Below are 144,179 nucleotides of genomic sequence, written 5' to 3' on the forward strand. Positions count from 1 at the left end.
TGGAGAATAAGGGGCAGAAGTTTGGAGAATAAGGGGCAGGAGTCAGCAGAATAAGGGGCAGGAGTCAGCAGAATAAGGGGCAGGAGTCTGGAGAATAAGGGGCAGGAGTCTGGAGAATAAGGTGCAGGATTCTGGAGAATAAGGGGCAGAAGTCTGGAGAATAAGGGGCAGGAGTCTGGAGAATAAGGGGCAGAAGTGTGGAAAATAAGGGGCAGAAGTGCGGAGAATAAGGGGCAGGAGTCTGGAGAATAAGGGGCAGAAGTCTGGAGAATGAGGGGCAGGAGTCTGGAGAATAAGGGGCAGAAGTGTGGAGAATAAGGGGCAGGAGTGTGGAGAATAAGGGGCAGGAGTCTGGAGAATAAGGGGCAGAAGTCTGGAGAATAAGAGGCAGAGGTCTGGAGAATAAGGGGCAGGAGTGTGGAGAATAAGGGGCAGGAGTCTGGAGAAAAAGGGGCAGGAGTGTGGAGAATAAGGGGCAGGAGGCTGGAGAATAAGGGGCAGGATTGTGGAGAATAAGGGGCAGAAGTCTGGAGAATAAGGGGCAGAAGTCTGGAGAATAAAGAGCAGAAGTGTGGAGAATAAGGGGCAGAAGTGTGGAGAATAAGGGGCAGAAGTCTGGAGAATAAGGGGCAGCAGTGTGGAGATTAAGGGGCAGAAGTCTGGAGAATAAGGGGCAGAAGTTTGGAGAATAAGGGGCAGGAGTCAGCAGAATAAGGGGCAGGAGTCAGCAGAATAAGGGGCAGGAGTCTGGAGAATAAGGGGCAGGAGTCTGGAGAATAAGGTGCAGGATTCTGGAGAATAAGGGGCAGAAGTCTGGAGAATAAGGGGCAGGAGTCTGGAGAATAAGGGGCAGAAGTGTGGAAAATAAGGGGCAGAAGTGCGGAGAATAAGGGGCAGGAGTCTGGAGAATAAGGGGCAGAAGTCTGGAGAATGAGGGGCAGGAGTCTGGAGAATAAGGGGCAGAAGTGTGGAGAATAAGGGGCAGAAGTCTGGAGAATAAGGGGCAGAAGTGTAGAGAATAAAATGCAGAAGTGTGGAGAATAAGGGGCAGACGTCTGGAGAATAAGGGGCAGGAGTCTGGAGAATAAGGGGCAGACGTCTGGAGAATAAGGGGCAGACGTCTGGAGAATAAGGGGCAGGAGTCTGGAGAATAATGGGCAGGAGTCTGGAGAATAAGGGGCAGGAGTCTGGAGAATAAGGGGCAAGAGTCTGCAGAATAAGGGGCAGAAGTCTGGAGAATAAGGGGCAGGAGTCTGGAGAATAAGGGGCAGAAATCAAGAGAATAAGAGGCAGAGGTCTGGAGAATAAGGGGCAGGAGTGTGGAGAATAAGGGGCAGGAGTCTGGAGAATAAGGGGCAGAAGTCTGGAGAATAAGAGGCAGAGGTCTGGAGAATAAGGGGCAGGAGTGTGGAGAATAAGGGGCAGGAGTCTGGAGAAAAAGGGGCAGGAGTGTGGAGAATAAGGGGCAGGAGGCTGGAGAATAAGGGGCAGGATTGTGGAGAATAAGGGGCAGAAGTCTGGAGAATAAGGGGCAGAAGTCTGGAGAATAAAGGGCAGAAGTGTGGAGAATAAGGGGCAGAAGTCTGGAGAATAAGGGGCAGAAGTCTGGAGAATAAGGGGCAGCAGTGTGGAGAATAAGGGGCAGAAGTCTGGAGAATAAGGGGCAGAAGTTTGGAGAATAAGGGGCAGGAGTCAGCAGAATAAGGGGCAGGAGTCAGCAGAATAAGGGACAGGAGTCTGGAGAATAAGGGGCAGGAGTCTGGAGAATAAGGTGCAGGATTCTGGAGAATAAGGGGCAGAAGTCTGGAGAATAAGGGGCAGGAGTCTGGAGAATAAGGGGCAGAAGTGTGGAGAATAAGGGGCAGGAGTGTGGAGAATAAGGGGCAGGAGTGTGGAGAATACGGGGCAGGAGTCTGGAGAATAAGGGGCAGAAGTCTGGAGAAAAGAGGCAGAGGTCTGGAGAATAAGGGGCAGGAGTGTGGAGAATAAGGGGCAGGAGTCTGGAGAAAAAGGGGCAGGAGTGTGGAGAATAAGGGGCAGGAGGCTGGAGAATAAGGGGCAGGATTGTGGAGAATAAGGGGCAGAAGTCTGGAGAATAAGGGGCAGAAGTCTGGAGAATAAAGGGCAGAAGTGTGGAGAATAAGGGGCAGAAGTGTGGAGAATAAGGGGCAGAAGTCTGGAGAATAAGGGGCAGCAGTGTGGAGAATAAGGGGCAGAAGTCTGGAGAATAAGGGGCAGAAGTTTGGAGAATAAGGGGCAGGAGTCAGCAGAATAAGGGGCAGGAGTCAGCAGAATAAGGGGCAGGAGTCTGGAGAATAAGGGGCAGGAGTCTGGAGAATAAGGTGCAGGATTCTGGAGAATAAGGGGCAGAAGTCTGGAGAATAAGGGGCAGGAGTCTGGAGAATAAGGGGCAGAAGTGTGGAAAATAAGGGGCAGAAGTGCGGAGAATAAGGGGCAGGAGTCTGGAGAATAAGGGGCAGAAGTCTGGAGAATGAGGGGCAGGAGTCTGGAGAATAAGGGGCAGCAGTGTGGAGAATAAGGGGCAGAAGTCTGGAGAATAAGGGGCAGAAGTTTGGAGAATAAGGGGCAGGAGTCAGCAGAATAAGGGGCAGGAGTCTGGAGAATAAGGGGCAGCAGTGTGGAGAATAAGGGGCAGAAGTTTGGAGAATAAGGGGCAGGAGTCAGCAGAATAAGGGGCAGGAGTCAGCAGAATAAGGGACAGGAGTCTGGAGAATAAGGGGCAGGAGTCTGGAGAATAAGGTGCAGGATTCTGGAGAATAAGGGGCAGAAGTCTGGAGAATAAGGGGCAGGAGTCTGGAGAATAAGGGGCAGAAGTGTGGAGAATAAGGGGCAGGAGTGTGGAGAATAAGGGGCAGGAGTGTGGAGAATAAGGGGCAGGAGTCTGGAGAATAAGGGGCAGAAGTCTGGAGAATAAGAGGCAGAGGTCTGGAGAATAAGGGGCAGGAGTGTGGAGAATAAGGGGCAGGAGTCTGGAGAAAAAGGGGCAGGAGTGTGGAGAATAAGGGGCAGGAGGCTGGAGAATAAGGGGCAGGATTGTGGAGAATAAGGGGCAGAAGTCTGGAGAATAAGGGGCAGAAGTCTGGAGAATAAAGGGCAGAAGTGTGGAGAATAAGGGGCAGAAGTGTGGAGAATAAGGGGCAGAAGTGTGGAAAATAAGGGGCAGAAGTGCGGAGAATAAGGGGCAGGAGTCTGGAGAATAAGGGGCAGAAGTCTGGAGAATGAGGGGCAGGAGTCTGGAGAATAAGGGGCAGAAGTGTGGAGAATAAGGGGCAGAAGTCTGGAGAATAAGGGGCAGAAGTGTAGAGAATAAAATGCAGAAGTGTGGAGAATAAGGGGCAGACGTCTGGAGAATAAGGGGCAGGAGTCTGGAGAATAAGGGGCAGACGTCTGGAGAATAAGGGGCAGACGTCTGGAGAATAAGGGGCAGGAGTCTGGAGAATAATGGGCAGGAGTCTGGAGAATAAGGGGCAGGAGTCTGGAGAATAAGGGGCAAGAGTCTGCAGAATAAGGGGCAGAAGTCTGGAGAATAAGGGGCAGGAGTCTGGAGAATAAGGGGCAGAAATCAAGAGAATAAGAGGCAGAGGTCTGGAGAATAAGGGGCAGGAGTCTGGAGAATAAGGGGCAGAAGTCTGGAGAATAAGAGGCAGAGGTCTGGAGAATAAGGGGCAGGAGTGTGGAGAATAATGGGCAGGAGTCTGGAGAAAAAGGGGCAGGAGTGTGGAGAATAAGGGGCAGGAGGCTGGAGAATAAGGGGCAGGATTGTGGAGAATAAGGGGCAGGATTGTGGAGAATAAGGGGCAGAAGTCTGGAGAATAAGGGGCAGAAGTCTGGAGAATAAAGGGCAGAAGTGTGGAGAATAAGGGGCAGAAGTGTGGAGAATAAGGGGCAGAAGTCTGGAGAATAAGGGGCAGGAGTCTGGAGAATAATGGGCAGGAGTCTGGAGAATAAGGGGCAGGAGTCTGGAGAATAAGGGGCAAGAGTCTGCAGAATAAGGGGCAGAAGTCTGGAGAATAAGGGGCAGGAGTCTGGAGAATAAGGGGCAGAAATCAAGAGAATAAGAGGCAGAGGTCTGGAGAATAAGGGGCAGGAGTGTGGAGAATAAGGGGCAGGAGTCTGGAGAATAAGGGGCAGAAGTCTGGAGAATAAGAGGCAGAGGTCTGGAGAATAAGGGGCAAGAGTGTGGAGAATAAGGGGCAGGAGTCTGGAGAAAAAGGGGCAGGAGTGTGGAGAATAAGGGGCAGGAGGCTGGAGAATAAGGGGCAGAATTGTGGAGAATAAGGGGCAGGATTGTGGAGAATAAGGGGCAGAAGTCTGGAGAATAAGGGGCAGAAGTCTGGAGAATAAAGGGCAGAAGTGTGGAGAATAAGGGGCAGAAGTGTGGAGAATAAGGGGCAGAAGTCTGGAGAATAAGGGGCAGCAGTGTGGAGAATAAGGGGCAGAAGTCTGGAGAATAAGGGGCAGAAGTTTGGAGAATAAGGGGCAGGAGTCAGCAGAATAAGGGGCAGGAGTGAGCAGAATAAGGGACAGGAGTCTGGAGAATAAGGGGCAGGAGTCTGGAGAATAAGGTGCAGGATTCTGGAGAATAAGGGGCAGAAGTCTGGAGAATAAGGGGCAGGAGTCTGGAGAATAAGGGTAGAAGTGTGGAAAATAAGGGGCAGAAGTGCGGAGAATAAGGGGCAGGAGTCTGGAGAATAAGGGGCAGAAGTCTGGAGAATAAGGGGCAGGAGTCTGGAGAATAAGGGGCAGAAGTGTGGAGAATAAGGGGCAGGAGTCTGGAGAATAAGGGGCAGGATTCTGGAGGATAAGGGGCAGGATTCTGGAGAATAAGGGACAGACGATTGGAGAATAAGGGGCAGGAGTGTGGAGTATAAGGGGCAGAATTGTGGAGAATAAGGGACAGGAGTCTGGAGAATACTGGGCAGAAGTCTGGAGAATAAGGGGCAAAAGTCTGGAGAATAAGGGACAGCAGTGTGAAGAATAAGGGGCAGGAGTCTGGAGAATAAGGGGCAGAAGTTTGGAGAATAAGGGGCAGGAGTCTGGAGAATAAGGGGCAGAAGTGGGGAGAATAAGGGGCAGGAGTCTGGAGAATAAGGGGCAGGAGTCTGGAGAATAAGGGGCAGAAGTGTGGAGAATAAGGGGCAGAAGTGTGGAGAATAAGGGGCAGAAGTGTGGAGAATAAGGGGCAGGATTCTGGAGAATAAGGGGCAGAAGTTTGGAGAATAAGGGGCAGGAGTCTGGAGAATAAGGGGCAGAAGTGTGGAGAATAAGGGGCAGATGTCTGGAGAATAAGGGGCAGGAGTCTGGAGAATAAGGGGCAGGAGTCTGGAGAATAAGGGGCAGAAGTCTGGAGAATAAGGGGCAGAAGTCTGGAGAATAAGGGGCAGGAGTCTGGAGAATAAGGGGCAGAAGTGTGGAGAATAAGGGGCAGAAGTGTGGAGAATAAGGGGCAGAAGTGTGGAGAATAAGGGGCAGGATTCTGGAGAATAAGGGGCAGGATTCTGGAGAATAAGGGGCAGAAGTTTGGAGAATAAGGGGCAGGAGTCTGGAGAATAAGGGGCAGAAGTGTGGAGAATAAGGGGCAGATGTCTGGAGAATAAGGGGCAGGAGTCTGGAGAATAAGGGGCAGATGTCTGGAGAATAAGGGGCAGGAGTCTGGAGAATAAGGGGCAGAAGTGGAGAGAATAAGGGGCAGGAGTGTGGAGAATAAGGGGCAGGAGTGTGGAGAATAAGGGGCAGCAGTATGGAGAATAAGGGGCAGGAGTCTGGAGAATAAGGGGCAGAAGTGGGGAGAATAAGGGGCAGAAGTCTGGAGAATAAGGGGCAGAAGTGGGGAGAATAAGGGGCAGAAGTCTGGAGAATTAGGCTAGGTTCACATTACGTTATTGGGTGATCGCTAACGGACAGCGTTGCACGGCGAAAATGTCGCAATTAACGCCGTGCAACGGGTCCGTTAGCGCACCCATTGACAGCAATGTTGTTTCTGCCTGAAGCGCATCGCTAGCGCGTGCCTTTTTCGGCTCGCGCTAGCGATGTGCCGTTCTTCTGTGGCGCGCCTCGGACGCTGCTTGCAGCGTCCGCGGCTCGCCCGAGGTCCGTTCCCCGCTCTCGCAGCTCGGGGATCTGCGAGAGCGGGGACGTTAACGCGACCCCTAAACGCGACCCCTACAAATACATTGCGTTAGCGCAATCCGCTAGCGCTAGCGCTAAACGGATTGCCCTAACGCAATGTGAACCTAGCCTAAGGGGCAGGAGTCTGGCGAATAAGGGGCAGGAGTCTGGAGAATAAAGGGCAGGAGTCTGGAGAATAAGGGGCAGGAGTCTGGAGAATAAGGGGCAGAAGTGGGGAGAATAAGGGGCAGCACTGGGAATATTGAGGCGTCCAGAAACTTCATGGATTTTTCAATAAAAGTGTATCAACTTATGGAATGTTTAACCAAAGAAGAAGGGATATGCATAAAAAGGATCACCTTTTTCAAATATTTATTTAATTATCAAAATATACATGAACAATACACAGACCAAACAACTACAAAGTGTTAAAACCATTTAAAAAGCCTATTGCTAGTAAGAACCTGACCGTAGAAAGTGGTCTCTCCCAAAATAGTCACAATACATCAAAAAACCATCAAGATGATACAAAGTGAGGCATAAATATAAGTACGTGTAATGCCCATTAATACAGGCCAGGAATAAGTACCTCCATTGATGATGTGCTGCCAGCAAAAAGAAACGGATAATAAAGTGCTGTTTATGAGACAATGCCTATAATGAGTACATAAATATCAACAAGAAATATCTAAGCATGCAGATACATTTGTAAACCAATCCATATGTGCTGTGGGCCAAGCTTGCAGCCTTTTGCCAAATAAGGTTCATGTTTGTAAAGGCAAAAACAGCGTTAGGCCATAAGGATCCTGATGGGAGGAATGGTGACAGCCCAAGAGGTCCAGAAGCTGTGACGTCCATGACAGTAAGAGACAGTTTCCAACGTTCCTCAGACCAGATTGTGCTAAGACATAATGAGGCTATAATATGTTATTATTACACATTTGTCATTCGCCCTTTTTGCCTAACGCTCCATTTTTTCTATGGATTTGTCCCTGTACACAGCGAGAGAGTGTCTTGCCTCCATCTGAGACCTCAACCATCTGCACAATTATGTTGTTAAAAAGCAAACACCGTATTGCAGGGACACATTTTTCTCACGTCTGTCTACGTTACACACCAAGCTCGCCACTTTCCAATGAATGGGTTCTTGTCTCAGACAGATGGAAACAGTTTCCGTCCATGTTGCTTCAGTGATTGTCCTTCTGATATAGAGATGTGTAAGAAAGGACAAACATTCAGCAAAGTGTCCCGTCCTCGGGGCAACCATTCTCTACGCTCATGGGAAAGGAGAGATGGTTTTCTTGCTTTTGGAATGACAATGGAGCGAAGACTTCATAATGAAAGTTTGTTTATGACTGGTGCCAGGATGTGGGCGCCATGTAACTTCCTGGCGGTCGGTTTTTGACCATTCTTTAGGACTTGTCTGCAGCAGAGAAGTGACAATTTGTCATCTTTCTCCAACGTGAAGATACTACCATCTAAGAAATGGAAGACGGCTCTAAACTCAGAAAACCCAAAGTCCAGGAGGCCGCTGTTCCTCTGATGCCATATCCAACCCAGCAGCCTTCTACATCCTATGTCCAAGGGGTCGCCACTCCAACCCATCAGCAGATGTATTATTCTAACCAATATGTCCCTGGACCTCAGCAGCCCATGGTCAACCAGCCGGCCCAATATGGGGGTCCAATGCCTCCAATGTTGGGAGCTCCTCTTCAGCCAACTCCAATGGTGGGAGCTCCTCTTCAGCCAACATACTGTGACTATCTGTACTGGTCCATAGTGAATATGATTTTCTTCTGTCTGCCAGTGGGAATAGCGGCCCTGATCTTCTCCTGCAAGGTAATGATGACGGATGTTGAACATTGGGTTCATGTAGGCACAGACCTTGGGTGCAGCAATACGGGGACTTCACAGATGTGACTTTATGACCCTCGGTAACTCTCACTATTGTTTCTTGTTGGTCAATGTTTACAGTTTCCCTATAGAAATATTGGGGGTGATGGGTCAGGGGCCATTAATGGGACTATGCTGGTGATGCATAAGGGAGAGATTGGAGAATTCTCACAGTCTGAGTCTTGATACAATTGTATCCAATCATTTCTGGAATGAACAGTTGGGACTCCAGACTGATACATTGTACCAAACCAGCGGGAGACATTTCTGTTACTGATGTGTTTTTTATAGAATGGATAGAAATATAACAAACCCTCAGCCGTGAGGGATGTTGTGTAAGGAGTCGGACAAGAACTTCTGTCTCTCGATGTAAATAAACATTATCCATCCACTGACAGCAAGCAGAAATCTGGACATAGTAAGGAATTGAAATAGAAAAAAGTTTATTAGGAAGTTGTAGAACTTTTCATTATTGCATAAAATGAGAGACCCCTTATTCTGGGAGGAGAGGAGCATCATGTACCCCTGTGCTGCCCCTGCTCTGTGGCGCCCTCTAGTGGGGTTCTTTGGTGATATCGCTGACTGTTTTTTCCTCTTGTTTTATTGCCAGACAAAGCAAGCTATAGCGAGGAACAACCTAAACTTGGCCAAATCGCATTCCTCCACGGCGCGGGTGCTGAATATCATTGCCACAACACTCGGCACTTTTTGCTACATTTCTGTCATTATTGTTGAAGTTGTCACTCAACAAAAGGCTTATAGTCGATTTACCAAATATACAGATTATTACCACTATCCCAGATATGGATACTGAGCCCCTCCCCCGCTAATATTACGTGTGACCGACCAGCGCTGCTCTCCATGGACATCACAGGCTTCATGTATGACATCACTATAACCTACAGAAGTGACCGTCCTGTAATCTGCTGATCTAGAATTCCTGTAATCCAGCAATAAATAATATAAAAATATCCAAAATGTCTCCAACTTTTCCATTAAGGGCAAATTAAAATAAGATTGTGAATTAAATGATGAATTGCATGGAGTGGAAGGGGTTAACTGCCGGATGTAACGTGTGCAGAAACCATAAGGAATGAGTGTGATCAATGTATCTATCTGTATACAGAGATGGAGAACAGAATGTAGATAAGAAACGGAATTACTGTATGTACACAGTGACTGCACCAGCAGAATAGTGAGTGCAGCTCTGGGGTATAATACAGGATGTAACTCAGGATCAGTAATGTAATGTATGTACACAGTGTCTGCACCAGCAGAATAGTGAGTGCAGCTCTGGGGTATAATACAGGATGTAACTCAGGATCAGTAATGTAATGTATGTGCACAGTGACTGCTCCAGCAGGATAGTGAGTGCAGCTCTGCTCAGCTGCTGCTCACTGTGTTGATTGTGGGTGCGGTCGCTGCTGAACCTGCTGTGTGCTCCTGAGCTCCTGGGAACCACCACCTCTCCGCCCGGGGACCTGCTCTCTCTCTTACCCAGGGAGTGAGTGGGTTTCCTGGGATGAATGAGGGAGCCAAGTCCCAGGCTTCTGCTTCCCGGACCAGGCTGGCAGGGGGCAGAAGGAACCAGCAACCAGCCTGCACATCAGAGGATTTGGGGGTGAGACGCTCCACCAGGAGTCGCAGCAATGTGGCTCCTACTCCCCCCAGGTCTGCAGAGACCCAGAGAAGTCGTAAGGCTTCCATGGAGGAGAAGCCTGCTAGCATGCAGGATGGCGGCCCTTCCGGAGGAAAGCTGAGTGCTCACGGAGGTGAGGCCGACCTCACTGAGGAGGGTTGGGCGCTGCAGAGACCCCGGGAGTCTGGGTCCACCTATGCCTCCCGGGTCATGAGCCACCTCCGTGAGAATGAAGAGGCAAGTAAGAGATTGAGAAGGCTCTGGGAGGAGCTGCGCTGCACAAGCGCAAAAGCTGCAGGTGCCTCCAGACCCAGGAAGACGCAATTCCAGGTAAAGAGGCTGAAGCTTGAAATTGATGACCTGGAGGTAAAAAAAGCGTTTATCCAAGAAAAAAGTGGACCATTTAAAGAAAAATTGCAAAATGAAGACCGATTCAGAGAAATGGCTGATAACAGAGAGCAAAGGCAGATAGGGCTGCAGCCTGGGAGCCAGGTGGATGATGATGATGATGATGAGAAGAAGGAGGATGACCAGCAGAAAGCCCCACCTGGCAGCCTGCTTAGTCACTCACAGGCCACGTGCAGCGAGCTCCCTGCTGGACAGGTGACAATGACATCTCGTCGCAGTTCTGCTGGCTCTGGGGAGGACAGTGACAACATCGGCCAAGAAGGGGTGCTAATGGCAGAGATCAAGCTCCTGGAGTCCCCAGTGTGCCTTCAGAACTTCCATCTTGGTGATGATTTACCAGAGGAGGCACCTGGGGGCCACAAGAAAAAGGTAAAGAAGATCAAACCTAAGCTCCAGGAAGCGGTAAGTTATGTGTATGCCCCCCTCCCTATACCCCCTGAGTCGGCTGCAGGGTCATCTCGCTGTATAAGCCCCGTTGCCCAGCCCGGGTTCTGCTGTGGATCCGGTGCAAAGGCACGGGGAGATTACAAAGCACGGTAGTGAGGCGCAGAGCTCCGTCTCTGCTTGTAGTAGCGGGGACGTAGCAGCAGGTGCATCAGCCGAGAGGCTGGACAGTGAGGGCGGCCCGGCGGCGGACGAAAAATCAGGCCACGATACTGTGGTGTGCTCCCCAGTGGGAGGGGGGAGCAGCCCGGTGTCAGGGGCAGCTCCGGTAGCCTCGGTGCCCCTGAATGCTGTTGCCGCTGATCATTTAGTTGAGGAGCGGCGGCAGTGTGAGGGGGTTACCGGGGCTGGGCGTCACGGTCCTCCCACCAAAGTCCTGTTCTGTGTTGGCGTCGCTGGTCAACAAGATGCCGATATAAAGGATCAGCGGCACGCCACAGTGGCGAAAGATCAGCGGCGCCTGGTATCAGCAGTAAAGCAGCTGAAAATATCATCGGATGATGCGAAGGGCACACGTAAGACCAGGGGTGAGGTCGCCTCCAGTTCTGTGGAGGAGACTCAGCCCCTTGTGCCTGATGATGCGGAGGTCAAAGTGTCACCCCCTGTTGTCACTGGTCCAGCAGGAGTGAATGTGATGGTGGGTATGGATGAGGAAAACTCATTGTCTAGTGGTGTGGTTGCTGGCTTGGTAGAGGGTGAGGGGGTTATGGAGGTGGGTAATGGTGATGCTGTTGGTGTGGATGTGGTCACTGGTCCGGTTGCCCCCCCGGTGGTGGCAGCACCTGTCAGGAGTTTTGCCGCTGTCACCTCCGGGGGAAATAGGGCATCCTCCTCGTCTCCGGGCTCTAGGGACGGCATGTTGCAACGGCGTCTCCTGGAAGCTCTAAAGAAGGGAGAGAGATCACTAATGGTAGAGGGTCGAGAGGTTGATCTATCCTTCTGGATAGAGAGGCATGGCCTCGGGGCCTTCCGAGAGCAAAGAGGGGGGGATACAGTGTGGTCCCTCCCAACAACTGGGCCGGGTAGTGTGCGTAGGAATGTGGTCCGTCTTCGGTGGAGGGGCAGTGATGCGTGTCCTCCAAGGTCTAAAGTTGTGGAGCTCCTGCTGAGGATGGGCTTCAAGGCGATTGGCATCTATGCCTTGATACATCCCTATTCCACACCTGAGTTTGATGTCAGCTTTGTTCGGCCGGAGGGGCTTGAGCTCTTCTGGTCGAACTATGAGTTGGCAAAAAATGAGCCTGGCTGGCGAGACTTTGCCGTTCAGGTGGTGTCTCGCCAAAACCAAGTCAAGAAAGTGACCGTGATGACTTGTAACGAGTCGCTTTCTTGTTATGACATCATGACGTGGCTTGGCCGGTATGGAGAGGTGGTAGAAATGCCAAAGAAAAACCGTGACGAGTTTGGTATCTGGTCAGGGGCCTGGACGTTTATGGTAAAACTTAAGCGTTCAGGTGGTACGGTTGCCCACATACCATCATCTGCCTTCCTGGGTAGGGATCGTATCCTGGTCTTCTACCAGGGGCAACCGAAGCTCTGTCACAAGTGCGGCGACCCTACACACTTCAGCGCAAACTGCACTGTGCAGAAGTGTGCATTGTGTGGGGATATCGGCCATCTTGCTGCATCTTGTGTGGAGATTAGGTGCCACCTGTGTGGTGAGTTAGGTCACCCATTCAGCCGTTGTCCTCGCTCCTTCGCTAACGCAGTCGTGACCCCGGTGGGAGAAAGCCGTGAGGCTGATTCTGCTGGGGAAGGGACTAGCAGGGGTGAGGGAGCTGAGGGGCCAAGGAAGAAAAGCAATAAAAAGACGCCTGCCCAGCTAAGGCGTCTAGAGAAGCGCAGACAGGATAGGGAGCTTGGCGAGCCTCGGGCTACTGGGCCGGCCCCTGTTCTGGATGCCAGTCTTGCTGCTGAGGCCCCGAGGGATGATGAGTTGGATGAGGAGGTCAGGAGGATCCACAGGGAGGAAAGTGCCACTGCCTCAGAGTCCTCCCATTATGAAAGTATGGATGAGGATAATAGGCAGTGGCTAGAGAACAAGCGTAAGCTCGGCACCAAAAAGAAGAGAAAGAAGGGAGATAAAAAATCTTCTCCCGCTCTGACCAAGGTACCTAAGGAAGGAAAAACCGACTCCCCTCTGGTTGGTCTTTCTAACCGGTTCCAAGCCCTTGAAAACATCTCTTCCTCTGAGGAGGAAGCTGAGGGTGAGGTTCTGGCTTCGGCGGGGCTCACAGGGGACGCCGAGTCTCCTTCTTTGGGGAATGTAAGATCCTTGGAGGGTGGGACTGGCCCAGAGTCCGGAGACGAGGACGATAAAAATAAAAAACACGTGGGAATGGATACCTCATTGTCATTAAAGAGGGGGAAGGATTCCTCCTCTGAGGCAGAGGATAAGGGTAGTGGGAAAAAGAAAGCCATCTAACTCAATCACCAATGATGGCGGAACCCACTCCGTTGACGCTGGCGTCCATTAATGTCGCCAGCATAAAGTCAAATACAGCTAGATTTGCGGCCTTTGATTTTCTCAGCCGGGTTGAAGCTGACATTTTCTTTTTGCAAGAGACCAGGCTGCCAAACATGGCAGATGTGTTTAAAGCTAAGAGGGAGTGGAGACTCGGGCCCTCCTATTGGTCTCTTGCGGCCGAGCCGTATAGCGGAGTGGCGGTCCTTTTTACAGCACCGGTGGAATGCCGACGGGTTATTGAGTTAGAAATGGGGAGGTGCCTGATCTTAGATGTCCTCATGAAGGGACAAGAGCTCCGGCTCATCAACATCTATGGTCCCCAATCTAAGTGGGACCGGAAGTGTCTCTTTATGAGGATCAAGCCCTACCTATTTACAAGTTGGCAGGTTGTCTTTGGAGGGGACTTCAATGCTGTCACGAGGCCCCGAGATAGAGGAGGTTCCAGAGATAAGCTGACTTATAGCATCGCCCTTAATAGTATAGCTAGTGAGGCTCGCCTGGTGGATGTCCACATTCGGCACACCCCAGGCCACGAGGGGTTCACCTATCATAGAGGTAACTGTAGGTCCAGAATAGATAGGTTTTATTTAAAGGAGGAAGCTGTCTCTTCAGCAGTGTCTGTTGTTGAGGTAGAGTTCTACGACCACTGTTTAATTTTGTTTTCTCTGAATGTTACAGAGACCCTCCGGATGGGAAGAGGCTTTTGGAGGCTCAATTCGTCTCTCTTGGAAGAAGCGGAGATAAGACAGTCCTTTGAGGATTTTCTTCAGAGCCAGGTACCCTTACTGGATCTTTGTAGTAGTAAGTCAGAGTGGTGGGAGACGTTCAAGGAAAGGGTGGCAAGATTCTTCCGCCAGCTCTCAATCCTCAGGAATCTGAGCAGGTACCGCCTGTATCAGGGTCTGAGGAGGAAACTCGAACATCTTGTCTCAACTGGAGGTAGCCGCGAGGAGATCTCCAGAGTGAAATCTTTGCTTATGAGGTGTCAGTACGATAGACACGCATCGTTGGTTTTTGAGAGGGATTACGGGAAGTACCGCTCGCCCGACCCTTACAGAAACTGCAAGATGTCAGTGAATAGTAAAGTAGTTACAGGACTGGTCGACACTACGGGGTTCCTGAGGCGATCCAGATCAGGGATCCTGGAGGTTGTCAGATCCTTCTACTCGCACCTCTTGGGGAAGAGGGATCTTGATTGGGATGAGATGTCGGCTTTCCTGGCTGAAGCTGTCCCCGAACCAGGGGTAGACCCCTCTCTTGACATTTGACAGAAATGATCAGGGAAGAGGAAGTTCAGTTGGCGATTGAAAGGCTTGCCCCAGAAAAATCGCCTGGTCCAGATGGCTTAACATCTGAATTCTATAAGACCTTTAAGGACGTTTTGGTTCCCCTCTTGACTGAGGTATTCAATGAGTGTCTTTCCTCGGGCACTCTGCCGAAGTCAATGAGGAGGTCTGCTCTGATCATCTTGTCAAAGGGTAAGGACCCATCTTGCATTGAGAATTGGCGTCCCATAGCGCTTCTCAATGCAGACAAGAAGGTTCTGGCAAAGGTGCTGTTTAACCGGCTGGTGAAATTTGCACCCCGACTCCTTTCGGAGGCCCAGCATTGCTCTGTTCCAGGCCGCAGCACATTTAGTGCTGTGCTCTGTGTCCGAGAGGCAGTGGAGCAGGGTAGGGCTGGTCACTGGAAGGGGTACATGCTGTCACTGGACCAGGCAAAAGCGTTTGATCGGGTTAATCACGAGTACCTCTGGTCCGTCCTTCTGAGATATGGCCTGCCAGGGGGGGTTTGTTGATTGGCTTAAGACCTTGTACAGTGGAGCAGAGAGTTTCCCGCTTGTGAATGGTTGGATTGGCAGCTCTTTTGAGGTTGGGTCCGGTGTTCGCCAGGGTTGTCCCTTGAGCCCGCTGCTGTATGTGTTTGCGATTGACCCTCTTGTTAGGAGGGTGGAGTGTGGACCATTGGCCGGGATCGGGATGGACCAGGCAGCACCGGAGGCCACTCTGAGGGTGGTGGCGTATGCCGATGATGTCACCGTGTTTGTTTCCTCTCACGAGGGGGCAGGGTGGCTGATGTCAGAGGTAGATCGCTACTCGGAGGCATCCGGGTCCAAGATCAACGGGGATAAGTGTGAGAGTCTCTGGCTGGGAGGAGGAGATCCTGGTTTTGATCTCCCAGACACCCTTCCAGGACCCAAAATCTCTGCAAAAATCCTTGGCATCGAATTTGGCCAGGGGGATTACCCCAAACAAAATTGGGACAGCAGGCTAGAGATCGCCACTCAGAAGGTGAACCAATGGAAGGGTTGGTCTTTGACCCTAAGGGAAAGGGTAAACCTGATCAAAACTTACCTGCTCCCTTTACTGATTTATCTGGGCAGTGTGTGCATCTTGCCAGAATCTCTCTGGACTCGGGTCTACAGTTTGTTCTTCCAACTGTTATGGGGGAATAGACTGAACCTGGTCAAGAGAGAGGTTATCGTACGAGGAGACTAGGAGGGTTGGGTATGGTCAACCCTGTGGTATTCCTTGTGGATACCTTCATTAAGATCAATATTGCAAACCTCTGGAAAGAGAGGGCTCCTCCGTGGGTATTCTCCTGTAGGGGATGGTTTCAGCCTTTCTTCCAGGAATGGGAGACAGGAGGGCAAGTGAAGGATCTTCGCACACCGCATGGATATCTTCCGGCTTACGCTACCTTGGTTCTGAAGGTAATACGTTGGTGGGGTCTGGGAATGTGGGAGATCAGGACTCTGCCAAGGATACTCCTTGACAATAGGGCTCTGTTGACCCATTTCCAGAGGCCTCTGACGCTCAGGGACTGCCCAAGTCGGGATCTTGGGGTGGGTTTGCATCTTTTGAATTCTATCAGGATCCCCTCGAAGTTTTGGGACTTGGCTTGGCGCTGCTTCCATGGGAAACTGTGTGTGAGGGACAATGTGAAGTGAAGGAGCTCTGAGGACAGGAATTGTCCTCGGGAGCATTGTGGTACCTTGCTTGAAAGCATGGACCACTTCCTGCTTAATTGTCCCTTCAACACAGAGGTGTACAACAGGGTGGGCGCCTTCATTGGCTGATCTCGGCTGGCCGGTCTCTCCTATGCGGAATGGGCCTATGGAGCATTCGGAGACCTTGGTGGTCAGGACCGCTGCACCTTATTTCTAGTTAGCGCAGGGGTTACAAAAAATCCTCCCCGTGGATGATGTGTTTAGGACCATACTCGGTGACCTAGTGAAGGTGCGCTCTCTGGAGTATGGGAGACTGGGCACACGGAGGGCCGCTCTCCTCTGGAGGGGCTTTTCTTTTAGTGTGCCCTAGTCTGGTCATCTCCTTTCCTGGTGGTGGGCTGCTGCTGACACTGTAGATTTTTGTTTTGTTTGATCATTATACAGTGATGTAGGGCTGCAGGCGCCGAACTTGGGCTTCGTGAGTTGTGATTATTGTGGTGTCTGCTGCTGTATATATTGTATATATTGTATAGGGGGATTAGATTTGGGTGTAGGTGTTAGGTTGGGTGGTGGGAAAGGGGGGGAGGTGGGTTTATCTTGTGGGACTATGGGACACTGGGTTGTTTGGGGGAAAACTGGCACTGCCTGATCTGGCCTATGGACGTTGGACATGGACTGAGGCATGAGACGCAGGACCAGCTCTCAGGTCAGTGCGGGGGGTTGGGAATGGAGGATAGCTTAGTATTGTATATATATTTGTTACAATTTTTGGCTATTTTATTTAAAACTAAAAAATAAATAAATAAATATAAAAATAAAAATAAAAAATAAAGAGAAAAAAGTTTATGTATATAGTTTTTGTTTGCCATTGTTTATTTTATTTGTTATTATTATTTTGTTTGGTGACCGGACCAGAAGGTCAAAGTAGTTATTCTGTATATACTGTATAATATGGGTGAGAGGAGAGAATGAGCGGCTGGACCAGTGTTCAGTATACTGATTATTTTCTGGCTGATATTTCTGTTTTGTTTCTGTTATTATTATTGTTATGTTTTTCATTTTTATAATAAAAGATCTACAGGATGTATCTCAGGATCAGTAATGTAATGTATGTACACAGTGACTGCACCAGCACAATAGTGAGTGCAGCTCTGGGGTATAATACAGGAGGTAACTCAGGATCAGTAATGTAATTTATGTACACAGTTACTGCACCAGCAGAATAGTGAGCGCAGCTCTGGAGTATAATATAGGATGTAACTCAGGATCAGTAATGTAATGTATGTACACAGTGACTGCACCTTCAGAGTAGTGAGTGCAGCTCAGCTGCTACTCATTGTGGTGATTGTGGGTGTGGTCGCCACTGAACCTGCTGTCTGCTCCTGAGCTCCTGAGAACCACCACCTCTCCACCCGGGGACCTGCTCTCTCTCTTACCCAGGGAGCGAGTGGGTTTCCTGGGATGAGTGAAGGAGCCAAGTCCCAGGCTTCTGCTTCCCGGACCAGGCTGGCGGGGGGCAGAAGGAACCAGCAACCAGCCTGCACATCAGAGGAATCGGGGGTGAGACGCTCCACCAGGAGTCGCAGCAATGTGGCTCCTACTCCCCCCAGGTCTGCAGAGACCCAAAGAAGCTGCAAGGCTTCCATGGAGGAGAAACCTGCTAGCGTGTAGGATGGCGGCCCTTCCGGAGGAAAGCTGAGTGCTCACGGAGGTGAGGCCGACCTCACTGAGGAGGGTTGGGCGCTGGAGTCTGTGTCCACCTATGCCTCCCGGGTCATGAGCCACCTCCGTGAGGATGAAGAGGCGAGTAAGACCCTGAGAAGGCTCCGGGAGGAGCTGCGCTGCACAAGCGCTAAAGCTCTAGGCGCCTCCAGACCCAGGAAGACCCAATTCCAGGCGGAGGTAAAGAGACTGAAGCTTGAAATTAATGACCTGGAGGTAAGAAAAGCATTTATTCAAGAAAAAAGTGGACCATTTAAAGAAAAATTGCAAAATGAAGACCGATTCAGAGAAATGGCTGATAACAGAGAGCAAAGGCAGATGGGGCTGCAGCCTGGGAGCCAGATGGATGGATGATGATGATGATGATGATGATGATGATGATGATGATGATGATGATGATGATGATGATGATGATGATGATGATGATGATGATGATGATGATGATGATGATGATGATGATGATGATGATGATGATGATGATGATGATCAGCAGAAAGCCCCACCTGGCAGCCTGCTTAGTCACTCACAGGCCACGTGCAGCGAGCTCCCTGCTGGACAGGCGACAATGACATCTCGTAGCAGTTCTGCTGGCTCTGGGGAGAACAGTGACATCGGCCAGGGAGGGGCGCTAATGGCAGAGATCAAGCTCCTGGAGTCTCCAATGTGCCTTCAGAACTTCCATTTTGGTGATGATTTACCAAACGAGGCACCTGGGGGCCAGAAGAAAAAGGTAAAGAAGATCAAACCTAAGCTGCAGGAAGCGGAAGCTATATATATATATATGCCCCCCTCCCTATACCCCCTGAGTCGGCTGCAGGGTCAGCTCGCTGTATAAGCCCCGTTGCCCAGCCCAGCCCGGGTTTTGCTGTGGATCCGGTGCAAAGGCACGGGGAGATTACAAAGCACGGTAGTGAGGCGCAGAGCTCCGTCTCTGCTTGTAGTAGCGGGGATGTAGCAGCAGGTGCATCAGCCGAGAGGCTGGACAGTGAGGGCTGCCCGGCGGTGGGCAAAAGGTCAGGCCACGATACTGTGGTGCGCTCCTCAGTGGGCGGGGCGAGTGGCCCGGTGTCAGGGGCAGCTCCGGTAGCCTCGGTGCCCCCGAATGCTGTTGCCACTGATCACTTAGTTGAGAAGCGGCGGCAGTGTGAGGGGGTTGCTGGGGCTGGGAGTTCCGGTCCTCCCACCAAAGTCCTGTTCTGTGTTGCTGCCACTGGTCAACAAGATGCTGATATAAAGGATCAGCGGCGCCCCACAGTGGCGAAAGATCAGCGGCACCTGGTATCATGTTGTGAATTCCGTTCTCGAACTCCCTCCTGTGGTCATGAATGGTACTTCGGTGAGTTCTGTCCTTGGACTCCCTCTGGTGGCTGTGAGTGGAGCTGCTGGTTCTGAGATTCCTTCCCCAGCTGCCCTCGTTTAGGGCTAGGCTAGGATTCTCTATTTAACTCCACTCAGATCGTTACTCCATGCCAGCTGTCAATGTTCTAGTACTGGTTCAGATCTCTCCTGGATCTTTCTGAGGACCTGTCTACTCCAGCAAAAGCTAAGTTCCAGCTTGTTCATTTGTTACTTATGGTTTTTCTTGCTAAGTTCTAGTCCAGCTTGCTATCATGAAACTGCCTGGCTAGCTGGAAGCTCTGGGGGTGCAGAGTGGCACCACCGCACCGTGAGTCGGTGCGGGGGTATTTTTTGCACACTCTGCGTGGTTTTTGTAGTTTGTTGTGTTGACCGCAAAGATCCCTTTTCTATCCTCAATCTGTTTAGTTAGACTGGCCTCTCTTTGCTAAAGCCTATTTCATCCTGTGTTTGTGATTTCCTCTTAACTCACAGTCAATACTTGTGGGGGGCTGCTTTTACCTTTGGGGAAATTTCTCTGAGGCAAGTGAGGCTTTGTTTCCTTTCTTTAGGGGTAGTTAGCTCTTAGGCTGTGAAGAGGTGTCTAGGCAGAGTCAGGCACGCTCTACGGCTATTTCTAGTTGTGTTGATAGGAGTAGGGTTTGCGGTCAGCAGAGTTCCCATTTCCCCAGAGCTCGATTCCGTGTTTAACTATCAGGTCATTCCTGGTGCACCTAACCACCAGGTCCATAACAGTACAGCTGGCCCACAAAGTGTTAATGCATCTCAATAGAGGGAAAAGAGAAGTTCTGAGACCATGTTTTTTTTCTCTGCAGTGTGTCTTGCCTTTCTTTTCCCCTTAAACTCTGGGTGGTTCAGAACTCAGGTGTGGATATGGACATTCAAGGTCTGTCCTCTAGTGTAGATCAACTCGCTGCAAGGGTACAAAACATTCAAGATTATGTAGTTCAGAATCCTATGTTGGAGCCTAGAATTCCAATTCCTGATTTGTTTTCTGGGGATAGATCTAAATTTCTGAATTTCAAAAACAATTGTAAACTGTTTCTTGCTCTGAAACCCCGCTCTTCTGGTGACCCTATTCAGCAAGTGAGAATCATTATTTCTTTGTTGCGTGGCGACCCTCAAGACTGGGCATTCGCCCTGGCGCCAGGAGATCCTGCATTGGGTAATGTAGATGCGTTTTTTCTGGCGCTGGGATTGCTTTATGATGAACCGAATTCTGTGGATCAGGCAGAGAAAATTTTGCTGGCTTTGTGTCAGGGTCAGGATGAAGCGGAGGTATATTGCCAGAAGTTCAGAAAGTGGTCTGTGCTTACTCAGTGGAATGAGTGTGCCCTGGCAGCAATTTTCAGAAAGGGTCTTTCTGAAGCCCTTAAGGATGTTATGGTGGGGTTCCCCACGCCTGCTGGTCTGAATGAATCAATGTCCTTGGCCATACAGATTGATCGGCGCTTACGTGAGCGCAAAACTGTGCACCATTTGGCGGTATCTTCTGAGCAGAGGCCTGAGCCTATGCAATGTGATAGGACTTTGACCAGAGCTGAACGGCAAGAACATAGACGTCAGAATGGGCTGTGTTTTTACTGTGGTGACCCCACTCATGCTATCTCTGATTGTCCTAAGCGCACTAAGCGGTTCGCTAGGTCTGTCACCATTGGTACTGTACAGCCTAAATTTCTTTTGTCCGTTACTCTGATTTTCTCTTTGTCATCCTATTCTGTTATGGCATTTGTGGATTCAGGCGCTGCCCTGAATTTGATGGACTTAGAGTTTGCCAGGCGCTGTGGTTTTTTCTTGGAGCCCTTGCAGCATCCCATTCCTTTGAGGGGAATTGATGCTACGCCTTTGGCCAAGAATAAGCCTCAGTACTGGACCCAGTTGACCATGTGCATGGCTCCTGCGCATCAGGAGGATATTCGCTTTTTGGTGTTGCATAATCTGCATGATGTGGTCGTGTTGGGTTTGCCATGGCTACAGGTCCATAATCCAGTATTGGATTGGAAATCAATGTCGGTGTCCAGTTGGGGTTGTCAAGGGGTGCATGGGGATGTTTCATTGTTGTCAATTTCTTCCTCCACTCCTTCTGAAGTCCCTGAGTTTTTGTCGGATTACCGGGATGTATTTGATGAGCCCAAGTCTAGTACCCTACCTCCTCATAGGGATTGTGATTGTGCTATTAATTTGATTCCTTGTAGCAAGTTCCCTAAGGGACGACTTTTCAATTTGTCTGTGCCAGAACACGCCGCTATGAGGAGTTATATAAAGGAGTCCTTGGAGAAAGGGCATATCCGCCCGTCATCGTCACCATTGGGAGCAGGGTTCTTTTTTGTGGCCAAGAAGGATGGTTCTCTGAGACCTTGTATAGATTACCGCCTTCTTAATAAAATCACGGTCAAATTTCAGTACCCTTTGCCTCTACTGTCTGATTTATTTGCTCGGATTAAGGGGGCTAGTTGGTTCACCAAGATAGACCTTCGAGGGGCGTATAATCTCGTGCGTATTAAACAGGGCGATGAATGGAAAACAGCATTTAATACGCCCGAGGGCCATTTTGAGTACCTGGTGATGCCATTCGGCCTTTCTAATGCTCCCTCTGTGTTTCAGTCCTTTATGCATGACATCTTCCGAAAGTATCTGGATAGATTCATGATCGTATATTTGGATGATATTTTGGTCTTTTCGGATGATTGGGAGTCCCATGTGAAGCAGGTCAGAATGGTGTTCCAGGTCCTTCGTGCTAATTCCTTGTTTGTGAAGGGATCTAAGTGTCTCTTTGGAGTTCAGAAGGTTTCCTTTTTGGGCTTCATTTTTTCCCCTTCTACTATCGAGATGGATCCTGTTAAAGTCCAAGCTATTTATGATTGGACTCGGCCTACATCTGTGAAGAGCCTTCAGAAATTTCTGGGCTTTGCCAATTTTTACCGTCGCTTCATCGGTAATTTTTCTAGTGTTGTTAAACCGTTGACTGATTTGACCAAGAAGGGTGCTGATGTGGTGAATTGGTCCTCTGCGGCCGTTGAGGCTTTTCAGGAGTTGAAACGTCGTTTCTCTTCGGCTCCTGTGTTGTGTCAGCCAGATGTTTCGCTCCCTTTTCAGGTCGAGGTTGATGCTTCTGAAATTGGAGCAGGGGCTGTTTTGTCTCAGAGAAGTTCTGATTGCTCTGTAATGAAGCCATGCGCTTTCTTTTCGAGAAAGTTTTCGCCTGCTGAGCGTAATTATGATGTTGGCAATCGGGAGTTGTTGGCTATGAAGTGGGCATTCGAAGAGTGGCGACATTGGCTTGAAGGAGCCAAGCATCGCGTGGTGGTCTTGACAGATCACAAGAATCTGACTTATCTCGAGTCTGCCAAGTGGTTGAATCCTAGATAAGCTCGTTGGTCGCTGTTTTTCTCCCGTTTCAATTTTGTGGTTTCGTACCTTCCGGGTTCTAAGAATGTGAAGGCTGATGCCCTTTCAAGGAGTTTTGTGCCTGATTCTCCTGGGGTTCCTGGGCCGGCTGGTATTCTCAGAGAGGGGGTAGTTCTGTCTGCCATCTCCCCTGATTTGCGGCGGGTGCTGCAGGAGTTCCAGGCTGATAGACCTGACCGTTGTCCAGCGGAGAAACTGTTTGTCCCTGATAGATGGACTAATAGAGTTATCTCTGAGGTTCATTGTTCGGTGTTGGCTGGTCATCCTGGGATTTTTGGTACCAGAGATTTGGTGGCTAGGTCCTTTTGGTGGCCTTCCTTGTCACGGGATGTGCGTTCTTTTGTGCAGTCTGGTGGGACTTGTGCTCGGGCTAAGCCTTGCTGTTCTCGTGCCAGTGGGTTACTTTTGCCCTTGCCGGTCCCGAAAAGGCCCTGGACGCATGTTTCCATGGATTTTATTTCAGATCTTCCTGTTTCTCAAAGGATGTCGGTCATCTGGGTGGTTTGTGATCGCTTCTCTTTAATGGTCCATTTGGTACCTTTGCCTAAATTGCCTTCTTCCTCTGATTTGGTTCCATTGTTTTTCCAGCATGTGGTTCGTTTGCATGGCATTCCGGAGAACATCGTGTCTGACAGAGGTTCCCAGTTTGTTTCAAGGTTTTGGCGGTCCTTTTGTGCTAAAATGGGCATTGATTTGTCTTTTTCTTCGGCTTTCCATCCTCAGACAAATGGCCAAACCGAACGAACGAATCAGACTTTGGAAACTTATCTGAGATGCTTTGTTTCTGCGGATCAGGATGATTGGGTGACCTTCTTGCCATTGGCTGAGTTCGCCCTTAATAATCGGGCCAGTTCGGCTACTTTGGTTTCGCCTTTTTTTTGTAATTCTGATTTTCATCCTCGTTTTTCTTCAGGGCAGGTTGAGCCTTCGGACTGTCCTGGTGCGGATTCTGTGGTGGACAGGTTGCAACAAATTTGGACTCATGTGGTGGACAATTTGACCTTGTCCCAAGAGAAGGCTCAACGTTTCGCTAACCGCCGTCGCCGTGTTGGTCCCCGACTTCGTGTTGGGGATTTGGTTTGGTTATCATCTCGTTATGTTCCTATGAAGGTTTCTTCTCCTAAGTTTAAGCCTCGTTTCATTGGTCCTTATAAGATTTCTGAAATTCTTAATCCTGTATCATTTCGTTTGGCCCTTCCTGCTTCTTTTGCCATCCATAATGTGTTCCATAGGTCGTTGCTGCAGAGATATGTGGCGCCTATGGTTCCCTCTGTTGATCCTCCTGCTCCGGTGTTGGTCGAGGGGGAGTTGGAGTATGTGGTGGAGAAGATTTTGGATTCTCGTATTTCGAGACGAAAACTTCAGTACTTGGTCAAACGGAAGGGCTATGGTCAGGAGGATAATTCCTGGGTTGTTGCCTCTGATGTCCATGCTGCCGATTTAGTTCGTGCCTTTCATTTGGCTCATCCTGATCGGCCTGGGGGCTCTGGTGAGGGTTCGGTGACCCCTCCTCAAGGGGGGGTACTGTTGTGAATTCCGTTCTCAAACTCCCTCCTGTGGTCATGAATGGTACTTTGGTGAGTTCTGTCCTTGGACTCCCTCTGGTGGCTGTGAGTGGAGCTGCTGGTTCTGAGATTCCTTCCCCAGCTGCCCTCGTTTAGGGCTAGGCTAGGATTCTCTATTTAACTCCACTCAGATCGTTACTCCATGCCAGCTGTCAATGTTCTAGTACTGGTTCAGATCTCTCCTGGATCTTTCTGAGGACCTGTCTACTCCAGCAAAAGCTAAGTTCCAGCTTGTTCATTTGTTACTTATGGTTTTTCTTGCTAAGTTCTAGTCCAGCTTGCTATCATGAAACTGCCTGGCTAGCTGGAAGCTCTGGGGGTGCAGAGTGGCACCACCGCACCGTGAGTCGGTGCGGGGGTATTTTTTGCACACTCTGCGTGGTTTTTGTAGTTTGTTGTGTTGACCGCAAAGATCCCTTTTCTATCCTCAATCTGTTTAGTTAGACTGGCCTCTCTTTGCTAAAGCCTATTTCATCCTGTGTTTGTGATTTCCTCTTAACTCACAGTCAATACTTGTGGGGGGCTGCTTTTACCTTTGGGGAAATTTCTCTGAGGCAAGTGAGGCTTTGTTTCCTTTCTTTAGGGGTAGTTAGCTCTTAGGCTGTGAAGAGGTGTCTAGGCAGAGTCAGGCACGCTCTACGGCTATTTCTAGTTGTGTTGATAGGAGTAGGGTTTGCGGTCAGCAGAGTTCCCATTTCCCCAGAGCTCGATTCCGTGTTTAACTATCAGGTCATTCCTGGTGCACCTAACCACCAGATCCATAACAGTATCAACAGTAAAGCAGCAGAAAATATCATCTGATGATGCGGAGGGCACACGTAAGACCAGGGGTGAGGTCGCCTCCAGTTCTGTGGAGGAGACTCAGCCCCTTGTGCCTGATGATGCGGACGTCAAAATGTCACCTGTTATGACCCCAATGGCAGAGGGTCTCAAAAGTAAATACCAAGTCTGCAAACACAAAAAACCAGCTCATAGGGCAGTGGTAACTGGGCCGACCGTATATCTAATCCTAGCACCACAAATAGCAGCAGCCGGGGAACGTGCCTACGTTGGTTCTAGACGTCTCGCGCCAGCCGGAGAACTAACTAACCCTAGAAGGGAAAAGATAGACCTTTCTTGCCTCCAGAGAAAAGACCCCAAAAGTTGGATACAAGCCCCCAACAAATAATAACGGTGAGGTAAGAAGAAAAGACAAACGTAAGAATGAACTAGATATTTAGCAAAGAGAGGCCCACTGACTAATAGCAGAATATAGTAAGATGACTTATACGGTCAGCAAAAACCCTATCAAAATTTCCACGCTGGATATTCAAGAACCCCCGAACCGTCTAACGGCCCGGGGGGAGAATACCAGCCCCCTAGAGCTTCCAGCAAAATCAGGAATCACATTTAGTACAAGCTGGACAAAAAATAAGAGCAATGCAAATAACCAAAAAACAAAGAAGCAGGACTTAGCTTAATTTTGCAAGAACCAGGACCAGCAGACAGGAGCAAACAGAAAGGAACTGATTACAACGATGCCAGGCACCAGACTGAGAATTCAGGCAGTTTATATAGCAACACCCCTGGACTAACGACCCAGGTGGGTGCCAAACTGAGGAAAGACAATCCCAGAGTCATATCACTAGTGACCACAAGAGGGAGCCAAAAAAGTCTAATTCACAACAGTACCCCCCCTTTAAGGAGGGGTCACCGAACCCTCACCAAGACCACCAGGGCGATCAGGATGAGCAGCGTGAAAGGCACGAACTAAATCGGCCGCATGCACATCAGAGGCAACCACCCAGGAATTATCCTCCTGACCATAGCCCTTCCACTTGACCAGATACTGAAGCCTCCGCCTGGAGAGACGAGAATCCAAGATCTTCTCCACCACGTACTCCAACTCGCCCTCAACCAACACCGGAGCAGGAGGCTCAACAGAAGGAACCACAGGTACAACGTACCGCCGCAACAAAGACCTATGGAACACGTTGTGAATGGCAAACGACACCGGAAGATCCAAGCGAAAGGACACAGGATTAAGGATTTCCAATATCTTGTAAGGACCGATGAAGCGAGGCTTAAATTTAGGAGAGGAGACCTTCATAGGAACAAATCGAGAAGACAGCCATACCAAATCCCCAACACGAAGTCGGGGACCCACACCGCGGCGGCGGTTGGCAAAACGCTGAGCCTTCTCCTGAGACAACTTCAAGTTGTCCACCACATGATTCCAAATCTGCTGCAACCTATCCACCACGGAATCTACCCCAGGACAGTCAGAAGGCTCCACATGTCCCGAGGAAAAACGAGGATGGAAACCAGAGTTGCAGAAAAATGGCGAAACCAAAGTAGCGGAACTAGCCCGATTATTAAGGGCAAACTCAGCCAATGGCAAGAAGGTCACCCAATCATCCTGATCTGCAGAAACAAAATACCTCAAATAAGCCTCCAGAGTCTGATTAGTTCGCTCCGTTTGTCCATTAGTCTGAGGATGAAAGGCAGACGAAAACGACAAATCAATGCCCATCTTAGCACAAAAGGATCGCCAGAACCTGGAAACAAACTGGGATCCTCTGTCAGACACAATATTCTCAGGAATGCCGTGTAAACGAACCACATTCTGAAAGAACAAAGGAACCAGATCGGAAGAGGAAGGCAGCTTAGGCAAAGATACCAAATGGACCATCTTGGAAAAGCGATCACATACCACCCAGATGACAGACATGCCCTGAGACACCGGAAGATCTGAAATGAAATCCATGGAAATGTGTGTCCAAGGCCTCTTCGGGACAGGCAAGGGCAAGAGCAACCCGCTGGCACGAGAACAGCAAGGACTGCACAAAAGACCGCACATCCCGTGACAAGGAAGGCCACCAAAAGGACCTAGCCACCAAATCTCTGGTGCCAAAAATTCCCGGATGCCCTGCCAACACCGAGGAATGAACCTCGGAAATGACTCTGCTGGTCCACTTATCAGGAACAAACAGTCTGTCAGGTGGACAAGAGTCAGGTCTACCAGCCTGAAATCTCTGCAACACACGTCGCAAATCCGGAGAAATGGCTGACAAGATAACTCCCTCTTTAAGAATACCAACTGGTTCTGCGACTCCAGGAGAGTCAGGTACAAAGCTCCTTGAAAGAGCATCAGCCTTCACATTCTTTGAACCTGGTAAATACGAGACCACAAAGTCAAAACGGGAGAAAAACAATGACCAACAGGCCTGTCTAGGATTCAGGCGTTTAGCAGACTCGAGATACATCAGATTCTTGTGATCAGTCAAGACCACCACACGATGCTTAGCACCCTCGAGCCAATGACGCCACTCCTCAAATGCCCACTTCATGGCCAACAACTCCCGATTGCCAACATCATAATTCCGCTCAGCAGGCGAAAACTTCCTAGAGAAAAAAGCACATGGTCTCATTACAGAGCAACCAGGGCCTCTCTGCGACAAAACGGCCCCTGCCCCAATCTCAGAAGCATCCACTTCAACCTGAAAGGGAAGTGAGACATCAGGCTGGCACAAAACAGGCGCCGAAGTAAACCGGCGCTTCAACTCTTGGAAAGCTTCCACGGCTGCAGGAGCCCAGTTAGAAACATCAGAACCTTTCTTGGTCATATCCGTCAAAGGTTTAACAACGCTAGAAAAGTTAGCGATAAAGCGACGGTAGAAGTTAGCAAAACCCAAAAACTTCTGAAGACTCTTAACTGACGTGGGCTGAGTCCAATCATGAATAGCTCGGACCTTGACTGGGTCCATCTCCACCGCAGAAGAGGAAAAAATAAAACCCAAAAAGGGAACCTTCTGTACTCCAAAGAGACACTTTGAGCCCTTAACAAACAAAGCATTCTCACGCAAAACCTGAAACACCATCCTGACCTGCTCTACATGCGAGTCTCAATCATCAGAAAAAAACAGAATATCATCCAGATAAACAATCATAAATTTAGCCAGATACTTCCGGAAAATATCATGCATAAAGGACTGAAACACTGAAGGAGCATTAGAGAGCCCGAAAGGCATCACCAAGTACTCAAAATGACCTTCGGGCGTATTAAATGCAGTTTTCCATTCATCTCCTTGCTTAATGCGCACAAGGTTGTACGCACCACGAAGATCTATCTTGGTGAACCACTTGGCACCTTTAATCCGGGCAAACAAGTCCGACAACAGAGGCAAAGGATACTGAAATTTAACAGTGATTTTATTCAGAAGCCGATAGTCAATACAAGGTCTCAAAGATCCATCCTTCTTGGCCACAAAAAAGAATCCCGCACCAAGAGGGGAAGAGGATGGACGGATATGCCCCTTCTCTAGAGATTCCTTGATATACGAACGCATTGCGGTATGCTCAGGTACAGACAGATTAAATAATCTTCCCTTAGGAAATTTACTACCTGGAATCAAATCTATAGAGCAGTCACAGTCCCTATGAGGAGGAAGAGCACTGGACCTGGACTCCATGAATACATCCTGATAATCAGACAAATACTCAGGAACTTCCGAAGGAGTAGAGGAAGCAATAGACACCGGCGGGGAATCACCATGAATTCCCTGACAGCCACAACTTGACACAGACATTGCCTTCCAATCCAAGACTGGATTATGGGTCTGTAACCATGGCAGACCCAAAACGACCAAATCATGCATTTTATGCAGAACAAGAAAACGAATCACCTCCCGATGTTCAGGAGTCATGCACATGGTTACCTGTGTCCAAAACTGCGGTTTATTTTCCGCCAAAGGCGTAGCATCAATACCTCTAAGAGGGATAGGATTTACCAATGGCTCAAGAACAAAACCACAGCGCTTGGCAAATGACAGATCCATAAGACTCAGGGCAGCACCTGAATCCACAAACGCCATAACAGGGTAGGAGGACAATGAGCAAATTAAAGTCACAGACAAAATAAATTTAGGTTGCAAATTACCAATGGCGACAGGACTAACAACCCTTGTTAGGCGTTTAGAGCATGCTGATATAACATGTGTAGAATCACCACAGTAAAAACACAACCCATTCTGACGTCTATGATTTTTCCGTTCATTTCTAGTCTGAATTCTACCACATTGCATTAAATCAGGTGTTTGTTCAGACAACACCACCAGAGGATTAGCGGCTTTGCGCTCCCGCAAACGCCGGTCAATTTGAATAGCCAGCGCCATGGAATCATTCAGACTTGTAGGAATGGAGAAACCCACCATCACATTCTTAATGGCTTCAGAAAGGCCATTTCTGAAATTTGCGGCCAGAGCACACTCATTCCACTGAGTAAGCACGGACCATTTCCGAAATTTTTGGCAATACACTTCAGCTTCATCCTGGCCCTGAGAAATAGCCAGCAAGGCTTTTTCTGCCTGAATTTCAAGATTGGGTTCCTCGTAAAGCAATCCGAGCGCCAGAAAAAACGCATCAATATTGGCCAATGCCGGATCTCCTGGCGCTAGCGAGAAAGCCCAATCCTGAGGGTCGCCCCATAAGAAAGAGATAACAATTTTAATTTGCTGAGCTGAGTCTCCAGATGAACGGGGTCTCAGAGATAGAAACAATTTACAATTATTCCTGAAATTCCTAAACTTAAATCGGTCTCCAGAGAACAGTTCAGGAATAGGTATTTTAGGTTCAGACATTGGACTACTGGTAACAAAATCTTGTATGCCCTGCACACGAGCAGCAAGCTGATCTACACTTGTAATCAAGGTCTGGACATTCATGTCTGCAGCAAGCTCAAGCCACTCAGAGGTAAAGGGGAGGAAGAAAGAGAGGAAAAAAAAAAAAAAACTCAGAATTTCCTTTCTTATAATCCCACTTCTGCAATGCATTAAACATTCAACTTTGGCCTGGCATACTGTTATGACCCCAATGGCAGAGGGTCTCAAAAGTAAATACCAAGTCTGCAAACACAAAAAACCAGCTCATAGGGCAGTGGTAACTGGGCCGACCGTATATCTAATCCTAGCACCACAAATTGCAGCAGCCGGGGAACGTGCCTACGTTGGTTCTAGACATCTCGCGCCAGCCGGAGAACTAACTAACCCTAGAAGGGAAAAGATAGACCTTTCTTGCCTCCAGAGAAAAGACCCCAAAAGTTGGATACAAGCCCCCAACAAATAATAACGGTGAGGTAAGAAGAAAAGACAAACGTAAGAATGAACTAGATATTTAGCAGAGAGGCCCACTGACTAATAGCAGAATATAGTAAGATGACTTATACGGTCAGCAAAAACCCTATCAAAATTTCCACGCTGGATATTCAAGAACCCCCGAACCGTCTAACGGCCCGGGGGGAGAATACCAGCCCCCTAGAGCTTCCAGCAAAATCAGGAATCACATTTAGTACAAGCTGGACAAAAAATAAGAGCAATGCAAATAACCAAAAAACAAAGAAGCAGGACTTAGCTTAATTTTGCAAGAACCAGGACCAGCAGACAGGAGCAAACAGAAAGGAACTGATTACAACGATGCCAGGCACCAGACTGAGAATTCAGGCAGTTTATATAGCAACACCCCTGGACTAACGACCCAGGTGGGTGCCAAACTGAGGAAAGACAATCCCAGAGTCATATCACTAGTGACCACAAGAGGGAGCCAAAAAAGTCTAATTCACAACAGTCACCCCTTGTTGTCACTGGTCCAGCAGGAGTGAATGTGGTGGTGGGTATGGATGAGGAAAATTCTTTGTCTAGTGGTGTGGTTGCTGGTTTGGTAGAGGGTGAGGGGGTTATGGAGGTGGGAAATAGTGATGCTGTTGGTGTGGATGTGGTCACTCGTCCGGTTGCCCCCCCAGTGGGGGCATCACCTGTCAGGAGTTTTGCCGCTGTCACCTCCGGGGGAAATAGGGCATCCTCCTCGTCTCCGGGCTCTGGGGATGGCATGTTGCAACGGCGTCTCCTGGAGGCTCTAAAGAAGGGAGAGAGATCACTAATGGTAGAGGGTCGAGAGGTTGATCTATCCTTCTGGATAGAGAGGCATGGCCTTGGGGCCTTCCAAGAGCAAAGAGGGGGGGATACAGTGTTGTCCCTCCCAACAGCTGGGCCGGGTAGTGTGAGTAGGAATGTGGTCCGTCTTCGGTGGAGGGGCAGTGATGCGTGTCCTCCAAGGTCTAAAGTTGTGGAGCTCCTGCTGAAGATGGGCTTCAGGGCGATTGACATCTATGCCTTGATACATCCCTATTCCACACCTGAGTTTGATGTCCGCTTTGTTCGGCCGGAGGGGCTGATCTTCTACCAGGGGCAACCGAAGCTCTGTCACAAGTGCGGCGACCCTACACACTTCAGCGCAAACTGCACTGTGCAGAAGTGTGCATTGTGTGGGGATATCGGCCATCTTGCTGCATCTTGTGTGGAGATTAGGTGCCACCTGTGTGGTGAGTTAGGTCACCCATTCAGCCGTTGTCCTCGCTCCTTCGCTAACGCAGTCGTGACCCCGGTGGGAGAAAGCCGTGAGGCTGATTCTGCTGGGGAAGGGACTAGCAGGGGTGAGGGAGATGAGGGGCCAAGGAAGAAAAGCAATAAAAAGATGCCTGCCCAGCTAAGGCGTCTAGACAAGCGCAGACAGGATAGGGAGCTGGGCGAGCCTCGGGCTACTGGGCCGGCCCCTGGTCTGGATGCCAGTCTTGCTGCTGAGGCCCCGAGGGATGATGAGTTGGATGAGGAGGTCAGGAGGATCCACAGGGAGGAAAGTGCCACTGCCTCAGAGTCCTCCCATTATAAAAGTATGGATGAGGATAATAGGCAGTGGCTAGAGGACAAGCGTAAGCTCGGCACCAAAAAGAAGAGAAAGAAGGGGGATAAAAAATCTTCTCCCGCTCTGACCAAGGTACCTAAGGAAGGAAAAACCGACTCCCCTCTGGTTGGACTTTCTAACCGGTTCCAAGCCCTTGAAATCATCTCTTCCTCTGAGGAGGAAGCTGAGGGTGAGGTTCTGGCTTTGGCGGGGCTCACAGGGGACGCTGAGTCTCCTTCTTCGGGGAATGTAAGATCCTTGGAGGGAGGGACTGGCCCAGAATCCGGAGACGAGAACGATAAAAATAAAAAACACGTGGGAATGGATACCTCGTTGTCATTAAAGAGGGGGAAGGATTCCTCCTCTGAGGCAGAGGATAAGGGGAGTGGGAAAAAGAAAGCCATCAAACTCAATCACCAATGATGGCGGAACCCACTCCGTTGACGCTGGCGTCCATTAATGTCGCCAGCATAAAGTCAAATACAGCTAGATTTGCAGCCTTTGATTTTCTCAGCCGGGTTGAAGCTGACATTTTTTTTTTGCAAGAGACCAGGCTGCCAAACATGGCAGATGTGTTTAAAGCTAAGAGGGAGTGGAGACTCGGGCCCTCCTATTGGTCTCTTGCGGCCGAGCCGTATAGCGGAGTGGCGGTCCTTTTTACCGCACCGGTGGAATGCCGATGGGTTATTGAGTTAGAAATGGGGAGGTGCCTGATCTTAGATGTCCTCATGAAGGGACAAGAGCTCTGGCTCATCAACATCTATGGTCCCCAATCTAAGTGGGACCGGAAGTGTCTCTTTATGAGGATCAAGCCCTACCTTTTTACAAGTCAGCAGGTTGTCTTTGAGGGGACTTCAATGCTGTCACGAGGCCCCGAGATAGAGGAGGTTCCAGAGACAAGCTGACTTATGATAGCGTCGCCCTTAATAGTATAGCTAGTGAGGCTCGCCTGGTGGATGTCCACATTCGGCACACCCCAGGCCATGAGGGGTTCACCTATCATAGAGGTAACTGTAGGTCCAGAATAGATAGGTTTTATTTAAAGGAGGAAGCTGTCTCTTCAGCAGTGTCTGTTGTTGAGGTGGAGTTCTACGACCACTGTTTAATTTTGTTTTCTCTGAATGTTACAGAGACCCTCCGGATGGGAAGAGGCTTTTGGAGGCTCAATTCGTCTCTCTTGGAAGAAGCGGAGATAAGACAGTCCTTTGAGGATTTTCTTCAGAGCCAGGTACCCTTACTGGATCTTTGTAGTAGTAAGTCAGAGTGGTGGGAGACGTTCAAGGAAAGGGTGGCAAGATTCTTCCGCCAGCTCTCGAGCCTCAGGAATCTGAGCAGGTACCGCCTGTATCAGGGTCTGAGGAGGAAACTCGAACATCTTGTCTCAACTGGAGGTAGCCGCGAGGAGATCTCCAGAGTGAAATCTTTGCTTATGAGGTGTCAGTACGATAGACACGCATCTTTGTTTTTTGAGAGGGATTACGGGAAGTACCGCTCGCCCAACCCTTATAGAAACTGCAAGATGTCAGTGAATAGTAAAGTAGTTACAGGACTGGTCGACACTACGGGGTCCCTGAGGCGATCCAGATCAGGGATCCTGGAGGTTGTCAGATCCTTCTACTCGCACCTCTTGGGTAAGAGGGATCTTGATTGGGATGAGATGTCGGCTTTCCTGGCTGAAGCCATCCCCGAACCAGGGGTAGACCCCTCTCTTGACGTTTTGACAGAAATGATCAGGGAAGAGGAAGTTCAGTTGGCGATTGAAGGGCTTGCCCCCAAAAAATCGCCTGGTCCAGATGGCTTAACATCTGAATTCTATAAGACCTTTAAGGAAGTTTTGGTTCCCCTCTTGACTGAGGTATTCAATGATTGTCTTTTCTCGGGCACTCTGCCGAAGTCAATGAGGAGGTCTGCTCTGATTATCTTGTCAAAGGGTAAGGACCCATCTTGCATTGAGAATTGGCATCCCATAGCGCTTCTCAATGCAGACAGGAAGGTTCTGGCAAAGGTGCTGTTTAATCGGCTGGTGAAATTTGCACCCCGACTCCTTTCGGAGGCCCAGCATTGCTCTGTTCCAGGCCGCAGCACATTTAGTGCTGTGCTCTGTGTCCGAGAGGCAGTGGAGCAGGGTAGGGCTGGTCACTGGAAGGGGTACATGCTGTCACTGGACCAGGCAAAAGCGTTTGATCGGGTTAATCACGAGTACCTCTGGTCCGTCCTTCTGAGATATGGCCTGCCGGGGGGGGGTTTGTTGATTGGCTTAAGACCTTGTACAGTGGAGCAGAGAGTTACCCGCTTGTGAATGGTTGGATTGGCAGCTCTTTTGAGGTTGGGTCCGGTGTAAGCCAGGGTTGTCCCTTGAGCCCGCTACTGTACGTGTTTGCGATTGACCCTCTTGTTAGGAGGGTGGAGTGTGGACCGTTGGCCGGGATCGGGATGGACCAGGCAGCACCGGAGGCCACTCTGAGGGTGGTGGCGTATGCCGATGATGTCACCATGTTTGTTTCCTCTCACGAGGAAGCAGGGTGGCTGATGTCAGAGGTAGATCACTACTCGGAGGCATCCGGGTCCAAGATCAACCGGGATAAGTGTGAGAGTCTCTGGCTGGGAGGAGGAGATCCTGATAAAAACTTACCTGCTCCCTTTACTGATTTATCTGGGCAGTGTGTGCATCTTGCTGGAATCTCTCTGGACTCGGGTCTACAGTTTGTTCTTCCAACTGTTATGGAGGAATAGACTGAACCTGGTCTAGAGGGAGGTTACTTACCGTACGAGGAGACTAGGAGGGTTGGGTATGGTCAACCCTGTGGTATTCCTTGTGGATACCTTCATTAAGATCAATATTGCAAACCTCTGGAAAGAGAGGGCTCCTCCGTGGGTATTCTCCTGTAGGGGATGCTTTCAGCCTTTCTTCCAGGAATGGGAGACAGGAGGGCAAGTGAAGGATCTTCGCACACCGCATGGACATCTTCCGGCTTACGCTACCTTGGTTCTGAAGGTAATTCGTCGGTGGGGTCTGGGAATGTGGGAGATCAGGACTCTGCCAAGGAAACTCCTTGAAAATAAGGTTCTGGTGACCCATTTCCAGAGGCCTCTGGCGCTCAGGAACTGCCCAAGTCGGGATCTTGGGGTGGGTTTGCATCTTTTAAATTCTATCAGGATCCCCTCAAAGTTTTGGGACTTGGCTTGGCGCTGCTTCCATGGGAAACTGTGTGTGAAGGACAATCTGAAATGTAGGAGCTCTGAGGACTGGAATTGCCTCGGGAGCATTGTGGTACCTTGCTGGAAAGCATGGACCACTTCCTGCTTCATTGTCCCTTCAACACAGAGGTGTACAACAGGGTGGGCGCCTTCATTGGTTGGTCTCGGCTGGCCGGTCTCTCCTATGCAGAATGGGCCTATGGAGCATTCGGAGACCTTGGTGGTCGGGACCGCTGCACCTTATTTCTAGTTAGCGCAGGGGTTAGGTATCACATGTGGAACGCACGGTGCTTAGTATCGACGCAACGAAAAATCCTCCCAGTGGACGATGTGTTTAGGACCATACTCGGTGACCTGGTGAAGGTCCGGTCTCTGGAGTATGGGAGACTGGGCACACGGAGGGCCGCTCTCCTCTGGAGGGGCTTTTCTTTTAGTGTGCCCTAGTCTGGTCATCTCCTTTCCTGGTGGTGGGCTGCTGCTGACACTGTAGATTTTTGTTTTGTTTGATCATTATACAGTGATGTAGGGCTGCAGGCGCCGAACTTGGGCTTCGTGAGTTGTGATTATTGTGGTGTGTGATGCTGTATATATTGTATATGGGGATATAGATTTGGGTGTAGGTGTTAGGTTGGGTGGTGGGAAAGGGGGGAGGTGGGTTTATCGTGTGGGACTATGGGACACTGGGTTGTTTGGGGGAAAACTGGCACTGCCTGATCTGGCCTATGGACGTTGGACATGGACTGAGGCATGAGATGCAGGACCAGCTCTCAGGTCAGTGCATGGGGTTGGGAATGGAGGATAGCTTAGTATTGTATATATTTGTGGTTATTTTATTTAAAACTAAAAAAAAAAAAAAATTAAAAAAAAAAAAGTTCATGTATATAGTTTTTGTTTGCCATTGTTTATTTTATTTGTTATTATTATTTTGTTTGGTGACCAGACCAGAAGGTCAAAGTAGTTATTATTCTGTATATACTGTATAATATGTGTGAGAGGAGAGAATGAGCGGCTGGACAAGTGTTCAGTATACTGATTATTTTCTGGCTAATATTTTTTTTGTTATGTTTTCCGCTATTATTATTGTTACGTTTTTCATTTTTATAATAAAAGATCTACAGGATGTAACTCAGGATCAGTAATGTAATGTATGTACACAGTGACTGCACCAGCAGAATAGTGAGTGCAGCTCTGGAGTATAATACAGGATGTAACTCAGGATCAGTAATGTAATGGATGCACACAGTGACTGCACCGGCAGAATAGTGAGTGCAGCTCTGGGGTATAATACAGGATGTAACTCAGGATCAGTAATGTAATGTATGTACACAGTGACTGCACCAGCAGAATAGTGAGTGAAGCTCTGGGGTATAATACAGGATGTAACTCAGGATCAGTAATGTAATGTATGTAGGCAGTATCTTTGCAGGTAAAGTGGCAGATTTCTATGTCTGAGGCGATAATTAGTGAATATATCAGTGTTTCCCAATATCCAGTCCTCCATGGCCCCCCACAGGTCTTGTTTTTGGATTCCCCTTGTGTTGCACAGGTGAGAATATTCCTCATGCCTTGATGATACGTCCATCACCTGTGCAAAACAAAGTAATTTCTGAAATCGCGACCTGTTTGGGGATGTGAGGACTGGATATTGGGAATTTCTGATCTCGATGGTCCCCGTGTGATATTGGAAGAAACCGCTCTCAATCCAAAACGACTGCTGACGAACAGTAAATGCAATGCAAGAAAAAGACGATTGGAATAAATGTAGGTAAAATCTTCATTCCATTAGATTATAAAGAAGACACAGAACAGGACTCTCTCTGATGCGTGTCTGGCGTTGCCGCCGTTAGTCATGAAATATACTCGGAATCATGGGATTTCCTATTTAGAAGAACCAACAACCGATCATATGGGAAATAAGATTAATCATATATATATATATATATATATATATATATATATATATATATATATATATATATATATATATATATATATCTCATAAAGGAAAGTCACCCAATCACATTTGACATTGACATGAACACAAATCGACATCATACCTGACTATTCGAATATAATGTCATTTCTATCATTCATCCATTGCGGCTGTTTCTTGTCCAATCTAATCCAAAAAGTTTCTCTCAGGAAAAGCTTTATCTGCCAGTCTGCTCCTCTATCTGGAAAATTAACTGTCTTAATACAATAGAACGAGAATCTATCATTAAATTGAAGACTATATGGAATGTTAAAAGTATCCTTATCATTGTTACTAGAATTGTTTTATTTTTTTTCGGTTTTTATGACATAATGCATTATTTGTGCTGATATTTCTTATTTTACTAAACAAGTTATGAAAATTGCAAAAATAGTCCCAAGCGCATTTTTATATATCAATAAGGTAAATTCATTACCTAGCAAAAGTTTGCTTACACATGCTACATTGCATGTTGTGAAAACAGAAAAAACGACTCAATAACATATTAAACCATGGAGGACAAAGATTCAGTTCTGATATATATAGAAAAGTGAAAAACTTTATTAGCATTGATTGATCACACATAAAAATATTTAAAAACAAGGAGCACAAAGAACAACACAGCGCATATACAAGTGTATTAATGCGAGGTAATTTAAAGACAAATCCAAGCTAAGTGCCAATGCAAAAATACCAGAATAAGAGGGTACTATATAGCAAGTCCGCTGGTATATCTAATATCTACTGCCAACCAAAGATATGGAGCTAGAATGAATGACTGAATATAATCCCAGGTTAGTATACGTCCCAGTGGACATCAGACATCATCAATGGGAAACACCTCACTAAGGGTATGTTTCCACGTTCAGTTTTGCTTCAGGCTTTGGTCAGGATTTTATGCAGGTAAAATCCTGACCAAAACTGCACCTGAGGTCACTGGCAGGTCACCTGCGGTGTACCTGCGTGTTTTGCTCATAGTAGCAACATGCTGCGTTTCGAAAAAACGCACCACGCATGCGTTTTCGCGGCAAAAACGCATGCGTTTTTTAACGCATAGTGGAGTCTGGATTTCATGAAATCCCATCCACTATGCTGTAACATCTGGACGCTGCGTTTTTGACGCTGCGGAAAAACGCAGCGTCAAAAACGCAGCGTTTCCTGAACGTGGAAACATACCCTCATAGAATAAGATACAACCAGGGAATGAGCCCAGCCTACTCTGCTCAACAAAAACACATGGTAGAGAAAATAGAGGTAAAGTAACAGCACATGCTATAGAGATGTTAGTTATCCGTCATTGTCACTGGTAGTTGCGTCAGCACTCGCTCCCCAACGCACGTTTCGGTATACACATTCCTTCCTCAGGGGGCGTGGCTTAGCTAGTGACATATCCCACCCTATATACCCGGCATCTGAAATCACCTGGTCGCAAAGGACCAATAGCAATAAGTCCCCCGCACACGCGCAGAGCCCTCTAACCATGACCAGCTACACAGGCGGATCCCCTCACTAACACAAGATCACGTGGGGCGGCCGGCACCTGGCTGTCACCACGCAACCAAGGCACACAAGGGGAAACACAGCTGCACAGCCGGAGACACAAGTGAGAGGGCAATGTGCATGCGCGGGCAGAACCGCCGTGCCGGTGTAAGTATGAGACTCTCGCAATATTAACCCAGCGATCGCAAATCATACGATCGTAATCAATATATATATATATATATATATATATATATATATATATGATAGTCACAAGTATGTCCATCATATAGTCCTCACAGTGCAGGAATAATCCCATGCTACAGCGAATGGTGGAACTCAAGATCCATAAACAATGCAACATAGGCTTCTTAACAATAGACATCCATATCAGCTCCATAATATATAGCACCTTCATCGTGTAATTCTTATAATAAAGAGATAATGTCGGAGTCCATAGATTCTTTATATAGCACAAAATTTATTTCAACAGTTGTCCATGTTGACTCCAGGACAGATTTCTTCTTTATATGTAGAAGCTGTAAGAAGGCCTTGTATTATAATTGATCCACTTGTATCTTGGACACATCACAGAGAAGGACTCATGAATGTTGGTATCCGCTCTGGACATGCTAAATATGAGTGCAATATGCTGCGTTACATCAAGTAACTATAGGGACGAGGGAACAGAAAAAACATAATAAATAGAAACAATTAAAAGCCAAACTAAAAACATCAGATGGCGGGAAGGTCAGCAAAGAACATGAGGCAAATAAATTGTGGTAGGTCCAGTGCAACCACCAGTTCAGAGAAAGGAAGCAAAGCCCTGGGACTCATTTAGTCCGTGGGGGGACATTGTATCCAGAATAGTAATCCATTTATATTCTTTTTAGGCCAATATACGTTTAATGTCCCCACCACGTATCCCACTCTGGACATGCTGGATGCCCCTGACCATAAAGGACTTCGGGTTACTATGGTGGAACTGTTTATAGTGCCTAGGTATTGTTTTCAACTGAGTTAGGTCAGTGGTTTTAGCTGATGCAAGGATGTCACGTACATGTTCGCGGGTACGTATTCTTAGTTGACGTGACGTCAACCCAATGTAAATTTTATTGCAACCACATGTGGCATAGTAGATTACCTGTGTAGTAGCATCAAGTGAGAGCTCGTTGAAATCACAGTCCAAGATTTCTGAGGCCCGCAACATGTTTCCCAACAAAGAGTCTCTAGTGGTGAAATGTAAAGTTTCACAGCCTAATCAACAGGAGAAAAGAAATAGAAATAATCATTTAGAGGTAATCAACTTATCTGATCATGTTCTCACCCAAACTCAAATAGAAGTTCTTTCCAAAGGTTTGACGTTTTCACCTACTAATAATTTTGATTCCTTTACAGCTATAAAAGACCTTTTTTTATTTTCAAGAAAACTAATTCTCAAAAAATTACATACTAAGGGGACAGGCGAGCAACAGCACAATGATCAGACTGAAACAGAGACTCTCAGAATATTAGAGGAGCTTTTAAACAAACAGGATCCAGTTGCAGCAGGTACGTTCCCACAATTTATATACCCTCGGTCTACTCGTTTTCCCCCCTTGTCAGTCTGTCCTGCTGTCGACATATTCACTAGATTAGTGATGGATGAGTTTAAACATATGTCGACCAGACGTACAAATGATAATCTCACGGCCCAGCAGCGGATTGCTCTAAGGGATCTTGGAAATCTAAGGTATGTAGTGATTAAACCAGCTGACAAGGGGGGAAATATAGTAGTCTGGCCACAACAAATGTATGAAAAGGATGCCTATAGGCAGCTTAGAGATAAAAAAAAAAACATACCTTCGTTTAGATCATAATCCTTTGGTCCCTTTTTCAGCAAAGTTACAAATTATTTTGCAACAGGCCTTTGACAATGGAATTATTCCTAAAAAAATACTAGATGGATTACTTATTAAATCTCCAAGGGTTCCGACAATCTATTTTACGCCCAAAATTCATAAGGATCCGCTATCTCCGCCAGGGCGGCCCATCGTGTCCGGGATTGGTGGGCTATGTGTATCATACCGCTGCTGCCGCCTCCTTCCTCGCTCGCTCCCGGCCTCTGCTTCTCGTGCGTGCGTGCGTGCGTGCATACCAGGTTCAGTGCTGCGCGTGTGCACTTCTGATCTTCTGTTGGCGCTCCTCTTCATCTCCTCTATGGTCCTGGAGGACTAGTACCTGGAAGTCGGTCCTCCTTATTGTCCTCTCTATGGTTCTGGAGGTCTGTTACCCGGAAGTGCTACCCTGCCTTTAGGTATTTAAACTGCTTCCTGCCGTCCCTCTGTGCCTGGTTATCATTTGTTCCTTCAGGTGTTCCTGGCCGCTCTTAGTCTCTGTGAAGTTCGTTTTCCCTCTGACTTTGGGTTTATCCTGTCTTTCCTGTATCCTGCTAGCCTCTGCGTTTCCTCAGTTCCTCCGCCAGTCCCTGTACTGCTGCAGTTTACCCATCAGTCCTGTTTTACCCATCAGTCCTGTTTTACCCATCAGTCCTGTTTCTCTGCAGTACTCCCCTATCCTGTGGTCCTACTATCTCCGCCTCTTCTTGGTCTTCTCCCGTCCTGGTCCTCCAGCTTCCGTGGCAATAGTCCCTCACGGGCCTGCCCCTAACTCTCCCTGTATAGGGGGCGGTCTATCTGGTCAGCTCATCCGTGAGGGGTTCGTCGTCGTGGTCTAGAGGGTCCACTCTCCGTTTTCCCTCTTTGAATCGTCACACTTAAATAGGACTGCACTCGGGTGACATCTGAGTGCAGCCTGATTCTTACAGCATAACAGTATAACCAGGCCATGGACCCCGCTGGTGTCTCTGCCACTCAAAAGGAGTTACTTTTTTGCGGGAGAACCAGACTAGAATCATGTCCTTTCTCAAGAACATGGAGTCTCGTCTCGCGACATTACAGTCTACCGACCCTGGTAACGCCACTCAGTTGGCATCTCTTCAGCAAGAGTTAAGTCAACAACGGGACACTCAGTCCCATATTTTGAATTTTATGGCCTCTGTCTATAATCGACTTCTCTCTCTTCAGACTGCCGCTTCTGCTCCTGTACAGGCGTCCGCTCCACAGCCCTCGCCCCGTCGGGCCACCTCGGTATGGTGGGGATCCTAAATTATGTCGTGGGTTTCTCAACCAGTGTCAACTACACTTTGAATTATCCCCGCTACTGTACCCAACTGACCGAGCTAAGGTGGCTTTTGTGGTGTCCCATTTGGAGGGCGAGGCTTTGGCTTGGGTGAACCCTCTTTGGGAGCGAGATGATCCTGTGGTTTCTCAACTTACTCTCTTTTTAGACACCTTCCGCAAGGTGTTTGATGAACCTGGTCGTCTGGTATCGACTACTGAGTCCCTTTTCAACCTTAGTCAGGGGACCCTGTCTGTAGCTCAATATGCCATCCGTTTCTGGACGCTGTCCTCTGATTTAGGTTGGAATAATGAAGCTTTGGTGGGAGCATTTTGGCGAGGTTTGTCTTCCCGCATTAAAGGGAACCTATCACCCCGTTTTTTAAAGATTAGATAAAAATAGTGTGAAATAGGGGCAGAGCTGGGCTTTACATTAGTGCCTTTTTGGGGCCTTTACACCCCCGTTAGGCTGCCGAAATACCTTTGTGAAGTGGCCGTTTTCTGCTGTCACTCAAGTTGGTCAGGTCGGATGGGCGTGGTCACAGCGCTGTTTGTCCCCCAGGATCCTGCTCATCATTACGTTGGTGGCGTAGTGGTGTGCGCATGTCCAGCAGGCGAATCCACTGCCCAGGAGATGAATAACGGCGCGGTCTTCGCTATTCAGCCGTTTACCGGTGGGCGCGGCCATCTTTCCTGTGGCCGCGCCTGCGCAGATGGAGCGCTCTGCTGCCCGGGGCTTCAGGAAAATGGCCGCGGTATTCCGCGCGTGCGCAGATGGAGATCGCGGCGGCCATTTTCCTGAAGCCCCGGGCAGCAGAGCGCTCCATCTGCGCAGGCGCGGCCACAGGAAAGATGGCCGCGCCCACCGGTAAACGGCTGAATAGCGAAGACCGCGCCGTTATTCATCTCCTGGGCAGTGGATTCGCCTGCTGGACATGCGCACACCACTACGCCACCAACGTAATGATGAGCAGGATCCTGGGGGACAAACAGCGCTGTGACCACGCCCATCCGACCTGACCAACTTGAGTGACAGCAGAAAACGGCCACTTCACAAAGGTATTTCGGCAGCCTAACGGGGGTGTAAAGGCCCCAAAAAGGCACTAATGTAAAGCCCAGCTCTGCCCCTATTTCACACTATTTTTATCTAATCTTTAAAAAACGGGGTGATAGGTTCCCTGTAAGGATGAGCTGGCAGGGCGGGATACTCCTTCTGCTTTAGATGACCTTATCTCTTTGGCGACTCACATTGATTTGCGGTTCCAGGAGCGTTCTCGTGAGGTTGTCAGAGAGAGGAGACCTCCTCGTTTATCCTCCGTTACACGTGGTACTTCTCTTTCCCAAACCACTGCAGTTTCTTCCTCTTCTTCCCCTGAGCCTATGCAGGTTGATCGCCTCAAGCCTGCCGAACAACGCCGAAAGGAGAGACTTGCACAGGGCTTATGCTTTTATTGTGGCAGCGCTTCTCATCTTCTGCGTTCTTGTCCCCAGAAGCCGGGAAATGCCTCCGCCTAGGTCAGGTAAGAGAGGCCTCCCTAGGTAGCCATGATTCCTCTCCACCTTTGATTTTGCCTGTCATTTTACACATGGGTTCCACTCGCTTCTCTCTTGAGGCTTATGTAGATTCTGGTGCGGCTGGGAATTTTGTTCAACTTGAGCTGGTCGAGAGGCTTGGGATTCCTGTCAGATCCTTGGAGGTTCCTAGGCAAATAGCTTCTGTCGATTGTCAGCCTTTGCGGGAGGTCGTTTCTTCTGTCACAGAGGAGATTGAGATTCAAATTGAAGCTTTACATCGAGAAAAGTTGGCATTTTATGTTTTACCGTCTTTATCCCATGCATTTCTTTTAGGACTTCCCTGGCTAATAAACCATGAACCTACTCTGAATTGGCGTACTGGGGACGTCCTATCCTGGGGACAGTTTTTTCAAAACAGATGCCTGCTTCCCGTCAAGCCTGCTAGTCTCCCTCCCTCAGCTCCGGAACTAGCGAATTTACCCGCAGCTTATCACTCTTTTTCGGACGTTTTCAACAAAAAGGAAGCAGAGGTCTTACCTCCGCATCGCCCATACGACTGTCCGATAGATCTTGTATCTGGCTCTACTCCTCTTAGAGGTCGTATTTATCCTCTGTCACCCTCAGAGACTCAAGCCATGTCTGAATACGTTCAAGAGAATCTGGCCAGAGGCTTTATACGGAAGTCCTCCTCTCCTGCAGGCGCTGGTTTTTTCTTCGTCAAGAAGGACAGTTCCCTTCGTCCCTGCATTGATTACCGTGGCCTCAATAACATCACCATTAAAAACAAGTATCCACTTCCTCTCATCCCAGAACTTTTTGATCGTCTGCGTGGAGCACAAATCTTCTCTAAACTGGATCTCAGAGGAGCCTACAACTTGATCCGAATTCGTTCGGGAGATGAATGGAAGACTGCGTTTAACACCAGAGATGGTCATTATGAGTATTTGGTGATGCCATTCGGCTTATGTAATGCTCCTGCAGTTTTTCAAGAGTTGGTGAATTATGTTTTTCGGGACCTACTTTACACCTATGTAGTGGTATACTTGGACGACATCCTTGCGTTTTCACCGGATCTGCTTTCTCATAGGATACATGTGCGGCAAGTTCTTCTCCGTCTGAGGGAGAATCGTCTGTATGCTAAACTTGAGAAGTGTGCCTTCGAACAGACATCCCTACCGTTCCTGGGCTTCATCATCTCTGATTCTGGTCTGTGTATGGATCCGGCTAAAGTTTCTGCCGTACTCAACTGGCCACGTCCGCTTGGGGTTAAGGCGATTCAGCGTTTTCTAGGATTCGCGAATTACTATCGTCAATTTATTCCTCATTTCTCCTCCTTGTCGGCTTCCATCTCTTCTTTGATAAAGAAGGGTGCCAATCCTCATCTTTGGCCAGCAGAGGCTGAAAAGGCTTTTCATTCTCTCAAAGAAGCATTCACCTCCGCTCCTTTACTCCATCGCCCTGAAGCTAATAAACCCTTCTTCCTAGAGGTTGACGCCTCTGCTGTCGGTGCCGGAGCTGTGCTTTCTCAGAAGTCTTCTACTGGTTGTCTTGTGCCCTGTGGTTTCTTCTCCAAGACTTTCTCTTCTTCTGAAATAAATTATTCCATTGGCGACAGAGAACTTTTGGCCATTAAATTGGCTTTAGAGGAGTGGAGATATCTGTTGGAAGGAGCCTTACATCCCTTTGTCATCTTTACGGATCATAAGAATTTGGCATACATCCGTTCAGCACACCGACTGAATCCCCGACAGGCCAGGTGGGCCTTGTTCTTTGCCGGATTTGACTTTGAACTTCGCTTCCTACCTGGAGAAAAGAACTTCAAAGCTGACGCTCTATCCAGGTCCTTCTTGTCGGTGGACACTGAGGAGGAGTCCTCGCACATCATTGACCCCGCTAAAATCATCACACTTGCTCCAGTATCTATGACCTCTTTACCTCCGGGTAAGACTTTCGTTTCTGAGAGGAACAGGAGACGTGTGTTACTCTGGGGACATGCTTCCAAGCTAGCGGGACATGTCGGTTTCAAGAAAACTCTTGATCTAATATCTCGTTACTACTGGTGGCCGACTCTTTTGAAGGATGTCCAAGCTTTTGTGGTCTCTTGTCCTTCCTGTGCCAAGAACAAAGTACCCAGGCGGCTTCCTTCCGGGCTTCTTCTTCCTCTTCCAGTGCCTACCGCTCCGTGGCAACATATCGCAATGGATTTCTTAACTGATCTGCCTCGTTCCTGTGGTTGTACCGTCATCCTCGTGGTTGTGGACCGTTTTTCTAAAATGGCACATTTCATTGCTCTTCCTGGTCTGCCTTCGGCTCCTGAACTGGCGAAGATTTTTGTTCAACATATTTTTCGCATTCATGGTCTTCGACAACACATTGTTTCTGACCGGGGAGTTCAGTTCACCGCTCGTTTCTGGAGATCTCTCTGTAAGTCATTGAACATTTCGCTTGATTTTTCTTCGGCCTATCATCCACAGTCCAACGGCCAAGTGGAGCGTACCAATCAGATCCTGGTTACTTATCTCCGGCATTTCTCCAACGCTCATCAAAATGATTGGTCTGACTTACTACCATGGGCTGAGTTTTCTTATAATAACCACACCAGCGAAGCTTCTACCAAATCTCCATTTTTTGTCGTCTACGGACAACACCCTGGTCTTCCTCTACCAGTTCCTCCTGTCTCTACTGTGCTGGCGGCAGATCTTCTGTCTAGAGAATTCTCCAGAGTTTTGCAGGAGACCAAGTCTGCTCTCGAACTAGCTAAGCATAGGATGAAGAGGCATGCAGATAAAAGGCGTCTCGATTCTCCTGTGTTCCATCCTGGGGATAAGGTCTGGCTTTCTTCTAGATTTATTCGCCTTAAAATCTCTTCACATAAACTGGGTCCCCGTTATATTGGTCCTTTCGAGGTTTTGGCACATATTAACAACGTTTCTTACAAACTTAAGTTACCTGCCTCTCTTCGTATCCCTAATTCCTTTCATGTATCTCTCCTTAAGCCTGTAGTTTTTAATCGGTTTCATACCTCGACTCTTTCTTCACCTTTGCCTGTTACCGCAGACAATGTTTTTGAGGTTAAGGACATTTTGGCCATGAATAAAATTAGAGGTAGAACTTTGTTTTTGGTCGACTGGAGGGGTTTCGGTCCTGAGGAGAGATCCTGGGAGCCTCGGGAGAATATTCAGGTTCCCCGAATTTTAGCTAAGTTTCTTTCTGGCCTAAAGAGGAGGGAGGGATGTAAAGATGGGGGTACTATCATACTGCTGCTGCCGCCTCCTCGCTCGCTCCCGGGCTCTGCTTCTCGTGCGGTTCCAGGTTCAGTGCTGCGCGTGTGCACTTCTGATCTTCTGTTGGCGCTCCTCTTCATCTCCTCTATGGTCCTGGAGGACTAGTACCTGGAAGTCGGTCCTCCTTATTGTCCTCTCTATGGTTCTGGAGGTCTGTTACCCGGAAGTGCTACCCTGCGTTTAGGTATTTAAACTGCTTCCTGCCGTCCCTCTGTGCCTGGTTATCATTTGTTCCTTCAGGTGTTCCTGGCCGCTCTTAGTCTCTGTGAAGTTCGTTTTCCCTCTGACTTTGGGTTTATCCTGTCTTTCCTGTATCCTGCTAGCCTCTGCGTTTCCTCAGTTCCTCCGCCAGTCCCTGTACTGCTGCAGTTTACCCATCAGTCCTGTTTTACCCATCAGTCCTGTTTTACCCATCAGTCCTGTTTCTCTGCAGTACTCACCTATCCTGTGGTCCTACTATCTCCGCCTCTTCTTGGTCTTCTCCCGTCCTGGTCCTCCAGCTTCCATGGCGATAGTCCCTCACGGGCCTGCCCCTAACTCTCCCTGTATAGGGGGCGGTCTATCTGGTCAGCTCGTCCGTGAGGGGTTCGTTGTCGCGGTCTAGAGAGTCCACTCTCCGTTTTCCCTCTTTGAATCGTCACACTTAAATAGGACTGCACTCGGGTGACATCTGAGTGCAGCCCGATTCTTACAGCATAACAGTGTGAGCCTATCTGTAAGTTCATAGATTTACTTAAAACCACTTGTTGAAGCTCTGCCCTCATATGCCCGTGACACGATGGACATCCTGGCTAGGATTGATGGCATGATCCTCGAGAAAGAAATGATACTTGTTACCGCTGACATCGAATCGTTGTATACATGCATTTGACACCAGGATGGACTTGAAGCCTGCCGCTTTTTCCTTGCTGGCAGTAACTGGGATGGCCCTCTATGTGGGTTCATTTTGGAATTACTCCAATACATTTTAACGCATAATTTTTTTGTGTTTCGGGATGTTTTTTATTTACAGCAGTGCGGCACTGCGATGGGGGCGGCCTGTGCGCCCTCTTTTGCCAACCTCTTCCTTGGGTTTTGGGAGAGGGTTTTTTTTGGGGGAGAGGGCGCCCAGGCCGCGGACCATGTGCAGTGCTGGCTGCTTTACATTGACGATTTATTCATTATTTGGCAGGGCAGCGAGCAGCAATTACATTGCTTTATGGAGAATTTGAACTCCAATCCATTTAATATCAGGTTAACATACAAGTATAGCAAGACTGAGGTGGATTTTCTCTATATCAAAATTCTGGTGGATAAGACATCTACAGTTGCAGACAGATGTGTATCGGAAACCCACCTCGGTCAACTCATTGCTGCACGCTAGCTACAGCCACCCGGATGTCACCATTAGAGCCATCCCAGTGGGCCAATTTTTAAGGATTAGGCGCATTTGTTCATCTGAGGAGACCCTTCTTAAACAGGCCATTGATCTTGGGGACCGGTTTAGAATGCGTGGATATAGCAACAGATGTATCAAGCAAGGATATGTGAGGGTTAAAAGGAGTAGTCGAGCTGCGTTATTACATTGTCAGAAAAAGGTTAAGAAAGACCAGCAACCAATAAGATTTATATCTACGTTTTAACGGCCAGTGGGCGCAAATAAGAGAATGTCTTAAAAAACATTGGAGCGTATGTAACGCAGCATATTGCACTCATATTTAGCATGTCCAGAGCGGATACCAACGTTCATGAGTCCTTCTCCGTGATGTGTCCAAGATACAAGTGGATCAATTTTAATACAAGGCCTTCTTACAGCATCTACATATAAAGAAGGAATCTGTGCTGGAGTCAGCATGGACAACTGTTGAAATGAATTTTGTGTTATATAAACAATCTATGGACTCCGACATTATCTCTTTATTATAAGAATTACATGATGAAGGTGCTATATATTACGGCGCTGATATGGATGTCTATTGTTAAAAAGCCTATGTTGCATTGTTTATGGATCTTGAGTTCCACCATTCTTTGTAAGTAGTGGAGCAGAGGGAGCTCTCGTCAAACTCAATTTGACAGGTGGACACGCCCCTATCAAGATGTATCAAAGTGTGTAACCCCTCCCCCCCTGCCAGCTGGCCTCTTTGTCTTCTAACAGCAGCTGCCACACAGCTCCCCCTCCCTTTTTATATAGTTTAATATTATCACTGTATTTGATACAGGGAATATTATCACCGTAATTGTTTTATATTAGAGTTTTATATTTATAGGGGATTTATAATGCGCGCATTATGTATGCGGGCATGTTACAACATGAATATTATCCCCGTAATTGTTTTATATTAGAGTTTTATATTTATATATATGTATGCGGGCATGTTACAACAGGCCTGTTACCCCCCCCGTAATTGTTTTATATTAGAGTTTTATATTTATAGGGAATTTATAATGGGCGCATTATGTGTGCGACCATATTACAACAAGCGCAGGTATGAATCGTGGTGTTTTATACCTTTATAAAAAAGCAAAAGACAGGGTATTGTAAAAGTAAAAGATATTTATTGTAAATAAACGCATCTCAGTATAAAAGCACTCGCGTTAAATAGCACGTTGGTTATACAGCAACAAACTCTTACAGAATAATGTGATTATTTATCCACTATAAGTTGTGATTCATTATCACTGAACACATTCTAACTGCAGAAACTCTGGCTGTCTAGTTAACGGCCACACAACTGCGTGCATTTAAGTAAGGAATACTGTCTCCTACTTAATTACCCTAACAGCTGCGATCACGGTGCTTGGAAAATGACTGCGTATGATTCAAACCATTGTTTGTGGGGCTCCCCACAGCTGTTTCTCCGGTACCCCAAATAACGGCGCAAGCAGAGGATGGCTAAAAATAGCTTACTGTGTGAAGTAAAGCATGGTAGAATTCCCACTAGCTGAGAAAACACAGAATTTGCTAGCAGCTGTCACACAATGCAGCGGTCACCTTGAGCGCACATTTTGTGTTAGATCAACGAAGACAAGTGCAGTTTTGATTAAATTGATAATTACAATTAGAACGAGTTAAATTTGAAAATGTTGACGAAATAAAAGCTGTTACTCTATTCTGGGTGAGTCTGTGTACAGGCTGCAGGGGCTGCAGTCAGAAAAGTGTGTACCCCACCCCGCCCTGTCAGCCAGCTGTCCTCCATGTCTGGCTCTACCTTTTTGATATAGTTTAATTTGTTAATACAGCGAATATTATCCCAGTAATTGTTTTATATTAGCTGTTTATATGATATATTAAGATTAGTCTTGTTTGATAATCCACGGATAGGGAGAGTGAGGCTGTGTTTCTACAGTATTATTCTGCTGTGAGCTTGAAGGATTCTAGTACTATAATAGCTAGCAGGTGCTAAGAGTTTCTGTGATGCAGATACAAACACTCCACTAGTCCCAATAATATTTATTTGGCCTGCAGATAATTAATTAAAATCGCATAAAACGTGTTAAATAGACACTACACCAAAATCATAGCATTCTCACGAAGCATAATACCTTTAGGTATATTGATATTTTACCGGATTTGGTGCATAGCTACAATCACACGTATCATTCTACCATACGATGTACCCCCGCTGAAGTGACAGAGAAAAACGCTATGCAAATCTGGCGCAATATTTACAGTTCTACTATTGCTAATAAACCGATTAAACCGACTTTAAAGGTCGGTGATCACGTCAGGATATCGGCCTATAAAAATACGTTCTGTAAGGGGTATGAGAATACGCTCCCAACAAGTTGATAATATCAAAAATGTAGCAATAATATTTATTCTCTTTTTATTGACATTTTCATAAACCTATAGTGCCAATAATATTTATTTAACCACCAGATAATTAATTAAAATCGCATAAAGCGTGTTAAATAGACATAACACCAAAAGCATAGCGAATCAAAAGCATAGCGAATCAAAATGTATTAAATTGATTACTGGTACGCTTCCAACAAATTGATAATAATATCAAAAGTGTACCAACAATATTTATTCTCTTTTATTGACATCGGCCATCGTAGTGCCTGTGCCGTCTATTTGCACACAATCATTTTGAAACCATGGTATTATTCTGTTGTGAGCTTGAAGTCTGGGTACTATAACTGCTAACAGCTGCTAAGTTTTTCTGTGCTGCAGATACAAACACTCCGCTTGCTAGCAGCTGTTAAAATGTGTCTGTACCGACCACTAACTAGATGTCAGGTTGTGCGTGTTAAGAGGTGTTTACCAAATATGTGAAACTTCTTACAAAACAATATTTTGTTACAAGTCATTTATCCACTATAAGATGTGCTTCTGACATTTTCATAGGCAGGACCCTCTTTTATTGACAGTTTGATACTATAAACAGTACTGATCTTTGTAAAATAAAGAACGAGAGAACTTTTCAGATAAAAGTAATAACGTTTATTGAACAAAATCAATTACATTTTCTAAAAAAGTAATGTGAATAAATTTCGCTGTTCAATTAGATCAAAAGCTACTTCTTGAAATCCGCAATACAGCACAAATAAACAAATCAAATCAATTACCACTGAACACTCATTATTACATTCCGATCCAGCGCCGCTCGCTGAGCGTTAGCACTGTACTCATAGGCCCAATAATATTTATTTGGCCTGCAGATAATTAATTAAAATCGCATAAAGCGTGTTAAATAGACATTACACCAAAATCATAGCGAATCAAAATGTATTAAATTGATTACTGATACGCGTCCAACAAATTGATAATAATATCAAAAGTGTACCAACAATATTTATTCTCTTTTATTGACATCGGATATCGTAGTGCCTGTGCCGTCTATTTGCACACAATCATTTTGAAACCATGTTTTGCTGACCTTAAACATTTTGTATAACAGATGTGTTTCTCCGGATTTTTCTAGCGCAGCTCGCTGAGCGTTACCACTGCACTCATTTCTCTTTGCTGTTTCTGAATGTACACCATTCTTACCCATAGACAGCTCTCCTTTAAAAAATACGAATATTATTGAATATAATGTTTTACATATGTCACAGTATTTTATTTTCCCGGTGTTACTTTAATAATAATAATGATAATAATAATAATAACCATACACCGCAAAATTGTGGCAATATTGGACGACTATGAAATTTTCCATAAAAATCTTCTTGGTTATCCCAAGACATGTAAGAAACAAATGCATGACTTTTACAACCGCCACAGACACGTATATTATTCCATCATTCTTTAATTCAACATTATTTTATCACACATTAATTTCACAGATGTCTGTGCCATCTATTTGCACACAACCATTTTGAAACCGTGTTTTGCTGACCTTAAACATTTGTATAACAGCTGTGTTTCTCCTGATTTTTCTAGCGCAGCTCGCTGAGCGTTACCACTGCACTCATTTCTCTTTGCTGCTTCTGAATGTACACTATTCCCAACCATGGACAGTTTTCCTTAAAAAATATGCGTATTATTGAATATAATGTTTTACATATGTCACAGTATTTTATTTTCCCTGTGTTACTTTAATAATAATAATGATAATAATAATAATAACCATACACCGCAAAATTGTGTCAATATTGAACGACTATGAAATTTTCCATAAAAATCTTCTTGGTTATCCCAAGACATGTAAGAAACAAATGCATGACTTTTACAACCGCCACAGACACGTATATTATTCCATCATTCTTTAATTCAACATTATTTTATCACACATTAATTTCACAGATGTCTGTGCCATCTATTTGCACACAACCATTTTGAAACCGTGTTTTGCTGACCTTAAACATTTGTATAACAGCTGTGTTTCTCCTGATTTTTCTAGCGCAGCTCGCTGAGCGTTACCACTGCACTCATTTCTCTTTGCTGCTTCTGAATGTACACTATTCCCAACCATGGACAGTTTTCCTTAAAAAATATGCGTATTATTGAATATAATGTTTTACATATGTCACAGTATTTTATTTTCCCGGTGTTACTTTAATAATAATAATGATAATAATAATAATAACCATACACCGCAAAATTGTGTCAATATTGAACGACTATGAAATTTTCCATAAAAATCTTCTTGGTTATCCCAAGACATGTAAGAAACAAATGCATGACTTTTACAACCGCCACAGACACGTATATTATTCCATCATTCTTTAATTCAACATTATTTTATCACACATTAATTTCACAGATGTCTGTGCCATCTATTTGCACACAACCATTTTGAAACCGTGTTTTGCTGACCTTAAACATTTGTATAACAGCTGTGTTTCTCCTGATTTTTCTAGCGCAGCTCGCTGAGCGTTACCACTGCACTCATTTCTCTTTGCTGCTTCTGAATGTACACTATTCCCAACCATGGACAGTTTTCCTTAAAAAATATGCGTATTATTGAATATAATGTTTTACATATGTTACAGTATTTTATTTTATTAATAGTTACTTTTAACTATTCTTTTAGAGTGTCTAGTAGATTTATATTCTTTGCCTGATATATTTCTACACAAAGCTTCAAACTATTTTGTAATTTATAATGTATCACAGTAGTTTCATATGAAGTTACATCTTAGGCCCCATTCAGACTATTGTAATATCTGTAGCTTAAAATAGAGCCAAATAGCTACTTTCAAATCCGGACATACACCACTGATTTTAATGGGGTCTAAGGGGGTTCTATCAAGGTTTCCACATAATAGTTATGGAAAGAATAATGCTACAGAACTGGCCGCTCCAGTTATAAAACAAAAATGATGAAAATTATCCATGATGTTAATGTGAAAAAAGGCTTATGCAGTGGGTTTATGGATCTCTACAATAAACAACATGTGTAGAAATTTGGTTCTAGAACTTGTTGGATTAGTGAATATAATAACGTTTGTCATATTTTATAACATGCAGCTAATGATTCTTGCTTTCAACTTGTATGTAACTGGATTAAAATAAAGAATAATGACCTAGCTGATTTGGGTGATATTGTAAAACCATTTATTGTTTCTACTACTTGGCAATTGTTACATTCAGTTATTTTTATTTATGTATTTATTTATTTTTATTTATTTATTTATTTATTTTTCCATGGAATTTGTTAGCCATTACAATTATTTTTGCTCCCAAGATAGGCTATTAGAGCCACCAAGCTACATAAATGTGCAGGCTCCTGAATATTACAATTACAAAACATTCAAAGTTTGTTTCTCCACTTTTTGCAGATAATAAATCTTAATTTCTTTATAATCTGACTTTTAGTTATAGTTGTCGCAGTTCTTTGGCGTTCTATGTATACCGTAAATTTTGCTTCCTTTCAGTGAATAATATAAGACAGATTATTTTTATTCAAAAAACATCTAACTTATGTATACTTTTAAAGCTTTGTTACATTTCTAGCCAGTCTACAACATGCTGTGTAACATAAATACATGCGGCCTTGTAGTGATTTAATATAGTGCACCAAACATGATATGGTTTTTGGTTTCTCTGAACTGACGCATACAAAACATATAAGGTAGTACGGCACAAGACGTGAGCGTGCCCGCAGCTCAATCCTTATAGAAATAATACTTCTGCACTCATGGCCACTTCTCCTCCACCTTTGCCTCCTGAACTCATCATTCACTGTGAAATAATGCAAAAATCCAGCTTTGTGGTGTATGTGTTGTGTGTGTTTGTTGTGTGTGTTTGATGTGTGTGTGTTGCATGTGTTGTGTGTGTTCTGTATGTTGTGTGTGTGTATGTTTGTTGTGTGTGTGTTGTATGTGTTGTGTGTGTTCTGTATGTTGTGTGTGTTTGCTGTATGTGTTGTGTGTGTTTGTTGTGTGTGTTTGTTGTGTGTGTGTGTTGCCTGTGTTGTGTGTGTTCTGTATGTTGTGTGTGTGTGTATATTTGTTGTGTGTGTTGTATGTGTTGTGTGTGTTTGTTGTGTGTGTGTGTTGCATGTGTTGTGTGTGTGTGTGTATGTTTGTTGTTTGTGTTGTATGTGTTGTGTGTGTTCTGTATGTTGTGTGTGTTTGCTGTATGTGTTGTGTATGTTTGTTGTGTGTGTTGTATGTGTTGTGTGTGTGTGTTTGTTGTGTGTGTTGTGTGTTCTGTATGTTGTGTGTGTATGTTTGTTGTGTGTGTGTTGTATGTGTTGTGTGTGTTCTGTATGTTGTGTGTGTTTGCTGTATGTGTTGTGTGTGTTTGTTGTGTGTGTTTGTTGTGTGTGTGTGTTGTTGTTGTGTGTGTTGTATGTGTTGTGTGTGTTTGTTGTGTGTGTGTGTGTTGCATGTGTTGTGTGTGTGTGTGTATGTTTGTTGTTTGTGTTGTATGTGTTGTGTGTGTTCTGTATGTTGTGTGTGTTTGCTGTATGTGTTGTGTATGTTTGTTGTGTGTGTTGTATGTGTTGTGTGTGTATGTTTGTTGTTTGTGTTGTATGTGTTGTGTGTGTTCTGTATGTTGTGTGTGTTTGCTGTATGTGTTGTGTATGTTTGTTGTGTGTGTTGTATGTGTTGTGTGTGTGTGTTTGTTGTGTGTGTTGTGTGTTCTGTATGTTGCGTGTGTGTATGTTTGTTGTGTGTGTGTTGTATGTGTTGTGTGTGTTCTGTATGTTGTGTGTGTTTGCTGTATGTGTTGTGTGTGTTTGTTGTGTGTGTTTGTTGTGTGTGTGTGTTGTTGTTGTGTGTGTTGTATGTGTTGTGTGTGTTTGTTGTGTGTGTGTGTGTTGCATGTGTTGTGTGTGTGTGTGTATGTTTGTTGTTTGTGTTGTATGTGTTGTGTGTGTTCTGTATGTTGTGTGTGTTTGCTGTATGTGTTGTGTATGTTTGTTGTGTGTGTTGCATGTGTTGTGTGTGTTCTGTGTGTTGTGTGTGTGTATGTTTGTTGTGTGTGTTGTATGTGTTGTGTGTGTTTGTTGTGTGCGTGTGTGTTGCATGTGTTGTGTGTGTGTGTGTGTATGTTTGTTGTTTGTGTTGTATGTGTTGTGTGTGTTCTGTATGTTGTGTGTGTTTGCTGTATGTGTTGTGTATGTTTGTTGTGTGTGTTGTATGTGTTGTGTGTGTGTGTTTGTTGTGTGTGTGTGCCACAAAGCTGGATTTTTGCATTATTTCACAGTGAATGATGAGTTCAGGAGGCAAAGGTGGTGGAGAAGTGGCCATGAGTGCAGAAGTATTATTTCTATAAGGATTGAGCTGCGGGCACGCTCACGTCTTGTGCCGTACTACCTTATATGTTTTGTATGCGTCAGTTCAGAGAAACCAAAAACCATATCATGTTTGGTGCACTATATTAAATCACTACAAGGCCGCATGTATTTATGTTACACAGCATGTTGTAGACTGGCTAGAAATGTAACAAAGCTTTAAAAGTATACATAAGTTAGATGTTTTTTGAATAAAAATAATCTGTCTTATATTATTCACTGAAAGGAAGCAAAATTTACGGTATACATAGAACGCCAAAGAACTGCGACAACTATAACTAAAAGTCAGATTATAAAGAAATTAAGATTTATTATCTGCAAAAAGTGGAGAAACAAACTTTGAATGTTTTGTAATTGTAATATTCAGGAGCCTGCACATTTATGTAGCTTGGTGGCTCTAATAGCCTATCTTGGGAGCAAAAATAATTGTAATGGCTAACAAATTCCATGGAAAAATAAATAAATAAATAAATAAAAATAAATAAATACATAAATAAAAATAACTGAATGTAACAATTGCCAAGTAGTAGAAACAATAAATGGTTTTACAATATCACCCAAATCAGCTAGGTCATTATTCTTTATTTTAATCCAGTTACATACAAGTTGAAAGCAAGAATCATTAGCTGCATGTTATAAAATATGACAAACGTTATTATATTCACTAATCCAACAAGTTCTAGAACCAAATTTCTACACATGTTGTTTATTGTAGAGATCCATAAACCCACTGCATAAGCCTTTTTTCACATTAACATCATGGATAATTTTCATCATTTTTGTTTTATAACTGGAGCGGCCAGTTCTGTAGCATTATTCTTTCCATAACTATTATGTGGAAACCTTGATAGAACCCCCTTAGACCCCATTAAAATCAGTGGTGTATGTCCGGATTTGAAAGTAGCTATTTGGCTCTATTTTAAGCTACAGATATTACAATAGTCTGAATGGGGCCTAAGATGTAACTTCATATGAAACTACTGTGATACATTATAAATTACAAAATAGTTTGAAGCTTTGTGTAGAAATATATCAGGCAAAGAATATAAATCTACTAGACACTCTAAAAGAATAGTTAAAAGTAACTATTAATAAAATAAAATACTGTAACATATGTAAAACATTATATTCAATAATACGCATATTTTTTAAGGAAAACTGTCCATGGTTGGGAATAGTGTACATTCAGAAGCAGCAAAGAGAAATGAGTGCAGTGGTAACGCTCAGCGAGCTGCGCTAGAAAAATCAGGAGAAACACAGCTGTTATACAAATGTTTAAGGTCAGCAAAACACGGTTTCAAAATGGTTGTGTGCAAATAGATGGCACAGACATCTGTGAAATTAATGTGTGATAAAATAATGTTGAATTAAAGAATGATGGAATAATATACGTGTCTGTGGCGGTTGTAAAAGTCATGCATTTGTTTCTTACATGTCTTGGGATAACCAAGAAGATTTTTATGGAAAATTTCATAGTCGTTCAATATTGACACAATTTTGCGGTGTATGGTTATTATTATTATTATCATTATTATTATTAAAGTAACACAGGGAAAATAAAATACTGTGACATATGTAAAACATTATATTCAATAATACGCATATTTTTTAAGGAAAACTGTCCATGGTTGGGAATAGTGTACATTCAGAAGCAGCAAAGAGAAATGAGTGCAGTGGTAACGCTCAGCGAGCTGCGCTAGAAAAATCAGGAGAAACACAGCTGTTATACAAATGTTTAAGGCCAGCAAAACACGGTTTCAAAATGGTTGTGTGCAAATAGACGGCACAGGCACTACGATATCCGATGTCAATAAAAGAGAATAAATATTGTTGGTACACTTTTGATATTATTATCAATTTGTTGGACGCGTATCAGTAATCAATTTAATACATTTTGATTCGCTATGATTTTGGTGTAATGTCTATTTAACACGCTTTATGCGATTTTAATTAATTATCTGCAGGCCAAATAAATATTATTGGGCCTATGAGTACAGTGCTAACGCTCAGCGAGCGGCGCTGGATCGGAATGTAATAATGAGTGTTCAGTGGTAATTGATTTGATTTGTTTATTTGTGCTGTATTGCGGATTTCAAGAAGTAGCTTTTGATCTAATTGAACAGCGAAATTTATTCACATTACTTTTTTAGAAAATGTAATTGATTTTGTTCAATAAACGTTATTACTTTTATCTGAAAAGTTCTCTCGTTCTTTATTTTACAAAGATCAGTACTGTTTATAGTATCAAACTGTCAATAAAAGAGGGTCCTGCCTATGAAAATGTCAGAAGCACATCTTATAGTGGATAAATGACTTGTAACAAAATATTGTTTTGTAAGAAGTTTCACATATTTGGTAAACACCTCTTAACACGCACAACCTGACATCTAGTTAGTGGTCGGTACAGACACATTTTAACAGCTGCTAGCAAGCGGAGTGTTTGTATCTGCAGCACAGAAAAACTTAGCAGCTGTTAGCAGTTATAGTACCCAGACTTCAAGCTCACAACAGAATAATACCATGGTTTCAAAATGATTGTGTGCAAATAGACGGCACAGGCACTACGATGGCCGATGTCAATAAAAGAGAATAAATATTGTTGGTACACTTTTGATATTATTATCAATTTGTTGGAAGCGTACCAGTAATCAATTTAATACATTTTGATTCGCTATGCTTTTGATTCGCTATGCTTTTGGTGTTATGTCTATTTAACACGCTTTATGCGATTTTAATTAATTATCTGGTGGTTAAATAAATATTATTGGCACTATAGGTTTATGAAAATGTCAATAAAAAGAGAATAAATATTATTGCTACATTTTTGATATTATCAACTTGTTGGGAGCGTATTCTCATACCCCTTACAGAACGTATTTTTATAGGCCGATATCCTGACGTGATCACCGACCTTTAAAGTCGGTTTAATCGGTTTATTAGCAATAGTAGAACTGTAAATATTGCGCCAGATTTGCATAGCGTTTTTCTCTGTCACTTCAGCGGGGGTACATCGTATGGTAGAATGATACGTGTGATTGTAGCTATGCACCAAATCCGGTAAAATATCAATATACCTAAAGGTATTATGCTTCGTGAGAATGCTATGATTTTGGTGTAGTGTCTATTTAACACGTTTTATGCGATTTTAATTAATTATCTGCAGGCCAAATAAATATTATTGGGACTAGTGGAGTGTTTGTATCTGCATCACAGAAACTCTTAGCACCTGCTAGCTATTATAGTACTAGAATCCTTCAAGCTCACAGCAGAATAATACTGTAGAAACACAGCCTCACTCTCCCTATCCGTGGATTATCAAACAAGACTAATCTTAATATATCATATAAACAGCTAATATAAAACAATTACTGGGATAATATTCGCTGTATTAACAAATTAAACTATATCAAAAAGGTAGAGCCAGACATGGAGGACAGCTGGCTGACAGGGCGGGGTGGGGTACACACTTTTCTGACTGCAGCCCCTGCAGCCTGTACACAGACTCACCCAGAATAGAGTAACAGCTTTTATTTCGTCAACATTTTCAAATTTAACTCGTTCTAATTGTAATTATCAATTTAATCAAAACTGCACTTGTCTTCGTTGATCTAACACAAAATGTGCGCTCAAGGTGACCGCTGCATTGTGTGACAGCTGCTAGCAAATTCTGTGTTTTCTCAGCTAGTGGGAATTCTACCATGCTTTACTTCACACAGTAAGCTATTTTTAGCCATCCTCTGCTTGCGCCGTTATTTGGGGTACCGGAGAAACAGCTGTGGGGAGCCCCACAAACAATGGTTTGAATCATACGCAGTCATTTTCCAAGCACCGTGATCGCAGCTGTTAGGGTAATTAAGTAGGAGACAGTATTCCTTACTTAAATGCACGCAGTTGTGTGGCCGTTAACTAGACAGCCAGAGTTTCTGCAGTTAGAATGTGTTCAGTGATAATGAATCACAACTTATAGTGGATAAATAATCACATTATTCTGTAAGAGTTTGTTGCTGTATAACCAACGTGCTATTTAACGCGAGTGCTTTTATACTGAGATGCGTTTATTTACAATAAATATCTTTTACTTTTACAATACCCTGTCTTTTGCTTTTTTATAAAGGTATAAAACACCACGATTCATACCTGCGCTTGTTGTAATATGGTCGCACACATAATGCGCCCATTATAAATCCCCTATAAATATAAAACTCTAATATAAAACAATTACGGGGGGGGTAACAGGCCTGTTGTAACATGCCCGCATACATATATATAAATATAAAACTCTAATATAAAACAATTACGGGGATAATATTCATGTTGTAACATGCCCGCATACATAATGCGCGCATTATAAATCCCCTATAAATATAAAACTCTAATATAAAACAATTACGGTGATAATATTCCCTGTATCAAATACAGTGATAATATTAAACTATATAAAAAGGGAGGGGGAGCTGTGTGGCAGCTGCTGTTAGAAGACAAGGAGGCCAGCTGGCAGGGGGGGAGGGGTTACACACTTTGATACATCTTGATAGGGGCGTGTCCACCTGTCAAATTGAGTTTGACGAGAGCTCCCTCTGCTCCACTACTTTTGTAGCATGGGATTATTCCTACACTGTGAGGACTATATGATGGACATACTTGTGACTATTATATATATATATATATATAGATTACGATCGTATGATTTGCGATCGCTGGGTTAATATTGTGAGAGTCTCATACTTACACCGGCACGGCGGTTCTGCCCGCGCATGCACATTGCCCTCTCACTTGTGTCTCCGGCTGTGCAGCTGTGTTTCCCCTTGTTTGCCTTGGTTGCGTGGTGACGGCCAGGCGCCGGCCGCCCCACGTGATCTTGTGTTAGTGAGGGGATCCGCCTGTGTAGCTGGTCATGGTTAGAGGGCTCTGCGCGTGTGCGGGGGACTTATTGCTATTGGTCCTTTGCGACCAGGTGATTTCAGATGCTGGGTATATAGGGCGGGATATGTCACTAGCTAAGCCACGCCCCCTGAGGAAGGAATGTGTATACCGAAACGTGCGTTGGGGAGCGAGTGCTGACGCAAATACCAGTGACAATGACGGATAACTAACATCTCTATAGCATGTGCTGTTACTTTACCTCTATTTTCGCTACCATGTGTTTTTGTTGAGCAGAGTAGGCTGGGCTCATTCCCTGGTTGTATCTTATTCTATTAATGAGGTGTTTCCCATTGATGATGTCTGATGTCCACTGGGATGTATACTAACCTGGGACTATATTGAATAATTCATTCTAGCTCCATATCTTTGGTTGGCAGTAGATATTAGGTTTGGTTCACACTGCGTTAGTGCAGTCCGTTCAACATATCCGTTAAACGGACTGCACTAACGCAAGTGCCGGCGCTTGCACAGTGCTAGCACAGATGGAGCTCCTGCTAGCTCCATCTGCGCTAGCAGTGACAGACCCAGAAACGCTGCAGCCCGCGTCTCGGGTCCGTCACTCAAATGACGGCACATCGCTAGCGCACGCCCATTGTGGGCGTGCGCTAGCGATGCGTTCGCCATTGAACGTAATGGCGACGTTAACGGACCTTAGATATACCAGCGGACTTGCTATATAGTACCCACTTGTTCTGGTATTTTTGCATTGGCACTTAGCTTGGATTTGTCTTTAAATTACCTCGCATTAATACACTTGTATATGCGCTGTGTTGTTCTTTGTGCTCCTTGTTTTTAAATATTTTTATGTGTGATCAATCAATGCTAATAAAGTTATGAAAATTGTGAATTTCAAATTGATATTGTGGTAGAGATATTGAATAAAACTAGAGGCAGCATTTGTGTCGCCTGACCAGTTGATCAGAACGTCATTGATGTAACGTCCATACCAAATTATGTTGTTGATCAGATTTTGAAAAAATGAAACATTCCTTTCACCATGCAACATAAAGTATGGCTAGTGAAGGGGAAAACATGACCCTATTCTAGCTCTAGTCTGAATAAAAAACTCACAATTAAACATAAAAAAGTTATGTTTGAGTAGATAACCAGTGGCCATAAGATTCATTTCTTTTCATTCTGCCCAATATGAGCTGTACTTATCATGATGATGTGGATTGGCTTCCAAGGCTATATGGTGTGGAATACACAAATAGTGGATGATGATTGTTATGATCCGGTGACCTTGGAGCCGCATGAAACTTTCTCTGGAGTAGGTGGAAACTATACTGACCGCAGATCCTGAACTAACACCACAACTAGAAGTAGCTGTGGGGTGTGCCTAACAAATCCTAGACACCTCGACACAGCCGGAGGACTAAATACCCCTATAGATGGAAATAGGAATACTACCTTGCCTCAGAGCAGAACCCCAAAGGATAGGCAGCCCCCACGAATATTGACTGTGAGTAGGAGAAGAAAAGACACACGCAGGCAGAAAACAAGATTTAGCAAAACAAGCCACTCTAGCTAAATAGGAAAGGATAGGACAGAATACTAGGCGGTCAGTATTAAAACCCTTCAAAAAATATCCACAGCAGATACTACAAAAAATTGCACAATCACAAAAACCAGACACTTATCTTTGCTGATTTGGCAGAAAGGCAGGAGGAACCAGGCAGAGGTCCAACACCTCCCAACAACAATTGACAACTGGCAAGGACTAAAGGATCCTGCACACCTAAATATTCCAGTCAGAACTGCAATCAGCAGAAACACCTGACCAGGACTGCAACTCAGGGACAACTGCATTACCACCTACCACCACCGGAGGGAACCCAAAAGCAGAATTCACAACAGTACCCCCCTTGAGGAGGGGTCACCGAACCCTCACCAGCGCCCCCAGGCCGATCAGGACGAGCCAGATGAAAGGCACGGACCAAATCAGCAGCATGGACATCAGAAGCAAAAACCCAAGAATTATCCTCCTGGCCATAACCCTTCCATTTGACAAGGTACTGAAGCCTCCGCCTCGAAAAACGAGAATCCAAAATCTTCTCAACCACATACTCCAACTCCCCATCAACCAACACAGGGGCCGGAGGATCAACAGAGGGAACAACGGGCACCACATATTTCCGCAATAAAGATCTATGGAAGACATTATGGATAGCAAAAGAGGCCGGAAGCGCCAATCGAAAAGACACCGGATTAATAATCCCAGAAATCCTATAAGGACCAATAAACTGAGGCTTAAACTTAGGGGAAGAAACCTTCATAGGAACATGACGGGAAGACAACCAAACCAGATCCCCAACCCGAAGCCGGGAACCAACACACCGACGACGGTTAGCAAAACGTTGAGCCTCCTCCTGAGACAACACCAAATTGTCCACCACATGAGCCCAAATCTGCTGCAACCTGTCAACCACAGAATCCACACCAGGACAGTAAGAAGGATCAACCTGCCCAGAAGAAAAACGAGGATGAAAACCAAAATTACAAAAGAAAGGCGAAACCAAAGTAGCTGAACTAGCCCGATTATTAAGGGCAAACTTGGCCAATGGCAAAAAGGCCACCCAATCATCCTGATCAGCAGACACAAAGCATCTCAAATAGGTCTCCAAGGTCTGATTAGTTCGCTTGGTCTGGCCATTTGTCTGAGGATGAAATGCAGAAGAAAAAGACAAATCAATGCCCAGCCTAGCACAAAAGGCCCGCCAAAACCTAGAAACAAACTGGGAACCTCTGTCGGACACAATATTATCCGGAATACCATGCAAACGAACCACATGCTGAAAAAACAACGGAACCAAATCTGAAGAGGAAGGCAATTTAGGCAAAGGCACCAAATGAACCATCTTAGAAAACCGGTCACAAACAACCCAGATAACCGACATCCTCTGGGAAACCGGAAGATCAGAAATAAAATCCATAGAAATATGCGTCCAGGGCCTCTCAGGGACCGGCAATGGCAAAAGTAACCCACTAGCACGGGAACAACAAGGCTTGGCCTGCGCACAAGTCCCACAGGACTGCACAAAAGAACGCACATCACGTGACAAGGAAGGCCACCAAAAGGACCTACCAACCAAATCTCTGGTACCAAAAATACCAGGATGACCAGCCAACACGGAACAGTGAACCTCAGAAATCACTCTACTAGTCCATCTGTCAGGAACAAACTATTTCCCCACAGGACAGCGGTCAGGTCTGTCAGCCTGAAATTCCTGAAGAACCCGCCGTAAATCAGGGGAAATGGCAGAAAGGACCACCCCTTCTTTCAGAATGCCGACCGGTTCAAGGACCTCAGGAGAATCAGGCAAAAAACTCCTAGAAAGGGCATCAGCCTTAATATTCTTAGAACCCGGAAGATACGAAACCACAAAATCAAAACGGGAAAAAAACAAGGACCATCGAGCCTGTCTAGGACTCAGCCGTTTGGCAGACTCGAGGTAAATCAGATTCTTATGATCAGTCAGGACCACAATACGATGCTTAGATCCCTCAAGCCAATGTCGCCACTCCTCAAATGCCCACTTCATAGCCAACTGTCATGGATCCCAATGGCTGGGGATCGCACTGGACAAGCAAAATAACATAAATAACGGACGAGCTCTAGGGTGATGGAACCTGGGCTGACCACTGCCCTACTCCTGACAAACACAACTAGAAATAGCCAGGGAGCGTGCCTACGTTGATTCTAGACGCCTCTCGCCAGCCTAAGAGCTAACTAGCACTGCAGAGGAAATAAAGACCTAGCTTGCCTCCAGAGGAATGAACCCCAAAAGGTATAGTTGCCCCCCACATGTATTGACGGTGAAATGAGAGGAAGGCACGCACATAGAGATGAAAATAGATTTAGCAAAATGAGGCCCGCTATAACTAGAAAGCAGAATGATGCAAAAGGGGTCTGAGCGGTCAGCAAAAAACCCTAATCAAAAAACCATCCTGAGATTACAAGAACCCATGTGCCAACTCATGGCACATGGGGAGAACCTCAGCCCACTAGAGCCACCAGCTAGCATAGAGTCATAATTAGCAAGCTGGACAAAAAACCAAACAACTGAAAAACAGAACTTAGCTTATCCTGAGAGATCTGGGAGCAGGTAGTCAGGAACCAAACTGAGCACATCTGAGTACATTGATAGCCGGCAAGGGAATGACAGGAAAGCCAGGTTAAATAGGAAACACCCAGCCTCTGATGGACAGGTGGAAACCAGAGACCGCAACCCACCAAAGTCACCCAGTACCAGCCGTAACCACCAGAGGGAGCCCAAAAACAGAATCCACAACAGTACCCCCCCCTTGAGGAGGGGTCACCGAACCCTCACGAGAATCCCCAGGGCGATCAGGATGAGCTCTATGGAAGGCGCGGACCAAATCAGTCGCATGAACATCAGAGGCGACCACCCAGGAATTATCCTCCTGACCATAACCCTTCCACTTAACCAAATACTGGAGTTTACGTCTGGAAACACGAGAATCCAAGATCTTCTCAACAACATACTCCAATTCTCCCTCCACCAGCACCGGAGCAGGAGGCTCTAGCGAAGGAACAACGGGCACCTCATACCTCCGCAATAACGACCGATGGAACACATCATGAATAGCAAACGATGCTGGGAGATCCAAACAAAAAGACACAGGGTTAAGAATCTCCAAGATCTTATAAGGACCGATGAACCGAGGCTTGAACTTAGGAGAAGAGACCTTCATAGGGACAAAACGAGAAGACAACCACATCAAGTCCCCAACAAGAAGTCGGGGACCCACGAGGCGACGGCGATTAGCAAACTGCTGAGTCTTCTCCTGAGACAACTTCAAATTGTCCACCACCTGATTCCAAATCTGATGTAGCCTGTCCACCACCACGTCCACTCCAGGACAATCCGAAGGCTCCACCTGACCAGAGGAAAAACGAGGATGAAACCCCAAATTACAAAAGAAAGGAGAGACCAAAGTAGCAGAACTAGCCCGATTATTAAGGGCTAGTGTTGAGCATTCCGATGCTGCAAGTATCGGGTATCGGCCGATACTTGCTGTATCGGAATTCCGATACCGGGATTCCGATACTCTTGTGGTATCGGGTATCGGGTATCGGAACAACATTAATGTTAAAATGTGTAAAATAGAGAATTAAAATAAAAAATATCGCTATACTCACCTGTCCGACGCAGCCGGGACCTCAGCGCAGGAACCGGCAGCGTTGTTTGTTTAAAATTCCCGCTTTTACATGGTTACGCGAAGTCCCGGCTTGTGATTGGTCAGGGCGGCCATGTTGCCGGGCCGCGGACCAATCACAGCAAGCCGTGACGAAAATACGTCACGGCTTGCTGTGATTGGTCCGCGTCCCGGCAACATGGCCGCCATTAACCAATCACAAGCCGTGACGTCACGGGAGGCTGGAAACGCGCTCATTTTAAAAAGGGCGCGTGTCCAGCCTCCCGTGACGTCACGGCTTGTGATTGGTTGCGTCGCGGTCAACCAATCACAAGCCGGGAGGCTGGACACGCGCCCATTTCAAAATGAGCGCGTCCAGCCTCCCGGCTTGTGATTGGTTGATCGCGGCGCAACCAATCACAAGCCGTGACGTCACGGGAGGCTGGACACGCGCCCATTTCAAAATGAGCGCGTCCAGCCTCCCGGCTTGTGATTGGTTGATCGCGGCGCAACCAATCACAAGCCGTGACGTCACGGGAGGCTGGACACGCGCCCATTTCAAAATGAGCGCGTCCAGCCTCCCGGCTTGTGATTGGTTGATCGCGGCGCAACCAATCACAAGCCGTGACGTCACGGGAGGCTGGACACGCGCCCATTTTAAAATGAGCGCGTGTCCAGCCTCCCGTGACGTCCCGGCTTGTGATTGGTCAGGGCGGCCATATTGCCGGGACGCGGACCAATCACAGCAAGCCGTGACGTAATTTCGTCACGGCTTGCTGTGATTGGTCCGCGTCCCGGCAACATGGCCGACCTGACCAATCACAAGCCGGGAATTCACGTAACCAAGTAATAGCGCGATTTTTAAACAAACAACGCTGCCGGTTCCCTCGCTGAAGTCCCGGCTGCGTCGGACAGGTGAGTATAGCGATATTTTTTATTTTAATTCTTTCTTTTACACATTTATATGGTTCCCAGGGCCTGAAGGAGAGTTTCCTCTCCTTCAGACCCTGGGAACCATCAGGGATACCGTCCGATACATGAGTCCCATTGACTTGTATTGGTATCGGGTATCGGTATCGGATTGGATTCCGATACTGTGACGGTATCGGCCGATACTTTCCGATACCGATACTTTCAAGTATCGGACGGTATCGCTCAACACTATTAAGGGCAAATTCGGCCAGAGGCAAAAAGGCAACCCAGTCATCTTGATCAGCAGAAACAAAACACCTTAAATAAGTTTCCAAGGTCTGATTAGTTCGCTCCGTCTGGCCATTCGTCTGAGGATGGAATGCAGACGAGAAAGACAAATCAATGCCCATCTTAGCACAAAACGTCCGCCAAAATCTAGACACAAACTGGGATCCCCTGTCAGAAACGATATTCTCCGGAATCCCATGCAAACGAACCACGTTCTGAAAAAATAAAGGGACCAACTCAGAGGAGGAAGGCAACTTAGGCAAGGGTACCAAATGAACCATCTTAGAAAAGCGGTCACACACAACCCAGATAACGGACATTTTCTGTGAGACAGGGAGATCTGAAATAAAATCCATGGAAATGTGCGTCCAAGGCCTCTTCGGGATAGGCAAGGATAACAACAACCCACTGGCCCGAGAACAGCAAGGCTTAGCCCGAGCACACACTTCACAAGACTGCACAAAGGTGCGCACATCCCTTGACAAGGAAGGCCACCAAAAAGACCTGGCCACCAAGTCTCTAGTACCAAATATTCCAGGATGACCAGCCAACACAGAAGAATGGACCTCGGAGATGACTCTACTGGTCCAATCATCCGGAACAAACAGTCTTTCTGGTGGACAACGATCAGGTTTATCCGCCTGAAACTCCTGCAATGCACGTCGCAAGTCTGGGGAGACGGCGGACAATATTACCCCATCCCTAAGGATACCAGTAGGCCCAGAGTCTCCAGGAGAGTCAGGCACAAAACTCCTGGAAAGAGCATCTGCCTTCACATTCTTTGAACCTGGCAGGTATGAAACCACAAAATTGAAATGAGAAAAAAACAACGACCAACGAGCCTGTCTAGGATTCAGACGCCTGGCAGACTCAAGGTAAATCAGATTTTTGTGATCAGTCAAGACCACCACACGATGTCTAGCACCCTCAAGCCAATGACGCCACTCCTCAAATGCCCACTTCATGGCCAAAAGCTCCCGATTACCCACATCATAATTGCGCTCGGCGGGCGAGAACTTCCTAGAAAAGAACGCACATGGCTTCATCACCGAGCCATTGGAACTTCTCTGTGACAAAACCGCCCCCGCTCCAATCTCGGAAGCATCAACCTCAACCTGAAAAGGAAGTGAAACATCTGGTTGACATAACACAGGAGCAGAAGAAAACCGGCGCTTAAGTTCCTGAAAGGCCTCCACAGCCGTAGGAGACCAATTAGCAACATCAGCACCCTTTTTAGTCAAATCAGTCAAAGGTTTAACAACACTGGAAAAATTAGTAATGAACCGACGATAAAAATTAGCAAAACCCAAGAACTTCTGAAGACTCTTAACAGATGTAGGTTGTGTCCAGTCACAAATCGCCTGAACCTTGACGGGATCCATCTCAATAGTAGAAGGAGAAAAAATGTACCCCAAAAAAGAAATTTTCTGGACTCCGAAGAGACATTTTGAGCCCTTCACAAACAGAGAATTGGCCCGCAGGACTTGAAACACCTTCCTGACCTGTAGAACATGAGACTCCCAGTCATCAGAAAACACCAAAATATCATCCAAATACACAATCATAAACTTATCCAGATATTCACGGAAAATATTGTGCATAAAGGACTGAAAGACTGAAGGAGCATTAGAAAGTCCAAAAGGCATTACCAAATACTCAAAATGGCCCTCAGGCGTATTAAATGCGGTTTTCCACTCATCACCCTGTTTTATCCGCACAAGATTATACGCACCGCGAAGATCTATCTTAGTGAACCACCTAGCCCCCTTAATGCGACCAAACAAATCAGTCAATAATGGCAATGGATACTGATATTTGACTGTAATCTTATTCAGAAGGCGATAATCTATACAAGGCCTCAGGGAACCATCTTTTTTTGCCACGAAAAAAAAAACCTGCTCCCAGAGGGGACGAAGATGGACGAATATGTCCCTTTTCCAAGGACTCCTTAATATAATTCCGCATAGCAGTATGCTCTGGCACTGACAGATTAAATAAACGACCCTTAGGGAACTTACTGCCAGGAATTAATTCTATAGCACAGTCACAATCCCTATGAGGAGGGAGCGAATTGAGCTTAGGCTCCTCAAAAACATCCCGATAGTCAGACAAAAACGCAGGGACCTCAGAAGGAGTAGATGAAGCGATTGAAATCAGAGGTGCATCATCATAAACCCCCTGACATCCCCAGCTTAACACAGACATTGTTTTCCAATTCAGGACAGGATTATGAGTTTGTAACCATGGCAGACCAAGCACTAGTACATCATGTAAATTATACAGTACAAGGAAGCGAATCACCTCCTGATGAACGGGAGTCATGCGCATGGTCACTTGTGTCCAGTACTGCGGTTTATTCATAGCCAATGGAGTAGAGTCAATTCCCTTCAAAGGAATAGGAACTTCCAGAGGCTCCAGACTAAAACCGCAGCGTTTGGCAAATGACCAATCCATAAGACTCAGGGCAGCGCCCGAATCCACATAGGCATCGACGGAAATGGAAGACAGTGAACAAATCAGAGTTACAGACAAAATGAACTTAGACTGCAGAGTACTAATGGCAAAAGATTTATCAACCTTTTTTGTGCGTTTAGAGCATGCTGATATAACATGAGCTGAATCACCACAATAAAAACACAATCCATTTTTCCGCCTATAATTTTGCCGTTCACTTCTGGACTGAATTCTATCACATTGCATAGTCTCAGGTGCCTGTTCAGAAGACACCGCCAACTGGTGCACAGGTTTGCGCTCCCGTAAACGCCGATCAATCTGAATGGCCATAGCCATAGACTCATTCAGACCTGTAGGCGCAGGGAACCCAACCATAATATCCTTAATGGCCTCAGAAAGACCATTTCTGAAGTTTGCAGCCAGGGCGCACTCATTCCACTGAGTAAGCACCGACCATTTCCGAAATTTTTGACAATATACTTCCGCTTCATCATGCCCCTGAGAGAGGGCTAATAAAGCCTTTTCAGCCTGAATCTCCAGGTTAGATTCATCATAGAGCAATCCCAGTGCCAGAAAAAACGCATCCACACTGAGCAATGCAGGATCCCCTGGTGCCAATGCAAATGCCCAATTCTGAGGGTCGCCCCGCAGGAAAGATATTACAATCTTGACCTGCTGAGCAGGGTCTCCAGAGGAGCGAGATTTCAAAGAAAGAAACAATTTGCAATTGTTCCTGAAATTCAGGAAGGTAGATCTATCTCCAGAAAAAAACTCTGGAATAGGAATTCTAGGTTCAGACATGGGAGTGTGAACAACAAAATCCTGTATGATTTGAACTTTTGCAGCCAGATTACTCAGGCTGGAAGCCAAACTCTGGACATCCATGTTAAACAGCTAAGGTCAGAGCCATTCAAGGGTTAAGAGGAGGTAAGAAGCAGCTAGACAGCAATTAAGGGCTAGGCAGCAAAACTCTGAGGGGAAAAAAAAAAAAATTTCCCTTAAAAAACTTCTTTTTCTCCTGCTTCAGCCCAAACAATTAACACTTTGTGGGCCGGCTATACTGTCATGGATCCCAATGGCTGGGGATCGCACTGGACAAGCAAAATAACATAAATAACGGACGAGCTCTAGGGTGATGGAACCTGGGCTGACCGCTGCCCTACTCCTGACAAACACAACTAGAAATAGCCAGGGAGCGTGCCTACGTTGATTCTAGATGCCTCTCGCCAGCCTAAGAGCTAACTAGCACTGCAGAGGAAATAAAGACCTAGCTTGCCTCCAGAGGAATGAACCCCAAAAGGTATAGTTGCCCCCCACATGTATTGACGGTGAAATGAGAGGAAGGCACGCACATAGAGATGAAAATAGATTTAGCAAAATGAGGCCCGCTATAACTAGAAAGCAGAATGATACAAAAGGGGTCTGAGCTATCAGCAAAAAACCCTAATCAAAACCATCCTGAGATTACAAGAACCCATGTGCCAACTCATGGCACATGGGGAGAACCTCAGCCCACTAGAGCTACCAGCTAGCATAGAGTCATAATTAGCAAGCTGGACAAAAAACCAGACAACTGAAAAACAGAACTTAGCTTATCCTGAGAGATCTGGGAGCAGGTAGTCAGGAACCAAACTGAGCACATCTGAGTACATTGATAGCCGGCAAGGGAATGACAGGAAAGCCAGGTTAAATAGGAAACACCCAGCCTCTGATGGACAGGTGGAAACCAGAGACCGCAACCCACCAAAGTCACCCAGTACCAGCCGTAACCACCAGAGGGAGCCCAAAAACAGAATCCACAACAGCCAACAACTCCCGATTGCCGACATCATAATTGCGTTCAGCAGGCGAAAACTTGCGGAAGAAGAAGGCACACGGTTTCATCAAGGAACCCACAGAATCCCTCTGAGACAAAACGGCCCCTGCCCCAATCTCAGAGGCGTCAATCTCAACCTGAAACGGAAGGGAAACATCCGGTTGGCGCAACACCGGAGCAGAAGTAAATCGGCGTTTAAGCTCCTGAAAGGCAGAGACAGCCGCAGAGGACCAATTCGCCACATCAGCGCCTTTCTTCGTCAAATCGGTCAAGGGTTTAACCACGCTGGAGAAATTAGCAATGAAACGGCAATAAAAATTTGCAAAACCCAAAAATTTCTGAAGGCTCTTCACGGATGTGGGTTGAATCCAATCATAAATGGCCTGAACCTTAACCGGATCCATCTCGATAGATGAGGGAGAAAAAATGAAGCCCAAAAAAGAAACCTTCTGTACCCCAAAGAGGCACTTAGACCCCTTCACAAACAAAGCATTGTCACGAAGGATCTGAAATACCATCCTGACCTGTTCCACATGAGACTCCCAATCATCGGAAAAAATCAAAATATCGTCCAAATATACAATCAAGAATTTATCAATATAAGTCCGGAAGATATCATGCATGAAGGATTGAAAAACCGATGGAGCATTAGTGAGCCCGAATGGCATCACAAGGTATTCAAAATGGCCTTCGGGCGTATTAAACGCAGTTTTCCATTCATCACCCTGTTTAATACGAACAAGATTATATGCCCCCCGAAGGTCAATCTTAGTAAACCAACTAGCCCCCTTAATCCTAGCAAACAAATCACAAAGCAAAGGTAAAGGGTATTGAAACTTGACCGTGATCTTATTCAAGAGGCGATAATCAATACAAGGTCTCAAGGAGCCATCCTTCTTAGCAACAAAAAAAAATCCCGCTCCCAATGGTGAAGAAGATGGCCGAATATGCCCTTTCTCCAAAGACTCCTTAACATAACTCCGCATGGCGGTATGTTCAGGCACAGACAGGTTGAAAAGTCGGCCCTTAGGAAACTTACTGCCTGGAATCAAGTCAATAGCACAATCACAGTCCCTGTGCGGTGGAAGGGAACTGGACTTGGGCTCATCGAATACATCCTGAAAATCAGACAAAAACTCTGGAATTTCAGAAGAGGAAGAAGAGGAGATTGACATCAAAGGAACATCATTATGAACCCCCTGACAACCCCAACTAGTCACAGACATAGACTTCCAATCCAACACAGGATTATGTACCTGCAACCACGGAAAACCCAGCACGATAACATCATGCAAATTATGCAACACCAGAAATCGACAATCTTCCTGATGGGCTGGCGCCATGTGCATGGTCACCTGTGTCCAAAACTGAGACTTATTTTTAGCCAAAGGTGTAGCATCAATCCCTGTTGTGAATCCGCTTTTTGGGCTCCCCTGGTGGTTGCTGGTGGTACTGGTGACTTGTGTGTGCTTTGCTGTCTCAGTTCACCTGCTCCCATCAGTGGTTGGGAGTTTCCTATTTAGCCTTGCTCTCCAGTCATTTCCTTGCCGGTCATCATTGTAACCAGAGCCTTCGGTTGCATGTTCCTGCTACTAGTCTGCTGATCAGCTAAGTGGACTTTGTCCTTTTGTTTTGTATCTTTTGTCCAGTTTGCAGTTTTTGTTATTCTCTGTAGCTGGAAGCTCTTGCGGGCTGAAATTGCCACTCCTGTGTCATGAGTTGACACAGGAGTCTTAAAGTAATTTCAGGATGGTTTTTTGAAAGGGTTTTCAGTTGACCGTGAAGTCCTCTTTTGTATCCTTCTGCTATCTAGTAAGTGGACCTCTCTTTGCTAAATCTACTTTCATACTGTGTATGTCTTTTCCTCTTAACTCACCGTTATTACATGTGGGGGGCTGCTATCATCTTTTGGGGTATTTCCCTAGAGGTAAGCCAGGTCTGTTCCTTCCTCTACCAGGCGTAGTTAGTCCTCCGGCTGGCGCGTGGCATTTAGGAAGTCGTAGGTATGCTCCCTGGCTACTATTAGTTGTGTGGTAGATTTAGCTCACGGTCAGCTCGAGATTCCATCACCCAGAGCTCGTCCGTTATTTTTGTGTTCTGATGTTTCCCTGCCATTGGGAATCATGACAGTATGACCGGCCAATGTTAAAGTTATTGGCAGAAGAAAGGAGAGAAAAAAGAAGTCTGTAGATTTTTTTTTTTTTTTTTCCCCTATGCTTGCTCCATAGTTGGATCAGTTGTATTTCAGCTCTAATTACAGCCTTTGCCTTTCTCTCCTTCTAATCCTTGAATGGCTCTGATCTCACCTGTTTAAAGATGGACCCTCAGAGTTTGGCTGTAGGTTTAAATAATCTTGCTACCAAGGTTCAAAATTTACAAGATTTTGTTATACATACTCCGATGTCTGAACCTAAAATTCCTACCCCAGAGGTGTTTTCCGAAGATAGATCTCGGTTCCTGAATTTCAAATATAATTGTAAATTGTTCCTTTCTCTCAGACCTCACTCCTCTGGAGATCCTGTCCAGCAGGTTAAGATTGTAATCTCTTTGCTGCGAGGTGACCCTCAAAATTGGGCATTTTCATTGACACCAGGGGATCCTGCGTTGCTCAATGTGGATGCGTTTTTTCTGGCTTTAGGGTTGCTTTATGAGGAACCTAATTTGGAGATTCAAGCTGAAAAAGCTTTGATAGCCCTATCTCAAGGGCAAGATGAAGCTGAGATATACTGCCAAAAATTTCATAGATGGTCTGTGCTTACTCAGTGGAATGAGTGCGCCCTAGCGGCAAATTTCAGAGAGGGCCTTTCTGATGCCGTTAAAGATGTTATGGTCGGGTTCCCTGCGCCCACAGGTCTGAATGAGTCCATGACAATGGCTATTCAGATTGATCGGCGTTTGCGGGAGCGCAAACCCGTGCACCATTTGGCGGTATCTTCTGAAGAGACGCCAGAGAAAATGCAATGTAACAGAATTCTGTCCAGAGGCGAGCGGCAGAATTATAGGCGTAAAAATGGGTTATGCTTCTATTGTGGTGATTCTGCTCATGTTATATCAGCATGCTCTAAACGTACAAGGAAGGTTGACAAGTCTATTTCAATTGGCACTTTACAGTCTAAATTTATTCTGTCTGTAACCTTGATTTGTTCATTATCAGTTATTACCGTGGATGCCTATGTGGACTCTGGCGCCGCTCTGAGTCTTATGGATTGGTCCTTTGCCAGGCGCTGTGGGTTTGATTTAGAGCCTCTGGAAGTCCCTATACCTCTGAAGGGTATTGATTCTACGCCTTTGGCTTGTAATAAACCACAATTCTGGACGCAAGTGACTATGCGTATGACTCCAGACCATCAGGAGGTGATTCGCTTCCTTGTGTTGTACAATTTGCATGATGTTTTGGTGCTTGGATTACCATGGTTACAATCTCATAACCCAGTCCTTGACTGGAAAACAATGTCTGTGTTAAGCTGGGGATGTCGGGGGGCTCATGGGGACATACCTTTGGTTTCCATTTCGTCATCTATTCCCTCTGAGATTCCGGCATTTTTGTCTGATTATCGTGATATTTTTGAGGAGCCAAAAATTGGTTCACTCCCTCCCCACAGAGATTGTGATTGCGCCATAGATCTGATTCCTGGCAGTAAATTTCCAAAGGGTCGTTTGTTTAACTTATCTGTACCTGAACATGCTGCTATGCGAGAGTATATTAAGGAGTCCCTGGAAAAGGGACACATTCGTCCTTCTTCATCTCCTTTAGGAGCTGGTTTTTTCTTTGTATCTAAAAAGGATGGCTCTCTGAGGCCTTGTATTGATTATCGACTCCTGAATAAAATTACAGTCAAATATCAGTATCCGTTGCCTTTGCTGACTGATTTGTTTGCTCGCATAAGGGGGGCTTGGTGGTTCTCTAAGATTGATCTTCGTGGGGCGTATAATTTGGTGCGAATTAAGCAGGGGGATGAGTGGAAAACCGCATTTAATACGCCTGAGGGCCATTTTGAGTATTTAGTAATGCCTTTCGGCCTTTCTAATGCACCTTCAGTCTTTCAGTCCTTAATGCATGATATTTTCCGTGAATATTTGGATAAATTTATGATTGTGTATTTGGATGATATTTTGATTTTTTCTGATGACTGGGAGTCTCATGTTCAACAGGTCAGGAGGGTTTTTCAGGTTTTGCGGGAGAATTCTTTGTGTGTAAAGGGTTCAAAGTGTGTTTTTGGGGTTCAAAAGATTTCCTTTTTAGGGTACATTTTTTCCCCTTCTTCTATTGAGATGGACCCTGTCAAGGTTCGGGCTATTTGTGACTGGACGCAGCCTACTTCTCTTAAGAGTCTTCAGAAATTCTTGGGCTTTGCTAATTTTTATCGTCGATTTATAACTGGTTTTTCTGGCGTTGTTAAACCTCTGACGGATTTGACCAAAAAGGGTGCTGATGTTGCCAATTGGTCCCCTGCTGCTGTGGAGGCCTTTCGGGAGCTTAAGCGCCGCTTTTTGTCTGCCCCTGTGTTGCGCCAGCCTGATGTTTCTCTTCCCTTTCAGGTTGAGGTCGATGCTTCCGAGATCGGAGCGGGGGCGGTTTTGTCGCAGAAAAGTTCCGACTGCTCAGTGATGAGACCTTGTGCGTTCTTTTCTCGAAAATTTTCGGCCGCCGAGCGAAACTATGATGTTGGTAATCGGGAGCTTTTGGCCATGAAGTGGGCATTTGAGGAGTGGCGTCATTGGCTTGAGGGTGCCAGACATCAGGTGGTAGTTTTGACGGATCACAAGAATCTGATTTATCTAGAGTCTGCCAGGCGCCTGAATCCTAGACAGGCACGATGGTCGTTGTTTTTTTCTCGGTTTAATTTTGTGGTTTCATACTTACCGGGTTCTAAAAATGTTAAGGCAGATGCTCTTTCTAGGAGTTTTGAGCCTGACTCTCCTGGGGATTCTGAACCTGCTGGTGTCCTTAAAGGGGTTGTCCACTACTTTCAATTAACCCCCCAATGTATCCCCCCGGGGCCCCTGATGAATTGTGCAAATACCTTTTGTTGCCGTTTTTGCCTGTGAGCGGCGCTTTTGCGGCGGCTGAGTCCGGGTCACGTGACCCCCAGGCTGCAGCCGCCGCTTATTTCCGCCGACGTCACGTCAATTTCCAGGCTCTGGAAATTGACTTGACGTCAGCAGCAGGCGTGTCCCAGCCGCACAGTCAGCAGTCACTCAAGAGTGACTGGGCTGTGGGCGGGACTGTGGGCTGCCTGCGGGGCTGTGCTAGGGGCGGGCGGGACTTGCTGGGGGCGGGGCTAGGCAAGGAATACACGATGTGATGTGCGGGGCTCTGCGTGCCGGCTCCGGTATGTGCGGGCAGTGCCGTCTCCAGTATGTGCGGGCAGCGCCAGCCCGCACATACCGGCACGCAGAGCCCCGACCCGCACATACCGGCGCCGGCATGCAAAGCCCCGACCCCGCTGCCTGCGGGGCTGTGCATGTACTGGGGGCGGGGCTAGGCAGGGAATCCTCGATGTGATGTGCGTAGCTCTGCGTGCCGGTGCCGGTGCCGGTATGTGCGGGCGGCGCCGGCCATCACATGCTGGAACGCAGAGCCACGGCCCGCACGTACCGGCGCCGCCCGCACATACCGGCACCGGAATGCAGAGCCCTGGTGTCTCTGTGCAGGCATCGTCCGATGGGCCTACAAGTCCCATCGTGCTCTGCCTGCTACAGTGACAGTCAGTGACACATTAGCCAATGATGGGACAGTAGTAGTCCCATCATCCGGCTAATGTGTTGAATGTAAAAAAAAAAAAAAAAACACACATATACAGTACATACACACATACAGAACATGCGCCATGCGACGACATGATGCATGCGACGGCATGCGACGACATGCGCCGACATGCGACGACATGCGCCACACGACGACATGCGCCATGCGACGACATGCGCCATGCGACGACATGCGCCACGCAACGGCATGCGCCATGCGACTGCATGCGCCATGCGACTGCATGCGCCATGCGACGACATGCGCCACGCGACGGCATGCACCATGCGACGACATGCGCCATGCGCCACGCGACGACATGCGCCATGCGACGGCATGCGCCATGTGACGGCATGCGACGACATGCGCCATGCGACGGCATGCGCCACGCGACTGCATGCGCCATGCGACTGCATGCGCCATGCGACTGCATGCGCCATGCGACGACATGCGACGACATGCGCCATGCGACTGCATGCGCCATGTGACGGCATGCGACGACATGCGCCATGTGACGGCATGCGACGACATGCGCCATGCGACGGCATGCGCCACGCGACGGCATGCGCCATACGACTGCATGCGCCATACGACTGCATGCGACGACATGCGCCATGCGACGACATGCGCCATGCGACGACATGCGCATACAGTACATACATACAACATACATACAGACATACAGTACATATAACATAGATTACATACTCACCATCACTTGTCACTTTGATCCCCGAAGCCAGTGTCATAAAAAATATTAAAATAATAAACAACCAATATACTCCCTGATCCACAGAAATCCAATTAAAACGAGTGTCCCACGACGATCTCCCGTGGAGAACAGGAGCATCTGCTGATGCAACCACTCTCCAGGGGCTCCAGGAAGACAATGAGGGGAGGAAGGTATCCTTCCACAATGTATTCCCCACAATGTATTCCTACGCCCCTGTGAGAAAATAGTCCCTAGTCTCACTTTATGGCATGCTGTATGAGAAAGTTCCCACGCAGCTTTTTGCCATAAAGTGAGACCAGTGAACTTTAGTAACCTCAGTGATGCACTGCAGGAGCCATTGTCTCCTGTCAGTGTGTCACTGAGGGTCCTATAGAGCAGTGACATCACCCGATGTCTCTGTTCTATAGGGGAGATCGTCGTGGGACACTCATTATTTGGACTACGGCGGACAGGTAGTATACGGTTTATTATGTTACGTTTTTTGCAGGGGCTGAAGTATGGTAAGTATGGTGAAATGAAGAATATTAAAATACTTTTTCCTAATGTGTGTGTGTGTTTTATTAACCCTTTATTAATATTGGATTAATAATGGATAGGCGTCTTATTGACGCCTCTCCGTTATTAACCCGGCTTAATGTCACCTTACAATAGCAAGGTGACATTAACCCCTTATTACCCCATATCCCACCGCTACACGGGAGTGGGAAGAGAGGGGCTTAGGCTGGTTTCACACTTGCGTTTTTATCTGCATGCGTTTTTTTAAAAACCGCATGTGTGAAAAAACGCATGTAAACGTGGTAAAACGCTGCGTTTTTTAGACGCATGCGTTTTTGCATGTAGAAAAAAACGCGGCGTTTTGCCGCGTTTACATGCGTTTTTTCATGCATTTGCGTTTTTAAAACGCATGCTGAGAAGTGTGTGACAGCTGCCAATCATCAAAATCCACAAGAAAACCCACTATAAATAGAAATAGCTAGGGGTAGGGTTAGGGCCTAACCCTAAACGTGACAGAAATACGTGGCACTGAAATACGTGGCACTGAAATACGTGGCATTGAAATACGTGGCACTGAAATACGTGGCACTTACATAGGTGGCACGTGGCACTTGCATACGTGGCACTTATATACGTGGCACTTACATACGTGACACTTACATACGTGGCAGTTACATATGTGGCACTTACATACGTGGCACTTACATATGTGGCACTTACATACGTGGCACGTGGCACTTACATACGTGGCACTTATATACGTGGCACGTGGCACTTACATACGTGGCACTTACATACGTGGCACTTACATACGTGGCACGTGGCACTTACATACGTGGCACTTAAATATGTGGCACGTGGCACTTGCATACGTGGCACTTATATACGTGGCACTTACATACGTGGCACTTACATACGTGGCACTTACATACGTGGCACTTACATACGTGGCACTTATATACGTGGCACTGAAATATCGTGGCACTGTCATAAAATGTTCATTAAACGGTTAGGGGTGAGGTTAGGGGTAGGGTTAGGGTTTGGATCCCTTTATCACCCTGATGGTGGTGGGTGGTTTTTCAGTGTTTTTTCTGTTTTTTTTCTATAAAAACGCATGCGTTTTTAACGCAAACAAACGCGCGCGTTCAAAAACGCATGCGTTGCCAAAAACGCGTCAAAACGCATGCGAAACAACGCATGCGTTTTTAATGTTAAGTATAGGAAAAAAACGCAAGCGTTTTTTAGCGCTAAAACGCAACGTCCAAAAACGCAAGTGTGAAACCAGCCTCAGGGCCAGAATTGGCGCATCTAAGGCTACGTTCACATTTGCGTTGTGCGCCGCAGCGTCGGAGACGCAACGCACAATGCAAACAAAAACGCAACAAAACGCACGCTAAAACGACGCATGCGTCCTTTTTGGCCGAAAGTTAGACGCAAAAAAAATGCAACTTGCTGCGTCCTCTGCGCCCAACGCTTGCGGCCAAAAAAACCCATGCGTCGCAAAACGCAGCACAATGCATGTCCATGCGCCCCCATGTTAAATATAGGGGCGCATGACGCATGCGGTGACGCTGCGGCGCCGAACGCTAATGTGAACGTAGACTTATAGATGCGCCATTTCTGAGGTGGCTGCGGACTGGTATTTGTAGCCGGGGGGGGGGACCAATATCCATGGCCCCTCTCTAGGCTATTAATATCAGCCCGCAGCTGTCTGCGTAGCCTTTCTGGCTATAAAATATAGGGGGACCCCACGTCATTTTTTTGGGGGGGTCCCTCTATTTTAATAGCCAGTAAAGGCTACGCAGACAGCTGCGGGCTGATATTCATAGCAGGCTACAAATATTGGCCTCGGCCGTCGGCTTTCCCCCTCTGGCACAGAAAATTGCGCGGGAGCCCACGCCGTTTTTTTCAGTTTTTTATTAAATTAAACGCTCATTAAGCCTTGTTTCACACTTGCGTCGGCACGGGTCCATCGCTATGCGTTGGGACGACGTACCGACGCACGTTGTGAAATTTGTGTACGTCGTGGGCAGCGGATGCAGTTTTTCAACGCATCCGCTGCCCATTCTGAAGTCCGGGGAGGAGGGGGCGGAGTTTTGGCCGCGCATGCGCGGTAGAAAATGGCAGACGTGACGGATGTGCCAACGGTCCGCCAAAACACGACGCATCCGTTGCACGATGGACGCGACGTGTGGCCATCCGTCGCGATCCTTCACTAATACACGTCTATGAGTAAAAAACGCATCCTGCGAGCACATTTGCAGGATCCGTTTTTTTCCCAAAAAGACGGATTGCGAAAAACGCAAGTGTGAAAGTAGCCTTATAGAAACATCGGCCTTTCTATTATATATCTATGGATATATCTATCTATAGATATATCTATAGATACATAGATGTATCTATCCATATATTTGGCTGCTTTCACACATCAGGTTTTTGCCGTGAGGCACAATCCGGCGAGTTTTGAAAAAAACGGATCCATTTTTTTCCGACGGATCCGTCTTTTTCTCATAGAGTTTCATCCGTTTTTTGCCGGATCCGTCAAAAAAGCTGTTTCCGCCGGATGGAAAACACATACAGAGGAACGTTTTTTCTGTCCGGCAAAAAAACGCACAGCGACGGATCCGGCAAAAAAAGTATGAAACTGAGATGTGAAATGATGAATCCGGCCTTGGAATCCGTTTTTTCATGCATGTTTCCATTCAAATCATGTACATTTTCCGTTTATTTACTTATTTCCAAAAACGGCATTAAAACCGCGCATAAACCGCACCCAAAAAAGCATAAAAACTGCACCAAAAACTGCATCAAAACCTGGTGCAGTTTCGCAGTTTTGGTGCGGTTTTGATACAGTTTTTGGTGCGGTTTTGATGCAGTTCTTGGTGTGGTTTCGGTGCGGCTTTTTCCGCAGCATGTGCACAACAAGTCTGCGGCTCCCATAGACTTACATTGGTTCTGCACTACACTGCGGATTTGATGCAATTCAGTGCAGCAAAAAACGCTGCGAATCTGCAATCAGATCCGCAACGTGTGCACAGCCTTAGCATTTAGTGAACCTAGCCAAAAAGCCAAGCCAAGCAAAACACAAGCGTGGGATTGCACTTTTTTTGCCATTTCATTGCACTTTGAATTTTTTTCACATTTTCTGCTACACGACATGCTAAAACCAATGATGGCGTTCAAAAGTAGAACTTGTTCTGCAAAAGATAAGCCCTCACATGGCCATACTGACGGAAAAATTATGGCTCTGGAAAGAAGGGGAGCGATAAACGAAAACAAAAAAGCTCCAGGGGGTGAAGGGGTTTAGAAACATGAATATGGACATATCTATGGAAATAGACATAGATATATCTGTATCTATCTATCTATCTATCTATCTATCTATCTATCTATCTATCTATCTATCTATCTATCTTTCCCTCTATCTATCTGTAATGGAGTGTGGGTTGGACAACTGTAAAAGAGGAGGTTGACCAGAAATGACATCACAAATCTTTTTGAAGATAGAGGAGGGAGGGGTTGGGGTGTGTTTTGGAGGGGGTGTGCTAGGTTCAGGCTTAGTAGCAGTGCAATGCATCATGGAACTTGTAGTATTAGAGCACAATGACTCAGGAGAAAGGAAGTTGTCGATTAACCCCATGAGAGCTGAATCCAGCACTAAAATGTGCTGCTACAGCATGATAAAAGGTAATATTGCTAAAATAAACACAGTAGATGTTTTCAGTGGCCCATAATAGCAAGATTTATGAAAAAAAAAAAAAAAAGGTTATAGTAGTGGACAACTTCTTTAAGGATGGGGTGGTTTTGTCTGCTGTCTCCCCAGATCTGCGACGTGCTTTGCAAGAATTTCAGGCGGATAGACCTGATCGTTGTCCGCCTGGTAGACTGTTTGTTCCTGATGATTGGACCAGTAGAGTCATCTCGGAAGTTCATTCTTCTTCGCTGGCAGGTCATCCTGGAATTTTTGGTACCAGAGATTTGGTGGCTAGATCCTTCTGGTGGCCTTCCCTGTCTCGGGATGTGCGTGTTTTTGTGCAGTCTTGTGATGTGTGTGCTCGGGCCAAGCCTTGTTGTTCTAGGGCTAGTGGGTTATTGTTGCCCTTGCCTGTTCCGAAGAGGCCTTGGACGCACATCTCTATGGACTTTATTTCTGATCTCCCTGTTTCTCAGAAGATGTCTGTCATCTGGGTGGTGTGTGACCGTTTTTCTAAAATGGTTCATTTGGTACCATTGCCTAAGTTGCCTTCCTCATCTGAGTTGGTCCCTCTATTTTTTCAAAATGTGGTTCGCTTGCATGGTATTCCGGAAAACATCGTTTCTGACAGGGGAACCCAGTTCGTGTCTAGATTTTGGCGGGCATTCTGTGCCAGGTTGGGCATTGATTTTTCTTTTTCATCTGCATTCCATCCTCAGACTAATGGCCAGACGGAGCGAACTAATCAAACCTTGGAGACTTATTTGAGGTGTTTTGTGTCTGCGGATCAGGATGACTGGGTTGCCTTTTTGCCATTGGCAGAATTTGCTCTTAATAATCGGGCTAGTTCTGCCACTTTGGTTTCTCCTTTCTTTTGCAATTCAGGGTTTCATCCTCGTTTTTCATCTGGTCAGGTGGAATCTTCGGATTGTCCTGGAGTGGATGCGGTGGTGGATCGGTTGCATCAGATTTGGGGACAAGTTGTGGACAATTTGAAGTTGTCCCAGGAGAGGACTCAGCAGTTTGCTAACCGCCGTCGTCGTGTTGGTCCTCGCCTTCGTGTTGGGGACTTGGTGTGGTTGTCTTCCCGTTTTGTCCCTATGAGGGTTTCTTCTCCCAAATTTAAGCCTCGGTTCATCGGTCCTTATAGGATTTTGGAGATACTTAACCCTGTGTCCTTTCGTTTGGACCTCCCGGCATCTTTCGCTATCCATAATGTATTCCATCGGTCGTTGTTGCGGAGATATGAGGTACCGGTGGTTCCTTCTACTGAACCTCCTGCTCCTGTGCTGGTGGAGGGTGAATTGGAGTACGTTGTAGAGAAGATCTTGGATTCCCGTATTTCCAGACGGAGACTTCAATATCTGGTTAAATGGAAGGGCTATGGTCAGGAAGATAATTCTTGGGTAACTGCCTCTGATGTTCATGCCTCGGATTTGGTTCGTGCCTTTCATAGGGCTCATCCAGATCGCCCTGGCGGTTCTCGTGAGGGTTCGGTGCCCCCTCCTTAAGGGGGGGGTACTGTTGTGAATCCGCTTTTTGGGCTCCCCTGGTGGTTGCTGGTGGTACTGGTGACTTGTGTGTGCTTTGCTGTCTCAGTTCACCTGCTCCCATCAGTGGTTGGGAGTTTCCTATTTAGCCTTGCTCTCCAGTCATTTCCTTGCCGGTCATCATTGTAACCAGAGCCTTCGGTTGCATGTTCCTGCTACTAGTCTGCTGACCAGCTAAGTGGACTTTGTCCTTTTGTTTTGTATCTTTTGTCCAGTTTGCAGTTTTTGTTATTCTCTGTAGCTGGAAGCTCTTGCGGGCTGAAATTGCCACTCCTGTGTCATGAGTTGACACAGGAGTCTTAAAGTAATTTCAGGATGGTTTTTTGAAAGGGTTTTCAGTTGACCATGAAGTCCTCTTTTGTATCCTTCTGCTATCTAGTAAGTGGACCTCTCTTTGCTAAATCTACTTTCATACTGTGTATGTCTTTTCCTCTTAACTCACCGTTATTACATGTGGGGGGCTGCTATCATCTTTTGGGGTATTTCCCTAGAGGTAAGCCAGGTCTGTTCCTTCCTCTACCAGGCGTAGTTAGTCCTCTGGCTGGCGCGTGGCATTTAGGAAGTCGTAGGTATGCTCCCTGGCTACTATTAGTTGTGTGGTAGATTTAGCTCACGGTCAGCTCGAGATTCCATCACCCAGAGCTCGTCCGTTATTTTTGTGTTCTGATGTTTCCCTGCCATTGGGAATCATGACAAATCCCCCTTAAAGGAATAGGGTTCTGCAAAGGCTGCAAGGGAAAACCACAATGCCTGGCAAACTCAAAATCCATTAAGTTCAAGGCGGCGCCTGAATCCACAAACGCCATGACAGAAAATGATGACAATGAGCAGATCAAGGACACCGATAACAGAAATTTAGGTTGTACAGTACTGATGGTAAATGAACTAGCGATCCTTTTTGTCCACTTAGGGCAGACTGAAATGACATGAGAAGCCTCGCCACAATAATAACACAACCTATTCTGACGTCTGAGTCCTTGTCGTTCTGTCCTAGACAGAATCCTATCACACTGCATTGGCTCAGGAATTGGCTCTGAGGACGACACCACAGTGCGCACAGTCCTATGCTCCCGCAAACGCCGATCAATCTGAATTGCCAGAGACATAGAATCACTCAGACCGGAAGGCGTGGGAAACCCCACCATAACATCTTTAACGGATTCAGAAAGACACTTTCTGAAAATAGCCGCCAAAGCATCATCATTCCATTTAGTCAACACAGACCATTTTCTGAATTTCTGACAATACAATTCTGCCGCCTCTTGACCCTGAGACAGGGCCAACAAGGTCTTCTCCACTTGATCCACAGAAATCGGTTCATCATATAATAATCCTAAAGCCTGAAAAAAGGAGTCTACAATAAGCAAAGCAGGATTCCCAGATTCCAGGGAAAATGCCCAATCCTGTGGATCACCACGCAGCAGGGAGTTGACGATTTTAACCTGCTGAATGGAATCACCGGAGGATCGAGGTCTCAAAGCAAAAAACATTTTCCAATGTTTTTAAAACTCAAAAATTTGGACCTGTCACCAAAAAACAAATCAGGAGTAGGAATCTTCGGTTCTAAAACAGGAGTCTGAACAATATAATCAGAAATACCCTGTACCCTAGCAGCAAGCTGGTCTACACGAGAAGCTAATTCCTGAACATCCATGCTAGCACAAGACTCCTCAGCCACCCATAAATAAAGAGGGAAAAAAAGACAAAACAGACTGCAGAAAAAAAAATGGCTCAACATCTTTCTTCCCTTCTTCTGAGATGCATTTAGCTCATTATTCGCCAGTTGTACTGTTATGATCCGGTGACCTTGGAGCCGCATGAAACTTTCTCTGGAGTAGGTGGAAACTATACTGACCGCAGATCCTGAACTAACACCGCAACTAGAAGTAGCCGTGGGGTGTGCCTAACAAACCCTAGACACCTCGACACAGCCGGAGGACTAAATACCCCTATAGATGGAAATAGGAATACTACCTTGCCTCAGAGCAGAATCCCAAAGGATAGGCAGCCCCCACGAATATTGACTGTGAGTAGGAGAAGAAAAGACACACGCAGGCAGAAAACAAGATTTAGCAAAAGAGGCCTGTTATGATCCTAGTGGCAAGGATCGCAGGTCGGACTAGCTAAGTAACTGAACAGACTACTAGCTCTGGGGAAGTGGTAACAAGATTTACCGCAACCTGATCCTATCCGCAAACAACTATAGGCAGCCGTGGAACGTTACCTAAAAATCCTAGACGTCTCGTCACGGCCTGAGAAACTGACTATTCCTGGAGGGAAAGTAAGTCCTCACTTGCCTCAGTGGAAGACCCCAAAGATATAGAATAGCCCCCCACAAATATTAACGGTGAGTTAAGGGGAAAGCACAAACGCAGAGATGAAATCAGATTTAGCAAATGAGGCCTGCTAATACTAGATAGCAGAAAATAGGAAGGAAACTGTGCGGTCAATAAAAAAACCCGATTCAAAATATCCACGCAGAGATTGCTCGAGCCCCCGCACCAACTAACGGTGTGGGGGAAGCAACTCCGTACCCCAGAGCTTACCAGCAAAAAGAAATCACATGTTAGCAAGCTGGACTAGACTCATCATACACAGAAATCATATTGCAGGCAGATGAGCAAAAAATATTCAAACAGAACTTAGCTTATCCTGAAGAGGCAGAAAATGAGATAATCAGGAGTAATCAGAATAGCACTGAATACATTGACAGCCGGCAACAAGTGGAAGTGAAGCAGAGCTAAATAGGAGCCTCCCTGGTGAATAACGAGGCAGCTGATCCAGCAGACCCGCTGGATAATAAACCAAACCACCAGGGGGAGCCAAAAAACCAAAGTCACACAATACCATCTGTGACCACAAGAGGGAGCCTGAAAACGGAGTTCACAACAGTACCCCCCCCCTTGAGGAGGGGTCACCGAACCCTCATCAAAACCCCCAGGGCGATCAGGGTGAGCCACATGGAAGGCACGAACCAAATCGGCCGCATGAACATCAGAGGCGACAACCCAGGAATTATCCTCCTGACCATAGCCCTTCCACTTAACCAAATACTGAAGCCTCCGTCTAGAAATACGAGAATCCAAGATCTTCTCCACCACGTATTCCAATTCTCCCTCAACCAGCACAGGGGCAGGAGGCTCAACCGAAGGAACCACAGGCACCACATACCTCCGGAACAACGACCGATGGAACACATTATGAATAGCAAACGATGCCGGGAGGTCCAAACGAAATGACACAGGGTTAAGGACTTCCAAAATCTTATAAGGACCGATAAACCGAGGCTTAAACTTAGGAGAGGAGACCTTCATAGGAACAAAGCGAGAAGACAACCACACCAAATCCCCACGCGAAGTCGGGGACCCACACAGCGACGGCGGTTGGCAAAGCGCTGAGCCTTCTCTTGTGACAGCTTCAAATTGTCCACCACATGATTCCAAATCTGATGCAACCTATCCACCACAACATCCACTCCAGGACAGTCAGAAGACTCCACCTGACCCGAGGAAAAACGAGGATGAAACCCTGAATTACAAAAAAAAGGCGAAACCAAAGTAGCAGAACTAGCCCGATTATTAAGGGCAAACTCGGCCAATGGCAAAAAAGTCACCCAGTCGTCCTGATCAGCAGAAACAAAACATCTTAAATAGGTTTCCAAAGTCTGATTAGTGCGCTCGGTTTGGCCATTCGTCTGAGGATGGAAGGCCGACGAAAAAGACAAATTAATGCCCATCTTAGCACAAAAGGTCCGCCAAAATCTAGACACAAACTGGGATCCTCTGTCGGAAACAATATTTTCAGGGATCCCGTGCAAACGAACCACATTTTGAAAAAACAGAGGAACCAACTCGGAGGAGGAAGGCAACTTAGGCAAGAGCACCAAATGGACCATTTTAGAAAAACGATCACACACCACCCAAATGACCGACATTCTCTGAGAGACAGGGAGATCTGAAATAAAATCCATGGAAATGTGCGTCCAAGGCCTCTTCGGGACAGGCAAAGGCAACAACAAGCCACTGGCACGAGAACAGCAAGGCTTAGCCCGAGCACAAATTCCACAAGACTGCACAAAGGAACGCACATCCCGCGACAAGGAAGGCCACCAGAAGGACCTAGCCACCAAATCTCTGATACCAAAAATCCAAGGATGGCCTGCCAACACCGAAGAATGAACCTCGGAAATAACTCTGCTGGTCCATCTATCTGGGACAAACAGTCTCTCCGGTGGACAACGGTCAGGTCTATCCGCCTGAAACTCCTGCAGCACTCGTCGCAAATCTGGGGAGATGGCAGACAAAATCACCCCTTCTCTGAGGATACCAGCTGGCTCTGAATCACCAGGAGAGTCAGGCACAAAACTCCTAGAAAGAGCATCAGCCTTCACATTCTTCGAACCAGGCAGGTATGAGACCACGAAATCAAAACGAGAGAAAAACAACGACCAACGAGCCTGTCTAGGATTCAGCCGCTTGGCCGACTCGAGATAAATCAAATTCTTGTGATGAGTCAAGACCACCACACGATGCTTAGCTCCCTCGAGCCAATGTCGCCACTCCTCAAATGCCCACTTCATAGCCAACAACTCCCGATTACCAACATCATAATTCCGCTCGGCAGGCGAAAACGTTCTTGAAAAGAAAGCACATGGCTTCATCACAGAGCCATCAGAGCTTCTCTGCGACAAAACAGCCCCCACTCCAATCTCAAAAGCATCAACCTCGACCTGGAAAGGAAGGGAGACGTCTGGCTGACATAAGACCGGAGCCGAAGAAAACCGGCGCTTCAGCTCCCGAAAGGCCTCCACAGCCGCAGGAGACCAATTAGTAACATCAGAACCCTTCTTGGTCAAATCCGTCAATGGCTTAACAACACCAGAAAAATTAGCGATGAAGCGACGGTAAAAATTAGCAAAACCCAAGAACTTCTGAAGACTCTTAACAGATGTAGGCTGAGTCCAGTCATGAATAGCCTGAACCTTGACTTGGTCCATCTCAATAGCAGAAGGAGAAAAAATGAAACCCAAAAAAGAGACCTTCTGGACTCCAAAAATACATTTTGAGCCCTTCACAAATAAAGCATTGGCACGCAGGACCTGAAACACCATCCTGACCTGCTTAACATGGGACTCCCAATCATCCGAAAAAAACAGAATATCATCCAGATACACAATCATAAATTTATCCAGATATTCGCGGAAGATGTCGTGCATAGAGGACTGAAAGACAGAAGGAGCGTTAGAAAGTCCAAAAGGCATCACCAAGTACGCAAAATGGCCTTCGGGCGTATTAAATGCAGTTTTCCATTCATCACCCTGCTTAATAAGCACAAGGTTATACACACCACGAAGATCTATCTTGGTGAACCAACTAGACCCCCTAATGCGAGCAAACAAATCAGATAACAATGGCAAAGGATACTGAAATTTGACCGTGATTTTGTTTAGAAGGCGATAATCAATACAAGGTCTCAAGGAACCATCCTTCTTAGCCACAAAAAAGAACCCCACACCAAGAGGGGAGGAGGAGGGGCGAATAAGTCCTTTCTCCAAAGACTCCTTTATATAACTCCGCATAGCAGCATGCTCCGGCACTCACAAATTGAAAAGTCGTCCCTTAGGAAACTTACTACCAGGAATCAAATTTATAGCACAATCACAATCCCTATGAGGAGGTAGAGAACTGAGTTTGGACTCATCAAATACATCCTGGTAATCTGACAAAAACGCAGGGACCTCAGAAGGAGTGGATGAAGCAATTGACACCACAGGAGCGTCGCCATGAATTCCCTGACAACCCCAACTTGACACAGACATTGCTTTCCAATCCAGGACTGGATTATGGGTCTGCAACCATGGCAGGCCCAACACGACAACATCATGCAAATTATGCAATACAAGAAAGCGAATCACCTCCTGATGAACAGGAGTCATGCACATGGTCACATGTGTCCAGTACTGAGGTTTATTCGTAGCCAATGGTGTAGCATCAATTCCCCTTAGTGGAATAGGGAATTTTAAAGGCTCCAAAACAAAACCACAGCGCCTGGCAAATGACAAATCCATCAGACTCAGGGCAGCACCTGAATCCACAAAAGCCATAACCGGGTAAGATGACAGGGAACAAATCAGGGTAACAGACAAAATAAACTTAGGCTGTAAAGTACCGATGGTGACAGATTTATCAATCTTTTTTGTGCGCTTAGAGCATGCTGAGATAACATGAGCTGAGTCACCACAGTAAAAGCACAACCCATTTTGCCGTCTATAATTTTGCCGTTCACTTCTGGTCAGAATTCTATCACATTGCATAGACTCAGGTGTCTGTTCAGAAGACACCGCCAAATGGTGTGCAGGTTTGCCCATCCGCAAATGCCGATCAATCTGAATGGCCAGAGTCATTGACTCATTCAGACCTGCAGGCGTAGGGAACCCCACCATGACATTCTTAATGGCTTCAGAAAGACCTTTTCTGAAATTTGCAGCCAGGGCACACTCATTCCATTGAGTAAGCACCGACCATTTCCGAAATTTCTGGCAGTACACCTCTGCATCATCTTGCCCCTGAGAGAGGGCCAACAACGCTTTTTCAGCCTGGTTCTCAAGATTAGGTCCTCATAGAGCAATCCAAGGGCCAGAAAAAACGCATCCACACTGAGCAATGCAGGATCCCCTGGAGCCAATGCGAAGGCCCAATCTTGAGGGTCGCCACGCAAGAAAGAAATAATAATCTTAACTTGCTGAACGGAATCACCAGAGGATCGAGGTTTCAAAGAAAGAAACAACTTGCAATTGTTCTTAAAATTCAGGAACCTAGATCTATCTCCAGAAAACAACTCCGGAATAGGTATTCTAGGCTCTGACATAGGACTGTGCACAACAAAATCCTGAATACTTTGTACCCTTGCAGCAAGATGTTCTACACTGGAGGCTAAACTCTGGATATCCATATCAGCAGCTGAACTCAGAGCCACACCAAGATTAAGAGGAGGAGAGAAGCCAGACACACAGCAGCTAGACACACGACAGCAAAAAAAAAAAAAAAAAATCTCCAAGCTTCTTTTCTCCTGCTTCTGCCATGCAATTAACACTTTACCGGACCGGCTGTACTGTTATGATCCTAGTGGCAAGGATCGCAGGTCAGACTAGCTAAGTAACTGAACAGACTACTAGCTCTGGGTAAGTGGTAACTAGATTGACCGCAACCTGATCCTATCCGCAAACAACTATAGGCAGCCGTGGAATGTTACCTAAAAATCCTAGACGTCTCGTCACGGCCTGAGAAACTGACTATTCCTGGAGGGAAAGTAAGTCCTCACTTGCCTCAGTGGAAGACCCCAAAGATATAGAATAGCCCCCCACAAATATTAATGGTGCGTTAAGGGGAAAGCACAAACGCAGAGATGAAATCAGATTTAGCAAATGAGGCCCGCTAATACTAGATAGCAGAAAATAGGAAGGAAACTGTGCGGTCAATAAAAAAACCCTATTCAAAATATCCTCGCAGAGATTGCTCGAGCCCCCGCACCAACTAACGGTGCGGGGGAAGCAACTCCGTACCCCAGAGCTTACCAGCAAAAAGAAATCACATGTTAGCAAGCTGGACTAGACTCATCATACACAGAAATCATATTGCAGGCAGATGAGCAAAAAATATTCAAACAGAACTTAGCTTATCCTGAAGAGGCAGAAAACGAGATAATCAGGAGTAATCAGAATAGCACTGAATACATTGACAGCCGGCAACAAGTGGAAGTGAAGCAGAGCTAAATAGGAGCCTCCCTGGTGAATAACGAGGCAGCTGATCCAGCAGACCCGCAGGATAATAAACCAAACCACCAGGGGGAGCCAAAAAAACAAAGTCACACAATACCATCTGTGACCACAAGAGGGAGCCTGAAAACGGAGTTCACAACAGAGGCCACTCTAGCTAAATAGGAAAGGATAGGACAGAATACTAGGCGGTCAGTATTAAAACCCTTCAAAAAATATCCACAGCAGATAATACAAAAAATTCCACAATCTAATTAAAGACGTGGAATGAATATCTGCAACCCCAGAGAATCCAACAAGACTGAGAAAATACTGACACAATCTAAGCTGGACAAGAAAACACACAAGAATAGCACTGAATCATGAAGCACACAGCATGTGTGCCACAGAAAAAAAACCAGACACTTATCTTTGCTGATTTGGCAGAAAGGCAGGAGGAACCAGGCAGAGGTCCAACACCTCCCAACAACAATTGACAACTGGCAAGGACTAATGGATCCTGCACACCTAAACACCACAGTCAGAACTGCAATCAGCAAAAACACCTGACCAGGACTGCAACTCAGGGACAACTGCATTACCACCTACCACCACCGGAGGGAACCCAAAAGCAGAATTCACAACAGATGATATCGTATGTCAAAATCTTGTAGTGAGTGGACCATGCGATACCATCAACGGTTCTTAAAAAAGAGGAATTGTCTTTGAGAAAGGCTGAAATTCTGAATACTAAGGAGCCTAACCCAGAAATGATGGGATGAAAAGGTGGTGGGAAAACCATTTTATGTTTTTTTTGGGAAACCGTGGAAAAACAAGATAGTAGGAGACTCTTTTAAATAGAACTTTTTGGTTTTCTGGTCAAAATACCCATTTTCTCATCTCCCTATACAGGATGAGAGAGCGCATTTAGATGGATTACCATGATATATTATTAAAGAATCATCAAATTTTTATTACTTTTTAGTATAAAGGCTTTTGCCACAAATATAAAAACATGTTAGAGATTCCTGAGTCATAATGGAAGAGGAGAAATGTACTTAATGAGAAAGTGTAATTTCTTACTGTAAATTCTCTATCCTTTAGTTCGAAGCTGCAGCATTAATGGGGATTTGATCATCCTGGAACAAAGAACAGGTGATAGAAATTAGTTTAAATTGTCTTCTTTTTATGCATACCTGCGGATTCCAGTCCTGCCCATAAGTATCCTGTCTGCTAGAACTACTGGCTCCCCTTCATAAAGGTATAGAGATCTCTGATTGAATTCTGGTTTACGAACTGGTTTATAATCAAAATAAGGTTCTGCATGGATAGTGGTGCGGGAAAGAAGGATGATGTGATGAGGGAGGGAGCAGGGGTCCCAGCTGGAGAAGTGAATCAAAGTACAGGCCTCTCCCTATACACGTGTAATATATATACAGTACAGACCAAAAGTTTGGACACACCTTCTCATTTAAAGATTTTTCTGTATTTTCATGACTATGAAAATTGTAGATTCACACTGAAGGCATCAAAAGTATGAATTAACACATATGGAATTATATACTTAACAAAGAAGTGTGAAGCAACTGAAATTATGTCTTATATTCTAGGTTCTTCAAAGTAGCCACCTTTTGCTTTGATGACTGCTTTGCACACTCTTGGCATTCTCTTCATGAGCTTCAAGAGGTAGTCACTGGGAATGGTCTTCCAGCAATCTTGAAGGAGTTCCCAGAGGTGCTTAGCACTTGTTGGCCCTTTTGCCTTCACTCTGCGGTCCAGCTCACCCCAAACCATCTCGATTGGGTTCAGGTCTGGTGACTGGAGGCCAGGTCATCTGGCGTAGCATGTTTCCCCCTGATGAAGGATTCCAATCCGAAACGCGCGTCGGGGTGTGCGCGTGTCTGTGTCTCCCCCAGCCCGGACCTTCAAGGTATACTGCTCCTTAAATTGTCCGTATATAATTGTGGGATCTTTTCTTAGTTGCACTCTAGCACTTTCACAATCTATCATGGATCTAGAGTAATGGCGTTATTGTATTATATAATTTTTGCCACTCATAAAGTGTTCAATTGATTAGTTTTGTTTCACTCCCTTACAATTTTTTTTTCATAATTGACTTTCTTATTCACCAATTCACATTATTACATATATTTTTTAAGTTTCCACATACATTTCCCATATATTTTCCCCCTTTTTTTATCTATGGGACTCTTTATATGATTAGGAGCATTATTTATACAACCATATAAATCCTTGGGTCCGGTTTTATATGTATTTTAATTTAATTTTGATTTTCTTTTTTATACATAATAGAAATAAGTACAATAATCTTGAACAATACAAGTCACAACTGGCACAGTAGGAGAGAGGACCCTGCCCGCGAGGGCTCACAATCTACAAGGGATGGGTGAGGATACAGTAGGTGAGGATAGAGCAGGTCGTGCAGTGGTTTTGTCGATTGGTGGTTACTGCAGGTTGTAGGCTTGCCGGAAGAGGTAGGTCTTCAGGTTCTTTTTGAAGGTTTCGATGGTAGGCGAGAGTCTGATATGTTGTGGTAGAGAGTTCCAGAGTAGGGGTGATGCGCGAGAGAAATCTTGTATGCGATTGTGGGAAGAGGAGATAAGAGGGGAGTAGAGACGGAGATCTTGTGAGGATCAGAGATTGCATGCAGGAAAGTACCGGGAGACGAGGTCACAGATGTATGGAGGAGACAGGTTGTGGATGGCTTTGTATGTCATGGTTGGGATTTTGTACTGGAGTCTCTGGGTAATGGGGAGCCAGTGAAGGGATTGACAGAGGGGAGAGGCCAGGGAATAGCGGGGGGACAGGGGGATTAGTCGGGCAGCTGAGTTTACAATAGATTGGAGGGGTGTGAGAGTGTTAGAGGAGAGGCCACAGAGCAGGAGGTTGCAGTAGTCGAGGCGGGAGATGATGAGGGCATGGACTAGGGTTTTTGCAGATTCTTGGTTTAGGAATGTACAGATCCGTGAAATATTTTTGAGTTGAAGGTGGCAGGAAGTGGAAAGGGCTTGGATATGTGATTTGAAGGAGAGATCAGTGTCAAGGATTACCCCGAGACAGTGAGCTTGTGGGACTGAGGAGAGAGGGCAGCCATTTACTATAATGGATAGGTTCGTTGGGGGGGGTCGCGTGAGATGGGGAAAGATGATGAATTCCGTTTTGTCCATGTTAAGTTTTAGAAATCTAGAGGAGAAGAAGGATGAAATAGTGGATAGACATTGAGGGATTCTGGTTAGTAGGGTGGTGATATCTGGTCCAGAGATGTAGATCTGTGTGTCATCAGCATAGAGATGGTACTGAAAACTGTGAGATTCTATGAGCTGTCCCAGGCCAAAAGTGTAAATGGAGAAGAGCAGGGGCCCTAGAACTGAGCCTTGTGGGACTCCGACAGATAGGTGGCGAGGTGAGGAGGTGGTGTGTGAGTGGGAGACGCTGAATGTCTGGTCAGTTAGGTATGACGAGATCCAGGATAGGGCCAAGTCTGTGATACCAAGGGATGAGAGGGTCCGCAGCAACAGGGAATGGTATACACTGTTATGAATTCCGCTCTTGGGCTCCCTCCGGTGGTTGTAAGTGGCACTTTTGTGAATTCTGCTCTTGGGCTCCCTCCTGTGGTTTTAAGTGGTACGGCTGCTTCTTGGATTTAGCAGTCAGCAGCTGCTTCCACTGATTGTCTTTCTGTCTCGGCTATTTAACCTGGTTCTATCCTTCAGCCTGTGCCAGTTGTCAATGGTTCCTGCTTGGATTCACATCTCTGCTTGGATTTCCCTGATATTCTGACCAGTTCAGCAAAGATAAGTCCTTGCTTGTTCTTTTGCAGTCCACTTTTAGTGGACTTAATCGTTCTGCACTTTCTATGTTTTTTCTTGTCCAACTTGCCAGTATGGATTTATTCAGTTAAGCTGGAAGCACTGGGAAGCAGATTTACCCTCCACACCTTTAGTCAGGTGTGGAGATTTTTGTAAACTCTGTGGTGGATTTTTCTAGTTTTTAATACTGACCGCACAGTATTCTGTCCTATTCTATCTATCTAGCTAGACTGGCCTCCTTTGCTACATCCTGGTTTCATTCTGTGTATGTCATTTCCCTCTCCACTCACAGTCAATATTTGTGGGGGGCTGCCTATCCTTTGGGAATTTTCTCTGAGGCAAGATAGCTTTCCTGCTTCTATCTTTAGGGGTAGTTAGTCCTCCGGCTGTGACGTGGTGTGTAGGGAGTGACAGGAACATCCCACGGCTACTTCTAGTGTTGTGTTAAGCTCAGGAACTGCGGTCAGTACAGGTACCACCTCCTCCAGAGCACGTTCCATGTTGCTCCTAAACATCCTGCATGTCCACATGGATAGTCCTTCTCTGAACCCTGCTTATTCAGGTACTATACAGATTATCAGGTTTTAAATATATCAGATAGGGATTTTATAATTAGTTAGGACTGCTCTATAAGCAGTGACGATTTGGTGGAGCAGCTTAGTATACATTTTTTTGCAAAAAAAGTATCAACTAAATACCCTGTTTTCTTTACATCTTTTGACTAGCACTTGCTGATTACTGTGATTTTTTTTTTTTTTTTTTTACAACAGAGTATTTTTGACCTCACTGTGCTCTTTTGTGTCTTCAAGTTTTCTGGTGGTGTGAACAGGTTCCTATAGACTTGTTCAATGTGCAAGTGGCCCATGTGTTTCTGGTTCTCTAATTGTTCTCTTGTTTCTACAAGACTGGGGAGTCCACCACTCCTCTGTGGGTCATTTGCATTTAAGCTGTTTCATCCTGCATGTCCACATGGATAGTCCTTCTCTGAACCCTGCTTATTCAGGTACTATACAGATTATCAGGTTTTAAATATATCAGATAGGGATTTTATACATTAGTTAGGACTGCTCTATAAGGGTATACCTTGACGATTTGGTGGAGCAGCTTAGTATACATTTTTTTGCAAAAAAAGTATCAACTAAATACCCTGTTTTCTTTACATCTTTTGACTAGCACTTGCTGATTACTGTGATTTTTTTTTTTTTTACAACAGAGTATTTTTGACCTCACTGTGCTCTTTTGTGTCTTCAAGTTTTCTGGTGGTGTGAACAGGTTCCTATAGACTTGTTCAATGTGCAAGTGGCCCATGTGTTTCTGGTTCTCTAATTGTTCTCTTGTTTCTACAAGACTGGGGAGTCCACCACTCCTCTGTGGGTCATTTGCATTTAAGCTGTTTCATCCTGCATGTCCACATGGATAGTCCTTCTCTGAACCCTGCTTATTCAGGTACTATACAGATTATCAGGTTTTAAATATATCAGATAGGGATTTTATACATTAGTTAGGACTGCTCTGTAAGGGTATACCTTGACGATTTGGTGGAGCAGCTTAGTATACATTTTTTTGCAAAAAAAGTATCAACTAAATACCCTGTTTTCTTTACATCTTTTGACTAGCACTTGCTGATTACTGTGATTTTTTTTTTTTCTTTTTTTTTTTTTTTTTTACAACAGAGTATTTTTGACCTCACTGTGCTCTTTTGTGTCTTCAAGTTTTCTGGTGGTGTGAACAGGTTCCTATAGACTTGTTCAATGTGCAAGTGGCCCATGTGTTTCTGGTTCTCTAATTGTTCTCTTGTTTCTACAAGACTGGGGAGTCCACCACTCCTCTGTGGGTCATTTGCATTTAAGCTGTTTCATCCTGCATGTCCACATGGATAGTCCTTCTCTGAACCCTGCTTATTCAGGTACTATACAGATTATCAGGTTTTAAATATATCAGATAGGGATTTTATACATTAGTTAGGACTGCTCTATAAGGGTATACCTTGACGATTTGGTGGAGCAGCTTAGTATACATTTTTTTGCAAAAAAAGTATCAACTAAATACCCTGTTTTCTTTACAGCTTTTGACTAGCACTTGCTGATTACTGTGATTTTTTTTTTTTTTTTTTTACAACAGAGTATTTTTGACCTCACTGTGCTCTTTTGTGTCTTCAAGTTTTCTGGTGGTGTGAACAGGTTCCTATAGACTTGTTCAATGTGCAAGTGGCCCATGTGTTTCTGGTTATCTATCTAGCTAGACTGGCCTCCTTTGCTACATCCTGGTTTCATTCTGTGTATGTCATTTCCCTCTCCACTCACAGTCAATATTTGTGGGGGGCTGCCTATCCTTTGGGAATTTTCTCTGAGGCAAGATAGCTTTCCTCTTTCTATCTTTAGGGGTAGTTAGTCCTCCGGCTGTGACGAGGTGTCTAGGGAGTGACAGGAACATCCCACGGCTACTTCTAGTGTTGTGTTAAGCTCAGGAACTGCGGTCAGTACAGGTACCACCTCCTCCAGAGCACGTTCCATGTTGCTCCTAAACCACAAGATCATAACACTACTCTGTCAAAGGCAGAGGACAGGTCGAGGAGGATAGAGTAGTGTCGCTTTCTCTTGCCGGTTAATAGGTCATTGGTGACCTTAGTTAGGGCAGTTTCAGTGGAGTGGTGTGACCGAAAGCCTGATTGTAAGCGGTCGAAGAGGGAGCAGGAAGATAGATAGGAGGACAGTTCAAGATGGACGTGTTGTTAGAGTAGCTTTGGCATAGGGGAGAGGTGATATAGGGCGATAGCTCGATACAGAGGATGGGTCAAGAGACGGCTTTTTGAGAATAGGTGTGATTGAGACATGTTTAAAGCTTGAGGGGAAAACACCAGTTGTTAGTGATAGGTTGAAGAGATGGGTTAAGGTTGGGATGAAGACTGTGGCGAGGTTTGGGATGAAGTGGGAAGGGATCGGGTCAAGTGCACAGGTGGTGAGTTGCGATCTTGAGAGTAGAGTGGAGAGTCGATCTTCTGTAATGGTGGAGAAGTTGGTTTTGGAGGTGGAGGGCTGGGTAGTTGGGAGGAAGGGCTCTGGGGGTCGTCGACTAAAACTGTCTCTGATGTTCTCAATCTTCTGCTTGAAAAATGAGGCAAAGTCTTCAGCTGAGATGAGTGGGGAGGGAGGAGGTGCTTGTGGGACGGAGGAGAGAGCTGAAGGTGTTCAATAACTGTTTAGGGTTGTGAGACAGGGATGTGGTGAGGAGGACCAGGATATGGAGAGATATCACCAGCAGTGAGAAGGAGCAGAGAAAGTGTTAGCAGGTGGGAGCAGGAGAGGGCATGAGGTGGCTGTCTGTGCTTGGAGACAGAGGATTGTATGTTAAGGAACAGTTCTGAGGAGGAGGTGAGATGAATGGGGAGGATTGAAGCAGAGATAAAAAGTTCCTTACTTGGTGTAGAGATTAGGGGAGGTAGCATAAAGTGAAGGATTATAGGGGTGAGAGTGAAAACAAACAGAAACATTGTTTACAGTGAATGGCCAGTTACCTTCAGTTCCCTTCTGGTTCAATTCTGGTTTTAATTCTAAATTAATCTTCACACTTCTAGGACACACTTATAGGAATCACACTGCAGACTAAAGTCATTGCAGACTTGTGCTATGCAATATATGTACAACTAAGTGCATTCAGGTGTGAAGCAGAGAGGAGTGGTCTCTGTTCATCTTGGTCAGAGAATTAAGAGTGGATCAGATGCATACAATCAAGCCAAAGTAAACAAGGTCATAAAAAACACTGGGGTAAGCTGGGGTTAGCTGAAAGGCATACCATGTGGATGCTAGGTGCAGAGGAAAGTCTGTGTGGAAAGTTGGGTGATATACTATGTTCACTTCATAGACAGACAGGCTGAGGGTGAGAGAGAGCATTTAGATGGATTATCATGATATATTATTAAAGAATCATCAAATTTTTATTACTTTTTAGTATAAAGCCTTTTGAAACAAATCTGAAAACATATTAGAGATTCCTGAGTCATAGCAGAAGAGGAGAAATGTAATTAATAAGAAAGTGTAATTTCTTACTGTAAATTCTCTATCCTTTAGTCCGAAGCTGCAGCATTAATGGGGATTTGATCGTCCTGGAACAAAGAACAGGTGATAGAAATTAGTTTATGCTGTCTTCCGTTTATATATACCTGCTGATTCTCCTCCTGGCCATAAGTATCCTGTCTGCTAGGACTATTGGCTCCCCTTCATAAAGGTATAGAGATCTCTGATCGAATTCTGGTTTAGGAACCGGTTTATAATCAAAATAAGGTTCCGCATGGATAGTGGCTTGGGAAAGAAGGATGATGTGATGAGGGAGGGAGCAGGGGTCCCAGCTGGAGAAGTGAATCAAAGTACATGTCTCTCCCTATACACATTATTATTATTATTATCATCATTTTTATTATTTATTATTATAGCGCCATTTATTCCATGGCACTTTACATGTAAGGAGGGGTATACATAATAAAAACAGGTACAATAATCTTGAACAATACAAGTCACAGCTGGTACTGGAGGAGAGAGGACCCTGCCCGCGAGGGCTCACAATCTACAAGGGATGGGTGAGGATAGAGCAGGTCGTGCAGTGGTTTGGTCGATTGGTGGTTACTGCAGGTTGTAGGCTTGTCGGAAGAGATGGGTCTTCAGGTTTTTTGAAGGTTTCCACAGTAGGCGAGAGTCTGATATGTTGGGGTAGAGAGTTCCAGAGTAGAGGTGATACGCGAGAGAAATCTTGTATGCGATTGCGTGAAGAGGAGATAAGAGGGGAGTAGAGAAGGAGATCTTGTGAGGATCGGAGGTTGCGTGCAGGAAAGTACCGGGAGACGAGGTCACAGATGTATGGAGGAGACAGGTTGTGGATGGCCTTGTATGTCATGGTTAGGGTTTTCAATACACAACTCGGTGAGAAGAACTCACTCTAATACATAATGTCCACCAAACTATATCAAAACCTCCCAAAAGTGGACATTAAACCAAAACATCAGATACCAATGTTCAAATAGTTTATTAAATATAATTTAAAGTTAAAATGTAGAAACTGACAAAATAGTTCACAATAAATATCACAGTGCAAAAGAGCGCATCATGTAGGGTACAGATCAAATATACACTCCTTGAAAAAGCCACGGTGGCGAAAAGTACGTTGGAGCTGGAGTCCAGGGGAACTACGGATCATCTTTACACTGGTACCAGTATTTGCTCAGAGACTTTTTATGTACTTTATTTGGTCTTTTTAGACGGCTCATGATATACTTGTGCACTTATAGGTCTGTCCCTTTGGAGATTATTCTCCAGTATGTATATTTGATCTGTACCTTACATGATGCGCTTTTTTGCACTGTGATATTTATTGTGAACTATTTTGTCAGTTCCTCCATTTTAACTTTAAATTATATTTAATAAACTATTTGAACATTGGTATCTGATGTTTTGGTTTAATGTCCACTTTTGGGAGGTTTTGATATGGTTAGGCTTTTGAACTGGAGTCTCTGGGCAATGGGGAGCCAGTGAAGGGATTGACAGAGGGGAGAGGCTGGGGAATAGCGGGGGGACAGGTGGATTAGTCAGGCAGCTGAGTTTAGAATAGATTGGAGGGGTGCGAGAGTGTTAGAGGGGAAGCCACAGAGTAGTAGGTTACAGTAGTCGAGGCGGGAGATGATGACGGCATGGACTAGGGTTTTTGTAGATTCTTGGTTTAGGAATGTACGGATCCATGAAATATTTTTGAGTTGAAGGCGGCAGGAATTGGAAAGGGCTTGGATATGCGGTTTGAAGGAGAGATCAGTGTCAAGGATTACCCCGAGGCAGCGAGCTTGTGGGACTGGGGAGAGTGGGCAGCCGGTTACTGTAATGGATAGGTTCATTGGGGGGGTCGCATGAGATGGGGGAAAGACAATGAATTCTGTTTTGTCCATGTTAAGTTTTAGAAAGCTAGCGGAGAAGGATGAAATAGCAGATAGACATTGAGGGATTCTGGTTAGTAGGGTGGTGATATCTGGTCCAGAGATGTAGATCTGTGTGTCATCAGCATATAGATGATACTAAAAAACCGTGAGATTCTATGAGCTGTCCCAGGCCAAAAGTGTAAAGAGAGAAGGAGAAGAGCAGGGGCCCTAGAACTGAACCTTGCGGGACTCCGACAGATAGGGGGAGAGGTGAGGAGGTGGTGTGTGAATGGGAGACGCTGAATGTTCGGTCTGTTAGGTATGAGGAGATCCAGGATAGGGCCAAGCCTGTGATGCCAAGGGATGAGAGGGTCTGTAGTAATCGGGAATGGTCCACTGTGTCAAAGGCAGAGGACGGGTCCAGGAGGAGGAGGATAGAGTAGTGTCGCTTGCTCTTGGCGGTTAATAGGCAAACACATGTAATATATATACAGTTAGGTCCATATATATTTGGACAGAGGCAACAGTTCTCTAATTTTTGGTTATAGACATTACAACAATGAATTTTAAACAAAACAATTCAGATGCAGTTGAAGTTCAGACTTTCAGCTTTCATTTGAGGGCATCCACATTAAAATTGGATGAAGGGTTTGGGAGTTTCAGCTCCTTAACATGTGCCACCCTGTTTTTAAAGGGACCAAAAGTAATTGGACAATTGACTCCAAGGCTATTACATTGACAGGTGTGGGCAATCCCATTGCCATTCTCAATTAAGCAGATAAAAGGCCTGGAGTTGATTTGAGGTGTGGTGCTTGCATTTGGAAGATTTTGCTGTGAAGTAAACATGCGGTCAAAGGAGCTCTCCATGCAAGTGAAACAAGCCATCCTTAAGCTGCGAAAACAGAAAAAACCCATCCGAGAAATTGCTACAATATTAGGAGTGGCAAAATCTACAGTTTGGTACATCCTGAGAAAGAAAGAAAGCAGTGGTGAACTCATCAATGCAAAAAGACCTGGGCGCCCACGGAAGACAACAGTGGTGGATGATCGCAGAATAATCTCCATGCTGAAGAGAAACCCCTTCACAACAGCCAACCAAGTGACCAACACTCTCCAGGAGGTTGGCGTATCAATATCCAAATCTACCATAAAGAGAAGACTGCATGAAAGTAGGTACAGAGGGTTCACTGCATGGAGCAAGCCACTCATAAGCATCAAGAAGAAAAAGGCTAAAAAACATCTAAAATAGCCAGCACAGTTCTGGAAGAAAATTCTTTGGACAGATGAAACCAAGATCAACCTCTACCAGAATGATGGAAAGAGAAAAGTATGGCGAAGGTGTGGTACAGCTCATGATCCAAAGCATACCACATTATCTGTAAAACCCGGCGGAGGCAGTGTGATGGCTTAGGCATGCATGGCTGCCAGTGGCACTGGGTCACTAGTGTTTATTGATGATGTGACACAGGACAGAAGCAGCCGAACGAATTCTCAGGTATTCAGAGCCGCCATACTGTGTGCTCAGATCCAGCCAAATGCAGCCAAACTGATTGGTCATCGTTTCATACTACAGATGGACAATGACCCAAAACATAAAGCCAAAGCAACCCAGGAGTTTATTAAAGCAAAGAAGTGGAATATTCTTCAATGGCCAAGTCAGTCACCTGATCTCAACCCAATTGATCATGCATTTCACTTGTTAAAGACTAAACTTCAGACAGAAAGGCCCACAAACAGCAACTAAAAACCACCGCAGTGAAGGCCTGGCAGAGCATCAAAAAGGAGGAAACACAGCGTCTGGTGATGTCCATGAGTTCAAGACTTCAGGCAGTCATTGCCAACAAAGGGTTTTCAACCAAGTAATAGAAATGAACATTTTATTTAAAATTATTTAATCTGTCCAATTACTTTTGGTCCCTTTAAAAACAGGGTGGCACATGTTAAGGAGCTGAAACTCCTAAACTCTTCATCCAATTTTAATGTGGATACCCTCAAATGAAAGCTGAAAGTCTGAACTTCAACTGCATCTGAATTGTTTTGTTTAAAATTCATTGTTGTAATGTCTATAACCGAAATTAGAAAAATGTTGTCTCTGTCCAAATATATATGGACCTAACTATATATATATATATATATATATATATATATATATATATATATATATATATATATACACACACACTGCTAAAAAAAAATATAGGGAACACTAAAATACCACATTCTAGATATTACTGAATGAAATATTTCAGTTGCACATCTTTATTCATTATATAGTGGAATGTGTTGAGAAGAATGAAACCTAAAAATGATCAACGTAAATCGCAACTAATATCCCACAGAGGTCTGGATTTGGAATGATGCTCAAAATCAAAGTGGACAATGAAGTTACAGGCTGATCCAACTTCAGTGGAAATGCCTCAAGACAAGGAAATGATGCTCAGTAGTGTCTGTGGCCTCCACGTGCTTGTATGTCCTCCCTACAATGCCTGGGCTTGCTCCTGATGAGGCAGCGGATGGTCTCCTGAGGGTTCTCCTCCCAGACCTGGACTAAAGCATCTGCCAACTCCTGGCCAGTCTGTGTTGCAACGTGACATTGGTGGATGGAACGAGACATGATGTCCCAGATGTGCTCCAACGAATTCAGGTCTGGGGAACAGGCGGGCCAGTCCATAACTTCAATGCCTTCATCTTGCAGGAACTGCTGACACACTCCAGCCACATGATGTCTGGCATTGTCCTGCATTAGGAGGAACCCAGGGCCAACCGCACCAGCATATGGTCTCACAAGGGGTCTGAGGATCTCATCTCGGTGCCTAATGGCAGTCAGGCTACCTCTGGAGAACACATGGAGGGCTGTGCGGCCCTCCAAAGAAATGCCACCCCACACCATTACTGACCTACTGCCAAACTGGTCATGCTGAAGGATGTTGCAGGCAGCAGATCGCTTTCCAAGGAGTCTCCAGACTCTGTCACGTCTGTCACATGTGATCAGTGTGAACCTGCTTTCATCTGTGAAGAGTACAGGGCGCCAGTGGCAAATTTACCAATCCTGGCGTTCTGTGGCAAATGCCAAGCGTCCTGCACGGTGTTGAGCTGTGAGCACAACCCCGATCTATGGACGTCGGGCACTCAGACCATCCTCATGGAGTCAGTTTCTAACCGTTTGTGCAGACACATGCACATTTGTGGCCTGCTGGAGGTCATTTTGCAGGGCTCTGTGTCATGATCTCTGCAGGCAGAGATCATAGCAAGCCTATAGAGGGACAAGCTCTCGGAAGATGGAACTATACTGACCATGAACTAAGCCTGCCGCGCAACTAGAAATAGCCAGGTAGCATTTCCTATTTATCGCTAGATGCCCAGCTCTGGCCTAAGACCTAAATAGCTAGCAGAGGGAAATATAAGACCTGGCTCACCTCTAGAGAAATATTCCAAAGAAGACAGTAGCCCCCCACATATAATGACGGTGAGTTCAGATGAAACAACAAACGCAGCAGGAAAATAGTCTTAGCAAATTTGAGGTCCGCTTACTAGATAGCAGAAGACAGATAGTATACTTTCATGGTCAGCAGAAAAACACTAACAAAACACCATCCAGAGATTACCTTAAACTCTGGCATTAACTCATAACGCCAGAGTAGCAATCCCTGATCAACGAGAGCTTTCCAGACACAGTAACAAAACTTCAGCTGTGAACTGGAACAAATAGGCAAAACGAAACATGGACAAAAGTCCAACTTATCTAGTAGTTGTCTAGAAGCAGGAACAAGCACTGAGAGGCATCAGATAACATTGTTGACCGGCAAGAAACCACCAGAGAAATGAGCTTAAATAGCGACACCCACTACTGATGGAACCAGGTGAAACAGGAAAGAGGATGACAAGTCCAATTCCACAAGCGGCCACCGGGGGAGCCCAGAATCCAAATTCACAACAGTACCCCCCCCTCAAGGAGGGGGCACCGAACCCTCACCAGATCCACCAGGGCGACCAGGATGAGCCCTATGGAAGGCACGAACAAGATCAGAAGCATGAACATCAGATGCATTGACCCAAGAATTATCCTCCTGGCCGTAACCCTTCCAGTTGACCAGATACTGGAGTCTCCGTCTGGAAACACGAGAGTCCAAAATTTTCTCCACAACGTACTCCAACTCACCCTCAACCAACACCGGAGCAGGAGGCTCAACTGAAGGTACAACAGGTACCTCATACCTGCGCAATAACGACCGATGAAAAACGTTATGAATGGAAAAGGACGCAGGGAGGTCCAAACGGAAAGAAACAGGATTAAGAATCTCCAATATTCTATAAGGGCCGATGAACCGAGGTTTAAACTTAGGAGAAGAGACCCTCATAGGGACAAAACGAGAAGACAACCACACCAAATCTCCAACACAAAGCCGAGAACCAACACGACGATGACGGTTGGCAAAACGCTGAGTCTTCTCCTGGGACAACTTCAAATTGTCCATAACCTGCCCCCAGATGTGATGCAATCTCTCCACCACCGCATCCACTCCAGGACAATCCGAGGATTCCACCTGACCGGAGGAAAATCGAGGGTGAAACCCCGAATTACAGAAAAACGGGGACACCAAGGTGGAAGAGCTGGCCCGATTATTGAGGGCGAACTCTGCCAATGGCAAAAAAGCAACCCAATCATCCTGGTCAGCAGAGACAAAACACCTCAGATATGTCTCCAGGGTCTGATTAGTCCGCTCGGTCTGGCCATTAGTCTGAGGGTGAAAAGCAGATGAAAAAGACAAATCTATGCCCATCCTAGCACAGAATGCCCGCCAAAATCTAGACACAAATTGGGTACCTCTGTCAGAAACAATATTCTCAGGAATACCGTGCAATCGGACAACATTCTGAAAAAACAGAGGAACCAACTCAGAAGAAGAAGGCAACTTGGGTAGAGGAACCAAATGGACCATTTTAGAGAAACGGTCACAGACCACCCAGATGACAGACATCTTCTGGGAAACAGGCAGATCTGAAATAAAATCCATCGAGATGTGTGTCCAAGGCCTCTTAGGAATAGGCAAGGGCAACAGCAGTCCGCTAGCCCGAGAACTACAAGACTTGGCCCGAGCACAAACGTCACATGACTGCACAAAGACTCGCACATCTCGTGACAGGGAAGGCCACCAGAAGGATCTTGCCACCAAATCCCTGGTACCAAAAATTCCGGGATGACCTGCCAATGCAGAAGAATGTACCTCAGAGATGACTCTGCTGGTCCAATCATCCGGAACAAACAGTCTATCAGGCGGACAACGATCCGGTCTATCCGCCTGAAACTCTTGCAAGGACCGCCGCAGATCAGGAGAAACGGCCGACAAAATTACTCCCTCCCTAAGGATACCTGTGGGTTCAGAATTACCAGGAGAGTCCGGGTCAAAACTCCTAGAAAGGGCATCTGCCTTAACATTCTTAGAACCCGGTAGGTATGACACCACAAAATTAAAGCGAGAAAAAAATAAAGACCAGCGCGCCTGTCTAGGATTCAGGCGTCTGGCAGTCTCAAGATAAATCAAATTTTTGTGGTCAGTCAATACCACCACCTGATGCCTAGCCCCCTCGAGCCAATGGCGCCACTCCTCAAACGCCCACTTCATGGCCAAAAGCTCCCGATTCCCAACATCATAATTCCGCTCTGCGGGCGAAAATTTGCGAGAAAAGAAGGCACAAGGCCTAATGACGGAGCAGTCGGAACCTTTCTGCGACAACACTGCCCCAGCTCCGATCTCCGAAGCGTCAACCTCAACCTGAAAAGGCAGATTCACATCAGGCTGACGCAACACAGGGGCAGAGGCAAAACGGCGCTTAAGCTCCTGAAAGGCCTCCACAGCATGAGGGGACCAATTAGCAACATCAGCGCCTTGTCTGGTCAAATCAGTCAGTGGTTTAACGACATCCGAAAAACCAGCAATAAATCGGCGGTAAAAGTTGGCAAAGCCCAAAAATCTCTGAAGACCCTTAAGAGAGGAGGGCTGAGTCCAGTCACAAATAGCTTGCACCTTGACGGGATCCATCTCAATGGAAGAGGGAGAAAAAATATACCCCAAAAAGGAAATTTTCTGGACCCCAAAAACGCACTTAGACCCCTTCACACATAAAGAATTAGACCGCAGAACCTGAAAAACTCTCCTGACCTGCTGGACATGAGAGTCCCAGTCATCAGAAAAAATCAGAATATCATCCAGATATATTATCACAAACTTATCCAGAAAATCGCGGAAAATATCATGCATAAAAGACTGGAAAACTGAAGGGGCATTAGAAAGACCAAAAGGCATGACCAAATACTCAAAGTGGCCCTCGGGCGTATTAAATGCGGTCTTCCACTCATCCCCCTGCCTGATCCGCACCAAATTATACGCCCCACGAAGATCAATTTTAGAGAACCACTTAGCACCCTCTATACGAGCAAACAAATCAGTAAGCAATGGCAATGGGTATTGATACTTAACAGTGATCTTATTCAGAAGCCGATAATCAATACATGGTCTCAAAGAGCCGTCTTTTTTTGAGACAAAGAAAAACCCAGCTCCCAAGGGAGAAGAAGATGGACGAATATGTCCCTTTTCCAAAGACTCCTTTATATATTCCCGCATAGCAGCATGTTCCGGCACAGACAGATTAAACAAACGACCCTTTGGATATTTACAACCCGGTATCAAATCTATGGCACAATCGCACTCACGGTGCGGAGGTAACGACCCAAGCTTGGGTTCGTCAAAGACGTCTTGATAATCAGAGAGGAACTCAGGGACTTCAGAGGGAATGGACGACGAAATAGAAACCAAAGGTAAGTCCCCATGAATACCCTTACATCCCCAGCTCAACACAGACATTGCTCTCCAGTCCAAGACTGGGTTGTGAGACTGCAACCATGGCAATCCCAGTACCAAATCGTCATGTAAATTATACAGCACCAGGAAACGAATAATCTCCTGGTGATCCGGATTGATACGCATGGTTACTTGTGTCCAGTATTGTGGTTTATTATTAGCCAATGGGGTGGAGTCAATCCCCTTCAGAGGAATAAGAGTCTCCAAAGGCTCTAAATCAAAACCACAACGATTGGCAAAGGACCAATCCATAAGACTCAGAGCGGCGCCAGAGTCAACATAGGCGTCCGTGGCAATGGATGACAAAGAGCAAATCAGGGTTACAGACAAAATAAACTTAGACTGAATGGTGCCAATGGAAACAGACTTATCAAGCTTCTTTGTACGCCTAGAGCATGCTGATATAACATGAGTAGAATCCCCACAATAGAAACACAATCCATTCTTCCGTCTAAAATTCTGTCGCTCGCTCCTGGACAGAATTCTATCACACTGCATACTTTCTGGCGTCTTTTCCATAGACACCGCCAGATGGTGCACCGGTTTGCGCTCCCGCAGACGCCTATCAATCTGAATAGCCATTGTCATGGACTCATTCAGACCTGCAGGCACAGGGAACCCCACCATAACATCCTTAACGGCATCAGAGAGACCTTCTCTGAAAGTTGCCGCCAAGGCGCACTCATTCCACTGAGTAAGCACAGACCATTTACGGAATTTTTGGCAGAAAACTTCAGCTTCGTCTTGCCCCTGAGATAGTGCCATCAAAGTTTTTTCTGCCTGAAGTTCCAAATGAGGTTCCTCATAAAGCAAGCCCAAGGCCAGAAAAAACGCATCCACATCGCGTAACGCAGGATCCCCTGCTGGCAATGAGAAGGCCCAATCTTGAGGGTCACCCCTGAGCAAGGAAATCACAATCCTAACCTGCTGAGCAGGGTCTCCAGCTGAACGAGACTTCAGGGACAAATAAAGCTTACAATTATTTCGGAAATTCTGGAAGCTAGCTCTATTCCCTGTGAAGAACTCCGGCAAAGGAATTCTCGGGTCAGATACCGGAGCATGTACCACAAAATCTTGTAAATTTTGTACTTTCGTGATGAGATTATTCAAACCCGCAGTTACACTCTGGAGATCCATTATTGTCAGGTGCACACAGAGCCATACAGAGATTAGGAGGAGAGAGAGAAAAAAGACTGCAGCAAGGCAGACTGGAGGGAAAAAAAAAAAAAAAAAAAAATTTCCAGCAGACTTCTTATAACTCTCCTTTCTCAACCTGGGTCTTTAACACTTTATTGGCCGGTCAAACTGTCATGATCTCTGCAGGCAGAGATCATAGCAAGCCTATAGAGGGACAAGCTCTCGGAAGATGGAACTATACTGACCATGAACTAAGCCTGCCGCGCAACTAGAAATAGCCAGGTAGCATTTCCTATTTATCGCTAGATGCCCAGCTCTGGCCTAAGACCTAAATAGCTAGCAGAGGGAAATATAAGACCTGGCTCACCTCTAGAGAAATATTCCAAAGAAGACAGTAGCCCCCCACATATAATGACGGTGAGTTCAGATGAAACAACAAACGCAGCAGGAAAATAGTCTTAGCAAATTTGAGGTCCGCTTACTAGATAGCAGAAGACAGATAGTATACTTTCATGGTCAGCAGAAAAACACTAACAAAACACCATCCAGAGATTACCTTAAACTCTGGCATTAACTCATAACGCCAGAGTAGCAATCCCTGATCAACGAGAGCTTTCCAGACACAGTAACAAAACTTCAGCTGTGAACTGGAACAAATAGGCAAAACGAAACATGGACAAAAGTCCAACTTATCTAGTAGTTGTCTAGAAGCAGGAACAAGCACTGAGAGGCATCAGATAACATTGTTGACCGGCAAGAAACCACCAGAGAAATGAGCTTAAATAGCGACACCCACTACTGATGGAACCAGGTGAAACAGGAAAGAGGATGACAAGTCCAATTCCACAAGCGGCCACCGGGGGAGCCCAGAATCCAAATTCACAACAGCTCTGGCAGTGCTCCTCCTGTTCCTCCTTGCACAAAGGCTAAGGTAGCGCTCCTGCTGCTGGGTTGTTACTCTCCTATGGCCCCCTCCACATCTCCTGGTGTACTGGCCTGTCTCCTGGTAGCGCCTCCAGCCTCTGGACACTATGCTGACAGACAAAGCAAACCTTCTTGCCACAGCTCGCATTGATGTGCCATCCTGGATGAGCTGCACTTGTGTGGGTTGTAGAGTCTGTCTCATGCTACCATGAGCGTGGAAGCACAACCAACATTCAAAAGTGACCAAAACATCAGCCAGAAAGCATTGGTACTGAGATGTGGTCTGTGGTCCCCACCTGCAGAACCACTCCTTTATTGAGGGTGTCTTGATAATTGCCAATAATTTCCATCTGTTGTCTATTCCATTTGCACAACAGCATGTGAAATTGATTGTCAAACAGTGTTGCTTCCTAAGTGGACAGTTTGATTTCACAGAAGTTTGATTTACTTGGAGTAATATTCTGTTGTTTAAGTGCTCCCTTTATTTTTTTTTATCACTATATATACAGTACAGACCAAAAGTTTGGACACACCATCTCATTTAAAGATTTTTCTGTATTTTCATGACTATGAAAATTACATTCACACTGAAGGCATCAAAACTATGAATTAACACATGTGGAATTATATACTTAACAAAAAAGTGTGAAACAAATGAAATTATGTCTTATATTCTAGGTTCTTCAAAGTAGCCACCTTTTGCTTTGATGACTGCTTTGCACACTTTTGGCATTCTCTTGATGAGCTTCAAGATGTAGTCACCGGGAATGGTGTCCCAACAGTCTTGAAGGAGTTCCCAGAGATGCTTAGCACTTGTTGGCCCTTTTGCCTTCACTCTGCGGTCCAGCTCACCACAAACCATCTTGATTGGGTTCAGGTCTGGTGACTGTGGACGCCAGATCAAATAGCCCTTACACAGCCTGGAGGTGTGTTTGGGGTCATTGTCCTGTTGAAAAATAAATGATGGTCCAACTAAACGCAAACCGGATGGAATAGCATGCCGCTGCAAGATGCTGTGGTAGCCATGCTGGTTCAGTATGCCTTCAATTTGGAATAAATCCCCAACAGTGTCACCAGCAAAGCACCCCCACACCATCACACCTCCTCCTCCATGCTTCAAGGTGGGAACCAGGCATGAAGAGTCCATTTCACCTTTTCTGCGTCGCACAAAGACATCGTGGTTGGAACCAAAGAGCTCAAATTTTGACTCATCAGGCCAAAGCACAGATTTCCACTGGTCTAATGTCCATTCCTTGTGTTCTTTAGGCCAAACAAGTCTCTTCTGCTTGTTGCCTGTCCTTAGCAGTGGTTTCCTAGCAGCTATTTTACTATGAGGGCCAGCTGCACAAAGTCTCCTCTTAACAGTTGGCTGCTGTTAACCTGCGATTTCTAAGGTTGGTGACTCGGATAAACTTATCCTCAGAAGCAGAGGTGACTCTTGGTCTTCCTTTCCTGGGGTGGTCCTCATGTGAGACAGTTTCTTTGTAGCGCTTGATGGGTTTTGCCACTGCACTTGGGGACACTTTCAAAGTTTGCCCAATTTTTCGGACTGACTGACCTTCATTTCTTAAAGTAATGATGGCCACTCATTTTTCTTTACTTAGCTGCTTTTTTCTTGCCATAATACAAATTCTAACAGTCTATTCAGTAGGACTATCAGCTGTGTATCCACCAGACTTCTGCTCAACACAACTGATGGTCCCAACCCCATTTATAAGGCAAGAAATCCCACTTATTAAACCTGACAGGGCACACCTGTGAAGTGAAAACCATTCCCGGTGACTACCTCTTGAAGCTCATCAAGAGAATGCTAAGAGTGTGCAAAGCAGTCATCAAAGCAAAAGGTGGCTACTTTGAAGAACCTAGAATATAAGACATAATTTCAGTTGTTTCACACTTTTTTGTTAAGTATATAATTCCACATGTGTTAGGCTGGTTTCACACTTGCGTTTTGATCTGCAGCGTTTTTGGAAAAAAACGCATGCATTTTTCTCTCCTATGTTTAACATTAAAAACGCATGCGTTTTTTTGTACGCGTTTGGCCGCGTTTAACGACGCATGCGTTTTTTGGCTGCATGCGTCATATTGCAGAAATGCAACATGTAGTAATTTTCAGGGGCGTTTTTTTGACACATAAAAATGCATGCGTTTGTTTGCGTTTGATTTGCGTCAAAAATTACATTGATGTCTATGGAAACGCATGCATTTTTGTGTACATGCGTTTGCATGCGTTTTTGAACGCATGCGTTTCCATTAAGATAACCATGTCTAGACACTGATAAGACACCCCCTACCAACAAGGTAATAAAAGGGAGGTTGGGGAAAGTTTCAGGACACTTCTCATCAGACTCTCAAGAAGACAAGACACTTGCAGGACGCATTTTGGAGGACAAGACCCAGATCAATGTGAGTATATCCTACCAATGCCTTTATTTTCTAATTTTTGGCTCTACATGTCCTAATTTCTTCCATTTCTTTCTTTCTACATGCTTCAGAATGTCTTCTTCGGAGTCTTCATCTGGTGAGGAGTTTGAGCCACATCAGTCGGAAGTGGAGCATGTCAGTGAGGTGAGTGTTTGCCTCGTCAGATTGGTAAGTATTCACTGTCACATCGACACATGTGACAATTTGATTTTTCCTTTTTTTTAGAGCACTTCTACTGAGGCCCAGACAGGGCAGGAGCAGCGGAGTCAAGGTCCGGTTGGAAGATGGCAGCGGGTATGTATACAAGGCTGACTGTCCTCATTGTAAAATTCTTGAATCTTCCATTCTTTACACTCGTATATCTTTAAATTTTTCTTATGGAATCCTTTTGTATGTTTACTTTCGTATTCATGCCATTTCTCATCATCTGTTCTCTTTCTTTTCCTAATGTGATTGAGCAAACTGTAATGATTGTCTTTAATTTTTAGGTTTCACGACAGGACGATGACCTTATTGACAACGACCTCCTAATAAGCCTGGTCCAGGAGCGAGTTCCGTTGTGGGACAGCCGGGATCCACTGCATTCGATCAACACCACTCTCCGACGTCTGTGGAATGAGGTGGCCCAAGCGTTGTGGGATGGATGGGACAATGCCCCGCCACGGGTCCGTAGTGCATTTGGTAAGTGTTTCACGGCAGTGTGAAGCAGCAGAGACATTTGCCGTGCTCTCTTGACTGTGTGTGATGAAAGAAACTCTCCGGAGTTTCTCTCATCACACACAGTTTTATTTGAATGGCAAAAATTCAATGTCCTGACCATAATTTTTCTTTTTTTTTAACAGTGGACAAAGTCAAAACACGTTGGCGTTCCATGAAGGACCGCTTCAACAAGGACCTGTGCCAAGAGAGTCATGCTGCCAGTGGTTCAGGAGCAAGGATCAGACTGTACAAGTATCATCGAACAAAAAAGGGAATTTCACATAAAGAAAAAAACCCAAAAAGAGTGTTTATAACAAGATATATAAATTTATTAAGCCATACAATACACAAACATATAGCAGGGTAGAGCTAATCAAGCAGGATTAGGAAAGCCGGCTAACCACATACCACAAATAAATAGCTAATGGCATGTACAAGATCAATAGATCACCAAATCTGGGTAAAAAGTACCATGCAATTCTATGTGAATGTCATAACATAATTTAAAGAAAATACATTGAACAGCACAGGTGTATAGAGGTGTGAATTAGCCTAGTAAAGCCAGCGTAAGTCCATAAGCAAAAAGTGCCATAGTGCAAAGTGCAATAAGGGCTGAGCCCAGGAATGCCATTGTGGGATATACTTTAGGCCATTCAATGAAGGTATGTTATATTACCTATTGTAGAGTGTGGAAGCCGGACCCCCGCCTGCCGCCTCAACGCGCGTTTCGCCGATCTTCGTCAGGAGGCGTGGCTTCAATCATGTGTGTGTGTCACATTATATAGTGCTGTATGACCAATAGGATTGAGCGCCGACTTTGTATCGGCGCATGCGCGGGTGTCGCGGCAGCATGTGGGATACTTCCCGCAGCGCCCGTGGGACGCAAGCGATCCACCGTCGCTAAGCGACAGCGATCATGTGCCCCATGCTATGCATGCATTGGGGGTGTTTATCGGGAGATTTCTCTCATACTTCCAGTGTGTCTGTATGTGTCCATCGTCATGACGATGGATCGCCGACACTCTGGAGGGGAGGCTCTCTGTGATACAATTACTTCCGTGCATGCGCATAATGGCTTACCAGGCTTCACAGGCGTTCCATTCCCCGTTCATTTGTGTACTACATTCTGCCGGCTGGTGCGCATGCCCGGGATCGCGGCATCAGGACCTTCCTAACACGACCATTGTGTCCGCACGTGATCGCTGTCGCTTAGCGACGGTGGATCGCTTGCGTCCCACGGGCGCTGCGGGAAGTATCCCATATGCTGCCGTGACACCCGCGCATGCGCCAATACAAAGTCAGCGCTCAATCCTATTGGTCATACAGCACTATATAATGTGACACACACATGATTGAAGCCACGCCTCCTGACGAAGATTGGCGAAACGCGCGTTGAGGCGGCAGATGGGGGTCCGGCTTCCACACTCTACAATAGGTAATATAACATACCTTCATTGAATGGCCTAAAGTATATCCCACAATGGCATTCCTGGGCTCAGCTGTTGTGAATTTGGATTCTGGGCTCCCCCGGTGGCCGCTTGTGGAATTGGACTTGTCATCCTCTTTCCTGTTTCACCTGGTTCCATCAGTAGTGGGTGTCGCTATTTAAGCTCATTTCTCTGGTGGTTTCTTGCCGGTCAACAATGTTATCTGATGCCTCTCAGTGCTTGTTCCTGCTTCTAGACAACTACTAGATAAGTTGGACTTTTGTCCATGTTTCGTTTTGCCTATTTGTTCCAGTTCACAGCTGAAGTTTTGTTACTGTGTCTGGAAAGCTCTCGTTGATCAGGGATTGCTACTCTGGCGTTATGAGTTAATGCCAGAGTTTAAGGTAATCTCTGGATGGTGTTTTGTTAGTGTTTTTCTGCTGACCATGAAAGTATACTATCTGTCTTCTGCTATCTAGTAAGCGGACCTCAAATTTGCTAAGACTATTTTCCTGCTGCGTTTGTTGTTTCATCTGAACTCACCGTCATTATATGTGGGGGGCTATTGTCTTCTTTGGAATATTTCTCTAGAGGTGAGCCAGGTCTTATATTTCCCTCTGCTAGCTATTTAGGTCTTAGGCCAGAGCTGGGCATCTAGCGATAAATAGGAAATGCTACCTGGCTATTTCTAGTTGCGCGGCAGGCTTAGTTCATGGTCAGTATAGTTCCATCTTCCGAGAGCTTGTCCCTCTATAGGCTTGCTATGATCTCTGCCTGCAGAGATCATGACAGTTTGACCGGCCAATAAAGTGTTAAAGACCCAGGTTGAGAAAGGAGAGTTATAAGAAGTCTGCTGAAATTTTTTTTTTTTTTTTTTCCTCCAGTTTGCCTTGCTGCAGTCTTTTTTCTCTCTCTCCTCCTAATCTCTGTATGGCTCTGTGTGCACCTGACAATAATGGATCTTCAGAGTGTAACTGCGGGTTTGAATAATCTCATCACGAAAGTACAAAATTTACAAGATTTTGTGGTACATGCTCCGGTATCTGAGCCGAGAATTCCTTTGCCGGAGTTTTTCACAGGGAATAGAGCTAGCTTCCAGAATTTCCGAAATAATTGTAAGCTTTATTTGTCCCTAAGGTCTCGTTCAGCTGGAGACCCTGCTCGGCAGGTTAGGATTGTGATTTCCTTGCTCAGGGGTGACCCTCAAGATTGGGCCTTCTCATTGCCAGCAGGGGATCCTGCGTTGCGCGATGTGGATGCGTTTTTTCTGGCCTTGGGCTTGCTTTATGAGGAACCTCATTTGGAACTTCAGGCAGAAAAAACTTTGATGGCACTATCTCAGGGGCAAGACGAAGCTGAAGTTTACTGCCAAAAATTCCGTAAATGGTCTGTGCTTACTCAGTGGAATGAGTGCGCCTTGGCGGCAACTTTCAGAGAAGGTCTCTCTGATGCCGTTAAGGATGTTATGGTGGGGTTCCCTGTGCCTGCAGGTCTGAATGAGTCCATGACAATGGCTATTCAGATTGATAGGCGTCTGCGGGAGCGCAAACCGGTGCACCATCTGGCGGTGTCTATGGAAAAGACGCCAGAAAGTATGCAGTGTGATAGAATTCTGTCCAGGAGCGAGCGACAGAATTTTAGACGGAAGAATGGATTGTGCTTCTATTGTGGGGATTCTACTCATGTTATATCAGCATGCTCTAGGCGTACAAAGAAGCTTGATAAGTCTGTTTCCATTGGCACCATTCAGTCTAAGTTTATTTTGTCTGTAACCCTGATTTGCTCTTTGTCATCCATTGCCACGGACGCCTATGTTGACTCTGGCGCCGCTCTGAGTCTTATGGATTGGTCCTTTGCCAATCGTTGTGGTTTTGATTTAGAGCCTTTGGAGACTCTTATTCCTCTGAAGGGGATTGACTCCACCCCATTGGCTAATAATAAACCACAATACTGGACACAAGTAACCATGCGTATCAATCTGGATCACCAGGAGATTATTCGTTTCCTGGTGCTGTATAATTTACATGACGATTTGGTACTGGGATTGCCATGGTTGCAGTCTCACAATCCAGTCTTGGACTGGAGAGCAATGTCTGTGTTGAGCTGGGGATGTAAGGGTATTCATGGGGACTTACCTTTGGTTTCTATTTCGTCGTCCATTCCCTCTGAAGTCCCTGAGTTCCTCTCTGATTATCAAGACGTCTTTGACGAACCCAAGCTTGGGTCGTTACCTCCGCACCGTGAGTGCGATTGTGCCATAGATTTGATACCGGGTTGCAAATATCCAAAGGGTCGTTTGTTTAATCTGTCTGTGCCGGAACATGCTGCTATGCGGGAATATATAAAGGAGTCTTTGGAAAAGGGACATATTCGTCCATCTTCTTCTCCCTTGGGAGCTGGGTTTTTCTTTGTCTCAAAAAAGGACGGCTCTTTGAGACCATGTATTGATTATCGGCTTCTGAATAAGATCACTGTTAAGTATCAATACCCATTGCCATTGCTTACTGATTTGTTTGCTCGTGTAGAGGGTGCTAAGTGGTTCTCTAAAATTGATCTTCGTGGAGCGTATAATTTGGTGCGGATCAGGCAGGGGGATGAGTGGAAGACCGCATTTAATACGCCCGAGGGCCACTTTGAGTATTTGGTCATGCCTTTTGGTCTTTCTAATGCCCCTTCAGTTTTCCAGTCTTTTATGCATGATATTTTCCGCGATTTTCTGGATAAATTTGTGATAATATATCTGGATGATATTCTGATTTTTTCTGATGACTGGGACTCTCATGTCCAGCAGGTCAGGAGAGTTTTTCAGGTTCTGCGGTCTAATTCTTTATGTGTGAAGGGGTCTAAGTGCGTTTTTGGGGTCCAGAAAATTTCCTTTTTGGGGTATATTTTTTCTCCCTCTTCCATTGAGATGGATCCCGTCAAGGTGCAAGCTATTTGTGACTGGACTCAGCCCTCCTCTCTTAAGGGTCTTCAGAGATTTTTGGGCTTTGCCAACTTTTACCGCCGATTTATTGCTGGTTTTTCGGATGTCGTTAAACCACTGACTGATTTGACCAGACAAGGCGCTGATGTTGCTAATTGGTCCCCTCATGCTGTAGAGGCCTTTCAGGAGCTTAAGCACCGTTTTGCCTCTGCCCCTGTGTTGCGTCAGCCTGATGTGAATCTGCCTTTTCAGGTTGAGGTTGACGCTTCGGAGATCGGAGCTGGGGCAGTGTTGTCGCAGAAAGGTTCCGACTGCTCCGTCATTAGGCCTTGTGCCTTCTTTTCTCGCAAATTTTCGCCCGCAGAGCGGAATTATGATGTTGGGAATCGGGAGCTTTTGGCCATGAAGTGGGCGTTTGAGGAGTGGCGCCATTGGCTAGAGGGGGCTAAGCATCAGGTGGTGGTATTGACTGACCACAAAAATTTGATTTATCTTGAGACTGCCAGGCGCCTGAATCCTAGACAGGCGCGCTGGTCTTTATTTTTTTCTCGCTTTAATTTTGTGGTGTCATACCTACCGGGTTCTAAGAATGTTAAGGCAGATGCCCTTTCTAGGAGTTTTGACCCGGACTCTCCTGGTAATTCTGAATCCACAGGTATCCTTAGGGAGGGAGTAATTTTGTCGGCCGTTTCTCCTGATCTGCGGCGGTCCTTGCAAGAGTTTCAGGCGGATAGACCGGATCGTTGTCCGCCTGATAGACTGTTTGTTCCGGATGATTGGACCAGTAGAGTCATCTCTGAGGTACATTCTTCTGCATTGGCAGGTCATCCCGGAATTTTTGGTACCAGGGATTTGGTGGCAAGATCCTTCTGGTGGCCTTCCCTGTCACGAGATGTGCGAGTCTTTGTGCAGTCATGTGACATTTGTGCTCGGGCCAAGTCTTGTAGTTCTCGGGCTAGCGGACTGCTGTTGCCCTTGCCTATTCCTAAGAGGCCTTGGACACACATCTCGATGGATTTTATTTCAGATCTGCCTGTTTCCCAGAAGATGTCTGTCATCTGGGTGGTCTGTGACCGTTTCTCTAAAATGGTCCATTTGGTTCCTCTGCCCAAGTTGCCTTCTTCTTCTGAGTTGGTTCCTCTGTTTTTTCAGAATGTTGTCCGATTGCACGGTATTCCTGAGAATATTGTTTCTGACAGAGGTACCCAATTTGTGTCTAGATTTTGGCGGGCATTCTGTGCTAGGATGGGCATAGATTTGTCTTTTTCATCTGCTTTTCACCCTCAGACTAATGGCCAGACCGAGCGGACTAATCAGACCCTGGAGACATATCTGAGGTGTTTTGTCTCTGCTGACCAGGATGATTGGGTTGCTTTTTTGCCATTGGCAGAGTTCGCCCTCAATAATCGGGCCAGCTCTTCCACCTTGGTGTCCCCGTTTTTCTGTAATTCGGGGTTTCACCCTCGATTTTCCTCCGGTCAGGTGGAATCCTCGGATTGTCCTGGAGTGGATGCGGTGGTGGAGAGATTGCATCACATCTGGGGGCAGGTTATGGACAATTTGAAGTTGTCCCAGGAGAAGACTCAGCGTTTTGCCAACCGTCATCGTCGTGTTGGTTCTCGGCTTTGTGTTGGAGATTTGGTGTGGTTGTCTTCTCGTTTTGTCCCTATGAGGGTCTCTTCTCCTAAGTTTAAACCTCGGTTCATCGGCCCTTATAGAATATTGGAGATTCTTAATCCTGTTTCTTTCCGTTTGGACCTCCCTGCGTCCTTTTCCATTCATAACGTTTTTCATCGGTCGTTATTGCGCAGGTATGAGGTACCTGTTGTACCTTCAGTTGAGCCTCCTGCTCCGGTGTTGGTTGAGGGTGAGTTGGAGTACGTTGTGGAGAAAATTTTGGACTCTCGTGTTTCCAGACGGAGACTCCAGTATCTGGTCAACTGGAAGGGTTACGGCCAGGAGGATAATTCTTGGGTCAATGCATCTGATGTTCATGCTTCTGATCTTGTTCGTGCCTTCCATAGGGCTCATCCTGGTCGCCCTGGTGGATCTGGTGAGGGTTCGGTGCCCCCTCCTTGAGGGGGGGGTACTGTTGTGAATTTGGATTCTGGGCTCCCCCGGTGGCCGCTTGTGGAATTGGACTTGTCATCCTCTTTCCTGTTTCACCTGGTTCCATCAGTAGTGGGTGTCGCTATTTAAGCTCATTTCTCTGGTGGTTTCTTGCCGGTCAACAATGTTATCTGATGCCTCTCAGTGCTTGTTCCTGCTTCTAGACAACTACTAGATAAGTTGGACTTTTGTCCATGTTTCGTTTTGCCTATTTGTTCCAGTTCACAGCTGAAGTTTTGTTACTGTGTCTGGAAAGCTCTCGTTGATCAGGGATTGCTACTCTGGCGTTATGAGTTAATGCCAGAGTTTAAGGTAATCTCTGGATGGTGTTTTGTTAGTGTTTTTCTGCTGACCATGAAAGTATACTATCTGTCTTCTGCTATCTAGTAAGCGGACCTCAAATTTGCTAAGACTATTTTCCTGCTGCGTTTGTTGTTTCATCTGAACTCACCGTCATTATATGTGGGGGGCTATTGTCTTCTTTGGAATATTTCTCTAGAGGTGAGCCAGGTCTTATATTTCCCTCTGCTAGCTATTTAGGTCTTAGGCCAGAGCTGGGCATCTAGCGATAAATAGGAAATGCTACCTGGCTATTTCTAGTTGCGCGGCAGGCTTAGTTCATGGTCAGTATAGTTCCATCTTCCGAGAGCTTGTCCCTCTATAGGCTTGCTATGATCTCTGCCTGCAGAGATCATGACACTCAGCCCTTATTGCACTTTGCACTATGGCACTTTTTGCTTATGGACTTACGCTGGCTTTACTAGGCTAATTCATACCTCTATACACCTGTGCTGTTCAATGTATTTTCTTTAAATTATGTTATGGCATTCACATAGAATTGCATGGTACTTTTTACCAGATTTGGTGATCTATTGATCTTGTACATGCCATTAGCTATTTTTTTGTGGTATGTGGTTAGCCGGCTTTCCTAATCCTGCTTGATTAGCTCTACCCTGCTATACGTTTGTGTATTGTATGGCTTAATAAATTTATATATCTTGTTATAAACACTCTTTTTTGGGGGTTTTTCTTTATGTGAAATTCCCTTTTTTGTTCTATATATTATTATATTATTATCTTATGATAGAGGTTTTCTGGTGGAATTGGATGTTCTAATTACTAGTGTTCTGTTTTATAACAGTGTTGATTCCCCATGGATCTTAAAGCCAGAGAAAAGAGCTGGCTGGATAAAGCTGCTAATTTATTCAAGCAGGATATTGCTATCAATTTTAATTCTACCCAGAGTGATAATAAAGAACTTATGTCCAAATATAAAAATCTTATGAATAAAAAAATTAAAGTTTGGTGGACAAAAACAACATTAGAGAACTATATACAACAAGGAATTGTTCCCCGTGGTCTTCGGATATAATTATACCCCACTTTTGGACTGGATGATGCTGAATTGACAAATAAATGGGCAAGTGCTGCCTCTTCCTGTTCAATATCATTTATGGAAATTATGAATTGTAAAAACATACTACTATTAGAAGATATTGATAGTCAATTGAATGACCTACAAAAAGAACTTGCAAGAAAGCTGACCTCTAAGGAACTGAGCAAGTTCTATAATGAGGTGAACTTAGATATAGAAAAATAGGAACAGCAGACTAGTGCTGCTAAAGTGAAGAAATTCTCACGAGACAAACAAGATTATGAACAGAAAAAAGTGTTCCGCTGGCAGTCTAGAGGGCAAAACGATAATAAACATTATACCCGTAGCCCGTCTAGTTCTTCAATTGCATCTACAGCAAGCAGTATGGCTTCAACTCATGAACATGAACAGTTTAATTCTAGACAGATGAGGACTAGATTTGGAGGCAAAAAAGGCTATCAAGGGAGACAAGGAGCAGGTTTCAACAATAAAAAGAAAGATCATCCTAAGGTAATAAATCTATCCTCTCATATTTTGTCCAATGAACATATGTCTTTGCTTGAAAAGGGTCTGACTTTTTCTCCCCCACAATATCTAGACCCTTTTACAACAGTAAAGGATATCCATCTGTTCGCAAGAAAAGTAATTTTAAAGAGATTTCATGAAAAAACTAAAATGGGTTTGGCTCTGAATAATGAGGAAGAGATGGAAACACTCACTATATTGGAATCTTTGTTACAACAAAGCGACCATGAGGAAAGGGTGAGCAATTTTCCTACCTTTATTTTTGATAAATCAAAAAAATTCCCTAATATTAATGTATGCCCTGCGGTTGAGATTTTTGTTAAACTGGTTACCAAAGACATTGAGGAAATCAACCATAAATATTATCTCAATACTTCTGATTTAAGAGAGAAAAAAATCATTCAGGAATTACAGGGATGGAAAGACGTCACGTTTAAAAGGGCTGATAAAGGCGGTAATCTAGTGATTTGGCCGAATGAGCTATACGAAAGACAGGCATTTAAAATCTTGCTTGATTATAAATGCTATAGAAAATTAACCTATATCCCTCTTCAACATCATCAGAATGAATTGGTTAATATATTAATGGAGGCTTACACTGTGGGGATTATCCCCAAAAAATTGCTTGAAGTAATAGAGAATTTAAAACCTAAACTACTGACATTCTATCTCCTACCCAAACTGCACAAAGATCCCATAGATCCACCGGGCCGGCCCATTGTGTCATGTAATGATAGCCTTAATGAAATAATCTGTAAAATAATTGATTACTATTTAAAATCTATTGTTACTACCCTGCCATCACATATATTAGATACAACGGCAGCCCTAAAGAGACTTGATCATCTCCATCTGGATGAGAATATGATCCTCGTCACAGCAGATGTAGAGGCTTTATATTCGTCAATACGGCACTCCCAGGGATTAGCGGCGGTTTCATGGTTCTTGAATAGTAATCTAGAAAGATCATTCGTTGAACTTCTTTTGACTCTTTTAGAGTTCATCCTAACCCATACTTGTTTTACGTTCAAGGACCAAATTTTTCTCCAATTACAAGGTACGGCTATGGGGGCGGCTTGCGCCCCCTCATATGCCAACCTCTTTTTGGGATTATGGGAACGGGACATCTTCCAATGCTCTTCTACACCAGGCATTGAAAAAATACACAATTGGTCAAGATATATCAATGATATTATTTTTGTATGGGAGGGGACTATTGATGAACTCAATGCCTTAATGACTCAATTGAATAATAATGACATGAATATCTACCTGACCTACTCATATGGACGTAGAGTCACATTTTTGGACTTTGATATTTCGGTTGACCTTAATGGATCAATCATTACAACTATTTTCAGGAAACCGACAGCAACAAATTCAATTCTACATGCCACTTCATCTCATTTACCCTCTACAATCAGATCCATTCCTATCAGTCAATATGTGAGAGCTAAAAGAATTTGCTCGACAGAACAAGCATATCAAGAACAAGCTAAAATTTGTACTCAAGATTTAGAGAAAGAGGATATGGGCACCGTCCAATTAGACAAGCTTATAGTAAAGCAAAATTTAACCAGAAATCAATTGCTATACTCTAATAAGAATAGACAGGAATTAGTGAGCAACAAAGACGTGAGACTTATTACACCTTATAATTGTCAGTGGAAACAATTGACTAAGATTATACATGATCGATGGAATATATTGTTGGTAGATCCGATTTTAAAAAAAGATACTCACTCCTAAACCATTGATCACAGCAAAAAGGGCTAAGAACCTATCTGATTTAGTGGTTAGAAGTCATTATGGTCCAAAAAAGGACCATATACAAACTAACGTCTTTGGAGAAATTCAAGGTTTTTTTCCCTGTAAGAGATGCAAAGCCTGTACAAATACCGTAAAAAGCAAAGAATTTTTCAATTCGGATGGATCAAAGAAATTTTCAATCAGGAGATATCTTACCTGCTCATCCCAAGGCGTGATCTATCTTGCACGCTGTCCATGTAATCGAATATACATCGGATTGACAACTAGAGAGCTCCGTGTTAGGATACAGGAGCACGTGCGAGATATTGAAAAATCAAAAGAAGCCAAGGAGGGAGAACAATTAAAAACCCTCCCTAGACACTTCAAAACAGTCCATGAATCCGATGCAAGGGGTCTCCAAGTCATGGTTATCGATCAGGTAAACCTTGGTGTAAGGGGTGGCAATTTGTTTAAGATCCTATCTCAGGTTGAGAGTCGTTGGATCTACTGCCTTAATACCGTATATACTCGAGTATAAGCCGACCCGAGTATAAGCCGACCCCCCTAATTTTGCCACAAAAAACTGGGAAAACTTATTGACTCGAGTATAAGCCTAGGGTGGAAAATGCAGCAGGTACCGGTGAATTTCAAAATTAGAAATAGATACTCCATACCATTCATTATGGCCCCATAGATGCTCCACATAAAGCTGTGCCATATATAATGCTCTGCACCGTTCATTATGGCCCCATAGATACTCCACATAAAGCTGTGCCATATATACAATGCTCTGCACCGTTGCCCCATAGATACTCCACATAAAGCTGTGCCATATATACAATGCTCTGCACCGTTGCCCCATAGATAGCTGTGCCATATATATATATGCTCTGCACCATTGCCCCATAGCTGTGCCATATAGTGCTCTGCACCGTTGCCCCATAGCTCTGCCATATAGTGCTCTGCACCGTTGCCCCATAGCTGTGCCATATATATAGTGCTCTGCACCGTTGCCCCATAGCTGTGCCATATAGTGCTCTGCACCGTTGCCCCATAGCTCTGCCATATATAGTGCTCTGCACCGTTGCCCCATAGCTGTGCCATATAGTGCTCTGCACTGTTGCCCCATAGCTGTGCCATGTAGTGCTCTGCACCATTGCCCCATAGCTGTGCCATATAGAGCTCTGCACCGTTGTCCCATAGCTGTGCCATATAGTGCTCTGCACCGTTGTCCCATAGCTGTGCCATATAGAGCTCTGCACTGTTGTCCCATAGCTGTGCCATATAGTGCTCTGCACCATTGCCCCATAGCTGTGCCATATATATAGTGCTCTGCACCGTTGCCCCATAGCTGTGCCATATAGGGCTCTGCACCGTTGTCCCATAGCTGTGCCATATAGTGCTCTGCACTGTTGTCCCATAGCTGTGCCATATAGTGCTCTGCACCGTTGCCCCATAGCTGTGCCATATAGTGCTCTGCACCATTGCCCCATAGCTGTGCCATATAGTGCTCTGCACTGTTGCCCCATAGCTCTGCCATATAGTGCTCTGCACTGTTGCCCCATAGCTCTGCCATATAGTGCTCTGCACCATTGCCCCATAGCTGTGCCATATACTGCTCTGCACCATTGCCCCATAGATGCTCCACATAAATATGTGCTGCTGCTGCCGCTGCAATAAAAAAAACAAAAACACATACTCACCTGTCTTGCTTGCAGCTCCTCGGCGCCATCTTCCCGGCGTCTCTCCGCACTGACTGATCAGGCAGAGGGCGACGCGCACACTATATGCGTCATCGCGCCCTCTGCCTGCAGTCAGTGCAGACTGCAGAGAGACGCCGGGAAGATGGCGCCGACGCCCGGCGTGTGGAACCAGGACAGGTGAATATGCGATACTTACCTGCTCCCGGCGTCCCGCTCCTTCCCCCTGCCTGTCTTCGGTGCCGCAGCCTCTTTCTCTGTCAGCGGTCACCGGCACCGCTTCATTAGAGAAATGAATAGGCGGCTCCGCCCCTATGGGAGGTGGAGCAGCCTATTCATTTCTCTAATGAGCGGTCCCACGTGACAGCTCAGGGGAAGAGGCTGCGGCACCCGGAGACAGTGGGACGTGCAGGGAGGGCGCCAGGAGCCCCGGAAGCAGGTAAGTATATGACAGTGCTCACCCGCCGACCCCACCACCGATCATGACTCGAGTATAAGCCGAGGGGGCACTTTCAGCCCAAAAATTTGGGCTGAAAATCTCGGCTTATACTCGAGTATATACGGTACTTTGGTACCATATGGGTTGAATGAAAGTCATGGGTTTGGGTCCTTCTTATAACCCCCTTTATTATACTCTGGGTTTTTAATCTTTAATCTCATCATGTGTGGTTATTTTATATTAATTGTTTTAATTATTAGTTTTTAATTATTCTTTCTTCTACTTATATAGTGCTCATGACATGAGTATTGTGCCCATTTTCGATTACGGACTGTGAAGAGTGCTGGTTGATCGTGGATCTCACCATTGTTTATCACTGATTTATGTGGACACACTGTGACTTTGGTCTATATAATCCAGAATAAATGAAGAAACGGAGAACATGTGGATATACTTGTAGTGGTGCTATTGTCACTACTACTTATGCCTACATGTATATGTTTATTCATTGTATTAGTTTTAATTTTGTTATTTCTTTTATATTTTATAGTTTATCTATTATATATATATTTTTTTTCACTATATATACACAATTAATTTATATCTATATCATTATATTAGTTATATTGCTGTATAATTGGCAATACTTTGTTTATCATATAATGGATCTATTACTGTAATTATGCTTTCTTTAGATTCACTAATTATATATATATTTTTCACTAATATATACAATTAATTTATATTTGTATTATATCAGTTGTATTACTGTATAATTGGCAATACTTTGCTTATTTTATAATGATCTATTACTGTAATTATGCCTTTTCTAAATTCACTAATTATGTATTTTTTGCTGCTAGCTATTGCAGTTAAAATTAGTTTCACATGTACTCACTTACCGGTATGTATTATTTGGTAGCACAATTTAATTAGTTCATATTCACTTACTTATGTATTTTTTAGTATTTTTTAGCCTTTTTTGCTATGCATGCATTGGGGGTGTTTATCGGGAGATTTCTCTCATACTTCCGGTGTGTCTGTATGTGTCCGTCGTCATGACGATGGATCGCCGACACGCTGGAGGGGAGGCTCTCTGTGATACAATTACTTCCGTGCATGCGCATAATGGCTTACCAGGCTTCACAGGCGTTCCATTCCCCGTTCATTTGTGCGCTACATTCTGCCGGCTGGTGCGCATGCCCGGGATCGCGGCATCAGGACCTTCCTAACACGCCCATTGTGTCCGCACGTGATCGCTGTCGCTTAGCGACGGTGGATCGCTTGCGTCCCACGGGCGCTGCGAGAAGTATCCCATATGCTGCCGCGACACCCGCGCATGCGCCGATACAAAGTCGGCGCTCAATCCTATTGGTCATACAACACTATATAATGTGACACACACATGATTGAAGCCACACCTCCTGACGAAGATCGGCGAAACGCGCGTTGAGGCGGCAGATGGGGGTCCGGCTTCCACACTCTACAATAGGTACTATAATATACCTTTATTGAATGGCCTAAAGTATATCCCACAATGGCATTCCTGGGCTCAGCCCTTATTGCACTTTGCACTATGGCACTTTATGCTTATGGACTTACGCTGGCTTTACTAGGCTAATTCATACCTCTATACACCTGTGCTGTTCAATGTATTTTCTTTAAATTATGTTATGGCATTCACATAGAATTGCATGGTACTTTTTACCCAGATTTGGTGATCTATTGATCTTGTACATGCCATTAGCTATTTATTTGTGGTATGTGGTTAGCCGGCTTTCCTAATCCTGCTTGATTAGCTCTACCCTGCTATACGTTTGTGTATTGTATGGCTTAATAAATTTATATATCTTGTTATAAACACTCTTTTTGTTTTTTTTTTTTTTTTGTGAAATTTCCTTTTTTGTTCTATATATTATTAGAGTGATCCACTTATGATAGAGGTTTTCTGGTGGAACTGGATGTTCTATGTACAAGTATCATCGCGTGCTGTCATTTTTAAGACCGGTCCTTGCCCAGAGAACGTAAGTTTTTCTCACATGCTTTTGGTTGTATTGTATTGACATAATCTGTATTTTAAAATTCCACAGGATTTAGCGTCTGGTTATTTTTTGGTATTAATTTTCTGTTTCCTTTTTTCACAGCACACACAGCACGACTGTCGAGCCAGGTTCTGGAGCGGTCCTTCAGCCGGCAGCCACGGACCCGTCCCAGCCATCCAGCAGCGCAGCAGCAGGTGGGCGTTCCACAGTAACTGGAGACCAGGGAGCTGGCCTGTCAGGTCTTCCCCTTTCCCAGTCCTCTTCCACTGCCCCCTTTTTTTTGGGCTCATCCTGGCAGCGACAGAGGGCTTCGGACAGGTCAATCATGCCCGAGTTTTTGCACTTGAGCTCGGTTTTGCACGAAGCAATCAAGGCTTTAGGTGACCGAATGGATGTTTCTCATAACCTCTTGAATTGCCGTATCCAGGAGGTCACCAAAAGCCTTGATCAAGTGAAAGCCGACCTCCAGAGGCCAGCTCATCATTTTTTCAACCAAATTGAGCAGGGCATGTCGGAACACCTTAGCCCTGATCTCCAGCTCAGTGTGATGCAGGCCTGCAATGCTGCTTTTGTGCAGGCTATGCAGCAGAGTCATTATTTACAGCAGACAGTGGCGGCATATCCAACTGTGCCGTCACTGTCACGATTAACCTCCTTGCCGACCTCTGCTGCATACCACTGCACAGCCATCTCAATTCCTTCCACAGGCGAACTCCACTACAGCGCCAACACCATGACGAGTGCAGTTGGACAACCCACCACCACCACCGTGACCACCGCTGCTCCGGCTTGGACCTCCTCCACTGACACCACGATGCAGCAGGACCCTGGCGTGGCTTTCAAGACCGGACTGTTATGAACTGGTGGCCTAGGAGCAGCATGGACGAGCTCTGGAGTAGGTGGCCTCTATACTGACCGCAGACCCTGAACTTAACACATCAACTAGAAGTAGCTGTGGGATGTTCCTGTCACTCCCTAGACACCTCGTCACGGCCCGAGGACTAATTACCCCTAAAGAAAGAAACAGGAATACTATCTTGCCTCAGAGAAAATTCCCAAAGGAAAGGCAGCCCCCCACAAATATTGACTGAGAGAGGAGAGGGAAATTACAAACGCAGACTGAAAACAGAATTTAGCAAAGGAGGCCACGCTACCTAGAAAGAAAAGACAGGACAGAGTACTGTGCGGTCAGTATAAAAAATACTACAAAATCCACCACAGAGAATACAAAAATCTTCACACCTAACTAAAGGCATGGAGGGTAACTCTGTGACTCCAGAGCTTCCAACTTGGCTGAATAAATCTTTACACAAAGCTGGACAAGAAAAAACATAGCAATTCACAGAACTATTAAGTCCACAGCATGTGGACTGCAAAAACAGAGCCAGGACTTATCTTTGATGATTTGGACAATCCAGAAGGAGAAACCAAGCAGAGATGTGGATCCCTAGAAAACAATGGACAACTGGCACTCACTAAAGGAAGGAGCCAGACTAAATAGCCCCGTCCAAAGTGGAAGCAGCTGATGACTGTTGTGAAGGACAAACAGCAGCACTACCACTTATAACCACCGGAGGGAGCCCAAGAGCAGAACCCACAACAGAATTCACAACACTGGACCCACCACGATGCAGCAGGACCCTGGCATGGCTTTCAGGCCCGGACCCACCACGATGCAGCAGGACCCTGGCGTGGCTTTCAGGCCCGGACCCACCACGATGCAGCAGGACCCTGGGGTGGCTTTCAGGACTGGACTCACCACGATGCAGCAGGACCCTGGCATGGCTTTCAGGCCCGGACGCACCACGATGCAGCAGGACCCTGGCGTGGCTTTCAGGCCCGGACCCACCACGATGCAGCAGGACCCTGGCGTGGCTTTCAGGACCGGACCCACCACGATGCAGCAGGACCCTGGCGTGGCTTTCAGGCCCGAACCCACCACGATGCAGCAGGACCCTGGCGTGGCTTTCAGGCCCGGACCCACCACGATGCAGCAGGACCCTGGCGGGGCTTTATGTTTCCCTCCCACCACGACGCAGCAGGACTCTGGCATGGGTGAGCGCTCGACAAGCGCAATAGACTGTGAGACAGTGCAGCTGGACCCTGTTGGGTCTCCCGCCACCACGCTACAGCATATGAGCCCACCAAGACGTCCCCCTACCAGGCAAACCCCCCAAAAAAATCAGAAAAAAACAAAACAAAAAACTCTTAATATTCCTCCCCCTTCACCTACCGATGTGTCTGTATTGTCAGTTTTGTCTCACCTGTTGTGAAATTGGATTTTGGGCTCCCCCGGTGGCCACTGGTGGAATTTAACTGGTGTGCATCATCCCCTCTGTTCACCTGTTCCCATCAGGATGTGGGAGTCGCTATTTAGCCTTGCTCCTCTGTCACTTCCATGCCGGTCAACATTGTAATCAGAAGCCTTTCTGTGCATGTTCCTGCTGCTAGACAACTTCCAGCTAAGTTGGACTTTAGTCCTCGTTTGTTTTTGCATTTTGTTCCAGTTCACAGCTGTAGTTTCGTTTCTGTGTCTGGAAAGCTCTTGTGATCTGAAATTGCCACTCTGATGTTATGAGTTAATACTAGAGTCTTAAAGTAATTTCAGGATGGTATTTTGATAGAGTTTTCAGCTGACCATGAAAGTGCCCTTTCTGTCTTCCTGCTATCTAGTAAGCGGACCTCAATTTTGCTAAACCTATTTTCATACTACGTTTGTCATTTCATCTAAAATCACCACCAATATATGTGGGGGCCGCTGTCTGCCTTTCGGGGAAATTTCTCTAGAGGTGAGCCAGGACTATATTTTCCTCTGTCAGGATTAGTTAGTCCTCCGGCCGGCGCTGGGCGTCTAGGGATAAAAACGCAGGCAACGCTACCCGGCTACTGTTAGTTGTGCGGCAGGTTTAGTTCATGGTCAGTTTAGTTTCCATCCTTCCAAGAGCTAGTTCTTATGTTTGCTGGGCTATGTTCTCTTGCCATTGAGAACCATAACAGTTTGACCGGCCTCAAAGGGTTAAATTAATTGACAGAGAAAGGAGAGAAAAGAGAAGTCTGCTGAAGATTTTTTTCCCTTCAGTTCTGAGTGTGCTTGTAATTGAATCTCTTGCAAGTCTGCCTATATTGCAGCCTTTCTCTCTCTCTCTCCTTCTAATCCTGGAATGGCTCTGTGTTCACCTGTTTAAAATGGATATTCAGAGTTTAGCTGCAGGTTTGAATAATCTCACCACGATTTTGTTGTTCAGGTTCCTATATCTGAACCTAGAATTCCTTTGCCTGAATTTTTCTCGGGGAATAGATCTTGCTTTCTAAATTTAAAAAATAATTGCAAGTTGTTTTTGTCCCTGAAATCTCGCTCTGCTGGAGATCCTGCTCAGCAGGTCAGGATTGTGATTTCCTTGCTCCGGGGCGACCCTCAGGATTGGGCTTTTGCATTGGCTCCAGGGGATCCTGCGTTGCTCAATGTGGATGCGTTTTTTCTGGCCTTGGGGTTGCTTTATGAGGAACCCCAGTTAGAACTTCAGGCGGAAAAGGCCTTGATGTCCCTATCTCATGGGCAAGACGAAGCTGAAATATACTGCCAGAAATTTCGTAAATGGGCTGTGCTTACTCAGTGGAATGAGTGCGCCCTGGCGGCGAATTTCAGAGAGGGTCTCTCTGATGCCATTAAGGATGTTATGGTGGGGTTCCCTGTGCCTGCGGGTCTGAATGAGTCCATGACAATGGCTATCCAGATCGATAGGCGTCTGCGGGAGCGCAAACCTGTGCACCATTTGGCGGTGTCTACTGAGAAGACGCCAGAGAATATGCAATGTGATAGAATTCTGTCCAGAAGTGAACGGCAGAATTTTAGACGAAAAAATGGGTTGTGCTTCTATTGCGGTGATTCAACTCATGTTATATCAGCATGCTCTAAGCGTACTAAGATGCTTGATAAGTCTGTTTCAATTGGCACTTTGCAGTCTAAGTTTATTCTATCTGTGACCCTGATTTGTTCTTTATCATCTATTACCGCGGATGCCTATGTCGACTCTGGCGCCGCTTTGAGTCTTATGGATTGGTCCTTTGCCAAACGCTGTGGGTATGATTTGGAGCCTCTTGAAACTCCTATACCCCTGAAGGGGATTGACTTCACCCCATTGGCTAGCAATAAACCACAATACTGGACACAAGTAACTATGCGGATTAATCCGGATCACCAGGAGATTATTCGCTTTCTTGTGCTGTATAACCTACATGATGTGTTGGTGCTTGGATTGCCATGGCTGCAATCTCATAACCCAGTCCTGGACTGGAAAGCTATGTCTGTGTTAAGCTGGGGATGTAAGGGGACGCATGGGGACGTACCTGTGGTTTCCATTTCATCATCTATTCCCTCTGAGATTCCTGAATTCTTGACTGAATATCGTGACGTTTTTGAAGAACCTAAGCTTGGTTCATTACCTCCGCACCGGGAGTGCGATTGTGCCATAGATTTGATTCCGGGTAGTAAATACCCTAAGGGTCGTTTATTTAATCTGTCTGTGCCTGAACATGCTGCTATGCGAGAATATATAAAGGAGTCCTTGGAAAAGGGACATATTCGTCCTTCGTCATCTCCCTTAGGAGCCGGTTTTTTCTTTGTGGCTAAGAAAGATGGCTCTTTGAGGCCGTGTATTGATTATCGGCTTTTGAATAAAATCACGGTTAAATATCAATATCCGTTGCCACTGCTTACTGATTTGTTTGCTCGCATAAAGGGGGCCAAGTGGTTCTCTAAGATAGATCTCCGTGGGGCGTATAATTTGGTGCGAATTAAGCAGGGGGATGAGTGGAAAACCGCATTTAATACGCCCGAGGGCCACTTTGAGTATTTGGTGATGCCTTTTGGTCTTTCAAATGCCTCTTCAGTCTTTCAGTCCTTTATGCATGACATTTTCCGTGATTATTTGGATAAATTTATGATTGTGTATCTGGATGATATTTTGATTTTTTCGGATGACTGGGACTCTCATGTCCAGCAGGTCAGGAGGGTTTTTCAGGTTTTGCGGTCTAATTCCTTGTGTGTGAAGGGTTCTAAGTGCGTTTTTGGGGTTCAAAAGATTTCCTTTTTGGGATATATTTTTTCCCCCTCTTCCATCGAGATGGATCCTGTCAAGGTTCAGGCTATTTGTGATTGGACGCAACCCTCTTCTCTTAAGAGTCTTCAGAAATTTTTGGGCTTTGCTAACTTTTATCGTCGATTTATTGCTGGTTTTTCTGATGTTGTTAAACCATTGACTGATTTGACTAAGAAGGGTGCTGATGTTGCTGATTGGTCCTCTGCTGCTGTGGAGGCCTTTCGGGAGCTTAAGCGCCGCTTTTCTTCCGCCCCTGTGTTGCGTCAGCCTGATGTTGCTCTTCCTTTTCAGGTTGAGGTCGACGCTTCTGAAATCGGAGCTGGGGCGGTTTTGTCGCAGAGAAGTTCCGATTGCTCCGTGATGAGACCTTGTGCTTTTTTCTCGCGTAAATGTTCGCCCGCCGAGCGGAATTATGATGTTGGGAATCGGGAGCTTTTGGCCATGAAGTGGGCTTTTGAGGAGTGGCGTCATTGGCTTGAGGGGGCTAGACATCAGGTGGTGGTATTGACTGACCACAAAAATCTAATTTATCTTGAGTCCGCCAGACGCCTGAATCCTAGACAGGCGCGCTGGTCGTTGTTTTTCTCTCGGTTTAATTTTGTGGTGTCCTACCTGCCGGGTTCTAAGAATGTTAAGGCGGATGCCCTTTCTAGGAGTTTTGAGCCTGACTCCCCTGGTAATTCTGAACCTACAGGTATCCTTAAGGATGGAGTGATATTGTCTGCCGTTTCTCCAGACCTGCGGCGGGCCTTGCAGGAGTTTCAGGCGGATAGACCTGATCGTTGCCCACCTGGTAGACTGTTTGTTCCTGATGATTGGACCAGTAAAGTCATTTCTGAGGTTCATTCTTCTGCGTTGGCAGGTCATCCTGGAATCTTTGGTACCAGGGATTTGGTGGCAAGGTCCTTCTGGTGGCCTTCCCTGTCTCGAGATGTGCGAGGCTTCGTGCAGTCTTGTGACGTTTGTGCTCGGGCCAAGCCTTGTTGTTCTCGGGCTAGTGGATTGTTGTTGCCCTTGCCTATCCCGAAGAGGCCCTGGACGCACATCTCGATGGATTTTATTTCGGATCTTCCTGTTTCTCAGAAGATGTCTGTCATTTGGGTGGTGTGTGATCGTTTCTCTAAGATGGTCCATTTGGTTCCCCTGCCTAAGTTGCCTTCTTCTTCCGAGTTGGTTCCTCTGTTTTTTCAAAATGTGGTCCGTTTGCATGGTATTCCGGAGAATATCGTTTCTGACAGAGGTACCCAATTCGTGTCTAGATTTTGGCGAGCATTCTGTGCTAGGATGGGCATAGATTTGTCTTTCTCATCTGCTTTCCATCCTCAGACTAATGGCCAGACCGAGCGGACGAATCAGACCTTGGAGACATATTTGAGGTGTTTTGTGTCTGCAGATCAGGATGATTGGGTTGCTTTTTTGCCTTTAGCGGAGTTTGCCCTCAATAATCGGGCCAGCTCTGCCACCTTGGTGTCTCCCTTTTTCTGTAATTCGGGGTTTCATCCTCGATTTTCTTCTGGTCAGGTGGAATCTTCGGATTGTCCTGGAGTGGATGCTGTGGTGGAGAGGTTGCATCAGATTTGGGGGCAGGTAGTGGACAATTTGAAGTTGTCCCAGGAGAAGACTCAGCTTTTTGCCAACCGCCGGCGTCGGGTTGGTCCTCGGCTTTGTGTTGGGGACTTGGTGTGGTTGTCTTCTCGTTTTGTCCCTATGAGGGTTTCTTCTCCCAAGTTTAAGCCTCGGTTCATCGGCCCGTACAAGATATTGGAGATTCTTAACCCTGTGTCCTTCCGTTTGGACCTCCCTGCATCTTTTTCTATTCATAATGTTTTTCATCGGTCATTATTGCGCAGGTATGAGGTACCGGTTGTGCCTTCCGTTGAGCCTCCTGCTCCGGTGTTGGTTGAGGGCGAGTTGGAGTACGTTGTGGAAAAAATCTTGGACTCCCGTGTTTCCAGACGGAAACTCCAGTATCTGGTCAAATGGAAGGGATACGGTCAGGAGGATAATTCTTGGGTGACTGCCTCTGATGTTCATGCCTCCGATCTGGTCCGTGCCTTTCATAGGGCTCATCCTGATCGCCCTGGTGGTTCTGGTGAGGGTTCGGTGCCCCCTCCTTGAGGGGGGGGTACTGTTGTGAAATTGGATTTTGGGCTCCCCCGGTGGCCACTGGTGGAATTTAACTGGTGTGCATCATCCCCTCTGTTCACCTGTTCCCATCAGGATGTGGGAGTCGCTATTTAGCCTTGCTCCTCTGTCACTTCCATGCCGGTCAACATTGTAATCAGAAGCCTTTCTGTGCATGTTCCTGCTGCTAGACAACTTCCAGCTAAGTTGGACTTTAGTCCTCGTTTGTTTTTGCATTTTGTTCCAGTTCACAGCTGTAGTTTCGTTTCTGTGTCTGGAAAGCTCTTGTGATCTGAAATTGCCACTCTGATGTTATGAGTTAATACTAGAGTCTTAAAGTAATTTCAGGATGGTATTTTGATAGAGTTTTCAGCTGACCATGAAAGTGCCCTTTCTGTCTTCTTGCTATCTAGTAAGCGGACCTCAATTTTGCTAAACCTATTTTCATACTACGTTTGTCATTTCATCTAAAATCACCGCCAATATATGTGGGGGCCGCTGTCTGCCTTTCGGGGAAATTTCTCTAGAGGTGAGCCAGGACTATATTTTCCTCTGTCAGGATTAGTTAGTCCTCCGGCCGGCGCTGGGCGTCTAGGGATAAAAACGCAGGCAACGCTACCCGGCTACTGTTAGTTGTGCGGCAGGTTTAGTTCATGGTCAGTTTAGTTTCCATCCTTCCAAGAGCTAGTTCTTATGTTTGCTGGGCTATGTTCTCTTGCCATTGAGAACCATAACACTCACCCTTCCAGTGTGTCTCAAGCCTCTCATGTTTCTAGCCCCATCCCCGAACTTCCAGACCCTTCTAGTTTTATTGCCTCTTCTGCGTTGTCCACGGTAAGCCAGGCCTCCGTTCTTCACACCCCCCGTTTACATTGCAGTGCCCCTGAGTCCTGGCCGTTGCAGTACTGATGCTCCGCCGCTAAGGGGGGCTATGGTACGTCTGATGGCACTGAAAGAGTTCACCTGACCAGGTATCACAGACACTAATACACTTCACAGTCTGGCCTCCAGGGGGAGCTAAGGGTGCTATGTATTAGGCCACTCCTCACAATCTGGTAAAACTGGGGGTTAGGTAGGAAGTTAGTTAGAAGGTGACTGGGTTGGAACCAGGCAACATCCTGTGGCAGAGGGTGTTGCAGGGGAAGATTCAGGGGGGTCCCTGTCAGGGGTGGGATCCTGACAGAGGCCTAGCGAACAGAGAGAATGTTACGGGACCGCGCCTGCACTTCATCGCGGTGGTACCCCAAGAAAGGACCAGAAGCGAGGTTTATTGTGCTGAGAAACGAGATCGACGCAACAAGGAGAAACACCAGTAGGAGTCGTGCTGTAAGACGAGGCAACATCCTACTGAGGCGCGTAGCCGGTGGCCGGAACGCCGAGGAAGTATTGAGCTCCAGGCCTTACTTCAAACCTACGGAAGGACAGTCAGTTATAGGCGGGCTGTCTCACTCAAATCACCTAAGAAGACATAGGGGGCAACATTTGGAGAGGGGCGACTCTAGGGTCCCGGAAGACCTCCGAGCCTACCCGTCATACGGGTGCGTCCTAGCCATATCATCTGGGGGACGAAGCAGAACATCATAATCGAGTTGTGAGGGAGCTTCAGAAACAGACACAACAGTTGTGGGGACTATCCCGTAAGCACAGCAGGGGAGGACTGTTATGATCCTTAGTGGTTGAGGATCACAAATTACTCCAGCTAAGTAACAAACATAGGACAAGCTCTAGGGAGGTGGCAAACTGGACTGACCGCAAATCTGAACCTATCCAAACACACTAGAAGTAGCCGGTGAACGTGCCTAAAAATCCTAGACGTCTCGAGCCAGCCTGAGGAACGAACTACCCCTAGAGAGAAAGAAAGACCTCTCTTGCCTCCAGAGAAATAATCCCCAAAGATATAGAAGCCCCCAACAAATAATAACGGTGAGGTAAGAGGAAGGCACATACACAGGGGTGAAAAAAGATTCAGCAAATGAGGCCCACTAATACTAGATAGCAGAGAATAGAAAAGGGGTCTATGCGGTCAGTAAAAAACCCTTACAAAATATCCACACTGAGATTTCAAGAACCCCCGCACCAACTAACGGTGTGGAGGGAGAAACTCAGTCCCCTAGAGCAGAGGTCCCCAACCTTTTTTGCACCAGGGACCGGCTTTAAGCAAGACCAGTTTTCCATGGCCCGGTGGGGGTGGGGCAGGGGCGGGGCTTTGGTCATATGGGGGTGGGGTTATGGAGGGATGGAGCTTAGTGCATACTTATCATATAATTATGACATTTATAATGAGAATGTAATTCAACTTACCATAGGTTCAGAATGAGTGGGAGCACCATGCTTGTTTCCCTGGTGCTCTGCACCATTATTGCCCCATAGCTGTGCCATATAGTGCTCTGCACCATTATTGCCCCATAGCTGTGCCATACAGTGCTCTGCACTGTTTATTATTGCCCCATAGCTGTGCCATACAGTGCTCTGCACCGTTTATTATTGCCCCATAGCTGTGCCATACAGTGCTCTGCACCGTTCATAATTGCCCCATAGCTGTGCCATATAGTGCTCTGCACCATTATTGCCCCATAGCTGTGCCATATAGTGCTCTGCACCGTTCATAATTGCCCCATAGCTGTGCCATATAGTGCTCTGCACCATTATTGCCCCATAGCTGTACCATATAGTGCTCTGCACCATTATTGCCCCATAGCTGTGCCATACAGTGCTCTGCACCATTATTGCCCCATAGCTGTGCCATACAGTGCTCTGCACCATTATTGCCCCATAGCTGTGCCATATAGTGCTCTGCACCATTATTGCCCCATAGCTGTGCCATACAGTGCTCTGCACCATTATTGCCCCATAGCTGTGCCATATAGTGCTCTGCCCCATTGCCCCATAGCTGTGCCATATAGTGCTCTGCACCATTATTGCCCCATAGCTGTGCCATACAGTGCTCTGCACCATTATTGCCCCATAGCTGTGCCATATAGTGCTCTGCACCATTATTGCCCCATAGCTGTGCCATATAGTGCTCTGCACCATTATTGCCCCATAGCTGTGCCATATAGTGCTCTGCACCATTATTGCCCCATAGCTGTGCCATACAGTGCTCTGCACCATTATTGCCCCATAGCTGTGCCATACAGTGCTCTGCACCATTATTGCCCCATAGCTGTGCCATATAGTGCTCTGCCCCATTGCCCCATAGCTGTGCCATATAGTGCTCTGCACCATTATTGCCCCATAGCTGTGCCATACAGTGCTCTGCACCATTATTGCCCCATAGCTGTGCCATATAGTGCTCTGCACCATTATTGCCCCATAGCTGTGCCATATAGTGCTCTGCACCATTATTGCCCCATAGCTGTGCCATATAGTGCTCTGCACCATTATTGCCCCATAGCTGTGCCATATAGTGCTCTGCACCATTATTGCCCCATAGCTGTGCCATATAGTGCTCTGCACCGTCCATTATTGCCCCATAGCTGTGCTGCTGCTGCTGCAATAAAAATAATAAAACACATACTCACCTGTCTTGCTTGCAGCTCCTCGGCGCCATCTTCCCGGCGTCTCTCTGCACTGACTGATCAGGCAGAGGGCGGCGCGCACACTATATGCGTCATCGCGCCCTCTGACCTGCACAGTCAGTGAGGAGAGACGCCGGGAAGATGGAGACAGCGCCCGGCGTGTGGGAACGAGGACAGGTGAATATGTCATACTTACCTGCTCCCGGCGTCCCGCTCCTCCCCCTGCCTGTCTTCGGTGCCGCAGCCTCTTTCTCTATCAGCGGTCACCGGCACCGCTTCATTAGAGAAATGAATAGGCGGCTCCGCCCCTATGGGAGGTGGAGCAGCCTATTCATTTCTCTAATGAGCGGTCCCACGTGACCGCTAAACAGGGGCGCCGCGGACCGGCTGAAAAACCCCAACGGCCCGGTCCTGGTCCGCGGACCGGCGGTTGGGGACCTCTGCCCTAGAGCAACCAGCAAGCGAGGAAATCACATTTTAGCAAGCTGGACAAGAAACATGATGAATGCTGATAAACAAAAATGAACAAACAAAAAACTTAGCTTGTCTTGGAGAGGCTGGGAGCAAGGTAGTCACAAGGAATCTGAAGAGCACTGAATACATTGATAGCAGGCAAGGAACTGAGTATCCAGGTGAGCTAAATAGGAAACCAACCAAGGATAACGAACCAGCTGATGCTGCCAACCTGCAGAAAGACAACACTACACAGTACCGCTTGTGACCACTAGAGGGAGCCCAAAAATAGAGTTCACAACAGTACCCCCCCCTTGAGGAGGGGTCACCGAACCCTCATCAAGACCCCCAGGGCGATCAGGATGAGCCGCGTGGAAGGCACGAACCAAATCGGCAGTATGAACATCAGAGGCGACAACCCAGGAATTATCCTCCTGACCATAGCCCTTCCACTTAACCAAATACTGAAGCCTCCGTCTAGAGATACGAGAATCCAAAATCTTCTCCACCACGTACTCCAATTCGCCCTCGACCAGCACCGGAGCAGGAGGCTCAACAGAAGGAACCACAGGTACCACATACCTCCGCAACAAAGACCTATGGAACACATTATGAATGGCAAACGATGCTGGGAGATCCAAACGAAAAGACACCGGGTTAAGGATTTCCAAGATCTTATAAGGACCGATGAAGCGAGGCTTGAATTTAGGAGAGGAGACCTTCATAGGAACATACCGAGAAGACAGCCACACCAAATCCCCAACACGAAGTCGGGGACCCACACCGCGGCGGCGGTTAGCAAAACGCTGAGCCTTCTCCTGTGACAACCTCAAATTGTCCACCACTAGGGTTGAGCGAAACGGGTCGATCATTTTCAAAAGTCGCCGACTTTTGGCTAAGTCGGCGTCTCATGAAACCCGATCCGACCCCTGTGCTTGTCGGCCATGCGGTACGCGACTTTCGCGCCAAAGTCGCGTTTCAATGACGCGAAAAGCGCCATTTCTCAGCCAATGAAGGTGAACGCAGAGTGTGGGCAGCGTGATGACATAGATCCTGGTCCCCACCATCTTAGAGAAGGGCATTGCAGTGATTGGCTTGCTGTCTGCGGCGTCACAGGGGCTATAAAGGGGCGTTCCCGCCGACCGCCATCTTACTGCTGCTGATCTGAGCTTAGGGACAGGTTGCTGCCGCTTCGTCAGAAGCAGGGAGAGCGTTAGGCAGGGTCCACTAACCACCAAACCGCTTGTGCTGCAGCGATTTCCACTGTCCAACACCACCTTCGGTGTGCAGGGACTGTGGAAGCTATTTTTTTTTTTTTTCTCCTCAGCGCTGTAGCTCATTGGGCTGCCCTAGAAGGCTCCGTGATAGCTGTATTGCTGTGTGTACGCCACTGTGGAAACCAACTGCTTTTTTCAAAGCACATATCCTCTTGTTCCTTCCTTTCTGCACAGCTATCTTTTTTGTTTGTCCACACTTTTTATTTAATTTGTGCATCAGTCCACTCCTATTGCTGCCTGCCATACCTGGCTTAGATTACTGCAGGGAGATAGTAATTGTAGGACAGTCCCTGTTTTTTTTTTTGTTTTTTTTGTGGGAGATTAAGATTGGCATTTCTGCTACAGTGCCATCCCTGTGTGTGCCATCTCTCACTGAGTGGGCCATAGAAAGCCTATTTATTTTTTCCGTGATTTGTGTTCTAAATTCTACCTCAACACAAAAACACTACATCAATCAGTGGGAGAAAAATATTGGCCTCAGTCAGGGCTTGTGTGCCACTGCTGTGTGTGCTATCTCTCATTCAGTGGGCTATAGAAAGCCTATTTATTTTTATTATTTTTTTTATATTATTTGGTTTCTAAAGTCTCCCTGAAAAAAAAAAAAAAACCTAAAAAAACAGTGGGAGAGTAATATTGCCCTTTCAGCTTGTGTGCCAGTCTTGACTCCTGGGTGTGCCACCTCTCTCTCTAATTGTGGGCCATACAAAGCCTTTTTTTTTTTTTTTTTTAAATATTATTGGGTTTCTAAAGTCTCCCTTAAAAAACAAAAAATACATAAAAAAAACAGTGGGAGAGTAATATTGCCCTTTCAGCTTGTGTGCCAGTCTTGACTCCTGGGTGTGCCACCTCTCTCCCTCTCATTCAGTGGGCCATAGAAAGCCTTTTTTTTTTTTTTTTTTTAAATATTATTGGGTTTCTAAAGTCTCCCTTAAAAAACAAAAAATACATAAAAAAACAGTGGGAGAGTAATATTGCCCTTTCAGCTTGTGTGCCAGTCTTGACTCCTGGGTGTGCCACCTCTCTCTCATTCAGTGGGCCATAGAAAGCATTTTTTTTTTTTCCTTGATTTGTGTTCTAAAATCTACCTCAACACAAAAACACTACATCAATCAGTGGGAGAAAAATATTGGCCTCAGTCAGGGCTTGTGTGCCACTGCTGTGTGTGCTATCTCTTATTCAGTGGGCTATAGAAAGCCTATTTATTTATTTATTTTTTTTCTTATTATTTGGTTTCTAAAGTCTCCCTGAAAAAAAAATAAAATAAATAAAAAAACAGTGGGAGAGTAATATTGCCCTTTCAGCTTGTGTGCCAGTCTTGACTCCTGGGTGTGCCACCTCTCTCCCTCTCATTCAGTGGGCCATAGAAAGCCTTTTTTTTTTTTTTTTTTTAAATATTATTGGGTTTCTAAAGTCTCCCTTAAAAAACAAAAAATACATAAAAAAACAGTGGGAGAGTAATATTGCCCTTTCAGCTTGTGTGCCAGTCTTGACTCCTGGGTGTGCCACCTCTCTCTCTCATTCAGTGGGCCATAGAAAGGCTATTTTTTTTTTTGGTTTTTTTAATATTATTTGGTTTCTAAAGTCTCCCTGAAAAAAAAAAAAAAAACATAAAAAAACAGTGGGAGAGTAATATTGCCCTTTCAGCTTGTGTGCCAGTCTTGACTCCTGGGTGTGCCACCTCTCTCTCTCATTCAGTGGGCTATAGAAAGCCTATTTATTTATTTATTTTTTTTCTTATTATTTGGTTTCTAAAGTCTCCCTGAAAAAAAAAATAAAAAAATAAAAAAACAGTGGGAGAGTAATATTGCCCTTTCAGCTTGTGTGCCAGTCTTGACTCCTGGGTGTGCCACCTCTCTCCCTCTCATTCAGTGGGCCATAGAAAGCCTTTTTTTTTTTTTTTTTTTAAATATTATTGGGTTTCTAAAGTCTCCCTTAAAAAAACAAAAAATACATAAAAAAACAGTGGGAGAGTAATATTGCCCTTTCAGCTTGTGTGCCAGTCTTGACTCCTGGGTGTGCCACCTCTCTCTCATTCAGTGGGCCATAGAAAGCATTTTTTTTTTTTTTCCTTGATTTGTGTTCTAAAATCTACCTCAACACAAAAACACTACATCAATCAGTGGGAGAAAAATATTGGCCTCAGTCAGGGCTTGTGTGCCACTGCTGTGTGTGCTATCTCTTATTCAGTGGGCTATAGAAAGCCTATTTATTTATTTATTTTTTTTCTTATTATTTGGTTTCTAAAGTCTCCCTGAAAAAAAAAATAAATAAATAAAAAAACAGTGGGAGAGTAATATTGCCCTTTCAGCTTGTGTGCCAGTCTTGACTCCTGGGTGTGCCACCTCTCTCCCTCTCATTCAGTGGGCCATAGAAAGCCTTTTTTTTTTTTTTTTTTTTAAATATTATTGGGTTTCTAAAGTCTCCCTTAAAAAACAAAAAATACATAAAAAAACAGTGGGAGAGTAATATTGCCCTTTCAGCTTGTGTGCCAGTCTTGACTCCTGGGTGTGCCACCTCTCTCTCTCATTCAGTGGGCCATAGAAAGGCTATTTTTTTTTTTGGTTTTTTTAATATTATTTGGTTTCTAAAGTCTCCCTGAAAAAAAAAAAAAAAACATAAAAAAACAGTGGGAGAGTAATATTGCCCTTTCAGCTTGTGTGCCAGTCTTGACTCCTGGGTGTGCCACCTCTCTCTCATTCAGTGGGCCATAGAAAGCATTTTTTTTTTTTCCTTGATTTGTGTTCTAAAATCTACCTCAACACAAAAACACTACATCAATCAGTGGGAGAAAAATATTGGCCTCAGTCAGGGCTTGTGTGCCACTGCTGTGTGTGCTATCTCTCATTCAGTGGGCTATAGAAAGCCTATTTATTTATTTATTTTTTTTCTTATTATTTGGTTTCTAAAGTCTCCCTGAAAAAAAAATAAATAAATAAAAAAACAGTGGGAGAGTAATATTGCCCTTTCAGCTTGTGTGCCAGTCTTGACTCCTGGGTGTGCCACCTTTCTCTCATTCAGTGGGCCATAGAAAGCATTTTTTTGGGGTTTTTTTTTTAATAATATTTGGTTTCTAAAGTCTCCCTGAAAAAAAAAAAAAAAAAACAGTGGGAGAGTAATATTGCCCTTTCAGCTTGTGTGCCAGTCTTGACTCCTGGGTGTGCCACCTCTCTCTCTCATTCAGTGGGCCATAGAAAGGCTATTTTTTTTTTTGGTTTTTTTAATATTATTTGGTTTCTAAAGTCTCCCTGAAATAAAAAAAAAACTTAAAAAAACAGTGGGAGAGTAATATTGCCCTTTCAGCTTGTGCGCCAGTCTTGACTCCTGGGTGTGCCACCTCTCTCTCTCATTCAGTGGGCCATAGAAAGGCTATTTTTTTTTTTGGTTTTTTTAATATTATTTGGTTTCTAAAGTCTCCCTGAAATAAAAAAAAACTTAAAAAAACAGTGGGAGAGTAATATTGCCCTTTCAGCTTGTGCGCCAGTCTTGACTCCTGGGTGTGCCACCTCTCTCTCTCTAATTGTGGGCCATAGAAAGCCTTTTTTTTTTTTTTTTTTTTTAATATTATTTGGTTTCTAAAGTCTCCCTGAGAAAAAAAAATAAATAAATTAGGTGGGAGATTAATATTGACATTAGTGCTTGAGTGACAGTCCTGCGTGTGTGTCATCTCTGTGATTTTGTGCCACAGAAAACAGAGTGTGTAACATTGTGCCTGATTTTCCTTGTGGTCTCACCAACCTGTTAAGGGATATTGAAATCATACTGAAGTTATAGCTCACCGTGTAAGTTGTTTGACAGCAACAAATAAAGTTACTTTGGTTAAGATTTTAAAACAATGAGGAAGTCTGGTGCAAGAGGTCGTCGTGGGCGTTCATTGTCAGCTGGTAATGATGGTAGTGGTAGTGGAGCATCAGGTGGTCGTGGGGATAAAAATATTCCACCTAAGTCTGGAGCTGTGGAGCCAGTTTCGTCGTCAGGCTACACAAGGCCTCGAACGCTCTCTTTTCTGGGAGTAGGAAAACCGCTTTTAAAGGCGGAGCAGCAACAGCAAGTTTTGGCTTACATTGCAGACTCAGCCTCTAGCTCTTTTGCCTCCTCTTCCGAAACTGGTAAATGTAAAAGCAGCGCGTCGCTTGTGGATGTTCACGGTCAGGGACAAGTCGCTTCCTTGTCCTCCTCAGCAAAAACTACAACAAGAGAGAAGGATGCAGCAGGCGACACAACGGGTCACTCCATGGAGCTCTTTACACATACCGTCCCTGGCTTAGAAAGTGAAACATTTAACAGGCCATGCCCATTACAAGTAGATTCTGACATGGAGTGCACTGATGCACAGCCACAGCCAGAGTACTATGCTGCTCCTTTGACTCAGACCACCACATTGCCCTCTCAGGGTACAGATCCACAATCAGACCCTGATGAGACTATGTTGCCCCGCCACGAACGCTATACCACCGACCGACACAGTGACACAGACGAAGTTGCACACGAGCTCGAAGAGGAGGTAATAGATGACCCAGTTATTGACCCCGATTGGCAGCCATTGGGGGAACAGGGTGCAGGCGGCAGTAGTTCAGAAGCGGAGGTGGAGGAGGGGCCGCAGCAGGCATCAACATCGCAACAGGTTCCATCTGCCGGGCCCGTATCTGGCC

Source organism: Ranitomeya variabilis, chromosome 4, assembly GCF_051348905.1.
Source record: "Ranitomeya variabilis isolate aRanVar5 chromosome 4, aRanVar5.hap1, whole genome shotgun sequence".
NCBI classification, from domain to species: Eukaryota; Metazoa; Chordata; class Amphibia; order Anura; family Dendrobatidae; genus Ranitomeya; species Ranitomeya variabilis.